The following is a 144,179-nucleotide window of genomic DNA, read 5'->3' on the forward strand; positions in this document are numbered from 1 at the left end:
ACACACCTAATTCTACACCTTCATTCCTCTCAGTGCAGGTCTCAGAGAGGACTGAAGGTATAGTGGGGTTGGAAATCTCAGCTGATGAGGAGCAAGGAGAGGTCCTCTTTGTTCTTTGGTGTGGGTCTTTTAGATACGCTTGCCAACGAACTGCATGGCAGGTCAACATATGTCTGGTCAAGCATGTGGTACCCAAGCGGGAGATGTTTTGGCCACGCGAGATACGCTTGAGACATATGTTGCAAATAGCAGCGGTGCGATCTGATGCACTCGTCTCAAAAAAGGCCCACACCAAAGAACTTTTTGAATAACGCGCAGAGACTGCAGTGCCCTGCACATGTGGAGCTTTGGGGTGTGATGCAGTCAATGTGCTGCCCTTATGATGTGCCACCTCCTCCTCCTCCTCCTCCTCTCTCCTATCAGGCACCCACGTTGAGTCAGTGACCTCATCATCCCCTCCCTCCTCATCACTGGAGCAAACCTGGCAGTATGCTGCAGCAGCGGGAGCATGACTGCCAGATTGCTGTCCTTCTTGGGCACCCCCTCTGTCCGTGCTCATGTTACTGCCTTCATCGAGTTCAGTATCATCATCAGAGCCTTCCAAACGCTGGGCATCCTCCTGGAGCATGTACCCAACACTGTGGTCAAACAGTTCGAGGGACTCCTCAGGAGGACATGGTGGGTCTAGGGAAGGAGTCACTGATGACATTAAGCCGAGGGAAGAGGCCGCTGCTTTGCCAGACAAAGTACCCTGGGCATGGGTGAGAGAGGATGAGGAGGATGAGGACGGCTTGGTCATCCACTCGACCAAGTCTTCCGCATGTTGCGGCTCAACACGGCCAGCTGCCGAAAAAAAGGCCAAGCGTGTCCCACGGCCACGTGCTGATGAGGATGCACTGTCTCCACGACCAGACACAGAGCCTGCTTGCCCTCTCTTATTGGCTTGTGACTGTCTAACCTCTCCTCCTTGGCCTTCCAGACATACTAATGGCCTGTAGCTGCACTAAGCTGGGATATATATATATATATATATATATATATATATATGTACTGATACTGCAGCTAGCAAAATCAACTGCCTGCCTGTAGTATGAGAACACCACCAACCTTCTACAGGTAGCTTTAGCTGAACACTGTGAGGTGGACGCACCCCACTAACTTGTAGGTTTATCTGAACACCGTGAACAGGACGCACCCCACTAACTTGCAGGTTTAGCTGAACACTGTGAACAGGACGCACCCCACTAACTTGTAGGTTTAGCTGAACACTGTGAGCAGGACGCACCCCACTAACTTGTAGGTTTAGCTGAACACTGTAAGGTGGACGCACCACACTAACTTGTAGGTTTAGCTGAACACTGTGAGCAGGACGCACCCCACTAACTTGTAGGTTTAGCTGAACACTGTAAGGTGGACGCACCACACTAACTTGTAGGTTTAGCTGAACACTGTGAGCAGGACGCACCCCACTAACTTGTAGGTTTAGCTGAACACGGTGAGCAGAATGCACTGCACTAACTGTAAATAGTCTAGCTGCCTGACTGTGGTACTAATAGGATCAAAAAAACACCAGTAATTTTCTTCAGGTAGCTGTATATACTGTAACAAGACAAGCCTGCCTGTCAGTAAGAAGATAACAGGAACGGATCTAGCTGAACACTGTGAGCAGGACGCACCCCACTAACTTGTAGGTTTAGCTGAACACTCTGAGCAGGACGCACCCCACTAACTTGTAGGTTTAGCTGAACACTGTGAGGTGGACGCACCCCACTAACTTGTAGGTTTAGCTGAACACTGTGAGCAGGACGCACTGCACTAACTGTAAATAGTCTAGCTGCCTGACTGTGGTACTAATAGGATCAAAAAAACACCAGTAATTTTCTTCAGGTAGCTGTATATACTGTAACAAGACAAGCCTGCCTGTCAGTAAGAAGATAACAGGAACGGATCTAGCTGAACACTGTGAGCAGGACGCACTGCACTAACTGTAAATAGTCTAGCTGCCTGACTGTGGTACTAATAGGATCAAAAGAACACCAGTAATTTTCTTCAGGTAGCTGTAAATACTGTAACAAGACAAGCCTGCCTGTCAGTAGGAAGATAACAAGAACGGATCTAGCTAAACTGAATACAGTGTATATATATATATATATATATATATATATATATATATGCAACACCTGGGATGCATATATATACACAATACACTGTAAGTGCAGCTAACTGACTGACTGTTCTGCCTAATCTATCTAACTCAAATCAAATGTCACTGTGTGTCTCTCTCTCTCTCAATGAACGCCGGAACACACACTACACAGGGCCGCCGTGCAGGCGGCCTTATATAGTGTGGGGCGTGTACTAAATCCCCCGAGCCATAATTGGCCAAAGCCTCCTTGGCTTTGGCCAATTACGGCTCTCTGTTCAGGCAGCGCTGTGATTGGCCAAGCATGCGGGTCATAGTGCATGCTTGGCCAATCATCAGCCAGCAATGGACTGCGATGCCGCAGTGAATTATGGTCCGTGACGCGCCACACGAATTTGGCGTGAACGGCCCATATCGTTCGCAATTCGGCGAACGAGCAAACAGACGATGTTCGAGTCGAACATGGGTTCGACTCGAACACGAAGCTCATCCCTATTCATTTACAATATTTACAAATAGGGTTGGTATTTAGTGTTACTATGTTAATTATTATTAATTTATTATTTTAGCCATTGTAATGCCCATTTATTCTTGTTCATGTTGTTTTTTTATGTGTATATACATTTTTTATACCAATGTATGATATATGCCTCACTGGGCACACACAGACCCAATCAAGGTTTGTGTGTCTTTGCAATAGAAGTTGGGTTATGGATGGTGAACGGGTTAATTGAAGAGGTTCTCCTCTCACATTATGGCACGTTCCCATGCTATTTAGACCAATGCCTATTTAGACAAATGTAGTGACCAAGAACACTTCCTTATGATGTAGCAATACGAAACGTACGTCGAGTCACTTCTTGGTCACGTTGTATGCGGGTCCTTGGTTGATCGTGCTGGATGGTGGAACGCACGCCAACAAGTCAGCATGAGTCGGGAGACACCATTGCTCCAGTCAGCACGCGAATAACCTCAGTGCCGGGGAAAGGCACTTACTTATGTAAGCAGGCATTTTGCTTTGTATTTTAATAGTTATTTTGATAAAACGGGATTACGCTATTTGGTTCCCTTTCCATTTTTTATATACCTCTTATAGGCTTGTGGAGGAGGGACTCATATCAAGAACAAGTCTCCAGTATTGAGCAGGTTTTTATACTTTGCTAAAAGCACTGTATGACCTTCTTTTTAATTAAAGAGGTCATATCCTTCTGGTAAGCGGATTCAACTTATGGAGCACTTTGGGTGTATGATTTATAGCTGGTGATGGATTATTTACCTTTGATGTCACATTGAAGATAACAAGCACTAAAGAATTTTATTTAAATGACTTTTTATTGATTCACAGTTATATATTTATTCCGAATTCACCACAAGATGTTCATTATGTATTGAAGATGTATTTTATATTATGGCACGTTGCACATTAATACTGTTATAGTGACATTCTTATTATTTGTTACAGCACATTAAAACACTTTATTTATATTTGAACTAGCATTTGCACTTTAATATTGGACCACGGTCCTCATAATAGCACCCCCTCACACTAAACCAGGAAAGGAATTAACAAGGCAGTATAAATAGCCAGAAGGGGCTGGCTGTAGGCGGGACTGATGAGCAGATAATGATACCAAGGTGAGCCACTGAGGGATCAATGATTGCTGGCAATTATCTGGCAGCTGAGCAGCCTGAGCACAGAGAATGGAGCCCAGCCCTGACAACCATGTATAGAACCTGCAGCAGCAAAACTGACATATATAAAAAAAAAAATATTACATTTAAATTGCCGGCAATACGATACCATTGTCAGGAAAGGGAAGGGGGGAGAGCGAGCGCCCCCACTTCCCTCTTGAACCATACTAGGCCATATGCCCTCAATATGGGGGGAGCTTTTGTTGATGGGAACAAGGGGCTCTTCCCGACAACCCTGGGCTGTGGTTGTGGGGGGTCTGCAGGCAGGAGGCTTATTGGAATCCCTCAGATCCTGGTCCCCACTATGTGAATGGGTATGGGGTATCTGACAGCAATGAGTATCTGACAGTTCTTAAATAGGTAAGGGGCAGAGCCACCTGGCGACATCACTTGGTGGCATCGCCCCATGAGACATCACCAATCGGTGCATGCTGGGTTGATGATGTCGCATGGGGTGGAGCCACCAGGTGCCCCGTCCTGAGCTATTTAAGAACTGTCAGATGACGGAGCAGGCACATGGTGGTTAGCCTTTGATTTTTTTTGGGGGTCTGGTGGTGGTGGTGGCCACAGGCGGCATGATTGACGATGGATTTATATCAGGGGACATTGTTTTTTATTTTTAATAAAGGAATTGTCAAAAACTGTGTGTGTGTTTTTATTTCTTTTTGACACTTTATTGGTGAATGGGTAGGGGTACAATGTGCCCCATACTCATTCATATGGGGGTGGGACTGGGATCTGGGGGCCCCCTTGGTAAAGGGGGCTTACAGATTCCGATAAGCTCCTGCCCACAGATCCCCCACAACCACAGCCCAGGGTTGTTCGGAAGAGGCCCTTGTCCCCATCAACATGGGGACAAGCACCCACAATGTTGAGGGCATGTGGCCTGGTATGGTTCAGAAGAGGGTGAGCTCTCACTCATCCCCCACCTTTCCTGACCTGCTAGGCTGCATGCTCAGATAAAGGTCTGGTATGGATTTTGGGTAGTCCCCTTGATGGTGACAATGGCCTCTTCTCGACAGAGCCCACACCTTTTTTTTTTTTTTTTTTTTTTTTAATTTTTCTAATGCCGGTAATTTTTTTTTCTTCAGTCAAGCCCATTGACAGCTGATGACTCATCCGTTGTTAAGGATGAGTCATCATCCTTAACAACGGATGAGTCAACAACCTGCTAGGCTGCATGCTCAGATAAAGGTCTGGTATGGATTTTGGGTAGTCCCCTTGATGGTGACAATGTCCTCTTCTCGACAGAGCCCACACCTTTTTTTTTAAAAATTTTTCTATTGCCGGTAATGTTTTTTTTTTCAGTCAAGTCCATTGACAGCTGATGACTCATCCGTTGTCAAGGATGCAGCGACCCACTTCTTAACAAACAACTATTCACTATGCCCTGATTGGGCAAACCTTTGCCCAATTAGGGCTTAGAATGCACTGTGCAGCGCGAAGTGCATTGTGCGGTGGTCGGCGGTCTGGGTGGTTGAATTTATGCTCAGTCCAGGCATGTACTGGCCATCGGGACTACCGGGAGTTTCCCGGTGGGCCGATGCCTCAATGGGCCGGTTTCAGTGACAGTGGTCCGCTGCCCCCTTCGCTTCTCTGGTCCCCCCTGCAGCACTCACCTCCTCTGCCTGGCTAGTTGTGCAGTGCAGACATGATCCCCAGGAGTCAGCAGGAGTCGGCACTGAAACGCTCATCATACGATCCGGAAGGAGGGAAGCCACACAGATGTAACATAAGCTTCCTTGGCACTCATTCTCCTGGTCTTTCCTTCCCCCGCTGTCCACCTAGATTCCCTATGGCAGCAGACAGGATGGAGAGCGGGGAAGGCACAGAGGAGCATGGGGGGACCAGAGGAGCACAGGGAAGACCAGCGGAGCATGTGGGGGACCAGAGCAGCATTGGAAGAGATAGAGGAGCACGGGACCAGAGGAGCATGTGGGGGACCAGACGAGCATGGGGGGAATAGAGGAGCACAGGGGACCAGAGGAGCATGCGGGGACCAGAGGTGCATGTGGGGGACCAGAAGAGCAGGGGAAAATAGAGGAGCACAGGGGACTAGAGGAGCATGTGGGGGACCAGAGGTGCATGTGGGGGACCAAAGGAGCACGTGGGGGACCAGAGGAGCAATTGGGGGACCAGAGGAGCAATTGGGGGACCAGAGGAGCAGGGGGGACCAGAGAAACACGGGGGGGACTAGAGGAGCACAAGGGTACAGATGAGCATGGGGGGAACAGAGGAGCAGGAGGGGAATGCAGAAACATGTGGGGGACCAGAGGAGCATGGGGGGGCAGAGGAGCAGGGGGGGAGCAGAGGAGCATGGGGGAACAGAGGAGCAGGGGGGGAAAGAGGAGCAGGGAGGGACCAGAGGAGCACAGGGAGGACCAGAAGGAGCATGGGGGAGGGGACAGACAGCTGACTCAACAACTATGGCCTTGGAGTTTCTTACTTTCCTGCCTAATCTTGTCCCATTATGGGGGGACAAGAACTGATTCTTTGCCCGGGGGAGGAGCGGGTTTGTCTGGCTGGCTGGCATGGGAGAGACCTGCCCCCTGTGAAAATGGGCAGGTCTGGATGAAGTTCAGGGACAAATTTTCGTCCCTGTCCAGCCCTGGCTCGGTCCAAACCGCTTGCCCAACACTAATTGTGAGTGTTTAGCCCAGGCCTTGATTTATACTAATATATCTCAGTAGGGTCTCTTTGGATGCCAGGAACCTCAAGGGGAAGGGGAAGGCCATGTGGTGCATCTTGATGTATAACCACTTGACCTCTGGAAGATTTACACCCCTTCATGACTAGGCCATTTTTTGCTTTTTGCCACTGCGTTACTTTAACTGACAATTGCGCGGTCATGCAACACTGTAGACAAATGTAATTTTATATAATTTTTTTCCCACAAATACAGCTTTCCTTTGGTGGTATTCGATCACCACTGGGTTTTTCATTTTTTGCGCTATAAATGAAAAAGACCGAAAATTTTGAAGAAAAAAGCTATATTTTTTACTTTCTGCGATAAAACATATCCAATTAAAAAAATTTAAAAAATCTAATTTTTTCAGAAATTTAGGCCGATTTGTATTCTGCTACATATTTTTGGTAAAAAAATCCCAATAAGCAAATATTGATTGGCTTGCGCAAAAGTTATAGCGTCTACAATAATATATATATACTGGAATTTGTATTTATTTATTTATCTTATAGTGGGACTACGATAGTATGGCAAGCAATCTGACACTAACTGACACTTTTTTTTTTTCAATCGTTTTTAATTCTAAGTTTAACAGAATACAGAAGTACAAAAATTATTGACCAAATGTAAAAAGATGGGCCTGAGTATTGTAGGCAAAACTCAAATGAACAAGCCTAGCAGGCTGTCCCTACCAAATAGAGGGTGCTTACCGAGGACATAAGCTCAGTGAATGTAATCACCCTATTACAGAAACAGAATAAAGGCGTATCTATAAAAGAACATTACATTAAGGCCTCATACACACGGATGTTTTTACTGCGGCGTTTTTTAGCTTTTTTTGCAGTTTAAAAACGCCTCTCCATGTTATTCAATGGCCTCATACACACCATGGCATTTTGACTTGCAGTGCGACTTGTGTGCTGAGAAAATTTTTTTTTTTTCATGAGGTTCCCCTCCCTCAAGACGATACCAGACCCTTTGGTCTGGTATGGACCTTAAGGAGAACACCCAGATTCCGATAAGCCCCTGCCAGCAGACCCCGACAACCACCGGTCAAGGATTGACAGGAAGAGGCCCTTGTCCTCATCAACATGGGGACAAGGTGCTTTGGGGCGGGGGGGCTCCAAAAGCACCCACCCCCCATGTTGAGGGCATGTGGCCTGGTATGGTCCAGGAGGGGGGGCACTCGCTCCTCCCCCCCTTTTCTGACCTGCCGGGCTGCGTGCTCAGATAAGGGTCTGGTATGGATCTTGGGGGGGACCCCCATGCCATTTTTTTTACATTTTGGCGGGGTTCCCCTTCAAGATTCTCAGCACACAAGTCGCACCGCAAGTCGGATAATCCTGATCCAACTTCTGGTGCGACTTCTATTCAAACCAATGGGCTCCCATAGGGAACCATTGATTTTGAATAGAGGCAGAGAAATGCATCTGAAAGCCAGCGCGGTTGAACGCACATTGACGCCTATGCAAAACGGGGATAAAATCACGTTTTTAACATTGTTTTTTTCCTGGCGTCGGTACTAGCTTTACAGCTCATTTTTTAAAACGTCTGTGTGTATGAGGCCTAACAGTTGATCAAATGATAACACAGTTACATTGAAATAAATGTGGGAGCAATAACATTAGGAATTATGCTTAGTGCCTCAAGGCACAATGTCTTGCTCCAAGAGGCAGGGCCGATCCTAGGGTCACAGACGCCTGGGTGCAGAAATATTTCTGGCACCCCCACGTGGGTGTGGTCATCTTAGCAACTCCTCCCCTTTACAAATGTTTCTATGGAAATGACTCAAACACAGAGATGTTCCCCTAAGAACTCTTCGTTACCCTGGGATCCTCCCATGATCTTTTAACAATAAAGAAAATACAGGAAGAGCGTACACTAATGAGACCTGGAGGGGAGTCTCTCTGATGCACACACAGAGGGCTTCTGTTGGAGAATCTGTTAGAAAGAGCCCCAGACATAGTACAGGAGTTGGTCACAGACTGCAATCATAGTACAGGAGATGATCAGAGACTGCAGACATAATACAGGAGATGGTCACAGACTGCAATCATAGTACAGGAGATGATCAGAGACTGCAGACATAGTACAGGAGATGATCAGAGACTGCAGACATAGTACAGGAGATGATCAGAGACTGCAGACATAATACAGAAGATGGTCAGAGACAGCAGACATGGTACAGGAGATGGTCAGAGACTGCAGACATGGTACAGGAGATGGTCAGAGACTACAGACATGGTACAGGAGATGGTCAGAGACTGCAGATATGGTACAGGAGATTGTCAGAGACTGCAGACATAGTACAGGAGATGGCCAGAGACTGCAAATATAATACAAGAGATGGTCAGAGACTGCAGACATGATACAAGAGATGATCAGAGACTGCAGACATAACACAGGAGATGGTCAGAGACTGCAGACATAGTACAGGAGATGATCAGAGACTGCAGACATAGTACAGGAGATGATCAGAGACTGCAGACATAATACAGGAGATGATCAGAGACTGCAGACATAGTACAGGAGAGGGTCAGAGACTGCAGACATAGTACAGGAGATGATCAGAGACTGCAGACATACTACAGGAGATGGTCAGAGACTGCAGACATACTACAGGAGATGGTCAGAGACTGGAGATATAATATAGGAGACGGTCAGAGACTGCAGACATACTACAGGAGACGCTCAGAGACTGCAGACATACTACAGGAGATGCTCAGAGACTGCAGACATAGTACAGAAGATGGTCAGAGACTGCAGACATACTACAGGAGATAGTCAGAGACTGCAGACATAGTACAGAAGATGGTCAGAGACTGCAGACATGTTACAAGAGATAGTCAGAGACTGCAGACATGTTACAAGAGATGGTCAGAGACTGCAGATATGATACAAGAGATGGTTAGAGACTGCAGACATGATACAAGAGATGGTCAGAGACTGCAGACATGATACAAGAGATGGTCAGAGATTGCAGACATGATACAAGAGATGGTCAGAGACTGCAGACATGATACAAGAGATGGTCAGAGACTGCAGACATGTTACAAGAGATGATCAGAGACTGCAGACATGTTACAAGAGATGATCACAGACTGCAGTTCCTATGGACGTTAGTAAATAATGGTCGATCGGCCCTCTCACCTGACCCAGCGATACAGCAACAACGGTTCCTCTGATCAGGAGTCAGCTCACTCTGAATTGCCCGTGGTGACTCCGCTGGGTAGAGCCCAGATCTGTATTCTGGCAATGATTCCATTCCTTTCTCCACCAGGGATGGCACCAGGCTGTGTGGCTTTCCCTCTGGTGGCGCAGGGCAGCGGGGTTCTCTCTCTGATGGTGTTCCCTCAGCACTGTCCTCTCCCTCTGGAGTCCTGGGTGCACTTCCCTGAAAGCTTTCCCGGGCTCCTGACTCTCTCTCTCCCATTCAGCTGAGCATGCTGTGTGGGCTGCAGTTTCCGTGTTACAGTGGGGCTGCCAGTCCTTGGGACTACATGTCCCACAATCCTCTTCTTTGCTCCTTTTTTTTTTCTTCCCCGGCCGATATGAAGGCGGAGGAAGAAACATAGTGCACCGCTCACTAGTACAGCAGCGTGCACTAGGAGGAGAGGGAGAGGGGAAACAAGAGCCCGTGGCTGCAGTGGCGTCACTAGGGTTGGTGCCACCCGGTGCGGTAAAACATGGTATCACCCTCTCCACCAACTATAGTCGCCCCTCAGTACAGACCCCCCTCCACTAAGTATAGACCCCCCTCCGTCAATGTAGACCCCCCACTAAGTATAAACATCCCCCTCAGTATAGACCCCCCAGGACAAAACACCCCCCTTTATCAGAATAGACCCCCTCAGAACAAATCACCCCCCTCCATTAGTACAGAACCACCCCCCCTCCATTAGTACAGAACCCCCCAGAACAAACCACCCCCCTCCATTAATACAGACCCCCCTTAGGACAAACCACCCCCTCCATTAGTACAGAACCACCCCCCCTCCATTAGTACAGACCCCCCTCAGGACAAACCACCCCCTCCATTAGTACAGAACCACCCCCCCTCCATTAGTACAGAACCCCCCAGAACAAACCACCCCCTCCATTAGTACAGACCCCCCTCAGGACAAACCACCCCCTCCATTAGTACAGAACCACCCCCCCTCCATTAGTACAGACCCCCCAGGACAAACCACACCCCCTCCATTAGTACAGACCCCTCCCAGGACAAACCACCCCCCTCCATTAGTACAGACCCCCAGGACAAACCACCCCCTCCATTAGTACAGACCCCCCCCAGGACAAACCACCCCCCTCCATTATTACAGCCCCCCCAGGACAAACCACCCCCTCCATTAGTTTAGACCCCCCAGGACAAATCACCCCCCTCCATTAGTTTAGACCCCCAGGACAAATCACCCCCTCTACATTAGTATAGACCCCCCCAGGACAAACCACCCCCCCTGCATTAGTATAGACCCCCCAGGACAAACCACCCCCTACATTAGTACAGACCCTCCAGGACAAATCACCCCCTACATTAGTTTAGACCCCCAGGACAAACCACCCCACTACATTAGTATAGACCCCCAGGACAAACCACCCCCCTACATTAGTACAGACCCCCAGGACAAATTACCCCCCTACATTAGTATAGACCCCCCAGGACAAACCACCCCCCTACATTAGTACAGACCCCCAGGACAAATCACCCCCCTACATTACTATAGACCCCCCAGGACAAACCACCCCCCCTACATTAGTACAGACCCCCCCAGGACAAACCACCCCCCTACATTAGTACAGACCCCCAGACAAATCACCCCCCCTACATTAGTACAGCACCTCCCCAGGGCAAAGCACCCCCCTACATTAGTATAGACCCCCTAGGACAAACCACCCCCCCTACATTAGTACAGACCCCCCCAGGACAAACCATCCCCCCTACATTAGTACAGACCCCCCGGACAAATCACCCCCCCTCCATTAGTATAGACCCCCCAGGACAAACCACCCCTCCACATTAGTACAGACCCCCCGACAAATCACCCCCCTATTAGTACAGACCCCCTCTCCATTAGGCTAATTAAAAACACCCGAGCGGCAGTTGGAGAGGAGAGGACGGTGTGCAGCCGCGCCGCCCGGGTGGAGAACAGAGTGTCAGGCTTGGGCAGCAGGCAGGACTTGCAGTTACATTAGTACAGACCCCCCCGGACAAATCACCCCCCCTCCATTAGTATAGACCCCCCAGGACAAACCACCCCCCACATTAGTACAGACCCCCCGACAAATCACCCCCCCATTAGTACAAACCCCCTCTCCATTAGGCTAATTAAAAACACCCGAGCGGCAGCTGGAGAGGAGAGGACGGTGTGCAGCCGCGCCTCCCGGGTGGAGAACAGAGTGTCAGGCTTGGGCAGCAGGCAGGACTCGCAGTTACACACAGGAGAAGTGGAACACGTCGGGCTCGGACCGCCCCTCCCCCCCCCGTGATGTCACTGTGTGGCTGCGGCTAGTCTCTCTCTGAACACAGAGACTCTCTGGCTGTCTCGCTCTCCTCCTCTGACAGGAGGAGGGAGGGGGGATGGGCACAGCGGCCTCAGTGGCGGTGACCGGCAGAGAGAGCCGCCTACGGACAAGGAGAGGAGGAGGGAGGGGAGCACTCTGGTGCTTCAGCGCCCCCACCTCTGTGGCGCCTGGTGCACTGCACCCCGTGCACCCCGGCCAGGATCGGCCCTGAGAAGAGGCTCTCAGGTCCCTCCTTTGGCATCCATATAAAAACAACAATCAGAAGAAAAGAAGAAAGTAGAGGGAAGAAAGAAAGAAAGGGGGAAGAAGGACAAAAATTGGTTCCCCTCGATCCAGGCCCTGACCACAGTGCTCCCCAGCACCTAGGCAGCTTGGAAGTATTTAATCCAGGGGCTCCACTTTTTTCAAACCCAGTTTATTTGTCTCTAAGAATGCTTGTACAGCAGCACAGTGGTGTAGTGGTTAGCACTTTCACCTAGCAGCAATAGGATTGCTGGTTCAAATCCCAACCACTACACCATCTGCCTGGAGTTTGCATGTTCTCCCTGTGCCTGCGTGGGTTTCCTCCGGGTACTCCAGTTTCCTCCCACACTCCAAAGACATGTTGGTAGGCTAATTAGATCCTGTCGAAAAAAATTGGCCAAATATGTGTATGTTGTATGTGTTTGTAAGCGCGTCGGGACCCCATGGGGTAAAGGACCGTGCTATACCGCAGATGGACACTGGCGGCAAAGCGCCCTGAGGCGATTCAGTTCACATAGGTAGCGCTATACAAGTCACTCATTCATTCATTCATTGTAAATTTTTCATTAATCATAATCTAGGATATTTTGTGTTTAACCAGCATGAAATTAGCCACAAGTGATTTCTGTGATTTTTCCATACTTTTAGCTGCTGAAAGTATAAAGAAGATGAGGGTTTGGAGGTGTCTGGGGATCTTATTCGATAGGTCAGCAAACAGCACTGTTTTTGCATTTTAAGGTATATATTCTGTCCCATCACTGAGCAGACAAGATTGAAAATTTTAATACATAATTGCTGGACCTTTGGACAGTACCACTAGACATGGAACATATCCCCTCTCGGCAAACATCCTTGGAAACAGAAGGGTGAGGTACCAGGATAGGGTTTTGCCAGCTTTGCCAGAACAAGGAACAATCTGGATAGCACCTTGTAGTTGTTTTTACTAGAGACGTATTGAGTATTCCTTTATGCGCCAAGGTTGACCACCGCACCCACTCTTCCTCCTCTATTGTCTCGCCCAGGTCCGATTCCCAGGCCATTCGGTAGGATGGCTTATTACGTTATCTATTGAACAGTAGTATAGCTCTGAAATCGCTCTGGGCAATTCAGGGCCTCGTAGTCATTTGTTTTCAAATAAAGTCCTGGTTGTTATGTCTACCTGGTCCTTACTTAAAGTTTGTATAAAATTAGTAATTTGTCACAAGCAAAACATTTTTATAGGGGGCATCTGTAATGTTTCTAGAAAATAGGAAGGCTGTCTAATCCCTTTGTGGTGTATAAAATGTGCTATCCTGTAGAGACCCTTGTTGACAAACCATGTGAATTGTTGGGGATTCTGTCTTGGGGGAAAGTGTGGGTTGGTAAAAAGAGGGGTCACCGGAGAATGAGGAGTTTTCAAAGGTTATAGTTTGCACACTGTGTCCCAAATGTGTAGTGAGTGAGACAAGGAAGGTCTCTGAATGGCATGCCATTCCTTTGGGGAAAGCCACATCAGGAGGTCCATAAGAAGTGAGGTACTAGCTTGTGCCTCCAACCGAACCTAGTCAGATAAATATGCCTTGGAGAAAATTTGATCCAGCTGGACCAATTGAACAGCCACCATTACCCCATATGAATTAATAAATTAGTGATTGTAGCTTCCTAAAAAATGTAGGCGGTACTGGAATTAGCAGAGAATGGAAGCAGCATAGGATGTGAGGAAGAACTGTCATCTTAATGGCGGCTATTCTTTCCATTCAGGAAAGAGCATGGGCCTCACAGTTTTTTAGGTATAGAGGGGGACATATTTAGCCTGATACGGTGTAGAGATATCAGAGGTAAGTTTAATTCCGAGATAAGAAAGTGCCTGTGTACCCCATTTAAAGGGGAAGGACATCCGTACTGCGTTCCAGACCGAGTCCAGAAGATTTATATCCAACGCTTCCGATTTAGATTGATTTACCCTCAATCACGAGAGAGACTCAAAGTTAGACAGGGTTGTGGATAGATTAGGTAGGGACGTAATGGGGTCTGTGATAAATAGCAACAGGTCTTCCACAAATAAAACACATTGCTGACTTTTGCCTCCACTAGAAATGCTGTGGATATTAGTGTTAGATCGAATGGCTATTGCCAATGTTTCAATTTCCTTGACAAAGAGGAGAGGTGAGAGAGAGCATCCCTGCCTGGTCCCCTTTTTAATTTGTAGGAGGTCTGATTTACGACCGTACGCAATACTATTAGCTGAAGGGCTTGAGTATAGAGCACCTAGGAGAGTGAGAAATTTCGGCCCACAGTTCCATTTCCTCAATATGTGGAAAAGGAAGGGCCGGGATAAAGAGTCAAAGGCCTTTTGAAAGCCCAGTGAAAATAACATTCCTTGCCTAGTGCCTACACCATCCCTATTGGACCGCAGCAAGGATACCAGGTCTATAGCCCATCAGGTCTGGTCTGCAGCCTATCGCCCAGGTAAAAATCCCACCTGATCTATGTGAATATATTGGGCGAGAAATTTATTAAACCGGTTTTATATTTTCGTAAGGAGTTTTAGGTCGTTATTATTCAACGATATTGGGCTGTACTTTGTCACATCACTATAGTCCTTGTCCTGTTTAGGTATTAAGTATATATATTAAGCATATAGAGTATGCATCGAGAGCAGCGCCATCCTGTAAACATGCTGAGCAGGTGGGGTGCCAGCAGTGTGGCAATTTTCTTGCTGGAGGCATAGAAGCTATCTGGACCCAGGGTCCTGGACCCATCAGCCTGTTTAATAAAAGGCTAGTATCTCCTCCATGGTAATTTCCTTCTCCAGGATTTCTCGGTGAGAGGCAGAGAGAGAACGGAGAGTTAGGTCTTTACGAAATTGTCCAGGACATCGGGTGGTGGATCCCCCCCTCCCGCCCCCTATATAAGGAAGTGTAATAGGGAAGAAAGAGGTCCATTATTGTCTGCCCTGGGTCAGGGCTCCATTTGATTGTCTAAGCTTAGGAAGCACAGTTCGACAAAGTTAGCTTGCGAGTCAACACCTGGCTTATCCTTCAGCTTATAAAAAGAGGCCTGGGTCCATCTAAGACTCTTTTCCACCTTAGTTTCAGCCGGACAGAATCTATTTTATCCCTAAGGTCCAGGTCAGGGTTCTGTTTATGTTGAGCTAACAGGTCAGACAACTTACTCTTCTTTTTTGCTTATAAGAGAATTAACATTTTTTTTCTAAGGGGGGAAGCAATTTGAATAAGGTAACCCCTGATTGTGGCCTCGTGGGCCACCCAATTGGTCACAGGGGAAGTGTTAAAAGTAAAAAACTCCTTAAGGTGTTGTTATATATATCGAAACAGACCGAGGGGTTACTCAGTAGTGAATCGTTTAGTCTCAATGGGGCTGGCCCCTTTTGACATATCAAGGTGTCACATGTAGTACAGAGCAGTAAATGGTCTGACCAAGTCGCATCTACTTTTTTGCTAGCCCGAAAAAGGGGTAACGCAGTAGGAGTCATGAAGAAGCGTATTAGCCAGCTTTGACCCTATTTTGGGTAATGTCTAGGAGTCGTTGAAGGCCTTCTAGTTTTATCAAAAATAGAGTATAGGACCACGTTAAAGTAATTGACCCGTGTTAGGGGCATAGTAGTACATTAAGGTGACCAAAGAATCCCCCAGGTGTCCTACTAATACCAGATAACAGTCATCTGGATCGCTAACCTGCTTCGCCAACGAAAAGGAAACCTTCTTGGAGAAACATATGGCTACTGCACCTGTCTTAACTGCAAATTTGCCAAATAGAAGTGAGGGTAGTAGTGGTGTAGGAATTTGAGGTTGTAATTTGGTGGAAAGTGCATTCCAAGAGGAGAAGTACATCTGGATGTAGGGATTTGTAATATTGAAATGCCATCCTTCCTTTAACTGGCAAGTTCAGTCCCTGAACATTGTGGGTGACAAATTTAAAGGGAAGCCTAATATTAGTTCACCATGGTGTACTAGGGGGAAGGAAAAGCTCACTTATCAACTCCCTGGGTGGTGGCAACCAAGATCCTGCAGGCTGGTGGAGTCTTCCAAGAGGCCAGAGCCCAGGCCCGAGGGGTGCCAAAATAGTAAGAAGTTCAGAAAAAGGAGGAAAGAAGAGCATAAGGGAAAGAAAGAAATCAGAATACAAGCAAGGTACGTGCTGCCCTAAAAGAACAAGAAATTATAACAGGTTACTTATGGCAATATCAATATCTAAACATATTTAACAAATAAGTGGATAAACCCCTTGTCACCTTCAGGTGTCAGCACTGGGTTGAGCCCAGGGCCAGGTTTGATTTTGATCCTGTCAACAAGGGAGGGAAGCAAAAACAAACAGGGCAGATGACCACACCACCAGCCTCTAACACACTCTTGAATCATCTACATTAATGTGCTCAAGAACGGTGAAAAAAGGAAGTCCCATTCAATCACAGCTAGACACAAAGAGGTCCATTTCTAGCCAACAGGTTCTTACTAAGTATAACGAAAAGTCAGGAATCATCATAGATGCTCCAATTGTGACCCCCATCCTAGGATCAACTGGGAAAAATGGTAACGAGAAGAACAACTTGCAATGTCGTGTGTCGTCTTCATGGGGGCCTGGCCATGAGCTTGGCTTTACTTCTGGTGGAGTGCAACACTGGAGACAGAGGGCTCTGTGGGAGCCTGATAGCAGGAGATGTGAGCTGTGGGGTTTGGGGGGATCCCCCTAGTTCAGTTAAAAAAAAAAGTCTAGTTTTTTCAGCAGTATTTCTCCTTCCTTGAATGTAGAAAATAAATGCTTTTTGATATGAAAGGTAAAGTTCAGTCGAAAAGGAAAACCCAGTAGTATTTTATATTCTTATCAGAAAAAAATTAGAGTTTGCAGCAGGGGTTTCAATCTCCTTTGCTTTTGGACAGTAGCAAGCAAGATATCTGCAAAAGTATGGATGATATGACCTCGCAGCTGTAAATTAGCAGTTTTCCTTGCTCTGGCCATCACTTGTTCCTGCATAATAGTAAGGTTTCACTATAATGTGTTGTGGCAATCCATCAGCCCAGGGAGCCGTCAGGGCCCTGTGGGCTCTATACAATTCCAGCCTGTGGGAAGGTTTATCCAGAATAAGATGTGAGATATGTTCCTTAATTTTAGCTTAGGAATCTGTAAAAGATTAGGGGATCCCACGGACCCTGAGGTTATAAGGGCAGGACCGATTTTCCAGATTGCCAGTCTTGTATAAATCTTCATCCAGTCACTTATGTAAATCCTCAATACAATCTGTGTTTTGGTTGGTTTCTTCAAGCATAGTTTTAAGGGTCCCTAAACGAGAACCCAGTTCCTGGAACTCGTGTTTCAGTTCCGAAGTTACGCATTTACTTGCCTTTTCTAGGCCCTGGTCTAGTAGTGTTGAAACTCTCGCCAGGAGGATAGGGTCCCCGAATACTCCAATGGCAGTGGTGCAGCCTGGACATTAGGAGGAGGGCTTTCTTCCATGCTCCCCTGGCTAAGGTCAAAGTCTGGTCATTGGCTGAGTCCCAGAGGCAGTGGGAGTCGAGCCGGGCAGTTAGAGGCGGCAAGCAGGATCGCTGTCTATCTGGGCAGGGAGAATAAGGCTGGCAGGGAGAGAAGCCGAAACTTTACACATCCTCCACCTTCACCTGCGTCCATGCGCCCCTCACTATCTGACACTTTTGACACTTTGTGGCAACCAGTGGCACTAATACAGTGATCAGTTATAAATATATTCACTGTCACTGTACTAATGACACCGGCTGGGAAAGGGTTAAACATCTAGGGTGATCATAGGGTTAAATGCATGCCTAACAAGTGTTTATGTGTGTTCTGTGAGATGCTTTCACTAAGGGATGTGTCGGTTTGATTCCCTGCTTTGCAGGGAAACAAAAACCAGTGCATCCCCACTGATAAAACAGAGCTCTGCCTTGTCTTCCTCCTCACCGATCAGCGCGTGTCGTGGTCATCCATTGACCGGCACCCGCTGATCAACTTGTGCTAATCTCGCACACCCCTACCTGGAAAAGCAGGATCATGTGTGTATATATATATATATATATATATATATATATATATATATATATATATATATACGTGATTCTGCGCAGCCGGCCCGCACTGTAGCAGTAAAGCTACAGTGCACAGTCAGCAAATGGCAAGGTCATGAGATAGCCATGTCAGTACTAAGGATGAGCTGAACACCCCCTGGTTCAGTTCGCACCAGAACTTGCGAACAGGCAAAATCCAATAAAAAGTTTTAAAAACTGCAGTTTTTTTGGGAGCAGTGATTTTAATAATGCTTAAAGTGAAACAATAGAAATTAAATATTCCTTTAAATATCGTGCCTGGGGAGTGTCTATAGTATGCCTGTAAAGTGGCACAGTTTTACCGTGTTTAGAACAGTACTACAGCAAAATTACATTTCTAAAGGAAAAAAAGTAATTTAAAACTGATTGCGGCTGTAATGAATTGTCGGGTCTTGGCAATATAGATAAAACTCATTGAAAAAAATGGCATGGGTTCCCCCCCGTCCATTATGGTCTGGTATGAATATTAAGGGGAACCCCGAACCAAAAAAAAATTGCCCTTCAGGTCTGGTATGGATATTAAGGGGAACCCTGCGCCAAAATTTTAAACAAATGGCGTAGGGGTCCACCCCAAAAACCATACCATACCCTTATCCGAGCACGCAACCTGGCAGGCCAAAGGAAAAGAGGGAGGGAGGAGAGAGCGCCCCCCCCCCCTCCTGAACCGTACCAGGCCACATGCCCTCAACATGAGGAGGATGCTTTGGGGTCCCCAAATCACCTTGTCCCCATGTTAGAGATGTTAGGAAGTTTTTTTAATCAAACAAAGTTGTTAACCTTTGTTTGGGTTGCATGTTTGTTCCATGCCATTCTAATCTGGTTTTATTTGTAGTTAAACATTTATGTTGAACAAAGGTTTGCATTTTACCACATCATATGCATTTTTGATGACTGTTTCATGCTATAGATATATGATTTATTCTTTTATGTTCTTTTATGTTATGTACAGTTACTGTACAAAATAAGGTGCGTTGGCATGGACCATAGGGTGAGTACATGGATTGAAAACTGGCTACAAGGGCGAGTTCAGAGGGTGGTGATAAATGGGGAGTACTCAGAATGGTCAGGGGTGGGTAGTGGGGTTCCCCAGGGTTCTGTGCTGGGACCAATCCTGTTTAATTTGTTCATAAATGACCTGGAGGATGGGATAAACAGTTCAATCTCTGTATTTATGGATGATACTAAGCTAAGCAGGGCAATAACTTCTCCGCAGGATGTGGAAATCTTGCAAGAAGATCTGAACAAATTAATGGGGTGGGCAACTACATGGCTAATGAGGTTCAATGTAGAAAAATGTAAAATAATGCATTTGGGTGGCAAAAATATGAATGCAATCTATACACTGGGGGGAGAACCTCTGGGGGAATCTAGGATGGAAAAGGACCTGGGGGTCCTAGTAGATGATAGGCTCAGCAATTGCATGCAATGCCAAGCTGCTGCTAACAAAGCAAACAGAATTCTGGCATGCATTAAAAAGGAGATTAACTTAAGTTCTGGGCACCAGTCCTCAGGAAGGATGTCCTGGAAATGGAGCGAGTACAAAGAAGGGCAACTAAGCTAATAAAGGGTCTGGAGGATATTAGTTATGAGGAAAGGTTGCGAGCACTGAACTTATTCTCTCTGGAGAAGAGAAGCTTGAGAGGAGATATGATTTCAATTTATAAATACTGTTCTGGGGATGACCCCGCAATAGAGATAAAACTTTTTCGCGAAAGGGAGTCTAACAAAACACGTGGCCACTCATTAAAATTAGAAGAAAAGAGGTTTATCCTTAAACTACATAGAGGGTTCTCTACTGTAAGAGCGGCAAGGATGTGGAATTTCCTTCCACAGGTGGTGGTTTCAGCGGGGAGCATCGATAGTTTAAAAAACTATTAGGTAAGCACCTGAACGACCGCAACATACAGGGATATACAAGGTAATACTGACATATAATCACACACATAGGTTGGACTTGATGGACTTTTGTCTTTTTTCAACCTCACCTACTATGTAACTATGTAACTATGCCCTTGGATTGTTGGAACGTGATGGCTATTCATGCCATTGCTCTTACTCTTGCTTTCATTAGGCTTGGCTTCTTTAAACAATCATTCAAAAAAGCTATACCTGCAAAATGATAGCGTTGCTGTCATCCCTGTCTATAATGTAAATGATACTCTGCATAGGTATGCACAGCCTATTGTATTGGAGTGTGCAACCCAAAGCTCAAACACAGATGTGTTTGTGTGTGTATATACTGTGTGTAAATATATATATATATATATATATATATATATATATATATATATATATATATATATATATATATATATACACAGTTGTGATATGTATAGATATATATACAGATTTTATGTGATACACCAACACAAAGTGGCACATAATTGTGAAGTGGAATAAAACTAATAAATGATTATATATATATGTATATATATTTATATATATATCTATAGATATATATCTATAGATATATATATATATAGATATATATATCTATAGATATATATATCGATATATATATCTATAGATATAGATATATATACAGTTGTACTCATAAGTTTACATACCCTGACAGAATTTATGATTTCTTGGCCATTTTTCAGAGAATATAGTTTAATTAGTTTAGTAGTTTAATTTATCATTATGATTTAAAAAGAGTAAACACAGTTGATTAATCATAAATGGCTTCAGCCAAAAAACTAACCATGAGTGAAAGAAAAGTTTTTGTGTTATCATTCATATTCTCTGAAAAATGGCCAAGAAATCATAAATTCTCCTGGGGTATGTAAACTTATGAGCACAACTGTATGTATATATGTATATATATAGATATAGATATATATCTATATACACAGTGTTGAGAAAAAGTATTCACACCCCTTGAAATTTGTATTTTATTGGGATTTTATGTGATACACCAACACAAAGTGGCACATAATTGTGAAGTGGAATAAAAGTAATAAATGATTTTTAACATTTTTTACAAATAAATATGTGAAAAGTGTGGCATGCATTTATATTCAGCCCCCCTGAGTCAATACTTTTGCTGCAATTAAAGCTGCAAGTCTTTTTGGGGATGTCTCTACCAGCTTTGCACATCTAGAGAGTGACAGTGTCAGATTGGAACAGCAGAACAGCAATTTTCAAGTCTTGCCACAGATTCTCAATTGGATTTAGGTCTGGACTTTGACTGGGCCATTCTAAAACATGAATATGCTTTGATCGAAACCATTCCATTGTAGCTCTGGCTGTATGTTTAGAAAAAATTGGAGAATTGCCCCAGGGATTTTACGGGTGAGGGGGGAGGAAAAAGCATACACAGGGTTGTGATCAATAGTAATAACTGATTGGTATAGATCAAGTGATCATAGAATTGTAAAAAATATATAGTTTATTCGAAAATTAACACAATAAAAGTTTTAAAAACAATGAATGTGTCCTACAACTGTTTCACCCATATCATGTTAATGGGGGTTCTAATCAAAGAAACACATGCATACATGATACATTTTAGAGACCCGACATGTTTCGGAATATTATAGATGTGATTCCTTCTTCAGGGGTTTCCTGTGAAGTTGTATGATGGAATCTGGAAAAATACATGAATAGAATACTGTATACCAATCAAAATAGTTTCAGATGTATCAAGATGAAATATAAATGATCAAGGTACATCAAAGGGGGGGGACATTAGGAGGAAAGAACAAAGAAATACTTGATGATAATGGAAAAGACTTACTAGTACACATCGCTGTATTTGTTATATGGATCAAAAACTATGTTTAATTCCGCAAGTAGCACTCCAGATTCCGATCACCATAATGCCAATTAAGGGTGTTGTGTGACAAGTAGATTGATATATGGATACATCTATTTGTCGTTTAGATACTATGTTAGATTACTTCCATCTGTCTACATAAATGGCAGCATCACATCACAAATCCATCGGGTGTGCCCGGCCTATGGGGTCCTCGAGGAACAGCATAAACAAAATAGGTGCATGATCCTGAGTGTAAATATAAAGAGAAGCCCGGAGCAAAGTAAGAAATACATAGGCGAAGGGCTGACATGACAGGGTGAGAAAGGGTGAAATGTTTGGTGCCGAGGGGGAGGGGCCATAGAAGGTGTTAAATTCTGTCCCCGCCCTGATGAGTCATCACAAACGAGGGGGAAAGTTCCAGTGAGCAGACAGCATGGCTGATGTGGAGAGGATCTTGGCCCAGCTTAGGGAGGAGGCAGCGGTGCGGGGGGCTTCTTGGCTGCAGGACACTCTGGGGACTGTGTTACAAGGCTCTGAGCCTTTGCCAGGTACGTGGGGACGGAGGTCCAGACCGCCGGAGCGGTTCTCCCCGGACCGCCATGCGGGACCGCAGCAGAGGGTGGGGGGTGGTGATGCTGCTGGGACCTTGTCGGGGCCGGGGGCGAAGCGGGCAGCGTTAGTGGCCAGGGGGAGCCTGGTTAGTGTTCCAGGACCGCAGGGGGGATCGATGAGCTCACTGCAGGCCCCTGGGGGGAACGTGCGGCCTACAAGGCGCAGGGACAGTGTGAGTGCGGGCCCCTCCCCTACCCCCCCAGGAGACAGTCACAGGAGACCGGACACGCTGCGCAGAGGAGGATTGCGTCACAGGGGACAGGACACACAGAGCAGAGGGCTATGGCGGCAGTCCCTGGGCTTTCTAACACTGCAGCAGGGGACCGAAAAGGGAACGATCGTGGGAGGAGATCAGGATTGGCGCATGGGAGAGCAGAGGCTGGCAGGACTGAGGTACAATGCACTGGTCCTGGCAAGGCTGTCCAAAAATCATCAGAGGGCTATGCTGCGTGGAGGCAGGGTCGGAGGTCGGCAGTTCCAGCGGCAACCAGGGCTGTATCGCCTGGGGGGCCATCATCTGAGGAGGAAGAAGGATTGGAGCTGAGGTCCCCAGGAGAACAGTCCAGATCTGACGAGGAGGCGGGGCCATTAACCGGGACCGTGCGGTCGGAGGAACACGGACGATCGGCTGATGGATCCACGCCTGTACAGTCGGGTAAGTTACCTTCATCTATGCCTGTTGTGGGAATGTCTGATACTGTTGGAGTTAGTAGTGGCTTAGATGGGTCCGCTCCGGGTGCGGGGGTTGCGGGACCGTCCGGGGGGTCTGCTGGGTTACTGGGGTTTTTGGCCGGTATAAAGGAACTGGTACAGAAATTTGAGAATGCGGAAAGAGTTGCAGCAGGGCCAGCGTCGGCATGGGTCTCGCAAGTTGGGAGTGCCAGGGATGCCAGTGCGGCTGGAGGGAGCTCAGTGGTGCCTGTCGTTGCGCCTGAAGTCCCTGCGCCTGCTGTGGTGTCAACGGTGGGTAGGTCCCCGCAGGGGACGTCAAAGGCAGAGGGGAGGCAGGACATCGTCAGGTTGGGAGATGCAGCAAAATGCGAGGTATATGTCTGCTATGAGGGACTGCTGGGAGCTCATCTGAAACAGGAGGTGCAGGAAAAGCTGTGGAAATGTGAGTACGTTGAGATATTTTCCCTGCTGCCTTTAAAAAAATTTAACCTGGACAGGGTAAAACCGGATGATTCAAAGAAGGAGGACGAGGAAAAGAGAAGGTACCGGTTGATCCCGAGGACACTTGCTAACTGGTTGCAAGCGTTCGCGATAATGGTGAGTGTCATAGGGGAGAAGAATCCCGAACATTGTCCGGGGCTCTTCTGCTACCAGGATGCTATAGGGGAGGCTTACAGGGTTTATGGCGGTACAGGATGGCTGTGGTATGATGAGCAGTTTCGTCAACGCAGAGCGGTAAGGCCAGAATTGAGATGGGACCACAAGGACATCAGTTTGTGGATGCGCCTGATGACGTCACCGAGGGCTCCTAGCCAGTTTTTTCCAGGAGGGGCCGGTGGACCTTCAGCCCAGGGACAATCGGCCAGAAACAAAAAAGGGGTATGTTGGCAATATAATTCAGGGACTTGTAAGTTTGGAGGTGCATGTAGGTACAAGCACGAATGTTCTGGGTGTGGAGGAACTCATCCGGGGTCCAGATGTTTTAAACAGGGGAAGGGCCGCGCTGGAGAGGCTGGAAACAAGAGGGAGGACTTCGGTGAAGGTGGACAGAATGCGGCCGTTTCTAAGTAGGTATCCGGACAGGGAGGCGGCGAGGTTGTTAGAGTCAGGTTTTACAGTAGGTTTTAGGATTCCGTGTTCTTTAGAGGTTGTTCCCCCCGTTCCGCGCAATTTGAGGTCAGCAATGCAACATCCGGAAGTGGTTTCGGAGAAACTAAATAAGGAGGTTGCTTTGGGGAGAATGGGGGGTCCTTTCCCATTACCGCCTTTTGCCGATTTGGTAGTATCCCCGTTGGGGGTGGTGCCAAAGAAAGAACGGAATAAGTTCAGGCTTATTCATCACCTTTCCTTCCCGAAAGGGGGATCGGTGAATGATGCAATTGATCAGGCAGATTGTTCAGTGTCTTATACATCGTTTGATGCTGCGGTGGGGTGGGTTCGGCATTACGGCAAAGGAGCGTTAATGGCTAAGGCAGATGTGGAGTCAGCCTTTCGGCTTCTTCTGGTTCACCCGGATAGTTTCCGGTTGCTGGGATGCCATTGGAATGACCAATTCTATGTTGACCAATGCTTGCCGATGGGTTGCTCCGTGTCATGCGCATTATTTGAACAGTTCAGTTCTTTTGTCAAATGGGTAGTACGGGATGTGTCAGGCATGAATTTGGTTATCCATTATTTGGACGATTTCCTTTGCATAGGACCAGCTGCTTCCAGAATCTGCGTGGTGCTCCTGGCAACGCTGGAGCACATAGCGGATAGGTTTGGCATTCCATTGGCACCCAAGAAGACAGAGGGACCTAGTACGGTCATCAGTTTCCTGGGCATTGTCCTGGACTCGGTGGCAATGGAATGCAGGTTACAAGAAGATAAGTTGGCGGACCTAAAAAGGGAGATCGCAGGTATGATTGGGTTGCGCAAAGTTCAGCTTCGAGAGTTGCAATCGCTATTGGGTAAGCTGAATTTTGCGTGCTGCATTTTGCCAATGGGGAGGGTTTTTTGCCGCAGGCTTGCGGCAAGCACAGCTGGTATTCAGTCCCCAAGGCACTATGTAAGATTGGGAAAAGAACACAGGGAGGGCTTGAGGGCATGGCATACCTTCTTGGAATCCTTTAATGGACGGGCGCTATGGATGTCGGAGCCAGTCAGCAACTTTGACCTCGAACTGTTCATGGATGCGGCCGGTTCCACAGGTTATGGGGCGTTCTTTCACGGGCAGTGGAGTGCGGATCCATAGCCGCGGGAATGGATTGAAGCGGGTTTTACAAAAAACCTAGTGCTGCTGGAACTGTTTCCGGTGGTGTTAGCAGTTGAATTGTGGGGGGTGGCGTTTAGGAATTAGAAAAGTGCGATTTCATGGGGACAATTTGGGTGTGGTGCAAGTGATTAACAGGATTACTGCATCATCTCCGCCAGTGATTAGGTTGTTAAAACACTTGGTTTTGATATGTTTGCAGTTGAATGCTTTCATTCATGCAGTACACCTCCCGGGTGTTGAGAATGCATCCAGTGGGACAGGTTCCGCGAGTTGGTGCCGGAGGCGGAGCGGCACGGGGTGCCTTGTCCCGAATGGTTGTGGGGGATAGCATTGGCCTTGTCGCCGGATGGATCAGGAAGTCAGTAAGTGAGGTGCTGGTCAGCATACTCGAAAGTATGGCATGAGTGGCAGGCGTTTGTGCAAGAGGTGGGTGATGAGTCGGTGGATGGTGCAGTGGGGCTCCTGGTGTTGTATTATGTTGCGAGAATGATGGAGGAGGGAGTGTCTGCATCGGCACTGCATAAGAAGTTAGCGGGTTTAGCGTTTTTGTTCAAATTACAAGGCCAGCCTGACTTTACAAAGGATTTCTGGGTAAGGCAGGCGATGAAAGGCTATCGGTGGTTCGTACGGACGCCAGGAGACCGATAACCTTTCAGATTTTGACAGGTATGCTAGCACAGTTGGTGGGGGTTTGTTCCTCTGACTACGAGTGCACCATGTTTACGGCGGCATTTTTACTGGCTTTCTTCGGGGCATTTCGCATTGGGGAATTGGATAGTCCGTCAAAGAAAGTACAAGGGGGAATTGGGATACAGGAGGTGACATGCGAAAAGGACGTTTTGTTATATTTTCGTAGGTCAAAGACGGATCAAATGGGAAAAGGGAGGTTGGTGCATGTTTTCCCAGTGCCGGGTTCGGCATTGTGCCCAGTGGAAGCGGTTAAGGGATTTATGGGTATCCGCCCAAGGGGGGGGGCCCTTTTAGGTGCATTTGGATGGGGTTCCGTTATCGCGTTATCAATTTGTGGCCGTATTTAGGAAATGTTTAAGGGCTTTGGGTTTGAATGAGAAGGAATTTTCGTCTCATTCCTTTCGGATTGGGGCTGCGACAGAGGCGGCTAGAAATGGGATGGATGCAGAGGCTGTAAAACGCATAGGGCGGTGGGAATCGCGGAGGTTCCAGATATATGTTAGGCCGCATCTGGTGGTGGGGCTGTAAAATGTTAGTTGGGAAGAATTTTTGTTCCTGTTGGAGGGTAGGTTTGCAGAATACTGGTGGTCATAGGTATTGTTTTGTGTTATTTTCTTTACAGGTTCGGCGGCAGGCCTGGTTTGGATAATGGGCCATTCCTTTGTGAGCTGGGGGGCCAGGAGGGGAGATGTGAGATATGAAGGTAGGCAGCTTGGTTTTGATAGGCAGGAAGCCTGCATCAAGTGGTTTGGGTTCCCGGGTATGTTGTGGGGAAGATTGATTTCTGAGGTGCAGTGTTATGCGCTTAGGGACAGGACACCGGATGTTTTCGTTTTGCACTTAGGGGGCAATGATTTGGGGGTGAGATCTATGGTGGATATATATCGCGGGACATCAAATTTGATGTTTGGCGTTTGATGCAGGAGTTTCCAAAGATGGTTATAGTTTGGTCGGACATGGTGGCTCGGACAACATGGAGGATGGCCAGGTCGGTTGAGGGTGTTAATAGGGCACGGAGGAAGATTAACCGGGTGGTGAGTAAGTTCATGGTGAAGAATGGGGGATTGGCTATTAGGCATTTGGAACTAGAGTTCGAAACTTGGAGGTACTTGAGGAGAGATGGCGTTCATTTACATGATGTGGGTATTGATCTGTGGGCGTTGGGACTGCAGGACGGTATCCAGAGAGCTCTTCGGGTGTGGAGGTGCACCCAAGGGTAAGGTTGTTATCATTGGGTGCTGTGACGGGCGTTTTGGTCTTTGCAGGGGAAAGAAGATATGGCACAATGAGAATTTCGGGAACTAGCGTTGCTATGGTCCAGATGGTACTGATGGTGGTTTCCGGATAACGGAGGTTATGGGGGCAGTGTTAATGGGGGCACTGCGGTCATTGGTTGTCTCTGAGCCAGCTTGTCGGCTTGAGGCATATTATTTCATTAAGAGAAGGGCCGCAGTGCAATATGGTTATGTTACTGATGTTTTATGAATCTCCTACAAAGACCAACGCTAGATAGATGAGGAATCTTTGAATAACAGATGTGTTTTTGTTATGATATTTATTTGTTTAATAAAGTAGGCTGCTACGGCCTTTTATAACTCCAACCCTTTGGTCTGGTCTTAATTGTTTAGAATAAGGTTAAGAGGTTGGGGTTTTAGGTAATGGTAATCACATCTGTTATACAACAGTCATGTATAGTATATAGTATATATTAAAAAATAATATATAACTAAAGAGGTATACATGTATAAAATATTATATTGATAAAGGCTGGCAGCGCAAAGAGGTGTAAAAGAGATAATGTTGTAATGTGTATAGTTGTATACACAAACAGGAGGGTAGTTGGATACAGAGGGTTAATGAGGAGATCAGATTGATCATACTCAGTATTGATGCATACTCATTCAAAGGCAAAGAGAAATGCCAATAAATTAAAAAGTGTGTATAGATCATGAGGCAGTATAGTGAAAGCTTCTGCTGCAAAACTGCAGGATAAGCTAAAGCAAATATCAAAAAGAAAATATATATCATATATATATTCACTGAACCTAGCCCAATATAGTTTAAGTCAATGAATTGTGCAATGCAACTCAAAGTTTACACACATAAAAATACCATTGTTGTGTTCATGAGAAACATGGTATATTATATAGATAAGATATCTTTTAAAATTAATTTGCAGCATGGATAGACCGGAGAGTAACGTACTTACTATATGGTTGAGATCTATGTGAGGATCAAACAGCTCCTTGCTATGAAGTCAGGGTGTGTAGCAAACAAGATGCCAACATCCTGAAATAAATAAGACAGCTAATTATGGGTAAGTACCGCCTATGGGGGGCAGGAAATCCCATATGAGTGTGATGACGTTAGGAAAAGGGAGGGGGCCGCACCAGAATCCCAGCGACACACCTCCCCCAGCTGATTGGAGTGTCAGCAGGGAGGTAAATCATCGCCGGATGCTAAGTTCCCCCGGCGCAGTGGCGTCCAGCGTCGCCGTGTCATAAGGCGCGATGACGTCAGACGTCAGAGCGCCGCCGACACTGGAAGGAGGGGCATTCCCATCATTGGTCCGAGAGTTCCCCACATCGCACCTGCACGAGTGGCGAACACTATGCATCGGACCATGGAAAGCCCAAAGTGAGGCCCCACACAGCAATTATGTGGAGCCTACCCATGCCGGGGGACACCAAGAGCCAACAGGCAACGGCCAACAGATAATCTGCAATGGATGCTTACCAATGAAGAACAATAAAATGTATATATTAGGCACCAAAGTGGAATCAGGAGATCAGAAGTGGAGAACAAAGCTACAAAATAGAAAGCATATATTGGTTTTAAATCCATAACAGTATAGTGATTACAGTAGTGCTAGGTAGCTATATAAACAGTACAGTATAAATATCAAGTCTATGAATTATACATTCCTGGTGCAGTACATTAGAGAACAATAATAAAAAGAACAACAAAACTTCAATACTTGTATTTAAAAACAATGCCAGAGTGGAATACAAATAAAGTGCATAGAAACCAATATCGTACATGTGGAGGTGTAGGCAGCATAGACTTTCAGCTACTGCAGGAGGAAAATACAGATCGGTTTCAGTATATGCCAGCTCCGCCACCCCTCCTGTCTAGGTTTGGAGGTCGGCATGGAAAGATTGCGTTCTACAAGTCACCTGTCCATGATCAACGGGTAGATTGCAATGGACGGGTTGCCGATCCCCAGATTAGGCACGTCTGGCACACCCCGTGCACATGCCTATGACGCTCTGTATGGTTGCTTCACAGCAAATTATACAATGACTTTTGTCATTATTTTATAACTCCATTTGATGCAAGCAGTTTCGGCAATTAGACTAGAATTGCTGGCTAAGCAATGTCCCACAAATTATGTAAGTGAGGGTGTTAATTTCGCTGTCCTTTATTAGTTTATTAGGTTTATGAGTCATTTTGGTCAGCACCATAAAATACTGTCGACAGTGTGATGCTTCTTATGGAGCATTGTTTTTATTCAGGAATATGGTTGAGGTTCCTGCATTTATATGACCAAAATAATATCTGTATATAAACAGAGTGTATGTATGTATATACATATATATATATATATATATATATATATATATATATATATATATACAGTGCTGTGAAAAAGTATTTGCCCCCTTACTGTTTTTTTATTTTTTATATATATATATATATATATATACAGTGCTGTGAAAAAGTATTTGCCCCCTTACTGTTTTTTTATTTTTTTTGCATATTTCTCACACTTGAATGATTCAGATCATCAAATAGATTGTAATTTTACACACAGTTAACCAGAGTATATCCAAGATGCAGCTTTTAAATTATTATTTCATTTATTAGGGGAAAAAAGCTGTTCAAATCTGCCTGGCCCTATGTGAAAAAGTAATTGCCCCCTCCCATGCTGAATCATGAATGGACTGTGATTAACCACAATATTTTGGAAAGCTGAGTTCAATTTTACTTGCCACACCCAGGCCTGATTACTGCCAGACCTGTTGAATCAAGAAATCACATAAATAGAAGCTGTCTGACAAAGTGAAGCACGCTAACAGATCACAAAAAGCCACACATCATGCCACAATCTAAAAAAAAATCAAGAACAGATTAGAAACAAAGTAATGTACATGTATCAGTCTAGGAAGGGTTTCAAAGCCATTTCTAAGGTTTTGGAACTCCAGTGAACCACGGGAGAGCCATTATCCACAAATAGAGATAACTTGGAAAAGTGGTGAACCTGCCCTACTACAAAAATTACTCCAAGAACATGACGACGACTCATCCAGGAGGTCATAAACGATCCCAGAACAACATCTAAAGACCTGCAAGCCTCACTTGCCTCAGATAAGATCAGTGTTCTTGATTCAACCGTAAAAAAGAGACTGGGCAAAAATGACATCCATGGGAGAGTTCCAAGGCCAAAGCCACTGCTGACCAAAAGGAACACAAAGGCTCATCTCACATTTACCAAAAAACATCTTGATTATCCCCAAGACTTTTAGGCAAATATTCTGTGGACTGATGAGACAAAAATTTTCGGGTGGTGTGTGTCCTTTTACATCTGGCATAAAACTAATACAGCATTTCATAACAAGAACATCATACCAACAGTCAAACATGGTGGTGGTAGCGTGGTCTGGGGCTGCTTTGCAGCTTCAGGACCTGGACGACTTACCATAATTGATGGCACCATGAATTCTGAGCTCTACCAGAAAATCCTAAAGGAGAATATCTGGCCATCAGTTCGTGACCTCAACTTCAAGTGCACTTAGGATATGCAGCAGGACAATGATCCAAAACACAACAGCAAGTCCACCTTAAAATGGTTCAAAAAAAGCAAAATTTAGGTTTTGGAGTGGCCTAGTCAAAGCCCGGACTTAAATCCAATTGAGATGCTGTATCATGACCTTACACAGGCTGTTCATGCTAGAAAACCTTCCAATGTGGCTGAATTAAAACAATCCTGAAAAGAAGAGTGGGGAAAAATTGATCCACAGCAATGTGAAAGACTCATTGCCAGTTATCGCAAATGCTTGATTGCAGTTGTTGCCGCCAAGGGTGGCACAATCAGTTATTAGATTTAAGGGGCAATTACTTTTTCACATAAAGCCAGGCAGGTTTGGCAGCTTTTTTGCCTTAATAACTGAAACTATAATTTAAAAACTGCATTTTGTATTTACTCAGGTTATCTTTGTGTAATAATATAATTTGTTTGATGATCTGAGTCATTTAAGTGTGACAAATATGCAAAAAAATTAAAAATGTGAAAGCGGCAAATACTTTTTTCACAGCATTGTGTTTGTATATATATATACACACATATATATATGCATATACGTATATATATATATATATATATATATATATATATATATATATATATATATATATATATATTATTCATACCCCTTGAAATTTTACACATTTCATCATGTTACAAGTAGATCGTAAATGTATTTTATTGGGATTTTGTGTTATAGACCAACATAAAGTGGCACATAATTGTGAATTGGTTGTCAGTGGTGGTGAAGGTTAACACCCCCCTTCGCATCCCCCTGGTGTTGGGCAACAGGGCTTTATGTGGAAGTGGATTGGGAATTCTGCTGTATCATTTAATGAGAATAGAATAAGAGAAGATATCTTTAGTGACTTGTTTGAAGGTTCCAAGGCTCTCATGTCTGATCTTGCTTTCACTACATACTGAGCCACTGACCTAATGCAGAGTAAAGTTTTTACTTCACAGGATGCATTTTTCCGGGTCAGCGATGAGATGAGTGTGAAAACAGGATCTTGGTGACAGCCTGGACTGCCTCCTAACATTCCTCCATCTCAGCACCTCTGTAATTCAGAAGGCAGGCTCTGTGAAATGTGTGACACAGCAGTGCCTACTCACAGAGCATAGTGATGGTGTGTCACAGATTTTAAGGATGTAAATACATGGGGGATCTTCCAAAAGTAAGTTTACAAACTTCAAGATTGTCCAGGTTAATAGGAGCAGGGTAGAAATAATTTAAATACAATGCGGAAAAGAATATATGATTTTACATTTTGACCAACACAAAACAGAAATTTGCAAAAACAGAAATGCTGGTTTGGGTGTAGTTTGCCCTCAATTCATAGGCATATTTCCACATTTATATATATACATGCATGCACTAAAAATTTTTGAATCATAGTGTAGCAATGACTTCCTTGGGGAGCTTCTGGATTTTATTAGGCTCTTCTGCCCCCCTACTTGTGATCCACCCTACAGCTGCACAACTCACTAACCCACTGACCATGACAGACAGAAAGAATGTCAGATCCTCCAAACCTTCCTTTTTTACAATTGTATTGGCTCAATTGTCTTTGCGAAATAGGGTTACAGGATACTAAAAACAGCAGCGAAAAATTCTCTCTGCTCAGTAGACTTTTCAGTGAACTATTTAGGCCCAAATAGGCTGCCATCTTTCAGTGTCTTTTAATCTCTACCTCAAGTTAGCTCTAAAACTCTGTGGACCTATACCACAGGCCGGTGTACATTCTTTAGGTCCAGATGGGATGCTACCCTACAGTTTCTTCTGGCCTCTTCCACAGGCCAGGTTAGGAGTCTTTAGGCCTCCGCCACAGGCCAGTTTGGGACGCTCTACGCCCAGACAAGCAGGTAGAAGAACAGCTCTGGTTCCCTCTTGCAGGCAAGGAAAAAACTGGACCTCTGTGCAAATACACCCTCTGCATGCATCAGCCTGGGAGGCAAGGACCTTTAACTACTACATCCTCTCTAGGCAAAGCCTGGGAGGGTAAGGACTGTTCTGGAAGGTCTCTCTAAATATTTACCCTCTCTTCAGCTCACATCACTGGCATAAACACCTAGTGAGTGGCCAGGCAGAGTAAATATTACATAGTTGGTAAGACTGATGTAGCAATAACTCACGGTGGAGCTGCTGGTTTAAAGCGGGCTGTTACCTTCACTCTCGCCACCTCTGTTTCACCGGCACAGGGTCTAGGGTCCCGTTGAGTTTACCTCTGGATGATGTAGGCACCAAACACTTGAGTATGTTTTCCAATGCTTTAATGAACAAGTAATAAAGGAAGTAGCAGGAAAGAGGCAGAAGGAAAGTTGCAGGGAAGCTCAAATACCTTTTCGTAGTATTCTTTAGTACATTGTTAGGAATTGAACACTTGTAGTTGAATGTACTCCCTCTGTGGGATTCAATGTTTGCCCGCCTGGATAGGCCTCTCTCACTTGCCTAGCAGCCAGTACGCAGCATGAACAAAAGTCTCTGCCACAGACTTGTTTGGAGCAAAACCCGTACGATCCTCTGCCACAGGATGTAATGGTTTAGGATGAGTATCAGACACAGCACTTGAACCTTTAAGCCAACCCGGCAGTACTATGCAGTAAGATTACTTCAGGATACGTCCTCCAACTGAGTAACCAGGCCCCTCTCCAGATCAGCACTCTGCATGATCCTTCCATGACAGGTCCTCCCCTGGGATCTCCTCAGTTGTCCAGCTTCTTCACTCAGGATAGACAGCTCAGGACCATTCCTCTGCCGCTGTGGTAGGCCCCAGACAGGCTTCTGGGCCCACCCACACGCCGCAGCAACGTGGGCCTCCGGAACGGAGGGCCACGAGGTGGTATTCCTAATGCATACCTGTCGGCCAGGAGGGCCAGCAGGTGGCTAAAAACGAACCCCTAAACGTGGCGTCTGTCCCATAAATACCCTCTCCCAGAATGCAACTCGGAGGACCACCTCCACCGAATTGTCTCTGGGACAGAGGAGCACTCTTACTCTTCAACACGTTGCCTTTCCAACACCGACCCATGGTGACAATGACACCCACCGGCGCAGTGTGGAATCACACGCAACTCAGCCAAGCTGGAACAGAGGCAAACCTAACTTCACCTAACAAGTAACCCACTAGATTTACCTATAAGCAGTAGATTAAAAATCTACCAACGCTACACTGAATAAAGACACCAGTCTATCCAGTTCACACAAAGCGTGTTTGAGTGTGTTTATTTCACAATGCCCTCAGTACTTACAGTGTCATCAGCACTCACAGCACTCTTGGTACTCACTGTGCTCTCAGTACTCTCAGTGTTATCAGTACTCCCAGTGTTCAGTGTTATCAATAGTCCCCATGCCCTCAGTACTTACAATCCCCCTCAGTACTTACAGCACCCCTCCGTATATATAGTGTCACTCAGTACTCATGGTGCCCCTCAGTAATCACAGTGTCACCAGTACTCAGTGTTTTCAATATGCACAGTGTCCAGTAGCCCTTTACAGCTGCTCCCCAATACTTACACTGCAGTCCCGCCATTTTATTCTTCTCAGCTTTAGCGATATGTCTCATTGTTCCACTCCAGTGGCCTCCTCACCCGGTCACAACAGTTCAGTGATCTCTTCTTCCACTATCACACCTCTCCAACCATCTCCTCACCCACTGTCACACTGCTCCAGCCATCTCCTCACCCACTGTCACACCGCTCCCGCCGTCTCCTTACCCACTGTCACACCGCTCCAGCCATCTCCTTACCCACTGTCAAACCACTTCAGTGGCCTCCTCACCCGGTCACACCACTTCAGTGATTTCTTCATCCACTATCACACTGCTCCAGCCATCTCCTCACCCACTGTCACATTGCTCCAGCCATCTCCTCACCCACTGTCACACCACTCTAGCCATCTCCTCACCCACTGTCACACCTCTCCAGCCATCTCCTCACCCACTGTCACACCGTTACAGCCATCTCCTCACTCACTGTCACAGCACTCCAGTGATCTCTTCATCTACTGTCACACCACTCCAGCCATCTCCTCACTCACTGTCACACAACTCCAGTGATATCTTCACCCACCATCACACCACTCCAGCCATCTCCTCTCCCATTGTCACACCGCTCCAGCCATCTCCTCACCCACCATCACACCACTCCAGCCATCTCCTCACCCACTGTCACACCATTCCAGTGGCCCTCTCACCCGGTCACACCACTTCAGTGATCTCTTCATCCACTATCACACCACTCCAGCCATCTCCTCACCCACTGTCACAACGCTCCAGCCATCTCTTCACCCACTGTCATAATTGTTCCAGCCATCTCCTCACTCACTGTCACACCAATCCAGTGATCTCTTCACCCACTGTCACACCACTCCAGTCATCTCCCCACCCACTGTCACACCACTCCAGCCATCTCCTCAAACTCCTCACACTTCTGCCACTCTGTTGTGTTCATCTCTCTCGTGGCAGCTCCTGCTTTGCCATCTGCATTTGCATCTGGTCCCTTCCTAACCCAATACAGTGTATCATCTCACTCTACTTACTGGAGAACACTCAACAGTAGCAAGCAGAAGCAAACAATGTCTTTGGCCTTAGGAGAAACCTAGTGAATCCAAATAGCATAAACAAAGCCCAGGTTGCCTACAGCTGCAAACACTCACATCAGACTAGGTGCACACGGTCAGTATAATTTGCAATATCATAAAAAGATAAAATAAGATATTTTATGTGGCATGTGATAGTTGTTATTGACTATGAAAGTTCAACTCTAAGGTCAGAGCTTCAGGTACTCATACCACTTATGATCAAACTCCAAAATTGGCTCTTATAGGAAAAGGCATTGATAAAACCACCTAACCCACAAGGGACTGTAAAACACAAGTTTAATAGCAGCTAACCTTTCTCTATCAAGAGCCAGTGTAGCTAGGGACTGGCCCAAGGGCCCTTTAAGGAAAGTAAGACAAAAATAAGCTTCACAGAATTACTATTGTGAGACAAGAAGTCCTGGCATGCCCACCTACTATTTCCCTATTGATTGTTTATGCCTTTCCCCCTTATTGGTCCGCATCAGACTGGAGGTACTGCTGTTAAATTGGTAGTAAACTCTGCTTTTTATCTTGTACTTACAAGTAGCTTGTGGGGGGACCAGTTTTTTTAAGGCAGCTTACTAACGCTTTAAGAAAAGCGCTGTGGGAGGTGTAGTTCACCATGTACAGGCTGCACTGCTTTACAGTGACAAGGAAACTATAGTTCCCAGGGGGCTTTGCAGCCTGGGAAGAGGAAAGGAGTGGGGCTGAATGAACTGTTCTGGGAGGTTCTGAGCACTTGGGGCCAAACCGGAGAAGGAAGCAGATGGCCCAGGCTAGAGTGCTGAGCCCTTAAGGCACTCGACTCCCAGTGTGGCCTAAGCAGCAACATTTGTTTCGGAAGGGGTTCGCCGGTACCCTTCTGTATCCTCAGCGGTTTAGAGCGTGTTTGCCGATCCTCATCTGCAACTCCAGCTGTACAGAGCGGGTTCACTGGAGCTTGAGCCATCGATCCATGAGGGGCCCCTCCATTGTCAGCATGCACGGCTGAAGCACAGGACTGGTGAGAGGGTTGTCAACCCATTACACACACTGTATAGCAGGAATTGAAACTTTAGCCCATCACAGCTTTATTTTCCTGCTCCCTAGACTTTGCCTTGCCTGCTCAATCTACCACTGAACACTGCCATCCCATCCACCTAGGATTACTCTATTAATTCAGAACCACCTTATGGCTCCCTCAAATTGCAGCTTTTTTTTTTTGCTTCTTCAAGTTAATCTCTCCAAACACCTCTTCAATCTTCTGTCCTCTTGACCTGAAAGCAGACGGAAGCCACCAAGCATCACCACAAGGGCCCCAACAAAGATGGTAGAAATAACCATTTTTTTTACATTATCCCATGCTGTCCCACTGCCCTTTATAAAGATTTTATCATCCGCTATTCCTCACTTTTTAATAAGTACTGCTTAATCTTTTATATAGTAAACTCATGCAGGCAGACTTGGACCTAGCAGGGTCACTCCAGGGTCTAATGGCAGCATAGCCTCCAGGGGTTTGTACTATACTTCCTCAAGCTGCCCTTATAGCGCTCTTAGTGACCCTATTACCGTTTGGCATTGTTCTCCCTGTAGGAAATTTTGATATAATAGTACCCTGTAAAGAAACAGATATTATAGCATTTTTGTCACAGTTCTGTATGATCTTTATTAATTTGAATAACCTATTTCTAAGAAATACAGTGTCAACCTAAGCAGGATTTGTTTATAGTGGAAAAGGCGGCAGACCAGTTGAGAGGAGAAGGAAACCAGTTTCAGAGGGCTTATCATACTAATGGCTCCTACGGGAGTACACTACCCATGGAAACAAAAGCCCCAACATTGCCTTCAGTCAGGAACATACTCAATACAATGTAGCTTTCGAGAAAATGTTCGCTCATATGCATAACTTAGCCCCAAAATTTTAGAAAGACTGGGATTGTTGGATTACAAAAAAATGGATGCAATAACTAATGCCCCCTCACCTCTAACTCATGTCTACTTGGAGATGTATTTACTTCTATGCAAATCCTTGGCTTTACTTTCATATGTAGGAGAAGACTTCATCTAGTTGTGACTATTGACCTGATACTTGTCTTGACACTTTCGTAGCTGAGATGTCCACTTGCTTTTGAAACCCATGTTACCCCCTGGCTGTCCCCTTTCCTCTGTTTTGTTATTTACCATTGTTTTTTTACTTGCCTTCATCCCCTTTCCCCTGAGTTATTTTCCCAGAGGAAGAGGACATCACTGGAGGTAGAAGACATCACCGGAGGAAGAAGACATGTTGGAGATACGTCAGGGACATTCTTCATTTTTAATAAAGGACTTGCCAAAAACTCTCTCTGTTTTTTGTAATGCTACACTTCTTTTTTGGGGTAAATGGGTAGGGGTACAATGTACCCCATACTCATTCACATAGGGGGGGCAGGATCTGGGAGCCCCCTTGTTAAAGGGGGCTTCCAGATTCAGATAAGCCATCTGCCCGCAGACCCCCCAACCCCCGCCCAGGGTTGTTGGGAAGAGGCCCTTGTCCCCATCAACACGGGGACAAGGTGCTTTGGGTGGGGGGCGCAGAGTACCCCCTGCCCCAAAGCACCCACCCCCCCATGTTGAGGCCTGTTATGGTCGGGGGGGGCTAGCTCATTCTCCCCCCTTTCCTGACCTGCCGGGCTGAATGCTCGGATAAGGGTCTGGTATGGATTTTGGGTGGGACCCCAAAGCACCTGAAAAGCTCACGAAAACTGCTTCCCATTAAAATCAATGGATGATTTCACACTAGGGCGGTGTGCTGGCAGGGAGCGGAAAAAACTCCTGCAAGCAGCATCTTTGGAGTATATATTGGAGAGCTAAAAACACCTCAAAAGCACCCCTCTGCATTGAAATGAATGGGAAGCTCTTCAAAAGCGTCTAAAAATGGTTTTTGCATGCGGTTTTTTGAGTCACGTGACCTTCAGAAAAGCGCACTACTAATTCCTCAAAAGTGTGAAAGGGGTCTAACGGTTAGAATTTTTTTTGTTCAGATAAGAACAACAATTTCCTACTTTCTGCAAATGTTCTCATTCATATTGTTGAAAACGAATGTCTTTTTGTCCACATTAACCAATGGAAAATCGAGCAAATGTTTCCAAAATAAACTTTTTTGAATTAAGCCCTACCCGTATAAAGCCAGCTTAAGTTGTTTTTTAAAGGCTTTGAATTGCTCTTGTGTGTCTTTTGTTTATGTCATGAGCGTTACTTTGTTTTTTGTATGTAATTTCTAGTTACACATCTTTTAGACAACAGGTGTAAAACAGGTGTAAAAAATGTAAAGCAACCATTCACTGTAGATTTTTCTGGTGTAGTTGTACTGTTATTTAATGTTACCAAAAATAACAGTAAAATGCATTAAAGAAAACATAAAATGCAAAAGGAATTGTGTACTGTCTTTTTAAAATTTTTAAGCAGCTACTTTCTAATTGTTCAAAAAGAGAAATAACCTAAAAATGTCAAAATACATCCAAAAAGAGCAACCCCCACACCAAAAAAAAAAAAACATGATAAAGGCTCAAAAACTTTTTGCAAAATTTTTTAAAAGAAATTTTGGATGTATTTTACTTTTTTTTCATCACATTTTTTTTTGTGCTGCAAGGCAAAAATTAGATTCCAATTTTGCTTACTTTTCTTTTGACATGCAGCTGATAATTTTGTGACTAACGCAAGTTCTAGAAAAGTTTGTGCTCATCTCTAGTGTTTATCGATAACGCCATGAAAAGTACTTTTGTGCTGCCCTGTCAGCTGTTTCCATGCCGTCTCCAGCTGTCAACTAATCCATGACTAAGCTCCGGGGGGCTGAGGGAAAAGCGTTGGGGACGTAGCCTGGTCGGAGTCCAGGCTGAGGTGGCCACTCCATTCACCTTCCTAGGATTTCTGGGATGTGCGGCATCATGGGACACCCCATCTTCCCTTTGAGCCATTACAAGAGCCAGGACAGCGGGCTCCATCCCCTGCTGGCATCCTAGTAGCAGATACGGAGGCACCTGTTTGTATATCCCCCGTTTATCGAGCCTGAGAGGCACACATACAGAGGTAACTGGTTCTAGCTGTCATCTACCTTGGTTGTCTACCTCCATTGCTTTGTTAAAAAAAATAGTTGTTTGTGATGCCTTGTTATTGCACTGGCACTGTTGTAGAATTTCTTTACAGTCAAGCTATTTCCAGTAAAGCCATATTTTCTTCCTCTCCTATGAGTTTTTGGTATATGTTGGTTTGGCATATGGCGGTTTAGTGTTTGGCATATGATGGTTGTTGGAGATTCAGGTAAACCATTCCTTCCCGGTGTCTTTGTAATCTATGTGTTGACTGCCATGGCAACCCATGGTGCCACTACTTGGCATGTCATAAGGTTGCCAATCATACAAGATGCCTATGAGATCATGTAGGAAGGTGGGCACAGGCAATAAAACTCTTGCTGACCAGTCTGACATTCCCACATACCAATCACATAATACAAACTGGATTAACGCAGGGGATATTGGAGCTGCAGCTCCAGGCCCCCTCCTTAAGAAAGACCCAGCCTAGTGGTGTGAGTGAGCTTAAAGCCTATTACCCACTAGTAGTTTTTTTCATTCAACCCAGTAGGATTGAACGAAAAAAACCTGACAGCTCCAGAGGAGCAGCTGTACTAACCATGCGATGTTAGTACAACGATATCCCCTGCTGTGCTATTGTGTTCTAAAAGGGTGAAGACCCCTCCCTCCCACCATAACACTCCAGTCAGTTCTCTACAAACATTGGCTGAGAGCTATAAATGGGCCATTTTTCATCATGCTCCACTAACAGAACACTAAATGAATGCACACAGCAAGTGCCGGCAGGGGCCAGCACAGAGGCGGGTGGAGACAAAGAGGTGCAGGCGCTAGCAAAGAGTAGATGGGTGACAGTCAGGAAGGGTAGAGGGGAAAGTGCCAGGGAGGCCGATCCAGGGCTGGAGAATCCCAATAAGTACGCTCCATTGAGTGACATTGGTGAAACCAGTGAGGGACCAGAACTGCTGGAGCTGAAGGACTCTCCTAGCTGCCGGGGGAAGAACTCCTCCAGTGAGAGTGGGGAGGAAGCGAAGGGAAAGGAAAGACAGATTCTGGTGGTGGGGGACTCAATTCTTAGAAGGACAGAGAGGCCAATCTGTAACAAAGACCTGAATCGCCGAACAGTATGTTGTCTACCGGGTGCTCGGGTTCGGCACATCATGGATCTGGTGGACAGATTACTAGTAGGGGCTGGGGAAGACCCAGCTGTCATGGTGCACGTTGCCACAAATGACAAAGTAAGAGGCAGATGGAGTGTCCTAAAGAACGTTTTTAGGGACTTAGGAGCTAAATTGAGGAAAAGGACCTCCAAGGTAGTATTCTCAGGAATACTACAGGTACATTGAGCCACACCAGAAAGGCAGAGGGAGAAGTAAACAAGTGGCTGAAGAGCTGGTGTTGTAAGGAGGGGTTTGGGTTCCTGGAGGACTGGGACGACTTCTCAGTCGATAACCGGTACTATAGAAGGGACAGACTGCACCTAAATGAGGAGGATGCAGATCAGCTGGGAATGAAGAAGGGTTTTTAAACTAAGCGATGGGGGGGAGGGTCCAGAGGTAGAGATAGTCAGCGCGAAACATATTCCAGAGAGTAGTATTTGGGGCAATAATGATAGGTTGATCAAAGCACATAAACCCAAGGTAAGTATAGTAGCAAGTCCTAGTTGCAATCTCGGAACACCCAATAAGAGGATAATATGTGACCGGTCTAAACTATGTGGTATGTTCACCAATGCCAGGAGCCTGGAGGACAAGATGGGTGAACTAGAGATTCTGTTTTACAAAGAGGATTTGGATTTTGTGGGAATTTCAGAGACCTGGTTCAACAGCTCTCATGATTGGCTGGAAAACATTCAAGGTTATACCCTTTATCGCAAGGATAGAGAGGGTAAAAAAGGGGGAGGGGTATGCCTATATATCAAGAATAATGTACAAGTGAATGTGAGAGATGACATCACTGAAGGAGCTAGGGAGGAGGTGGAATCCTTATGGGTAGTGCTCCAAAGGGATGAAGCTAAGGGAAAAATAATACTGGGAGTATGCTATAAGCCCCCTAACCTGAGGGAGGAAGGGGAGACAGATCTCCTATCACAAATTGGATTAGCAGCTAGGATGGGAAGTGTTATCATAATGGGGGATTTTAACTATCCAGACATAGACTGGGCGGAGGGAACCGCGCATTCATCTAAGGCTCGCCAGTTCCTAAATGTCTTGCGGGACAATTTTATAGGTCAGATGGTAGATGCACCAACTAGAAATAAAGCGTTACTAGATCTACTGATTACCAACAATACAGACCTGATCACGGATGTGGAAATACGGGGCAATTTAGGTAACAGCGATCACAGGTCAATTGGCTTCAGTATAAATCACACAAATAGGAAACATAAGGGGAATACAAAGGCACTGAATTTCAAAAGAGCCAACTTCCCTAAACTATGAACCTTGCTAGAAGGCATAAACTGGGATAAAATCTTAGGGACAAAGAACACGGAGGAGAGATGGGTTTGCTTAAATTCTGGAGGATATCAGTTATGAGGAAAGGTTGCGAGCACTAAACTTATTCTCTCTGGAGAAGAGACGATTGAGAGGGGACATGATTTCAATATACAAATACCATACTGGTGACCCCACAATAGGGATAAAACTTTTTCGCAGAAGGGAGTTTAACAAGACTCGTAGCCACTCATTAAAATTAGAAGAAAAGAGGTTTAACCTTAAACTACGTAGAGGGTTCTTTACTGTAAGAGCGGCAGGGATGTGGAATTCCCTTCCACAGATGGTGGTCTCAGCAGGGGGCATGGATAGTTTCAAGACTCCAGCGCTGTGAGTGGCCGGAGCCGCAACGTCATCACTCCCGCGCATGTGCACAAGATACTTCTTTCCGGCAAGGCTCGGCGTCTGCCGGGGTTTCAGCCGAGAATCCCCTGTGCGCATGTGCCGCTGAAATCAGCGGCTCGTTGCAAGGTGAATATATCCTAAACCGTACAGGTTTAGGAGATATTTTTTTTACCTACAGGTAAGCCTTATTATAGGCTTACCTGTAGGTAAAAGTAAAAAAATTGACTATACAACCACTTTAAGCAGAGACGAGGGGGTTTGTGGTGCACGGGATAGTTTGGGGTGCAGAGGAGAGCAGGGGGATTTAGAATACACAGGTATACTGAGAGGAGGTGGATAAAGATGCAGAGATTAGCAGAGAGGCAGAGAAGATTCCATATCGCATGCAGTATTTAGGTTAAATGTGTCCAGACACCTAAATACCACATGCAATCTGCTTTTGTGAATGGAGTGCAGTGTATAAAGAAGATTTAAAAAAATAAAAATATAGAACAAATAATTTTTTACATACTGTCACCAGAGCAAGTGTAGTGTTTACTATGGCGACATTGTATTGCTGTGGCTGTGATCATGTACAAAGGCTGACTGCTCTGATATCACAATATGTCAGCGGCTCTTGCCATTGTCTCTGATCATCACCACAGCAGTACAACATCACCAGACCATTTCTGCCAGTCAATATCCTTAATCACGGCCACACCCAGGGCCGATTCATGCAGATGTGACAGAGTACGCACGTTCCTATGCATCGCGGGTAGGGAAGCCCCTCCACTCTCACCACAATGTGGCTCCGCCCACAGTTCACCACATTTTGGGCCACATTACTACCCTATTAAAACTTCCCAAAGGCTCCCTCTCTCTATCACCCCCTCCCTCTCTCTGTCTCATTTCCTCTCTCTCAACCCCCTTTTTCTTCTTCACCCCCCCTCACCCCCTCTCTCCCTCTCTCACCCCCTTCCTCATCCCTCCTCTCTCTCAATCTCACCCTTCCTCTCTCTCACTCACCCCTCTCTCTTACCTCCCTCTCTCTCTCACCCCCTCCCTCTCTCTCTCATTTCCTCTCTCTTACACCTCCTTTTTCTTTTTCACCCCCTCTCCCTCTCTCACCCCCTCCCTTAACCCCCTCTCTCTCAATCTCACCCTTTCTTATGTCTCTCCCACCCCTCTCTCTTTCTTACCTCCCTGCCTCTCTCACCCCTCCCTCTCTCTCTCATTTCCTCTCTCCCCCCCTTTTTCTTTTTCACCCCCTCTCACATCCCCTCTCTCCCTCTCTCACCCCCTCCCTCATCCCTCCTATCTCAATCTCACCCTTCCTCTCTCTCTCTCACCCCCTCTCTCTTTCTTACCTCCCTGTCTCTCTCGCCCCCTCCCTCATCCCCCCTCTCTCTCAATCTCACCTTTCCCCTCTCTCTCTCTCTCTCTCACACCCCCTCCCTCTCTCACTCATTTCCTCTCTCTCACACCCCTTTTTTCACCCCCCTCTCTCACCCCCTCCCTCATCCCCCTCTCTCTCAATCTCACCCTTTCTCTCTCTCACCTCCTCTCTCTTTCTCACCCCCATCTCTTTCATACCCTCTCTCTCTCAATCTCACCCTTCCTCTCTCTCTCACCCCCTTCCTTATCCCCCCTCTCTCTCTCTCACCCCCTCCCTCATCCCCCTCTCTCTCAATCTCACCCTTCCCCTCTCTCTCTCACCCCCTCTCTCTTTCTCACCCCCATCTCTTTCACACCCTCTCTCTCAATCCCAGGGCCGATCCTAGGGTCACAGACGCCTGGGTGCAGAAATATTTCTGGCACCCCCACGTGGGTGTGGTCATCTTAGCAACTCCTCCCCTTTACAAATGTTTCTATGGCAATGACTCAAACACAGAGATGTTCCCCTAAGAACTCTTCGTTACCCTGGGATCCTCCCATGATCTTTTAACAATAAAGAAAATACAGGAAGAGCGTACACTAATGAGACCTGGAGGGGAGTCTCTCTGATGCACACACAGAGGGCTTCTGTTGGAGAATCTGTTAGAAAGAGCCCCAGACATAGTACAGGAGATGGTCACAGACTGCAATCATAGTACAGGAGATGATCAGAGACTGCAGACATAGTACAGGAGATGATCAGAGACTGCAGACATAATACAGAAGATGGTCAGAGACAGCAGACATGGTACAGGAGATGGTCAGAGACAGCAGACATGGTACAGGAGATGGTCAGAGACTGCAGACATAATACAGGAGATGGTCAGAGACAGCAGACATGGTAGAGGAGATGGCCAGAGACTGCAGACATGGTACAGGAGATGGTCAGAGACTGCAGACATGGTACAGGAGATGGTCAGAGACTGCAGACATGGTACAGGAGATTGTCAGAGACTGCAGACATAGTACAGGAGATGGCCAGAGACTGCAAATATAATACAAGAGATGGTCAAAGACTGCAGACATAATACAAGAGATGGTCAGAGACTGCAGACATGATACAAGAGATGATCAGAGACTGCAGACATAGTACAGGAGATGGTCAGAAACTGGAGATATAATACAGGAGATGGTCAGAAACTGCAGACATAGTACAGGAGATGATCAGAGACTGCAGACATAATACAGGAGATGGTCAGAGACAGCAGACATGGTAGAGGAGATGGTCAGAGACTGCAGACATGGTACAGGAGATGGTCAGAGACTGCAGACATGGTACAGGAGATGGTCAGAGACTGCAGACATGGTACAGGAGATTGTCAGAGACTGCAGACATAGTACAGGAGATGGCCAGAGACTGCAAATATAATACAAGAGATGGTCAAAGACTGCAGACATAATACAAGAGATGGTCAGAGACTGCAGACATGATACAAGAGATGATCAGAGACTGCAGACATAGTACAGGAGATGGTCAGAAACTGGAGATATAATACAGGAGATGGTCAGAGACTGCAGACATAGTACAGGAGATGATCAGAGACTGCAGACATAGTACAGGAGATGATCAGAGACTGCAGACATAATACAGGAGATGATCAGAGACTGCAGACATAGTACAGGAGATCGTCAGAGACTGCAGACATACTACAGGAGACGCTCAGAGACTGCAGACATGCTACAGGAGACGCTCAGAGACTGCAGACATGGTACAGAAGATGGTCAGAGACTGCAGACATACTACAGGAGATAGTCAGAGACTGCAGACATAGTACAGAAGATGGTCAGAGACTGCAGACATGTTACAAGAGATAGTCAGAGACTGCAGACATGTTACAAGAGATGGTCAGAGACTGCAGATATGATACAGGAGATGGTCAGAGACTGCAGACATGATACAAGAGATGGTCAGAGACTGCAGACATGTTACAAGAGATGATCAGAGACTGCAGACATGTTACAAGAGATGATCAGAGACTGCAGTTCCTATGGACGTTAGTAAATAATGGTCGATCGGCCCTCTCACCTGACCCAGCGATACAGCAACAACGGTTCCTCTGATCAGGAGTCAGCTCACTCTGAATTGCCCGTGGTGACTCCGCTGGGCAGAGCCCAGATCTGTATTCTGGCAATGACTCCATTCCTTTCTCCGCCAGGGATGGCACCAGGCTGTGTGGCTTTCCCTCTGGTGGCGCAGGGCAGCGGGGTTCTCTCTCTGATGGTGTTCCCTCAGCACTGTCCTCTCCCTCTGGAGTCCTGGGTGCACTTCCCTGAAAGCTTTCCCGGGCTCCTGACTCTCTCTCTCCCATTCAGCTGAGCATGCTGTGTGGGCTGCAGTTTCCGTGTTACAGTGGGGCTGCCAGTCCTTGGGACTACATGTCCCACAATCCTCTTCTTTGCTCCTTTTTTTTTTCTTCCCTGGCCGATATGAAGGTGGGGGAAGAAACATAGTGCGCTCACTAGTACAGCAGCGCGCACGAGGAGGAGAGGGAGAGGGGAAACAAGAGCCCGTGGCTGCAGTGGCGTCACTAGGGTTGGTGCCACCCGGTGCGGTAAAACATGGTATCACCCTCTCCACCAACTATAGTCGCCCCTCAGTACAGACCCCCCTCCACTAAGTATAGACCCCCCCTCCGTCAATGCAGACCCCCCACTAAGTATAAACATCTCCCTCAGTATAGACCCCCCAGGACAAAACACCCCCCTTTATCAGAATAGACCCCCTCAGAACAAATCATCCCCCTGCATTAGTACAGAACCACCCCCTCTCCATTAGTACAGAACCCCGCAGAACAAACCACCCCCCTCCATTAATACAGACCCCCCTTAGGACAAACCACCCCCTCCATTAGTACAGAACCACCCCCCCTCCATTAGTACAGACCCCCCTCAGGACAAACCACCCCCTCCATTAGTACAGAACCACCCCCCTCCATTAGTACAGAACCCCCCAGAACAAACCACCCCCTCCATTAGTACAGACCCCCCTCAGGACAAACCACCCCCTCCATTAGTACAGAATCACCCCCCCTCCATTAGTACAGACCCCTCCCAGGACAAACCACCCCCTCCATTAGTACAGACCCCTCCCAGGACAAACCACCCCCCTCCATTAGTACAGACCCCCAGGACAAACCACCCCCTCCATTAGTACAGACCCCCCCAGGACAAACCACCCCCCTCCATCATTACAGACCCCCCAGGACAAACCACCCCCTCCATTAGTTTAGACCCCCCAGGACAAATCACCCCCTCCATTAGTTTAGACCCCCAGGACAAATCACCCCCTCTACATTAGTATAGACCCCCCCAGGACAAACCACCCCACCTGCATTAGTATAGACCCCCCCAGGACAAACCACCCCCTACATTAGTACAGACCCCCCAGGACAAATCACCCCCTACATTAGTTTAGACTCCCAGGACAAACCACCACCCCCCTACATTAGTATAGACCCCCCCAGGACAAACCACCCCCCTACATTAGTACAGACCCCCAGGACAAATTACCCCCCTACATTAGTATAGACCCCCCAGGACAAACCACCCCCCTACATTAGTACAGACCCCCCAGGACAAATTACCCCCCTACATTAGTATAAACCCCCCGGACAAATCACCCCCCTACATTACTATAGACCCCCCAGGACAAACCACCCCCCCTACATTAGTACAGACCCCCCCAGGACAAACCACCCCCCTACATTAGTACAGACCCCCAGGCAAATCACCCCCCATACATTAGTACAGCCCCTCCCCAGGGCAAAGCACCCCCCTACATTAGTATAGACCCCCTTGGACAAACCACCCCCCTACATTAGTACAGACCCCCCCAGGACAAACCATCCCCCCTACATTAGTACAGACCCCCCCCGGACAAATCACCCCCCCTCCATTAGTATAGACCCCCCCAGGACAAACCACCCCCCCCACATTAGTACAGACCCCCCGACAAATCACCCCCCATTAGTACAGACCCCCTCTCCATTAGGCTAATTAAAAACACCCGAGCGGCAGCTGGAGAGGAGAGGATGGTGTGCAGCCGCGCCACCCAGGTGGAGAACAGAGTGTCATGCTTGGGCAGCAGGCAGGACTCGCAGTTAAATTAGTACAGACTCCCCGGGCAAATCACCCCCCCTCCATTAGTATAGACCCCCCCAGGACAAACCACCCCCCACATTAGTACAGACCCCCCCCGACAATTTACCCCCCCATTAGTACAGACCCCCTCTCCATTAGGCTAATTAAAAACACCCGAGCGGCAGCTGGAGAGGAGAGGACAGTGTGCAGCCGCGCCTCTCGGGTGGAGAACAGAATGTCAGGCTTGGGCAGCAGGCAGGACTCGCAGTTACACACAGGAGAAGTGGAACACGTCGGGCTCGGACCGCCCCACCCGTGATGTCACTGTGTGGCTGCGGCTGGTCTCTCTCTGAACACAGAGACTCTCCGGCTGTCTCGCTCTCCTCCTCTGACAGGAGGAGGGAGGGGGGATGGGCACAGCGGCCTCAGTGGCGGTGACCGGCAGAGAGAGCCGCCTACGGACAAGGAGAGGAGGAGGGAGGGGAGCACTCTGGCGCTTCAGGGCCCCCACCTCTGTGGCGCCTGGGTGCGCTGCACCCCGTGCACCCCGGCCAGGATCGGCCCTGCTCAATCCCACCCTTCCTCTCTCTCTCACCCCCTTCCTTATCCCCCTCTCTCTCTCTCTCTCTCACCCTTCCTTTTTCTCTCACCCCTCTCTCTCTCTCTCTCTCTCTCTCTCAGTCTCTTTTTCTCTCTCACCCTCCTCTCTCACCCCCCCTCACCCTCCTCTCTCTCTCCCCCCATCCCCTCTCTGTCTCAACCCCCCCTCTAGTTATTCAATTTGTTTAAATATTTAATTTGTTTTAACAAAAAAATGTTTGCATTTTCATTTTATTTATTTCCATAAAAAAGGCCCACCAAAATCCTTAGCACCAGGCCCATGATGCTCTTAATCTGGCCCTGAATACAAGTAAAACTTCCTCTTACTACCGAAGTATGCCATTTTTGAGTGGGTGTTGTTATTTGTTTTGCGTCATTCACTGCTTTTTAAAAATACTTTTATACGGCAATAACAAGGATAAATATAAAACCTCTCTAAATTGTGCTCCTTTTTTTGGGATAAAATAGCATGACCTTTGTATACTGTGAGGGACTTTTTTGTGTCATAGGATGTTTATGGTTTTGTAGAATTATATCACATACCCTCCCCCTGTATATTATACTTATAAACTCTTTTATGTGGTCATATACAGGTCAGTTAGGAAAAACCTAGAGAAGAGGTAAGATCAGTGCTCTTGAAGCAGCTAGGTAGACTAAGTGTACTCTAATCCGCAAGAAGCAAAATGGCAAATAAAGAACAGAAACCACTAGTCCTCTTTTGGACAACATGGGCCCTGCTGTTGTCACTTCTGGTACCCTTTATTTCATGCCAGGCAATTGGTGAGTAAAATAATTTTTTGATATTCTGTCATCTTTTAAAATACAGTGCAAAATTGGTGGTATTTGGCTTTTATAGCGTTCCAGTCAATATAGAGAAAAAATAATGAGAGGGAAAGTAATACCTTGACTTTTTCCCAGATTGTAAGTTCTAATGAGCAGGGCTCACTGATTCCAATTGTATTGAATTGTATTGTAACTGTACCGTCTACCCTCATGTTGTAAAGCACTACGCACACTGTCAGCACTATATAAATCCTGTATAATAATAATAATTTATAATAATATATTAATAATATAGAAATTTGATATGAGAATTTAGAAAAGAAAAAAACGTTGGGAGTTTGCAAACTAAACCATGTATAAACAATTACAAAAACAGCAAAACTTTATTAATTAGGGGGTTTGCACAAATGATTATTATACCAAGGTTCTCCTGATGGTGGATATTAAAAACAAATAAATCATGAAAAAACGATTTTACTTTGATTGGTAGTTTTCAGATAATACAGTGATAAGGAGCAATTTGAAAAAGTACAAAGTGTACAATAGAAGAAATTGTATCATTAAAGTAGATTGCTGAAGAACTGATACATCATTGTCACAGTTAGGCACATATATTTGGCAGAGCATTAACATCAAAAGAATGTATAATAAAACGGGATACAGAATATCACGTATAGAAAAATGGTCTCATTGAACTCTTTCACTGACGGTTAAGTGTGGTTGAAACTGCCAGTACGGTGGTGGTGAAACAGACTGGAAACTGTCTTGGCAGAATTGAATACTCAGAGGTAGAACAGTTATGCCCCGTACACATGGTCGGACATTGATCGGACATTCCGACAACAAAATCCTAGGATTTTTTCCAACAGATGTTGGCTCAAACTTGTCTTGCATACACACGGTCACACAAAGTTGTCGGAAAATCCGATCATTCTGAACGCAGTGACGTAAAACACGTACGTCGGGACTATAAACGGGGCAGTGGCCAATAGCTTTAATCTCTTTATTTATTCTGAGCATGCGTGGTGCTTTGTCCTTCGGATTTGTGTACAGAGGATCGGAATTTCCGACAACGGATTTTGTTGTCGGAAAATTTTATATCCTGCTCTCAAACTTTGTGTGTCGGAAAATCCGATAGAAAATGTCCGATGGAGCACACACACGGTCGGAATTTCCGACAACACGCTCCGATCGGACATTTTCCATCGGAAAATCCGACCGTGTGTATGGGGCATTAGAGTGGGGAAAGTGTGAGAGAGGGTTAGGAGGGCTGAAAAATAGGGGTGGAAAAGAAAGATGGAGGTAAGAAAAAGAAAGGGAGGAGGAAGGGTCCCAGGGGGTCATTGTGTCAGTAACTTTAAATTGGGGGTCAACAACCTGTAGATCATGATCTACCAGTAGATCACGACCAGAAGACTGGTAGATCACGGTCTGGGCTTGCTGACCCCCCATAACAGAGCATCAAACAGAGTGTAATGCAGAGGGACTACTTGGAAGCTTGTTAAAGCTGTAGTAGGGAGCAAGAGCCACATAATCCGATGTCTCCTCTGTAGTGCTGACTTCTGTCCCATGCCGAGTGATACATACTGCACGCCACCTCTTATCCTGGCTAGAGGTCTCCAGAGTGGTGGCAGTAGCAGAAAAGAAGAGATCTTCAGGTCAGTGTGAAGCAATACACTGGGCATAAAAGTATAGGGCTCCTATACTGATGTTTTGGAATTTTAAACAAGGAATGGCACCAAACAATCACAAAGTGAAGTGAATAATGAATAGAGCTGCCCCTTTCACCAGTGAATAGATCACCTAACAAATCATTTGGAAATATATAAAAGGTAGGCGCTAACTCAAATAAGCATATAACTTGAACATATTAATGCATAGTAATTGACCACACAAAAAATGAATTATACAAAAAAAGTCCTCAAAAAAAAAAGGAGATACTAAACACCAAAGAGAAAAGTCTGTGTGATGACAGGTACTCTTAATAAGCCATGCTCCACCTTCACACGTGTGGGAGAAATACAGGCTCACCAGATGATTAAACAATGGGAGACTTAATATGCTCAGATCCTTTGGAACGTATATCCTTAAGCCCTATATGACGTCCTTCACAACCTGCCGCTCGGGGGCGCTCAGAGCAACGATTGGCGGTGCGGTGTATTGCTCGGACACACAGCATCTCCGATCACGTAAAGGCCCTATGATGTAGGCTCTTTACCCTGTGATCAGCTGTGTCCAATCACAGCTGCTAACAGTGTAAATAGAAAGTGCAGTTTATCGGCATGCCTCTCCTCGTGCTGACAGCGTATAAGTAGTAAACGGCCACAGCCTTCCTGACTGTGCTGATAGATAGTGCAGCCCCATCAGGGATGCTTGCCAGTGCCCACCAGTGACCAACAGTGCTGCCTTTCAGTTTCCATCAGTGATGGAGTGCCTCCTCATCACTGCCACCTATCAGTGCCATCTATCAGTGCCGTCCATCAGTGCCCATCAGTGCCACCTATTAGTGCACATCAGTGCCGCTTATCAGTGTCCATTAGTGCTGCCTATCAGTGCCCATAAAGGTTGCCCATTAGTGCTGCCTATCAGTGCCCATAAAGGTTGCCCATTAGTGCTGCCTATCAGTGCCCATTAGTGCAGCCTCATCAGTGCCCATCAGTGCCCTCTCATCAGCGCACATCAGTGAAGGAGAAAAATTACTTATTTACAAATGTTTCTAATAGAAACAAAGAAAAACTATTTTTTCCTACATTTCCAGTCTTTTTTCATTTGTTTAGCAAAAAAACAAAAACCCCCATGTGTCTTGTTAGACTCCCTTCCGCGAAAAAGTTTTATCCCTATTGTGGGGTCACCAGTACGGTATTTGTAAATTGAAATCATATCCCCTCTCAGGCGTCTCTTCTCCAGAGAGAATAAGTTCAGTGCTCGCAACCTTTCCTCATAACTAAGATCCTCCAGACCCTTTATTAGCTTTGTTGCCCTTCTTTGTACTCGCTCCATTTTCAGTACATCCTTCCTGAGGACTGGTGGCCAGAACTGGACAGCATACTCCAGGTGCGGCCGGACCAGAGTCTTGTAGAGTGGGAGAATTATTATTTTATCTCTGGAGTTGATCCCCTTTTTAATGCATTCCAATATTCTGTTTGCTTTGTTAGCAGCAGCTTGGCATTGCATGCCATTGCTGAGCCTATCATCTACTAGGACCCCCAGGTCCTTTTCCACCCTAGATTCCCCCCAGAGGTTCTCCCCCCAGTGTAGAGATTGCATTTATATATTTGCCACCCAAATGAATTATTTTACATTATTCTACATTAATGTAAATGTTCATTTATTGCAGCTGTAATTTTGTTTTCTCCTAATGTAATATAGATCCCTAAAGCATGCCCTGAAAAATACATTGTTGGCTCAGATCAAAAAAAGTATACAACAAAACTTTTTTTTTTTTTTTTTTGGTTTTTGTTCTGGTGAGCCCAGGACAAGGAAAGTTATTCTAGCATCTACGCACAGAGAGTGGCTGTAGCAGATGACCGTGATAACCACGTCATTGATGTCTTCTGAAGACAGATGTCCGATGACAGGGCTCACTCTAAACACAGCCATACTTCTGGCCCTGGATTAGGGTTTGCAGTGGCATTACAGTAGAGCAGAGGGAACTGTTATGTACTAAGCGTGGACATTCCATGGATATCTCCTTCATTAATAGTCGGCCTTGGATGACAAAGCTTGGGATACTTTCCAGGGGTTCTGTTTGAAGTGCTCCTCAGCTGGGTATTAAAAGATCATACGGGTCATTCATGAAAACCAGAGCAAAGAGAAACAGAGCTAAATCATCTTCACACATAGATATAATATATATATGATTGATATTTGTTTACTCAGTGCTGGCTTTGCATAGAGCTCTGTATTTTTTATAATAGTTATTTTACATTTTAAAACCAAATGTCCTTACCATTGGTAAATGTTTATAGGTTAATATTATTGTATGTTATGGGTTATAAGTTATATATGAGTAAAAAAAATATCTATCTATCTATCTATGGTGGCCGCTCCATTAGGGGTGCAGAGGCTCTAACTGGCTTCAAAAAAGGGTGGGCTTGGAGCTAGAGTACTGCGCCCTGAGCCCACCCAGTCGTGTGACAATAGCGAATTAAAGTTATTGTAAGGGTTTGTTTATTTAAAAAAAAAAAAACTTACCTCCACTGTGCAGCTCGTTTTGAACAGAGTGGCCCTGAACCTGCTCTTCAGGGGTCCCCCGATGGCTCTCGCGGCTCCTCCCCGCATCAGATAACCATCTAGGAGAAGCGCTCTCCCGAGGGGCGTCCATAGCCACCGAATGTATGACTCGGCCCCACCCCCGGGCCATTGGATTTGATTGACAGAAGCGGAAGCCAATGGCTGCGCTGCTATCAAGCTATCCAATCAAGAGCCGAGAACCCCAGGCAGAGAGAGAGCGTGTCCCTGCTGGGTCAAGTTCCAGGGCTCAGGTAAGTAAAATGGGGGATGCTGGGGGGCCGGTGACTGCCAGGTATTTTTTCACCTTAATGCATAGGTGAAAAAACACAAAGGTTTACAGCCCCTTTAATATTCGTTATTGTCATCCTGCTTCTCCTCCCAGCCAATCAGGAAGAGGGTCTTAAGACCTAATTGGTTAAGAGGAGAAGCGATCGTATTGACCGGGAGCAGGGGGGGAGGCGCCGAGGAGGAGACACAGGGGGAAGTTGCCGAAGCTGCCTGCAGCCTGGATAGGGTAAGTGCGGGACTGATGGGAGGATGGACGGGCAAGCAACTGGGGGTTGGACCGATCGACGAGCAAGCGATGAGGGTGGGGGGTTTGACCGACTGACCGGTCGACCAACCTGAAGGGGGGGTGGGTGTCAGGTGGTTTTCTTGGCGCCCCCCCAAAAAAAAAACAGAGCACCAGCCGCCACTGCTATCTATCGCAAAAATGCAAACAGTGATCGCTGCACTTATTAAATACAATTTATTGAAAGTCCATACTTCCCAAAAGCAACAATTTCGGGCAAAGTACATAATGCCTTTCTTCAGGCTGGAGCATAATCAGAATGAAATACACATTGCACAGATATATGTCTATATCTCTAACAAAAATCAGGAACCAATTGATTAATTATTACACATCAAACACACATGACACAATCGTTTTTAGCTGTTTCAGAAAGGTAGCTATGAAGTGACATTCATTCTTCACTCAAAAGGAGGAGAAAATGAACCCGTAGAAAACCTGTTACAAAGATTAAAAATAAACAAAATTAGGACAAAGTAACATATAAATTACATAAAAAGAAACACAATTAGGACAAAGTAACATAAATTACATAAAAATAAACAAAATTAGGACAAAGTAACATATAAATTACATAAAAATAAACAAAATTAGGACAAAGTAACATAATTTACATAAAAATAAACAAAATTAGGACAAAGTAACATATAAATTACATAAAGGTAAACAAAAGTAGGACAAAGTAACATATAAATGACATTGTTTAAAAATATAGACAAAATTGATATTGTTGTTGATAAAACATCATGAATAAATTCGTGATGTACACAGATAGAAATTCGGGGATCAAAATGCTGTCTTATAACCTCTTCCTATTCTACTATCCATCTACTATCTACTATCTATCAATAATCGCAGATCACTCAAACGTCATCTCAAGACTCCTTATATTAGCACAGATATAGTCATATCGATCTCTCATTCACAAAAATAAATGCAAATTAAAATCCCCCTGGGGATTAAAATCTCCAGTCGGTTTATCCATTGTACTTCCAGTTTTTTTTAAAAATCAACTCACAATCACCCCCATTGTCTGTTTTTCTTTACACCATCTATGACCATGAATTTTAGTTCAACAAAGTGTCCTGCCAGGGGCATCGGTGTCAATTTATCTCCACTTGACCCCCCCCATTCGTTCATTCGGTCGGTCGGTCAAACCCTCCACCCCCATCGCTCAGCCGTTCAGTCGGTCAAACTGAGTCAGTCGGTCAACAGAGTACTTATGTTGGGCTATACAGCCTTTGCGTTTTTTTTTTTTTTAATTAAATACATAGACATCTAATGTTCTGATCTGGCTGATGCCCATAGAATAACTATAGACGGCTTGACTAGGGCTCAATGGGAGAGACAGAGATTGGTCATTTCCTAAAAAGTGAAAAAAGTGCAGCGCTAAAAGATGATATCAATGATGATGAAGGTAATCAACATAGCAAAAATATAAAATGTGATCAGATAACAAAAATAATAAAGTGAAAAATGAAAAATGAATGAATAGATATTGACAAATACTCAAAGAATAATGTCCATTTGTGATAATGGAGGACCGCAAAGGGTCATAATAAGTCCCAAAAATATGTGATATAACCAAATAAGTGACAGTCACTGTAATCTGTAATAAACATCAAGGTGAGTGATGAGTGACATGAAGAATCCACCACCAGAAATATCAGTCTCTTACCAGAAAGATTTAGAAAGACTAGAAAGAGTTATTATGACCCTTTGCGGTCCTCCATTATCACAAATGGACATTATTCTTTGAGTATTTGTCAATACCTATTCATTCATTTTTCATTTTTCACTTTATTATTTTTGTTATCTGATCACATTTTATATTTTTGCTTTGTTGATTACCTTCATCATCATTGATATCATCGCTGCACTTTTTTCACTTTTTTGATTGTTTCATTTTTACACTGCTGTGCTGGCCGCTGTATATATTTTTTCCCGACAGCGCGGTATATCTAGTCTTTTAGTCTATTGGTCATTTCCTGCCTGATTTTGTTTACCCCTGATAGGCAAGGTAAAGTGACCTTGTCAGCCGAAAGCCACTCAAATACACAAGCATATATTAAACCAGGGGTCTCAAACTGCTGGCCCTCCAGCTGTTGCGGAACTACAAGTCCTATCATGGCTCTGCCTATGGAAGTCATGCTTGTAACTGTCAGCCTTGCTATGCCTCATGGGAATTGTAGTTCTGCAACAGCTGGAGGACCACCAGTTTGAGACCCCTGTATTAAACACTTGACCTCCAGAAGATTTACCCTCCTTCCTGACCAGGCCATTTTTTGCGATATGGCACTGCATTACTTTAACTTACAATTGTGCGCTCGTGCGATGCTGTACCCAAATAAAATTGATGTCTCTTTTTTTCTCACAAATAGAGCTTTCTTTTGGTGGTATTTGATCACCTCTGCGGTTTTTATTTTTTACATTATAAACTAAAAAAGACTAACAATTTTGAAAAAAAACAAACAAACAAAAAAAAAACAATATGTTTTACTCTCTGCTATAAAACATACCCAATAAAAAAATGTACAAAATCAAATGCCTTCCCTTCTGTCAGAATGGCGATCTGCCTTGTTCATACCTCCCAACTTTTAGAGATGGGAACGAGAGACACTTTTTAACCACTCTCAAATCTCTTTTTGAGATGTGTTGTTTACAAGTTAAAAACAGTTTTTTTTTTGCTAGAAAATTACTTAGAAAAAAAAAATGTATAATGTTTGGAGGTTCTAACACCCTGTCACACCGTATTTGCACAGCGGTCTTTTTTTGGAAAAAATACACTTTTTTGAATTAAAACATAAGGCAACAGTAAAGTTAGCCCAATTTTTTTTTATACTGTGAAAGATAATGTTACACCGAGTAAATTGATACCCAACATGTCACGCTTCAAAATTGCGCTTGCTCATGGAATGGCGACAAACTTTTACCCTTAAAAATCTCCATAGGCAACGTTTAAAAAATTCTACAGGTTGCATGTTTTGAGTTACAGAGGAGGTCTAGGGGTAGAATTATTGCTCTCACTCTACCGATCGCGGTGATACCTCACATGTGTGGTTTGAACAACGTTTTCATATGCGGGCACTGCTCACGTATGCGTTCGCTTCTGCGCGCACGATCAGCGGGATGGGGTGCGTATAAAAAAAAAAATGTTCTTATTTATTTTACCTTTTATTTTTTATTTTTACGCTGTTTAAAAAAAAAAAAAATTGTGCCACTTTTATTCCTATTACAAGGAATATAAACATCCCTTGTAATAGAAAAAAAGCATGACAGCACCTCTTAAATATGAGAGCTGGGGTCAAAAAGACCTCGGATCTCATATTTACACTAAAATGCAATAAAAGAAAAAAAAAAAAAAAAAAAAAAATGGCTCTTTAAGAACTTTGGGTGGAAGTGACGTTTTGACGTCGCTTTCTCCCTACAATGGTATGGAGATGGGTAGGGGCCATCTTCCCCACACTTGTCTCCATGCCACTGATGTGAGAGAATCCGATCGCCTCCCCCCGCTGCCGACGGCTCCGGTAAGCGGCGGAGGGCATGGGATAAAAGTGATCTTGCAGCGAATCCACCGCAGAGACCACTATTATGGGAAACTGGACCGCCAGCCGAAAAAGAGGATACCGGGGTTATGGCAGCTAGCTGCTGCCATAACAACGATATTCCTCTTCAAAGTTAGGACGTATATCGGCGTGCGGTGGTCTGGAAGTGGTTAAAAGATAAAACGTGCATTTTATATACAACTTTATAGATCAGACCAAAGTGAGGGACAAATGAGGTGGAATGAGGGACAGAGGGACTTTGTTCCAAATCAGGGTCAGTCCCTCGAAATCAGGGACAGTTGGGAGCTATGGCCTTGTTTACATAGGCAGACCACCGTTCTGGCTCTCTGGCTAATGATCGGCGGGTCGCTGGCGGACATCGAGTCAGCGGTACTCGCCGGTCAGCTCCCACTGAGTGAGAGCGGGCCATCGCTGGAGCGCATTCGCACCCCCCCTACCTGGAAGTGTCAGATCAAGTACTAGGTACGTGATCCGGCACAGCAGAGCCACTTTGCTGCCAAATATGTAAGTTATACAGTCGGCAAGGGGTTAAGAGAGTGAATATACTTACTTTTTCAGGCATCCTGTGTCTTGAGATGCTGTTGCTTCTCTGCAAGTCGCTGCAAGTATTTGATCCTTTGGTTGAGTGGAAAAACGGTTTCCCCCACGGCACGCAGTGGTTCTTCCTGCAGGCTTGTATGTAGTGTAGTGCCATATGAGTCATTGGGAGAAACCATAGTGAGCAGCAGGGGAGGGCAGTATTCCACATAAGCAGGGGAGGGCAGTATTCCACATAAGCAGGGGAGGGCAGTATTCCACATAAGCAGGGGAGGGCAGTATTCCACATAAGCAGGGGAGGGCAGCATTCCACATAAGCAGGGGAGGGCAGCATTCCACATAAGCAGGGGAGGGCAGTATTCCACATAAGCAGGGGAGGGCAGTATTCCACATAAGCAGGGGAGGGCAGTATTCCACATAAGCAGGGGAGGGCAGTATTCCACATAACCTGGAATTGTGGAATATTTGCCGTGGCCGGGGAGCCAGTTTCCAGACATGGGTCACCAGAAGGGTAACTACAGTATATTCACTCTTCTTTTAGTAAGTATGCTTTTGTTCTCGGTGTGACACTGTGCTGATAGGGTCACTTTAAGGCAACAAAATAACCTTTTACTTATGCAATGGGGGGATGTGTGGATTGTGGGGGTGTCATCAACCTTTTACTTATGAACGTTGATCAATGAAAAAAAATAATAAAAGAAGTTTTGTTTGACATTCTGCTTTAAAAATTCCTGTACAAAGCACATCATCTGTAAAGAGGAAAGGATGTGCACACGCACGTCAAAATGTAATCCCAACAATAAAAGGATTCTGGTTATTAAAATAAATATTTTTCTTTATGTCTGTTAGAGATAAAGCCCCTAAGCCCATCAAGCAGAATACTCTTCTCTGTTTTGAAAGCCGGGATTTTTCTTCGTTCTCAGTGATATCAATCAGGGACCCGAAAACCTCATCTGAATTATTATCACAAGCCAATCCTTCATTACATGCTGGCAGTGGGCAATGCCCAACATGGAAACCGCAGTGGTTTGGGATCTGTTTGCTAAAGCGTTATATATCATAAGCAACTGACATTTTATAAAAAATATGAAAACTGTTTTCATCTTTTGTATCCTTTTTTTGCAGCTCAGTGCTGCGAATCTCTCAAATCCTTGTTGCACCTACTTCATGCACTCCAGTGATGTAATTATTATAGAAGTCCACCCAAATAGACCCAAAGGTTGCAAACATCCCGGTATAAGGAATAATGAAAAAAAAGTACCCCCCCAATGAAAGTACTATGGGACTTTAAGGGCAACTGACAAATATCAAAATATGCAAAAAATAGAAATGTATTTATATTAAAAAACGTGCTGCATACATCAGTGATGTATAGCATTTCACAAGCTAGGTCTTCAGATGGGGACAATGGTGGTTCATGCCTGTGTAATGTGTGTTGTACTCTCCACCAGAAGTCCATGTAACAGGGTGACAACGCGGGAACACAGCTAGGAGACAAGAACAGAGCGTTGTCACTGTTGTACAACAGGAAGTAGCTCAACAAGGTCCTTAAAGCGGAGTTCCACACAAAAATGGAACTTCCGCTTTTCGGAACCCTCCCCCCCTCCGGTGTCACATTTGGCACCTTTCAGGGGGGAGGGGGGTGCAGATACCTGTCTAAGACAGGTATTTGCACCCACTTCCGGCATAGACTCCCATGGGAGTCTATGCCTCTTCCCGTCCCTTCGCGCTGTCTCCTGGGAAACACACAGCTCCCAGGAGAGAGCGGGGACCACTTACGATGCGCAGCGCGACTCGCGCATGCGCAGTAGGGGACCAGGAAGTGAAGCCGCAACGCTTCACTTCCTGATTCCCTCACCTAGGATGGCGGCGGCAGCTGCCGAGAACCGAGCGGGTTCTCGGAGTCGCTTGCCGACATCGCTGGACCCTGGGACAGGTAAGTGGCCATGTATTAAAAGTCAGCAGCTGCAGTATTTGTCGCTGCTGGCTTTTAATATTTTTTTTTTTTGCCGGTGTGGGTGGACCCCCGCTTTAAAGTGATTGTAAAGTCTCGTTTTTAAAACAAAAAACAAAACAAACATGTTATACTTACCTGTTCTGTGTAGTGGATTTGCACAGAGCGGCTCCAATCCTCCTCTTCCTGAGTCCCTCTTCGCTGCTCCTGGCCTCTCCCTCCTGTCGAGCGCCCCCACAGCAAGCAGCTTGCTATGGGGGCACCCGAGCCGATTCACAGCTCCCTGTGTCTATTCAGACACGGAGCTGCCGTTCAGCCCCGTCCCCTCTCTCTCTCCTGATTGGCTAACTGACTTTGATTGACAGCCACTGGAGTCAATGGCACCGCTGCTGTATGTCAGCCAATCAGTAGGAAAGTCCTGGATGTTCGAGGGACTCGTGGAAATCGCTGGACAGAGATGGGGCTCCGGTAAGTATTAGGGGGTGCTGGGGCTGCTACACACATGGTTTTTTATCTTAATGCATAGAATGCATTAAGATAAAAAAAAACCTTCTGCCTTCAACTCCTTTAACCACTTCACTCCCAGAAGGTTTGAGATAAAAACAAAAGACCGTCAATTGTGAAAAAAAAACATATTTTTTATTTTCTGCTATAAAACATATATAAAAAAAAAAACGTTTTTAAAAATCAAATTTCTTCATCAATTTAGGCCAATATGTATTCTGCTACATATTTTTGGTAAAAAAAACCCAATAAGCGTATATTGATTGGTTTGCGCAAAAGTTATAGTGTCTACAAAATAGGAGATAGATTTATGGCATTTTTATTATTTATTTATTTTTTACTAGTAATGGTGGTGATCAGTGATTTTTAGCGGGACTGCGACATTGCGGCAGACAGATTGGACACCTAACTGACATTTTTTGATACTTTTAATATTTCCTTATTCCCTTACCGAGGATGGCGGCGGCAGCAGCCTAGAGCCGAAGGACGCTGCCGACACCGCGGGCACCCTGGACAGGTAAGTGTCCATATATTAAAAGTCATCAGCTGCAGTATTTGTAGCTGCTGGCTTTTAATATTTTTTTTTCAGCAAACCTCCGCTTTAAGTACATGTATACTCTAACAATGAACTTCTCTTACTTGCTATTTTTTGGTTTGTTAAATAGCACAAAAAAACAGAAGTTGATCCAGAATTTTAGAGCAGTCCTGTGCACTCTTCCTGGGTTTTCTCTTTCATCAGCCCCTCCCCCTCAAACTAGACAACAATTTCTCCATAAATTGTAGAGATGAGGAGAGGGGAGATATTATAGTTTAGCAAACAGCAACTGGGAATCGTTGCTTGCGCTTTCAGTCCAAAAGGGGCACTGTGTTGTGTTTTACAGGATTCCCAGAGCACCAGGGGTTATCAACAGAGCAATACACTGAAGAAGCTGTTTGGTTTTAGACCACTCTCTTTCTTTCCATGATTACAACTTGGCATGCCATCTGAGCAGACAAGGTGGTGGAGGAAGCTGGATGGGGCACGCACTTCTTTGACTCATACACTTGAGTGCAAACATGTCCGCTCAAGCTACTGAGCTCTGCAAAGAACAGTTTTTTTTTAGCAAAGCAGATAAGGATAGAAATGCAAACATGTTAAAAAAAGCACACAGCTCCAACTGCTGGCCGATGAGCTTCAACTGCTGGATATTGCTCTGATTCAAACTCTTCATGCCATCCTAGCAGACTAGAAGCAGAAGGGCACTTCTTTGACTGATTCACTCAAGTGCATGCACCTCAGCTTGAGCTACTGAGCTCTGTAAAGAACATTTTTTTCCAGCAAAGCAGATAAGGATAGAAACGCAAACATGTTAAAAGAAGCCCACAGCTCCAGCTGTTGGCTGATGAGCTTCAACTGCTTGATATTGCTCTGATTCAAACTCTTCATGCCACCCTAACAGTCTAGAAGCAGGAGGAAACTACTTAGGGCACTTCTTTGACTCATTCACTCGAGTGCATACACGTCAGCTTGAGCTACTGAGCTCTGTAAAGGATTTTTTTTCTCCAGCAAAGCAAATAAGGATAGATATGCAAATGTAAAAAGAAGCCCACAGCTCTAACTGCTGGCTGATGAGCTCCAACTGCTGGATCTTTCTCTGATTCAGAATATGCATGCCATTTTACCAAGTAAGGAAGGGTGAGGAAGCACTCCTTTGATTCATTCATTTAGTTGCGTAAATGTCAGCTTGAGCTGGTGATCTCTGTGTAGAATGTTTTTTTTCCCAGCAAAGCATATAAGGATAGAAATGCAAACATGTGAAAAGAAGCCTACAGCTCAAACTGCTGGCTGAAAATGAGCTTCACCCGCTAGTTCTTTATCCGAGTCAAACTCTGCATGCTATCTTAGCAGACAAGGTTGAGGAAGCATTTCTTTGACTCATTCATTTAATTGCATAAATGTCAGCTTGAGCTACTGAGGTCTGTAAAGAACAGTTTTTCTTTCAGCAAAGCAGATAAGGATATAAATGCTTACGTGAAAAGAAGCCTACAGCTCCAACTACTGGCTGATGAGCTCCATCCGCTGGCTCTTTCTCTGATTCAAACTCTGAATGGCATCTTAGTAGACAAGGAGGAAGCTAGACAGGGCACTCCTTTTCCTTATTCACTAGAGTGCATGAATGACAGCTTGAGCTACTGAGCTCTGTAACTTTTTTTTTTTTTTTTTAGCAAAGTGGATAAGGATGGAATGGAAACATGAAAAGAAGCCTACAGCTCCAACTGCTGGCTAAAAATGAGAATACATAATATTCATAGGCAGTATTTCATACTTATTTTTTTCTGAATTTCATTTTTCGCTATCACCTAATAAAGAAAATATATGAAATATTTGCCAAGCCACGCTTTAACCTTTAACGCTAACGCAAGTCTCATATGCGTGGTTTATTTACTGTTAGTTAATGTTAAAAAGCCTTTTATAAATAGAAATTCTGTGTGGTTATTGTCTGTTAATTTAAAGCCTGCAGACGGTATATACTAAAATAACTCTAGACTAGGAATCTGTGGACAAAGCTTATAGGAGGTATGCATTGCATGGTAATCAAGGAGTATACATTACGTGGAAATCCCTGTAGCATGTATGGTTATATATTGAGATGACATGGATCTAAGAATGCGGAACAAATGCAGCCTCAATTTGGAATGGGCATACAATCTATGCTTGCTATATTTCTAAGGTTTATCCACCCCTTAAACGTCATACTGGTTGGTAGAGGGGTATCAATGGTTCTTGCTACATACAATATACAATACATATACTGTATTGTTCTAATTGTTGATCACGCTCTATGTTTAGCTCCCTGTTGTAATTTTAAAGTTTTAATTGATGTAATAAAATGTTACATGTTATCAATGTAATTACAAATGATAGGTTCCTTCTTTCATGGCACTGACATTGTAGTATAGTGTAGTAATTCTTGGGTAGAGCCACACATTATAGGTTGTGTTTTTTTTTTTTGTGTTGTCTATGTTATTAATTTGACCTTGAATGCTCTCTAGGTTTACACACTGAGCTCACAATCTTTGGTTTTGTATGCCTTTAGATTATAGCTATTACTGCTTAATCTTCAGAAAATTTAACACCCCCCCCCCCCCTTTGTGACCAGACCATTCTTTACTATACGGCACTGCGTTACTTTAACTGACAGTTGTGCAACACTGTATCCAAATAAAATGTATGTCTTTTTTTTCCCACAAATTGAGCTTTCTTTTGGTGGTATTTGATCACCTCTGCATTTTTTATTTTTTGTGCTCTAAACAAAAAAAAAAACAACATTTTTGAAAAAAACAAACATTTTTTACTTTTTGCCTATAAAAAACATATCCAATAAAAAAATTGAAAAAAATCAAAATTCTTCACCAATTTAGACCAATTTGTATTCTGCTACATATTTTTGGTAAAAAAAAAACCCAATAAGTGTACATTAATTGGTTTGCGCAAAAGTTATCGCATCTACATAGTAGGGGATAGATGTATGGCATTTTTATTATTATTTTTTTTTACTAGTAATGGCAACGATTAGTGATTTTTAGTGGGACTGCGACACTGCAGTAGATAGATCGGACACCTAACTGACATTTTTGACACTTTTTTGGAAACCAGCAGCAAAATGTATTCTGCTACATATTTTTGGTAAGCAAAAAAAAAATCTAGAGTCTACAAACTATGGGATATTTTTATTTATTTAATTATCTTTTACTAGTAATGGCGGCGATCAGCGACTTACAGCAGGACTGCGATATTGGGGCAGACATTTGGACATTAACTGACGCTTTTTTGGGGACCATTGACATTAATACAGTGATCAGTGCAAAAAATATGCGCTGTCACTGTACTAATACCACTAGCTGGAAAGGGGTTAACATCAGGGGCGATCAAAGGGTTAAATGGGTGCCTAACCTGTGTTTTGGTGTTTACTATGTGGTGCTTTTGCTAAGGGATGAGCTGGATTTTATTCCCTGCTTTTCAGGGAAACAAAATCCAGCACATGCTTGCTGATAGGCAGAGCTCTGTTCTGTCTTTCTCCTTGCCAATCAGCGACCGATGACCACCGGCACCCGTGGGAGGTGCTTTTACTAGGGAAAGGCATGGATCCATGTTCCTGCTTTGCAGAGACACATAAATCATGCCTTCCCTCCTGACAGAATGGCAATCAGCCTTGTTTACATAGGCAGATTGCAGTTCTGTCACTCTGGCTGATGATCAGCGGGTGCCAGCGGACACCGAGTCTGCGGTACCCACTGATCAGTTCCTGCTGTGTGTGAGCCGCTGGCATTGTGCATTTGCACCCCCTACCCAGAAGTGCGGGATCACATTTATGTATATAAATACAGTCAGGTCCATAAACATTGGGACATCGACACAATTCTAATCTTTTCGGCTCTATACACCACCACAATGGATTTGAAATGAAACGAACAAGATGTGCCTTAACTGCAGACTTTCAGCTTTAATTTTTGAGGGTATTTACATCCAAATCAGGTGAATGGTGTAGGAATTACAACAGTTTGTATATGTGCCTACCACTTTTTAAGGAACCAAAAGTAATGGGACAGATTAACAATCATCCATCAAACTTTAACTTTTTAATACTTGGTTGCAAATCCTTTGCAGTCAATTACAGCCTGAAGTCTGGAATGCATAGACATCACCAGACGCTGGGTTTCATCCCTGGTGATGCTCTGCCAAGCCTCTACTACAACTGTCTTCAGTTCCTGCTTGTTCTTGGGGCATTTTCCCTTCAGTTTTGTCTTCAGCAAGTGAAATGCATGCTCAATCGGATTCAGGTCAGGTGATTGTCTTGGCCATTGCATAACATTCCACTTCTTTACCTTAAAAAACTCTTTGGTTGCTTTTGCAGTATGCTTCGTGTCATTGTCCATCTGCACTGTGAAGCGCTGTCCAATGAGTTCTGAAGCATTTTGCTGAATATAAGCAGATAATATTGCCCAAAACACTTCAGAATTCATCCTGCTGCTTTTGTCAGCAGTCACATCATCAATAAATACAAGAGAACCAGTTCCATTGGCAGCCATACATGCCCACGCCATTACACTACCACCACCATGCTTCACTGATGAGGTGGTATGCTTTGGATCATAAGCAGTTCCTTTCCTTCTCCATACTCTTTTCTTCCCATCACTCTGGTACAAGTCGATCTTGGTCTCATCTGTCCATAGGATGTTGTTCCAGAACTGTGAAGGCTTTTTTAGATGTTGTTTGGCAAACTCTAATCTGGTCTTCCTGTTTTTGAGGCTCACCAATGGTTTACATCTTGTGGTGAACCCTCTGTATTCACTCTGGTGAAGTCATCTCTTGATTGTTGACTTTGACACACATACACCTACCTCCTGGAGAGTGTTCTTGATCTGGCCAACTGTTGTAAAGGGTGTTTTCTTCACCAGGGAAAGAATTCTTTGGTCATCCTCCACAGTTGTTTTCCGTGGTCTTCTGGGTCTTTTGGTGTTGCTGAGCTCACCGGTGCGTTCTTTCTTTTTAAGGATGTTCCAAACACCTGATTTGGCCACACCTAATGTTTTTGCTATCTCTCTGATGTGTTTGTTTTGTTTTTTCAGCCTAATGATGGCTTGCTTCACTGATAGTGACAGCTCTTTGGATCTCATATTGAGAGTTGACAGCAACAGATTCCAAATGCAAATAGCACACTTGAAATGAACTCTGAACCTTTTATCTGCTCCTTGTAAATGGGATAATGAGGGAATTACACACACCTGGCCATGGAACAGCTGAGCAGCCAATTGTCCCATTACTTTTGGTCCCTTAAAAAGTGGGAGGCACATATACAAACTATTGTAATTCCTACACCGTTCACCTGATTTGGATGTAAATACCCTCAAATTAAAGCTGATAGTCTGCAGTTAAAGCACATCTTGTTTGTTTCATTTCAAATCCATTGTGGTGGTGTATAGAGCCAAAATGATTAGAATTGTGTTGATGTCCCAATATTTATGGAACTGACTATATATATATATATATATATATATATATATATATATATATATATATATGTGATCCAGCGCACAGCTGCCGCCCTGTATCGTTAAAACTGCTATAGGATGGTCAGCAACCGGTCAATGTTACTATTATTTATTTTAGGCATTTAGCGATCTTTCGAATAGATGCCAAAAATACCACGTTTGTAGCCATTTAAGCATTTTCTTTTACTGATCTGCATATATAGCTTTTGCTTTCAATATTAATAAACTAGCATCATGTTTAGATCAGTAAAAAAAATAAAAATAAAAACTTCACTACGTCACTGGTCAGTATTTTACTTGTGTACCCACAAATAAACACGAATGGGCGCAAATATGTCCATAAATCTCAACTCTCCTATATTATTTAGCATTGTGAGAGCTAGAAGAATTTTTAAACGCATAAGTCCGTATATGTGCATACTGTATATGGGTGTAAACGTGCACACTATAGGAACTACAGTATATTTATGTTTTTTGGGCAGGAGCTCTCTGACAAGAAGATCCAGCATAGTTACATAGTTACATAGTTACATAGTTAGTAAGGTTAAATAAAGACACCAGTCCATCCAGTTCAACCTGAGTGAGTGTGGGTGCGTCCCTACAATTATCCCTATTTTTATTTAGGGTACCCATATAGTGCCATCAATTTATGCAGCGCTCCACATATACATCGCACACTGACATCGGTCCCTACCCTCAAGGAGCCCGCAATCCAAGGTCCCCAACTCACATTCATATACTAGGGCCAATTTTGGACAGAAGCCAATTAACCTACCAGCATGTCTTTGGAGTGTGGGAGGAAACCGGAGTACCCGGAGGAAACCCACGCAGGCACAGGGAGAACATGCAAACTCCAGGCAGGTAGTGTCATGGTTGGGATTTGAACCAGTGACCCTTTTTACTGCTAGGCGAGAGTGCTACCCACTACACCACTGTGCCGCCCACTGTGCATTCATGCATCAGTATTGTGTGCAAGAACTCTTATATAGCATGGACAATTTACACAGAGCTTTACATACTTTACATTCACACAAGTCCCTGCCTGCCCTCAAGAAGCTTAAAATTTAAGGTCCCTATCTTGCATGCATAAATAAATCACACATGCAAACACTCTAAAATTGAAAGTTGAAAATAGTACATGAATGCCTGCAAAACTATGAGTCTTGTGGCTTTTCCAGAAGGTCTCCCAGCTGCTGTGCAAACACAAAACAGGACTGGGGATTCTCTATGGCGCCTTGGTTTCAGCTCCTCTGACTACACAGCTCTGAGGTCATAAGCTTTGCACACCTTCCTCTTCCCATGTGTAGCCAGGTGGTTGCCTAAGAATGGAGAGTGAGAGAAACACTGGTTGTAACTGCTCTCTCTATCTGCTACACTTTTGTTCTGAACTGGTTAACCGCTACAGTGTATAAGCAAGAGGAGGGAACTGCTGAGCAGGGAGAGTTTGATAGAGTTTAATAAACTGAGTCAGGCATCGCTGCACTGTGGGAACTGTGGTCCAGAGGAGAGAGAATCTACTGTAATTGAGAGCCTTTGAACTGCATTTCCCAGAGGGAGATTGACAAGTAGAGGGGAGAAAAGCCACATTTTCTCAAGCTGTACAGGACACAGCTGCCTCTTGCCATGAGGGAGACTGGAGAGTGCACATCGCTTTCCTCTGTGCACCATGACTGCTGCATATTGACATGCCTGAGCAGGATTGGGAGCACTGAGTTCAAGGGTACTGACAGACAGAGTCACCTGGGTGCAGGACAGAGAGTAGACTTATTGCTGTGTGACTGGATGGTGAGCTGCAATATTGCTGGGACTGGTGAGCTGCTGCTGTGAGGATTTACTATCAGCTTCTAGAGAGACTGGCTTTAGGAACTGACCATACAGACACCTAGTAGCCTTATTGCTGTCTGCAGGTTTGACTGGGCCTATTCTCATGTACACCAACAGTACAACTAGGCCCCAACATTAGCCATCTGAAGAGTTAGGACTAAAGACAGTCCCTTTACAGCTGCTAAAAATAATCCTTCTCCTATTGATTATGCTAAGAGGTACCTCTCAGGGTACATTGCACATATCCTAACCATTCTCCTAGACTGCACTCTAGACTAATTATAGTATTATTATTCACATTGCAGTTAATGCTTATATGCACTGTTTATTGTTGACTTTGATGATTCATGAGTTAACCCCAGTCTAGTGGTACTGAACTTTATTCTAAGTTAACTTGGCATAATGATTATATTGTCTAGCGGACTGCAGATGAACCTACCTTTGGTGTTCATTTATGCTCAAACCACCATTTATTCTAACTTATACCAATACATTGAGTTCATTTACCACTAAATTGGGGTTTATTTACTAAAGCTGGAGAGTGCAAAATCAGGCTCACTTCTGCACACAAATCAATCAGCTTCTAAATTCCGCTTGTTCAATTAAGCTTTGGCAATGAAACCTGGAAGCTGGTTGGTTTCTATGCAGAAGTGAGCCTGATTTTGCACTCCCCAGCTTTGGAAAATAAGCCCCATTGCGTCTATTTCCTGGTGCTAATCCACGGCCAAGTTACAGGTATCTATAATATTTGTGTACTTACAAGTGCTTGTAGTAACTTTCATTCAGCCAGGTATGTCAGAGGGGCTGAGGTTGTTCTTGGAGTTGAGGCACAGAACAAAGAACCCAAATTACTAAGTGGCTCCTTCAGGGGTAGGGCTACATTTGTCATTACGATCCTATAATTGCATAAAGGGGCAAAGACCATCACAGTCCTGGTTCCTCCCAGTCTTGACCCCTGTTTCTCCCTTATTTGTTGACAGCAACATTTATATTAGGAAACAAGTGGCTGATAAAGAGCAGGAGAGAATGGGGATTAGGGTGGAGGTAGAACCACCCTTTTATATACCTATTAACCAGCACTGCAGGGAAACTGGGGCAGCATTTTCTCCAGGAAAGAAAAGTATTTCAGTTTATATTTGAGTGTAACTTTTCTTGAAAGTCAATATTTTTCTTAGTAACAAATATCACTGATTGTCATTTTAGGAACAATGTACCATTATTCGGAAATTCGAACAGGAAGCATTGTCTGCGAGGATATACCCGAATGCATAGAACCTCCAGAGTGTGAAATAATCTATGTAGTGACAGGCTGTTCTACAACCAGACAGGACACTACAAATGATTGTGAGCCAATAACTGAGGAACCTACAGACTGTGACTCAACAACCAACAGCCAACCAACAACTGAATTTTCACCTTTCAGTTTTACAACCAATATAACACAAGTCAGTCACACACCGACAATGTCAGAAGAAACTGTCACTGGTACGAAAGAGCCAACATCTACTGATAGTACGGCAACAGGTGAAACTGTAGACCCAACAATCAACTCATTGAGAACAACTTTGGAGACTGATAGATCAATTGTGACAGAAACAACTGAAAATACAGGAATCGCATTGGGTTCCACACAAATAACACCAGTCAGTGGCACTCAGTCAACAACAGACAAAACAATGCACACTTTTAATAATACTATGCAGTCATCCAAAGCTACAACCATAAAAGACAACACGCGTGAAACTACAGCCACAGGTAGTACAACCTCAAAGAGCAAGGCAACAACAGGTTCAGAGACCCCCACAAGTCAATTTACTGATAGTCGAAGGCCAGAAGATACAGCAACCACAATTGGTTCCACAGGAGTAACACCAGTCTTTGACACTCAGTCAACAACGGAAGTAACGTTCACAAAAATAAATACTTTAACTGAAACAACAACGTCAAAGAGTGATACATCAGAAACACCATTAAATAATCTTGTGAAAACATCTGAAGCTACAACCATAAGAGACAGCACGCCTGGAACTGCAGCCACAGGTAGTACAACCTCAAATAGCAAAGCAACACCAGGGTCAGGGACCTCTGCAAGTCATGCTACAGGATTACAATTTACTGATAGTCAAAGAACAACAGAACATACAGCAACCACATTTGGTTCCACAAAAGTAACACCAAGCAGTGACACTCAGGCAACAACAGAAGTAACATTCACAAAAATTAACACATTAACTGAAGCAAAAACATCAAAGAGTGATACATCGCAAACACCATTTATTATGACTATGGAGACATCTGAAGCTACAACCATAAAAGACAGCACATTTTCAACTGCAGCCAAAGGTACTACAACCTCAAATACCAAGGTAACAACACCATCAGAGACCCCCACAAGTCATACTACAAGATCACAATTTACTGATAGCCGAAGAACGATGGAATATACAGGAACCACATTTGGTTCCACAGAAATAACACCGGTCAGTGGCACTCAGACAACAACAGAAGTAACATTCACAACAATTAGCACTTTAACTGAATCAAGAACATCAAAGAGTGATACATCACAAACACCATTTAATATGACTATGGAGACATCTGAAGCTACAACCATAAAAGACAGCACGTCCACAACTGCAGCCACAGGTACTACAACCTCAAATAGCAAGGCAACAACACCATCAGAGACCCCCAAAAGTGATACTACAAGATCACAATTAACTGATACCCGAAGAACGATGGAACATACAGAAACCACATTTGGTTCCACAGAAATAACACCAGGTAGCAGTTGCGGTCCGTGCATTGTGGCTGCACGGGCGCCGCCTCTCCTATCCCTGCTGCCGCCTCCCTATCCATGGGCCCAGCCCCTTTCAGGACGCCGGACGCATGGATTCCTATAGCGGGGGCGGGAGGGGGTGTATATTTTGATGCACCTGATTAGAGCCAGAGGCTCTAATAGGCTTTAAAAAAGGGTTGGCTTGGGGTGCAGAGAGTGTGCCCTGATCCCACCAAATTGTGTGACCATAGCGAATGAATATTCGCTATTTTCACACCGCATTGCCTCCCCACCAATCTGGAGGCAGGTCAGTGAGACCTGTTTCCTGATTGGCCAAAGCGCCAGGCATTCCTAGTGGATGCTCAGCGCTTTGGCGGATGTAGGACAGAGCGGAGCAAGCTGAAAAGAGGAGCGTAGACGCCGGAGAAGAGGACACTCCTCCTGCACGGGGTGTCCCGCGATCCATCCGCGGGGGCGTGTGACCGGGGGGGGGGGGTGGGAGTGGGGTGTCCTGGGATCCATCTGCGGGGGGGGGGGGGGGGATTGGGCACACTAGCAGTATTTGATGGGCAGACTGGCAGCATTTGGTGGGAACACTGGCAGCATATGATGGGCAGACTGGCACCATTTGATGAGCAAACTGGCAGCATTTGATGGGCACACTGGCAGCATATGGTGGACACACTGGCAGCATATGATAGGCAGACTGGCAGCATATGATGGGCACACTGGCAGCATATGATGGGCACACTGGCAGCATTTGATGGGCACACTGGCAGTGTATGATGGGCAGACTGGCAGCGTATGATGGGCACACTGGCAGCATTTGGTGGGCACACTGGCAGCTTATGATGGGCACACTGGCAGCATTTGATGGGCACACTGGCAGCATATGATGGGCAGACTGGCAACATTTGATGGTCACACTGGCAGCATATGATGGGCACACTGGCAGCATATGATGGGCACACTGGCAGCATATGATAGGCAGACTGGCAGCATTTTATGGGCACTCTGGCAGCATTTGATGGGCACACTGGCAGCATATGATGGGCAGACTGGCAGCATTTGATGGGCACACTGGTAGCATATGATGGGCACAGTGGCAGCATATGATGGGCACACTGGCAGCATTTGATGGGCAGACTGGAAGCATTTGATGGGCACACTGGCAGCATATGATGGGCACACTGGCAGCGTTTGATGGCACAGTGGCAGCTTTCAATGGGCACAGTGGCAGCATTGTTTGGCACAGTGGCAGCGTTTGATGGGCACAGTGGCTGCTAATGATTGCACAGTGGCAGCATTTGAGGGCACAGTGGCAGCATTTGAGAGCACAGTGGCAGCGTTTAATGGCACAGTGGCAGCGTTTATTGGCCACAGTGGCAGCATGTGATGGCACAGTGGCAGCGCTTGATGGGCACAGTGGCTGCAATTGATGGCACAGTGGCAGCATTTCAGGGCACAGTGGCTGCATTTGATGGGCACAGTGGCAGCGTTTGAGGGCACAGTGGCAGCATTTGAGGGCACAGTGGCAGCATTTGAGGGCACAGTGGCAGTGTGTGATGGGCACAGTGGCAGTGTTTGATGGGCACAGTGGCAGCGTTTGATGGGCACAGTGGCTGCAATTAATTATTTTTTTTTCCAAATTTTTTTACACCCCCAAAAATTTTGAGCACCAGTTGCCACTGCCAGGCAGTGGCACTCAGGCAACAACAGAAGTAACATTCACAAAAATTAATACTTTAACTGAAGCAAGAACATCATAGAGTGATACATCACAAACACCATTTATTATGACTATGGAGACATCTGAAGCTACAACCATAAAAGACAGCATGTCCACAACTGCAGCCCCAGGAACTACAACCTCAAATACCAAGGTAACAGCACCATCAGAGACCCCCAGAAGTCATACTACAAGATCACAATTTACTGATAGCCAAAGAACGTTGAAACCTACTAGAACCACATTTGGTTCCACAGAAATAACACCAGGCAGTGGCACTCAGGCAACAACAGAATTAACATTCACAAAAATTAGCACTTGAACTGAGGAATGAACATCAAAGAGTGATAGATCACATACACCATTTAATAATACTGTAGCGACATCTGAAGCTACAACCATAAAAGACAGCACATTTTCAACTGCAGCCAAAGATAGTACAACCTCAAATACTAAGGTAACAACACCATCAGAGACCCCCAGAAGTCATACTACAAGATCACAATTTACCGATAGCCGAAGAACGATGGAACATACAGGAACCACATTTGGTTCCACAGAAATAACACTAGCCAGTGGCACTCAGGCAGCAACAGAAGTAACATTCACAAAAATTAACACTTTAATTGAAGCAAAAACATCAAAGAGTGATACATCAAAAACACCATTTATTATGACTATGGAGACATCTTAAGCTACAACCATAAAAGACAACGTGTCCACAACTGCAGCCACAGGTACTACATCCTCAAATACCAAGGTAACAACACCATCAGAAACCCCCAGAAGTCATACTACAAGATCACAATTTACTGATAGTCAAATAATGATGGAACATACTGGAACCACATTTGGTTCCACAGAAATAACACCAGTCAGTGGCACTCAGGCAACAACAGAAGTAACATTCACAAAAATAATTAACATTTTAAACGAAACAACAACATCAAAGAGTGATAAATCACAAACACCATTTATTATTACAATGGAGACATCTGAAGCTACAACCATAAAAGACAGCACGCTGGCAACTGCAGCCACAGGTACTACAACCCCAAATAGCAAGGTAACTATGGGGTCAGACCCTTCCACAAATCATACTACAAGAACACTATTTACCGATAATCAAATAACGACGGACGATATTGGAATCACACATGATTCCACACAAATAGCACAAGACAATAATGGAAGCAAATTTCACAAAAATAAACACTTTAACCGAAACAGCAACATCAAAGAGTGACATGACAGCAGTGTCAGTACCTTCACTGAGTGTAGGTGAGGTTCACCAATCACTCATAGCAAGCCCATATCAAAAACTACAGTCACAGAATCCAGTTCTTTGAAACCAACCACAACCAAAGAAACTTCAACACCAAGTACAGCAACTAGTCAGACAACCAAGACACCTGTTACTGGTATTCATGGGACGTCCACAGAAAGCAATACAACAACACAGACAGAAACTACTTTTAATCACTCCACACAGTCATCGGTCAGTTATGGTATAGAAGCTTTTACAGCAACAACAGCAGCCAAACAAAATACAATTACAAAAGATCTAACAGGTAGAGCTAGTGTTACTGTAATTACTGCAGAAAGTAGCAGACTTAGGAAAGTGAACAGTGAAACAACTTTTAGAGGGGTGTCATGTAGGGAAATAAGGAGATTCACCTTGCTGCTTCTTCCTATTATTTTGAGTGAGTTGTAGTCCCTCTTCTTCTAGAGTTGGATATATAAGAAGCTGGATGGAGGTCAGAGGGTTGGTTGGAGTAGTGAGTGATGTGCCACAAACAGGGAATGCAATCTATCTGTTCTGGGCCTTTGTGGGAAGGTTTGGGACCTTCCATGTCCAGATGTAGCAGCTCTGTGTATTTGCCTTATTTTGATGGGGAACACTGTGAAAACTTTCCCCCTAAGTGGACTACACTTAGGGAGTGCAGGGATTCTGTTGGAGGATACCCCATTAGGTGTATAAAAGATGGACACCGGTTTTTTTCGCAGTAGACGTTGCTATGTGACTTACAGTGCTTCGTGTTATCAGTTATGTTCCAGTAAAGCAAAAGAAAATGGAAGGACTAGGACTTGTATCTTCTTTACTGTGTGGCCTATACCTTGTGGAGTTAGTACAGTAGTTGAGTTTGGGAGGGGCTGGGAGAGATTGGAAGAAGAAAGGTCAGGCCGCCATGTAACATAGTTGTGTACCCTAGCTGAACCATGTTCCTGCAGCTTTTGGGCCAGATATCTGTAATTTCCATTGTTCTTTGAATATCAGTACATTGTTATCTTGTAACATTACTTGTGGGGGTCCCTGGCCTTCTGTTATCTTGCTATTTGAGGTTGTGTGGCTACAGTTTCAGAAATGTTGTGTTTTATGGTTGTAGCTTCAGATATGTCCATAATAATAATAAATGGTACTTCTGATGTATCACTGTTTAAAGTTGTGTCAGTTAAAGTGTGTATTTGTGTGAACCTTACTTCTGTTGTTGCCCGAGTGCCAGAAGGTGGTGCTACTTCTGTGGAGATCTCTGCTAACTTCCTGTCCCATGGCCGAAACAGGAAGTGAGAAGGAATTCCTCAAAAGTGAGGGAATGCCTGGTTGCAACCAGAACCCATTGGAAGGGTTAAATATTGGAAGGGAGCGAAGGGTTAAATCTGGTAGACTGATATGGGGCAGTACAGGCTGCCGGGGAACTCTTTCTTCAGTCTGATATGCTTACCTGTAGTTGGTGAAAGGTTGGTAACAGGAAGAGTAGGAGCTGTGACACCAGGCCAGGTGAGCAGATGGTAGGCTATGGGTGCACTTGGGTTATAAAATGCTACACCAATCCATTGGAAGTTGATGCTCTACCCCTGACAGGTAATCAGTAAGAGACCAAGCCTTCAATTTGTTGTTGAAAAATCTCATTTTTTTTATACTAATCCTCATGTTCTCCATTCACAGCACCCTGTGAGGGCATGAGATGTCCCTGTTCCAAGTACCTATATGGAAAGAATTGCACGTTCATTCAGGATGATATCAGATTAGGTAAACTGCATTTGTTGTCTAATATTATTCCATCACTTTGGTCAGAATTTCAATAAACCAAATTTTGTCACAGATGTTGTAACCCAATACCTTTTCCATAACAGGAATCATGCTATGGTGACCAACAGTCATTTGGTTTACAGTAGAGGTTATCATGATGGAAAAACCTTTAAAAGGCTAAAGTATTGGGTATCATCAAACAAATTTGTTTGTTCTGACCTTTTTTTCATCCTTTGTTCATCTCAGAGCTGGAGACACCTACTGTGCAGATTTTTTGCAGCCATTTCTTGTTTACATGCACGCCCACAATGGCTGCATGGCATTTCTAAGGGTGGTATTCCTGATGGTGACATCAGTGGACCATGCCTGTGTAATGTGTGTTGAAATAAACCACCATAGCATGGCATAGGAGGGTGCTATGGTGAAATGACGAACGGTACTGCTAAAGCCACGACATCACCCGCACACCATCACCCGCACACCATCACCCACACACCATGTTCAAGCTTTCTGTAGGTGACATTAGAGTGTCCAGTGTGCTTATCTGAACATAGGTTGCTTATTTTTTCGATCAGACTTACTGTATGTGTGTCGAAATTGCCCCTTGCATTCTTCTTTAAAAGCCCACATGACAGGGTGGCACAACAGTTGTCACTGTAATGCCCTGTACACACAATAGGATTTTCCGACAACAAAATCCATGTTTTTTTTCCGACGGATGTTGGCTCAAACTTGTCTTGCATACACACTTTCACACAAATCTTGTCGGAAATTCCGAACGTCAAGAACGCGGTGACCTACAACGCGTACGACGAGCCGAGAAAAATGAAGTTTAATAGCCAGTGCGCCTCTTCTGCTTGATTCCGAGCATGCGTGGAACTTTGTGCGTTTGAATTTTGTATACGCGTTTGGAATTTCCAACAACTGATTTAGTTGTCGGAAAATTTGTGAACCAGCTCTCCAATTTTGTGGGATGGAAATTCCGATGGAAAATGTCCGATGGAGCCTACACACGGTCAGAATTTCCACCAACAAGCTCCCATAGAACATTTTCCATCTGAAAATCTTATCGTGTGTACAGGGCATAACAGTTACCAAGGTAAAAGCTGCACATTTCAAATGATTAAAAATATGTTTGAAATTAGATTAACATGTTTAGTGTTATATGAGGCTTTAGTAATTGGGTCTACATATACTTTAAAGCCAACTTCATGCTTTGCCTTGCAGTAAGATGTGTTAAAATGCATTACCCCACGGTAACACATGATTGGCAGTGCGGTAAAACAACTCATGTTGGTTCTTTATTTGCTGCAGGACTTAGCTGTAAAGTTAGCTATACACTTAGAAAACTGTTTCTGGGAGGGGATTACACCGATGTAAAGAGACCATGATGGTCATCACTAAACCAGCTTTCTGTCCCTCTCTCCAGATAAGGTCAATACCAAACTGGCAGTTACAGTTCATGTGGAAAATTGGAATTTTACATCAGAACTGGAGGATAAAACATCCCAGGCATACCATACCTTCCAAAAACAGTTCACAGAAGAGGTATGATTGTGGACAGTAGAAATAATGGTGCAGCCATGACACAAGATTCATAGAGGTTTTCTAATGAAGCAATCCTCCTTTCACTCCTATCATCTCTCCTTCTTTCCTTTCTTCTCCTCTGGTCTAATCTCCTACCTTCTTCTTTTCCTTCTCACTTCTCCTATTCTTTCTTTCAATCCTTTTAATCTGCCCTCTCTTCTCTTCTCTCTTGTCTTTACCTGTTCATCTTCCTCTCTTCCCCTACCCTTTCTTCTCTCCTCTGTCATTTCCTCTCCACCCTCCCCTCTTCCGCTTCCTTTTCTTCTCTCCTCTGTCATTTCCTCTCCACCCTTTCCCTCTTTCCCTTCCTTCTCTTCTCTCCTGTCTTTTCTGCTCCGGCTTCCTCTCTTTCCCTTCTTCTCCTTCCTCAACTTCTCTCCTCTCTTTCCCTTCCCTTCTCTCCTCTCCTTCCTTCCCTTCTTTCCCTTCTTCTGCTTCGTTCACTCTCTCTCTCTCTCTCTCTCCCATCCTCTCATTGTCTGCCCCTTCATTCCTCTCCTACCCTTATTTCCCTTTCTATCCTCTAATCTCTTCTTTGTTTATTACCTTTTCCTTTACCTCTCCTTTTATCTCCCATGCCTTTATCTCTCTCTACCTATGTTTTCCCCCTCTCCTTTATTTTCACCTCTTCTCTCTCCTCTCCTCTCCCCTTCCCTTTTGTATTTTCCTCCTCCCCCTCCTCATATTCCCCTTTATCTTCTTTGTTTATCTTTTCTGCCTTGTCTCCTTTATCTCCTGTACTCCCCCTTTCCCTCCTCTCTTCTGTGCTCTTCTTTTCTTCCTTCTATCCATTTTATCCCCACTACTCTAATGTCCCCTTTCCTTCTCTCTCCCTTCTACTCTCCTTTTATTTCCTCTACCTTTATCTCTTTTTTCTCTTCTCCCTTCTCTTCCCCTTTCATATTCTCTCCCTTTTCCCAACCAGATCTTCTCCCTTCTTATATTCTGTTTGTCCTCCTCTCTCTACACTCCTATGTGCTTTTCTTTGTTTTCCTTTCTCTCTCCTTTTTATCTCCTTTACCCTTATCTCCCCTTCCCTTCTCTCCCAACTTCTCTCCTTTTATCTCTCTTTTCTCTTCTTCCTCTTCTCCTCTCCTTTCTCTCCTCTTCTTCCTCCTCTCTTCTTCTTTCTACTCTCCTCTCTTCTCATTCCTCCTCTTCTCTCCTTTCCTCTCTTTTTTTTCCTCACCTCCTCTTCTTCCTCCTCTCCTCTTCATCCTCCTCTCCTCCTCTTCTTCTTCCTCTCCTTTTCTTCCTCCTCTCCTTTCCTCTCCTCTTCTTCTTGCTCTTCTCTCGTCCTCTCCCCTCCTTCCTCCTCTCCTCTTCTTCTTCCTCTCCTTTTCTTCTTCCTCTCCTCTCCTTTCCTCTCCTTCCTCCTCTCCTCTTCTTCTTCCTCTCCTTTTCTTCCTCCTCTCCTTTCCTCTCCTTCCTCCTCTCCTCTTCTTCTTGCTCTCCTCTCCTCCTGTATCCTCCCTATACCCTTCTCACCATCTCCTTTCTCCTCATATTTTATCTCCTTTGCCTTGTCTCCTTTACCTTTTCTCCTTCCTGTTTCCCTCATCTCTCTTGTGCTCTTGTTTTTTCCCATCTTCTCTCCTTTTTTCTTCTCTGCCATTATCTCACCTTCCCATCCTCTTCCTTCTTCTCTCCTTTTATCTCCTCTCTCTTTATCTTTCTTTTCTCTTCTCCCTTCTCTCCCCCTACCCTCCTCTGCCTTTACCTCCTCTCCTTCCTCCTCTTCTTCCTCTTTCCCTCCTCTCCCCTGTGCTCTTTGACACTTCCTATAAGATAAGTCGCATCCTATTGTCGACAATGGAACCATTTATATCACCACGACTCATGTTGCAGAGATTATAAAAAAGGTTCCTGCGCTACTTTTTTACCGATTTCATGGCAATGAAATCGGCAGTGTAAATCGCACCGACGTGTGCTTTGAAATTGCGCTGAAGTAGCACAATTTCAAAGTCGCGCCGGTGTGAATGAGGGCTTACTCCCCCTTACCCTCCTCTCTCTCCTTTTATCTCCCCTACCTTTATCTCTCTTTTCTCTTCTCTCACTGTTTCCTACTCTAGCCCCTTCTCTCCTTTTTCTGTCATTATATAATGTTGCCCATTTGTTTGATAAACAGAAATGTGATCTACATGATCCAAGCTAAAGCTGGCAACACATGTTGCAATCTGATTGTACAATCTTCTTTCAATTTACAGTCCCAACAGCTAGGGTCTAACTGATTGGACGTAAATAGAATTCATTGCTTGGGCAAGCCTCACGCCTCAGTCATTGGTACTGTAAATCTTAAGGAAATTGTATAGTCAGATTGTAGGGTGTGTGGCCAGCACTAGGGGTTGATTATCACCAAATCTTATGTATTGCTGTTATGTTCTTTTCCAGATAAAAGCTTTCTATAACCGCAAGATTTCCAATTTTAAGGATGTAAAAATCATCAAAACCAGGTGAGACCTATAATATTCTTTGGATTACAGAAATGACAGTACAGTGACTTGAAAAAGTATTTATACCCTTTGAAATTTTCCACATTTTGTCATGTTACAACCAAAAACGTAAATGTATTTTATTGGGATTTTATGTGATAGACCAACACAAAGGGGCACATAATTGTGAAGTGGAAGGAAAATAATAAATGGTTTTCAATTTTTTTTTTTTACAAATAAATATGTGAAAAGTGTGACGTGTATTTGTATTCAGCCCCCTTAACTCTGATACCCCCTAACTAAAATCTAATGGAACCAATTGCCTTCAGAAGTCACCTAATTAGTAAATAGAGTCCACCTGTGCTTAATTTACAGTATCTCACAAAAGTGAGTACACCCTTTACACTTTTGTAAATATCTTATTCTATCTTTTCATGTGACAACACTGAAGAAATGACACTTTGCTACAATGTAAAGTAGTGAGTGTACAGCTTGTATAACAGTGTAAATTTGCTGTCCCCTCAAAATAACTCAACACAGAACCATTAATGTCTAAACCGCTGGCAACAGAAGTGAGTACACCCCTAAGTGAAAATGTCCAAATTGGGCCCAAAGTGTCAATATTTTGTGTGGCCACCATTATTTTACAGCACTGCCTAGAGGGTTACTTTTGGGCATGGAGTTCACCAGAGCTTCACAGGTTGCCACTGGAGTCCTCTTCCACTAATCCATGATGACATCACGGAGCTGGTGGATGTTAGAGACCTTGCGCTCCTCCATCTTCCATTTGAGGATGCTCACAGATGCTCAATAGGGTTTAGGTCTGGAGACATGCTTAGCAAGTCCATCACCTTTACCCTCAGCTTCTTTAGCAAGGCAGTGGTGGTCATCTTGGAGGTGTGTTTGGGGTCGTTATCGTGTTGCAATACTGCCCTGCAGCCCAGTCTCCGAAAGGAAGGATCATGCTCTACTTCAGTATGTTACAGTACATGTTGGCATTCATGGTTCCCTCAATGAACTGTAGCTCCCCAGTGCCGGCAGCACTCATGCAGCCCCAGACCATGACACTCCCACCACCATGCTTGACTGTAGGCAAGACACACTTGTCTTTGTACTCCTCACCTGGTTGCCTCCACACACGCCTGACACCATCTGAATCAAATAAGTTTATCTTGGTCTCATCAGACTCATCAGACTACAAGACATAGTTCTTCAGCAAACTGTTTGCAGGCGTTCTTGTGCATCATCTGTAGAAGAGGCTTCCTTGTGGGAAGACAGCCATGCAGACCAATTTGATGCAGTGTGCGGTGTATTGAGCACTGACAGGCTGACCCCCCCCCCCCAACCACTGTAGCATTGCTGACAGCACTCATACGTCTATTTCCCAAAGACAACCTCTGGATATGATGCTGAGCATGTGCACTCAACTTCTTTGGTCAACCGTGGCAAGGCTTGTTCTGAGTGGAACCTGTCCTGTTAAACCACTGTACGATCTTGGCCAACGTACTGTAGCTCAGTTTCAGGGCCTTGGCAATCTTATTATAGCCTAGGCCATCTTTATGTAGAGCAACAATTCTTTTTTTTCAGATCCTCAGTGAGTTCTTTGCCATGAGGTGCCATGTTGAACTTCCAGTGACCAGTATGAGAGAGTGAGAGTGATAACACCAAATTTAACACACCTGCTCCCCATTCACACCTGAGACCTTGTAACACTGACGAGTCAAATGACACTGGGGAGGGAAAATGGCTAATTGGGCCCAATTTGGACATTTTCACTTAGGGGTGTACTCACTTTTGTTGCCAGTGGTTTAGACATTAATGACTGGGTGTTGAGTTATTTTGAGGGGACAGCAAATTTACACTGTTATACAAGATGTACACTCACTACTTTACAGCAGTGTCATTTCTTCAGTGTTGTCACATGAAAAGATAGAATAAAATATTTACAAAAATGTGAGGGGTGTACTCACTTTTGTGAGATACTGTAATCTCAGTATAAATACAGCTGTTCTGTGAAGCCCTCAGAGGTTTGTTATAGAATCTTAGGGAAAAAAACAGCATCATATAGGCCAAGGAACACATCAGACAGGTCAGGCTAGGTTATAAAAAATATCCCAAGCTTTGAATATCTCATGGAGCACTGTTCAATACATCATCCAATGAATCATGGAAAGAGTATGGCATAACTGTAAACCTACCAAGACATGGCCGTCCACCTAAACTGACAGGCCGGGCAAGGAGAGCATTAATCAGAGAAGCAGCCAAGAGGCCCATGGTAACTCTGGAGGAGCTGCAGAAATCCACAGCTCAGGTGGGAGAATCTGTCCACAGGACAACTATTAGTCCTGCACTCCACAAATCTGGCCTTTATGGAAGAGTGGCAAGAAGAAAGCCATTGTTGAAAGAAAGCCCTAAGAAGTCCCGTTTGCAGTTTGCGAGAAGCCATGTGGGGGACATAGCAATCATGTGGAAGAAGGTGCTCTGGTCAGATGAGACCAAAATTTAACTTTTTGGGATAAAAGCAAAACGCTATGTGTGGTGGAAAACTAACACTGCACATCACCCTGAGCACACCATCCCCACCGTGAAACATGGTGGTGGCAGCATCCTGTTGTGGGGATGCTTTTCTTCAGCAGGGACAGGGAAGCTGGTCAGAGTTAATGGGAAGATGAATGGAGTCATATACAGGGTAATCTTAGAAGAAAACCTGTTAGAGTCTCCAAAAAGACTTTAGACTGGGGTGGAGGTTCACCTTCCAGCAGGACAACGACTGCAAAACATACAGCCAGAGCCATACATCTCAAGTCTTCCGAGAGGTGTTGGAGTCTCCCGCCTTTCTGCAGTGGCTCCTGCAAGCGCCTCGCAAAGTCCCGGGAATGATCGGTGCGGCTGGGAACAGTTGTGAACACCGTTCTCCTTTATATCAATTTTTAGCTGACAGACGCTTCTCCTTCTCTCCCTCCTGTGGCTGTCAGCTAAACAGCTATACAGGGAGATCTGTGATCACAGCTGTCCCTCCTACTGCACCGATCATCCCCGACTGTTCTGTGTGCTCCTCCCCCGGCCCCCTCCATGTCCTTCTCCGCCCCTCCTGTTCTCCTCCGGCCCCCGTGTTCTCTTCCGGTCCTCCTGTCCTTTTCGCCCGCCCCCCTCGGCTCCCCTCCTCTCCTGTGTTTACTCTGCTCAGTTTATGAATGAACAGAAGCCTCTGTCTCCTATTCATTCATCTTTAGTGCTGAGAAAGGGACTGGGGAATCTGTGTCCTCAGTCCCTTTGTCTGTCTCAAAGGGGAGATGTCAGGGTCCTGTTTTGACCCCTGACATCTCACCAAAGCCCCCCAAAAAATATAAAAAAAAAATATTGTAAAAGAATTCTAAAAAATGAAAAAGTGTAAAAAAATAAAATAAACTACTGACACCACTCTCACATGCCCTACCAAAACTGTCCACTGCCTCCAACCAAAAAGCATTGTGAGAAACAATTGAAAACAAATTAAATTTTAAATAAATCAATTATTAAAAATAAAAAATCTACTGACACCGTGCACTGTCACATACCACCCACCCTCCATTCCCTTCCCCAGACGGGGATGGGTTCCAGGTGCGAAGCGCCACCTCTCTGAAATGAGTTTGCCACCTCTCTGAGTTTTTGCAGGTTGGGATGTCTGCAGAGCTACAATGGAATGGTTTAGATCAAAGCATAGTTTTGTGCTAGAATGGCCCAGTCAAAGTCCAGGCCTAAATCCAATTGAGAGTCTGTGGCAAGACTTGAAAATTGCTGTTCACAGATGCTCTCCATCCAATCTGACAGAACTTGAACTATTTTGCAAAGAAGAATGGGCAAAAATGTCCCTGTCTAGATAGATGTGCAAAGCTGGTCGAGACACCCCCAAAAAGACTTGTAGCTGTAATTGCAGTGAAAGGAGGTTCTACAAAGTATTGACTCAGGGGGGCTGAATACAAATGCACACCACACTTTTCACATATTTATTTGTAAAAAAATATTGAAAAACATTTATCATTTTCCTTCCACTTCACAATATGTGCCACTTTGTGTTGGTCAGTCATATAAAATCCCAATATAGCACTACCCCCTTAGGAGCTGCTGGTGAATGTTCAATCCTGCACCCTGCCTATCAACCCCAAGAACAGTCTCTGCCCCTCTGGCACACCTGTATAATGATAATAATGTGGGACCCAGCAGTAGAGAGAAACACAGCAAAGATACACTATACAGTAAATTTACCATAACCTTGGAGCCCGTCACTACACCAGCTGCAATAAAGATAAATACTCACACAGGCTATCAATTAACCATTTGAAAAGTTTACTGGGATGAAAGTTTAACACAATGAACAGTGTGATAACTCAGAGACAGTAAATGGCAATATACCAGTCAATGTGAATGTGAAACTGTAGATTCAAGGATCACCATGGAGAGCATATGCAAACAGGTGCACAGTGGGACAAGTACTCAGTACTAATCAACAGCTATATTAAGCACTTTCCCACTGAAACCCCAGAGCACACACACACACAACTCAAAGCACATTGCTATATATTTATATCCTGTACTCAAAGGCTCCCCTTAGGTGATAATGCAATGTTCCAAATGCAAGGTAAACGGTGATTAAAGTTCCTTGTCTTCAGAATCTTCAGCTAGCTTATGGTATTAGACTGCAGTATTTGTAAATCCAACCGGGGAAACAAGTAGAAAAAACAAACTCTAGGATAAAGATGTGCTGGTAATTGTGTACTTGCAAAGTACTGTAAGACTCCTTCCACACCCCTTCCCTGATATCTCTGTCTCATCCGAAGTTGGTGCCGTCACACTGCACCGCTCCTTTTGATGGCTGATAACTGTAATGCAGGAAACCTCCAACAACTTGGCCTTGTGGGTCTGTGATTGGGCATTGTGGGTCAGTAGTTCCCGAACCAAGTTCACACATGAGTCACTTTCCTCATTAAACTACATCTCCCACAATGCTTTGTGAAAGTTGCTTCACAGAAACTGTCCATAGGTCTCAATAGCATTCAAAGGACACTAGAGGGAGCCAATCTCTTATTTAAGAACAATGCATTATTTAGCAGGATAACTTTGGTAGTGAAACCCCTGCGCTACACCAATAAAATACATTTACGTTTTTGGTTGTAACATGACAAAATGTGGAAAATTTCAAGGTGTATGAAATAAAAGGCACTGTATGTTTTAATGGGACTGGTTGTTCTCCCTGGGTGATCTGCTGTCCCACTCACAATGAAGAGTGGCAACTGTGGCATAATATTGCTGGAAAAATGTTGGCTGGTGATGGCGGCAGTGGGGCGACATTATTCTGGTACAGTCAATGGACATAACAATAGTTCTGTTTTCTGATATTCCTCTTCTAGGAATGGCAGTATCGTTGTGGATCACGAGGTTCTGTTATGGGTGAACTTCAGAAATTATATGGAAGAGACAAAAGAAACCGAGCAGCTCCTGCAGAGATATTTGAATGAGACCATTTGCACATCCAGCGGTCCAGGTAACCAGGGTGGCTCTGTGGCTCAGAGATAGAAAAAGAAAGCTTTGCCTTGAAGTAGAACTATCTGCAAAACTTTTTTTTCTATTTGGGCAAGGGAGGGTTATAACCCATCAGATTTTTTTTTCGGCATTTATGTCCCGTTGCAAATCTCTGCAAGTCCTTTTGCTTCCTATCCCATAGCCAAACAGGAAGTTAGAGGAAATCCCTGCAAATTAAGGGAATTCCTTGGGGACCCCCAGGTCACCAAAACTAGTGTCCCCATTGGAAGATTTCCCCTCTATTACAACGCAAAGTTTTGGGATTTTCTTTACTTTCACTTTCAGTGATTATGGTAAACAGGACAAATAGAGAAATAGAGAAGGCAATTCTCATAGACCACTTCCGGACTGCCACACGCTGATATACGTCCTAACTTTGAAGAGGAATATCGTTGTTATGGCAGCAGTTAGCTGCCATAACCCCAGTATCCTCTTTTTCGGCCGGATGGTCCGGTTTCCGATAATAGTGGTCTCTGTGGCGGATTCGCCACAACCCTAACCCTAACCCTTAACCCCTAACCCCTAAACCCTAACCCTAACCCCAACCCTAACCCAGATCCCGCTCAGTTTGTCGGAAATGTACCTGTATGTTGCGGTCGTTCAGGTGCTTATCCAATAGTTTTTTGAAACTATCGATTCCCTCCGCTGAAACCACCGCCTGTGGAAGGGAATTCCACATCCTTGCCGCTCTTACAGTAAAAAACTCTCTACGCAGTTTAAAGTGATTGTGAAGGATTGTTTTTTATTTTTTTTAAATAACAAACATATCATACTTACCTCCACACAAAGAAGAGGAGGAGGATTGTGTCAGCATGAATGTAGAGGATAACACTCAGCAGCAGTCTTCAAGGGATGGTTTTCAGTCCCCAGAAACTCAAGGAGTTGTACGCTGGGTGGAGGTAGTTATGGTTCATGTAATCCTTAGTGACCCAGAGACTCAGAATCAAATTCCTCTGCAAACGTACGCTGCATGGCTTCCCTGATTCTGCAAAGCCTGCGAAAGGACCCTAGGATTCGTGGTATCAAGGAGAGGGATCATTACTGGCTGGCAACCCTTCTTGATCCATGTTAAAAGGGTAAGGTTGCAGAACTCATACTGCCTTTGCAGAGGGAGCAGAGGATGAAACATCTTTAGGAGGCCTTGAAGAAAGGTTTGTGCAATGCATTTCCAGACCCTGGGAGGTTACCATTTACTGGTGCTCGAAAACGTGTTGCTGAGGCTTCCTTCAGTCAGAGGAAGCGATGGAGAAGGTGGCGGCTGACCGATGCCTTTAAACAATTTTTCAGTCCTCAGCGCCAAGGTCTGCATTACATGGTGCAGGAATATCTAGGGGCAAGAGCAGACTTGCAACAGAGCATCCACTGGGTTACTGGGTCTTGAGGATGGACCACTGGCCAGAACTTGCTCAATATGCAATTGAGCTACTGTCCTGTCCTGCATCAAGCGTGCTTTCTGAATGCACATTCAGTGCTGCTGAAGGGTTTGTAATGGATCAAAGAGTTTGCCTGTCCACAGACTCCGTTGATAGGCTCACATTCAAAAAAAATAATCAGTCTTGGATCAGCAGCTATCAAGCACCTAATGCTGATGTAACTGATTGAATTTGCTATGGATGTGGGATCCCTTGAAGACTGCCTATGCTGACTATCTTATTAATCCTCAATCTTGATGATGCTAGCTTCCAGCATTATTTTTGGTTTAGGGCACCACCACCACCCAAGGCCCAATTTTTCTGCCCCTGTTTTACAGGGGCATGTAATTACAATGTTTGATATAATATTTCACAGCAGGGCCCGTTCCTGCGCCCAACAAGAGTAACTGTAAGGGCTTACAGTGTTGTGGCACCACCGCCGAAGGCCTAATTTTTCTGCCCCTGTTTTTTTGTGCCCGATCCTGCGCTCAACAAGAGTAACAGTGTTCTGGTACCACCAACACCTAAGGCCCAATTTTCTGCAGAGTATATAAGGCAGGCCTTATAGTATATATACTGCTGTTCAGAGTATATAGTGCCTGAAGGCCGGGGGGACCCCCACGCCATTTAAAAAAAAATGTGGGTGCGGGTTTCCCCTTAATATCCATACCAGGCCTGAGGGGCCTGGTATGGATTTTGGCGGTGACATCCACACCTTTTTTTGGGGTATTTTTGGTATTTTTATCTATATTGCCGCAATCCGACAGTACATTACAGCCGGGAGCAGTTTTAAATGACATTTTTTCCTTTAGAAATGTCATTTTGCTGTGGCACTGTTAAAAACTTTAGAAAGATGCGCTACTTTACAGGCATACTAAGGACACCCCTAGGCACAATATTTAAAGGAATATTTTGTTTTTATTGTTTCACTTTAAGCATTATTAAAATCACTGCTCCTGAAAAAACGTCCGTTTTTAAAACTTTTTTTTTGCATTGATACATGTCCCCTGGGGCAGGACCCGGGTCCCCAAACACTTTTTATGGCAATAACTTGCATATAAGCCTTTAAAATTAGCACTTTTGATTTTTCAGATTCGCGTCCCACAGACTTTAACGGTGTTTGCATGTTCGAACAATTTTTTTGCCTGTATGCATCTTCTGCTGCGAACCGAACCAGAGTGTGTTTGGCTCATTCCTAATCACCACCCTCTGAACTCGTCCTTGTAGCCAGTTTTCAATCCATGTACTCACGCTATGGTCCATGCCAATGGACCTTACTTTGTACAGTAAACGTTTATGGGGAACTGTATGGGGAACTGTATCAAATGCTTTTGCAAAATCCAGATACACCACGTCTACGGGCCTTTCTTTATCTAGATGGCAGCTCACCTCCTCATAGAAGGTTAACAGATTGGTTTGGCAAGAACAAATCTTCATGTTCTTATTCTCTCTCACAGATAAATTGTGCTTCCGTGCAAACACATCCACCGTCACAGCAAAAGAAGTCTCCTTAGCAGGTAATTCAATATGCAGATTACTGTATAAATATAACAACAACAAGAAATATAATCTATATTACAGTTTACAAGTATTTAGATGTGGCGGCTGCTTTCCTTTTATTTTTTTATTTTTTAGGCTAGCAAACACTTGTGGATCACTTCCTATGAGCTGAAATGAAGGAAAAAATTTTGTCATTTATTTGTAAACTACTAATCTCCACATCCCTCCATGTAATGGAGATGAACAAAGGCTGGGCTTTAAACGTGTGTGGAGAGGGTGGAGATCTGAAAACATGTTCAGGTCTCCACTTAGTCTAGAGGTATTAGTATGGCTTCCTGTATAGATACAGTGGAGGAATGAGCGTTGCCACCCAGCGGAGGGATAGGTGGTGTGTTACTGGCTGCAGCACCAGGTGAAAATGATGGGAAAAAAAGAAACAAATGCAGCCACCACAGCTAAGGACTGTTTAAACCGCAATGTAAGCATACCTCTCAACTTTGGCACCTAACACAGTGTATAGACTACAGGTCTATGTAATGTACTACACAGAATGTACAGTAAAGTGTAGCCATCAGTACAACATTGTCTTATAGCAGTGAGGAGTATGTATCATTGGATCATAGGAGCCCTAATACTGCTGGTCAATAATAACAAAAACAAGTGCCCCAATGTCAGCTGTAGGGAAAGACAAGTGGGCAGTGTATGTGTGTCAGTAGGGGGGGGGGGGTCAGTGGGAAGAAAAACTGCCTGACGTTGGTGGACAATGATAGAGCTGAGGCTTAGGGGTTGTGGAGATGAGCAGTAGAGCCCACCAGTGGGGGGATAGGGTGGAATGATAGTGCAGAGTGGAAGGTGTGGGGGGGCAATTGTGCCCGGTAGGGGGTGGGGGGGAACAATAATGCCCAGTTGGGTGTGGGGGATTATATTTCTCATTTGGGGTTGGGGAGAATAGCTAGTGCCCAGTGAGGCAGGGGGGGATATTTAGTGCCCTGTGGGGGATGAGGGACAATAGTGGCCAGCAGGGGTTGGAGGGGAGCAATAGTGCCCAAGGGGGGAGAGGGGACAATGACGCCCAGTGGGGGGAACAATAGTGCCCAGTGGGGGTGGGGGATTATATTGTTTATCTGGGGGTGTAGAGGATAGCTGGTGCCCAGCTGGGGGGGGGTGAGAAGGATAAATAGTGCCCAGTGGGGGTTAAGGATTATATTGCTCATCTGGCCGTGGGGAGGATAGCTGGTGCCCAGCGGGGGTTGAGGAGGATAAATAATGCCCAATGGGGGGTGAGGGACAATAATGCCCAGTGGGGGGGGGGGGGGGGCAGGGAGAACAATAATATCCAGTGGGCATTCTAGGAGAACAATAGTGTCCAGAGGGGGTAGGTAGGAACAGCAGTACCCAGTGCGGAGCATTAATGCCCAGCGGGGAGGTAAGGAAGATAAATAGTGCCCACGTTACTTGGAGTTACCCGTTAATTGTTATTAACCATCTGACTGCCAAGGGTATATTACACAGTGACGTGTCATGTCAGTACCTTTTACCTAGGTAGCCAATGACTCTAAAGCTGGAAGTGATTTTAGTGCTTCTAGTGACATCATGTGGCCATTCTTGGCAGAGCACTCTTTTGTGGGTTATAGTGACCTCAAGTGGTACTTTTTGCAAGTGGTACTGATTTAAACTATGCATTTTCATTTGTGCAAAGTGTTTTTTTCTATTTTAAGGTATGGGACCTTCATATAGGTGTTAGTCATTTTGAGTATTCAATCTATATTGCATTAAGAGCGTCTAATGATATTTTCACATTTGGTCAGTGACCATTGTTCTGTGAGGTTTAGAAGCCTCATGTTGCTATACTAGCTATAGAAAGACACTGTTCTCTGAGCTTTAGTGACCTCATGTGATTATTCCATGTATAGCAGAACATTGTTTTGTGTGGTTTGGTGACCTCATGTGGCCATTCTAAGTATAGCAGAACATTGTTTAGTGGTGTCATGTGGTCATTTCATATACAGTAAAACCTTGGTTTGAGAGTAACTTGGTTTGAGAGCGTTTTGCAAGCCAAGCAAAATGTTTTAATAAATTTTGCCTTGATATACAAGCTATGTCTTGATATAAGAGTAGCGTTATGTCACAACTATAGTATAAAAAAGAAGAGAGGAGCCTCTAAGTGTAGCAATATGGTTACATTTAATGAAGGTACAACATTTAGCAACTTATTGCTACACTTAGAGGTGCCTCTCTTCTCTTTTATACCCTGTAAAAAATGCTTTGATATACAAGTGCTTTGGATTACAAGCATGTTTCTGGAACGAATTATGCTTGCAAACCAAGGTTTTACTGTATTGCAAAAATGTATTGATTTACACTCATGGAGGCTATAGGAAAAGGTAAAAGTGATAAAACAGAACATACTATTATCTCCCATTGGGACCTGTACATGAGAATAATATCTCATCCAGCTAATTGATGACAAACATTACTGTCCTTTTTTAAACAACTCTACATTTGGAGAGTTCACACAAACGGTATCATTAGTACATTTTATAGAAACTGATCCTCTCCTGTCAAATCTCTTTGAGAAATAATGTATCAGAACATTATCACTGTAACACTACTTGCATAAAAATAAAAAGTAAAAAAAAAAAACCTATAAGAGATGTGGACAAGTTCGGTAATATGCCTTTTATTTTGCAGAACTCTGTTCAGAGGATGAAGCTATTCCAGAAGAAATGAAAATGTATTTCCATGGTTTGAATGAAACAACTTTTCTTCTATGCGTGACAGATTGCAGTGGAAATTACGAGTCGCCGATCAATTGTAACTGGGGGCAATGCTCCACGAGTGCAGCAGGACCTCACTGCTAGTAAGACGTTAACTGATTATTCCATACACATATCAATCACCAAGAACATGACTGTAACCATGGTGCTCCAGTGTTATAGTCATGTTCTGTTATGTTCTCTGAGTCCAGATATCTTTGATACCACAGTGTTCCCTGTCTTCACGTAGAGGAAGCAGCCACAGAGGATCAGATATCCAAAACAGGGCTGGATTGGCCTACTGGGATAGCGGGAAAATTTCCCGGTAGGCCGCCAGGCTGCCTGCCCTGGGGCCGCTTTGAGCTGTGGATGCAAAAAAATCTGGCTGCGGGCTGACATGTCAACTGTGCATGCGCCCATACACTCTTGGCCATTTTCGGGCAGGCGGGCGCATGCGCAGGGACATAATGGCAGGCACCATTTTTAAATGTAAGGCAAACAGCAACTTCACACTTTGATCCCAGATATCACAGTCCATAAGGGTTGCCTTTTTTAAAGTTTATTGCAGTAATAACTTGGATAGGGTTCAGGGAGCTGTGGGGTACTCTATATTACTAACAGGAACAAGGACACTCTTCCTTGTAGTAGCTCTGCTGAACAGTCCCTTAAGCAGTGGGACATTAACAGGACAGCACTGGGGCACCTATGGCAATGACTAGGACAGGCAAGCCTTGTACTTTGTGCAACAAGGGTGATAAAAGTGACAGTAACTGAAATTCTTTCCCTCTTTGGGTAAGTACTTACAGTGTCCTTCCAGCTTGGAATGTAACTCTCTAATTCCAGCAGACAGGCTCTCTCTGTGAACTCTCAAAGCAGGTCATCAGTGACACCCCTCTTTGGTCCCCAAAGCGGTTTGTGGCTGGGCAGTTGTCAGAAACCATGAATCAGACTGAGACAGAAGACAGTTAAATCTCACTTGTTTAATAATAATAATAATAATAATAATAAAAGGTAAACAGAGTAAACGTAGTCAAAACATAGCCAGAGTTCAGGAACCGAAACGGATAGTCAGACAAGCCAAAATGTCAGGGAGCCAGAGATGAGTGTAGTAGAACAGCAAGCAGGATCTGGAGCCAGAAGGAATGTCAGCCAAGCAAGTCTTTAAAAAGGAACACAGAAGAGCGTCTCTAGAGGCGAAGGCAGAGATCATCTGGGCTGGACGGCTTATGTAGGTAGGACTGACGAGCGGGATATCATCAACAGGTGAGTCACTGTGGAGAGATTGGAGCTGGCAATTAGCCGACAGCTGAGAGGCCAGCTCAGAGAAGTAAGGGATGAGCCCAGTCCTGACAGCAGTAGACGTGCAATTTGTTCTGTTCCGAATTTGTTTTTTATCAACGAAATTTGTTAATTCGGAAATATTCGAATTAACGAAAACCTGTTTAACTAATTTTTCTGAAATTCGAAAATCTGGAAATTCAGAAATGGGAAAATGCGAAAATGCGAAAATTCAGAAATTACGAAATGCGAAAATCTAAAATTCAGAGATTTGGAAATTCGAAAATGCGAAAATCGAAAATTCAGAAATTCAGAAATTCGAAAATTCAAAAATCCGAAAATAAGAACGAAGATCCGAAAATTCAAAAACCTGAAAATAGCTAACTAACTAATAATAACTATTACTAACCATTAAATTATAGGTATTGTAATTTCCTTTCAAATTTGGATGTTAGTGAACGTAATGAAATTCCAATACCTATAATTTAATAGTTAGTTATTATTAGTTAGTTATTTAGTTATTAGTTCAGATTTTCGAATGTTCGGATTTTCTGATTTTCGAATTTTCAAATTTTCAAATTTTTTTTCGGATTTTTGAATTTCTGAACTCTCAAATTTTCTAATTTCTGAATTCTCGGACTTCGAATTTCCGAATTTCCGAATTTTTCAAATTTTCAGATTTTGAATTTACGAATTTTCAAATTTATTCGAAGTAACGAATTTTGATCCTAACGAAAGACCCAAAAAACGATAATAAAAAACCCCCAAAAAAACAGATTTGAGAACAATAGTTCAGGGATCGTAGTCCTCATATTATCACAGTACAAGTGTAAAGCCGGGTACACACGGGCCGAACGTGGGGGGACAACAGCCGGTTTAAAAAAAAATGTCTGACATTCGGCCTGTGTGTATGTCGGTCTGTCCAACAGAAGCTGGCCGTTTGGCCGTACATGCTGGAAAACCAGCAGCTGACCGACTCCTGATCAGAGCTCTCAGCCAATGGGGGGGGGAAATCCCCTTGTCAGAACACAACAGTGTGTACCCAGCTTTACATGGTTACATAGGTGGTAAGGTTGAATGAAGAAACCAGTCCATCCAGTTCAACCTGTGTAGGTAAGTGTGCATAATCATTTCCCATATCCCTGTATACTGTGCTCTCTACGATACAAGAGATACAAGAGTTTTTTAAGACTACCAATACTTCCTTACCGCCCTGATAGTGAAAAACCCCATACGTAGTTTAAGGTTAAAACGTTTCTACTCCAGTTTCATTGAGTGGCCCCGTGTCTTCTTATGCCTCGTACACAAGAGCGGATTTTCCGTCGGAAAAATCTTGGATGCTTTTTCTGACGGAATTCCGCTCAAGCTTGGCTTGCATACACACGGTCTCACAAAAGTTCTCTGAATTTTCGACCGTCAAGAACGCAGTGACGTACAACGCTACGATGAGCCGAGAAAATGAAGTTCAATGCTTCCGAGCATGCGTCGAATTGTTTCAGAGCATGCTTAGGAATTTTGCGCGTCGGAATTTGTACAGACGATCGCATTTTCGGCTAGGAACTTTTTCCGACCGAAAAATTGAGAACCCGCTGTCAATACTTTGCTGGCTGGAATTCCGCCAGCAAAAGACCGATGGAGCATACACATGGTCGCATTTTCCAACCAAAAGCTCTCATCTGTCTTTTGCTGGCCGAATTTCCGATCGTGTGTACGCGGCATTACACTCCCTGAGACTGAATAGTTTGTTCCCTATGCCAGAATCGCCATTAAGGTATTTGTATGTTGCTGTCATATCTCCTCTCAAACATATCTTCTTCGCTTCTTAATGCCGTGTTCTTTAATGTCAGGTGGGTACTAACTCTTCCCTTCATTTCTTCACAGCTGTGATATTTCAGATGAGTACTGGTACACAGGAAGTCACTGTGAGACACCAATCAGCAAGCCTGGTGTGATTGCAGGGGTGACGGTTGGCCTGGTCATTCTGGTTATCATTATCGTGATTCTGGTCATTGCTTTGTGTCGGCATCGGCGTGTTGCAGACCATGACATGTAAGTGCCAACTGCCAGCAAAAAGAATCTTGATATTGGTTTAAAAATACAGTATATGGCCAAATGTTTGTGAACACATCTACAGTATATGAATTTGTTGGGAATCGCATTCTGAAACCATGGCTATTAATATTGTGTTACCAGTCTGTGTAACATAGATGGAAGGAAAATTCAAGACTAATGTCCATTCCCCTCCAGACCATAAGGGCATGCTTAGATAAAAGTCCAGTCCAATCCAGCCATCATCCGGAAATCATTTTCCTCCCATTCTCATCTCTTCTTCTGGTCTGTCTCATCTTACCTGCCTTTGTCATCTACTCCAGTGGTTCTCAACCCTGTCCTCAAGTACCCCCAACAGGCCATGTTTGCAGGTTTTCCTTTATCTTGCACAAGTGCTTTAAATCAGAGACAATGGCTTGGTATTTTGGACAGCTATTTTATCTGAGAGAAATTCCCAAAACACGGCCTGTTGGAGGTACTTGAGGACAGGGTTGTGAACCACTGATCTACTCTGCCTGTCCCACCTCTCAATGCTCATTACCTTAAAAGTGTAAAAGACAAAGCAGATTATATGTTTCTTCCAGCTGTGCCAAAACATATAGCTCGCTGCCTACATTTCTCTATCTGCCCATTTCTGACTGCAAAACTATTGTAGATTGCCCACTGTTGCCTTGTAACATTGTTACGAAAAGGCGTATATTTCCAGCGGAAAGAAAAAACCTGCATTTCCCTCTGTGCTGTCCTGGGAACACTGTTGTCCAGACTTCACATCATGGCACTCTCTAGCAATGTGCCTCAGTCTATGACAACAAAAACATCTAATGTGACTGAATATACCATTCCCAGCCCCTTGCTTCCTCCTCTTAAGCAAAGCTTGAGTAGGAATACCATCTATTTTCTCACCAGGGACCTCCACCTTAAGTACATCAGTCCATATTTGTCTCCTGTATATCATACGCCTCGCCTTCCTTTTATCTGATTCAACTAAGCCATCTCTATTTTGAGTTGATCAGATCCACAGCTTCCTGCCTACAGGAAGTAACAGTGGCACATGTCCTACTTACATGCTTTGGGCCTTTATCCTTTGTTAGGGCCAATAGACTTTCTCATGAGGGCTGCACACCGCTCATTGAAATCTTCAGCTTTGGCACTTCAAAGCCACTGCAGGTTTCACTTTGAGTGCCCTACTTTCTAAATCTTTTGACTTGCTTGCAGTGTCTTCCCAGCACTGGCCACTGCAAGCTGCTCATTTAAGAAGCTTCTTTCTACCTCTGAACTTCTCCTTATTTCAGATTCAGTATTTAGAGCATGAAGAAAGTGCAAACCAAACACAGCTACTGCCCGCATCTCTCCCTTACTGAACCCAAAAATTATAAGACTAAAATTTAAGTAAAAATCTGAGACTCCATCTCCCCAAGCACTGTTCAAAGGAGAGGCATGCTTAGCAAGCTCCCTTGCAACAGACCTCCCGTTCAGTGTCTCTGGCCCAGCTAGGCAGGTTACATGCCCCTTCCCGGACATCAGAAACCTTTGCAGCCTTGTTCAGAAAACAGATCTTCAAATGAACTGTAGATTAAATCCCGGACAAGCCCCCAATTGTTTTGCTTTGCGTCTTTTAAGGTTCTTTGCGGGATAAGCAAGGAAGCAATTAAACCTCTGTAGTGTATTAATGTGCTTTTATGAATCCAAATGCTGTACATACAAACTATTACAATTGTAGGAATACAGAGAGTTTTTACTGTGTTAGTTTTTACTGTATGCTGTACCATTAATGCATTAAAGGGGTTGTAAGGTCAGAAGGTTTTTACTCTTAATGCATTTTATGCATTAAGATAAAAAGCCTTCTGTGTGCAGCAGCCTCCCCCAGCCCCCCTAATACTTACCTGAGCCACATCTCTGTCCAGCGATGTCCATGAGTGTCTCAGCCATCTGAGACTCTCCTCCTGATTGGCTGCATCACAGCAGCAGTACCATTGGCTCCCACTGCTGTCAATCAAAGTCAGTTAGCCAATCATAAGAGAGAGAGGTGTGGCCGAACAGGGAGCTGTGACTCGGCTCGGGTGCCCCTATAGCAAACGGCTTGCTGTGGGAGCACTTGAAAGGAGAGAGGGGCCAGGAGAGCTAAAGAGGGACCTAAGCAGAGGAGGAGCTGGGCTGCCCTGTGCAAAACCACTACACAGGGCAGGTAAGTATAACATGTTTGTTATTTTTAGAGAAAAAAAAATAGACTTTACAATCACTTTAACAGTATACTTTATTGACACAACTGAACTCAATCATTTGAAGAGCTCTCCACATTCTTTTGGCCATACAGTAGGTTTGATCCTCAGGTATCCATAAACTTTGGCAATATAGTATAACAAACATATGGGCACTGCAGTCTTTTTGTAACAGGACTAGTTAAGCAATGAATATTTTAGTACAGGTTTTTAGCCCACCTTACAATATCCTGACTGGAAATGTGGTGCCATTACTACTTCATGGAAGCTATGAGGCTCAATAAATTAAGTTTTGCAGGACATTGATCTTTGTTTACAGCCATGTGACTATATTAATTTCAAAATTTCACTGGACTGAGCTAAGAATAATTGTAATGTTTTTAAAATAAGGATACTTATTAGAAATAAAATTCACGTTCATCAAAACCATGGATTTAAAGATAATTCTGAGGGTTCAAGATTTGTGGTATTACTACCATTGGTAAACGTGACAGCTTCCCGCTCAGGGTGGTTGTTTTGAAGCTAGTAGCCACTGGTGTTCTAACAACTAGTAATGTATCCCCACCCAAATTCTATACCAGACCCATCAATCATCTCGTCCAGTAAAGCAGATCCTCATCAGTCACAATGAACAACACCTGATAAAAGAAAAATGCGCTGACACATCTGGTCCCACTTTGTTTATCACAAATGATTCCTAGCTGTCAGCTGAATGTAAACAAAGGGATGCAGTCTCCCAGGCGACATCACTGACCACATTTAAACATGACTATATTTGGTCAGTGATGTCACAGGGGATCCCACGTGATGTAATTGACCAAATATGGTCAATTCCACATTTGATCAATGACATCAGGGAGTACTTCTCCTCCTTCTTTACATTTGACTGTCAACTAGGGAGCTGCTGTTTGCAACAAATGAGCACCAGGAACAGACATGTCCGCAGGGTTGCAGTTTTTTCTTTGGGATTTTAATTTATCGTTATTAATGAGGATCTTTATTAATGAACGATGTAATTGACAATGGATTTACATCAAGGGACTTTTTTTTTTTTAAACTTGTTAAAAAGAGTGGTGTCTTCTTTTTGGTTTCCTCTTTTGGTGAATGAGTAGGGGTACTATGTAGACCTTACTCATTCACATTTGCCCCCAACCTCCCCCTTATGTCACTTTGCTTCACATTAGCTTAGAAAAAGACCATTACTGATTCTTAAAAAGTATTCCTATTGACTTCAGTTCAGCAACTTCACCTAAACCCCCCTGAACCAAACCCAGGTATTTTTGGCTTATAACCACTCAACAGTTGTGAGAAACCTAAAGTAGTGATAGTTTTGTGTTGCCTTGAGTATCATCAGGAGGTCAGTTATCCAACTAAGAGGCCAATATATAAAGCATTGGTATGGCCTTACTGTGGGTATACTGATGCTTTGTCAACTGTTAAAGTCACACTAAGGCTTTTCAGTAATGCACACGCTACTATGTGCTTTACCACAATGCACAGAATCAGACACTAAGGCCTCATTCATCCATTTAGCGGAGTCCACCGGCTCAGCAGGAGATTGCTCCGCTGATCTCCGCTGAGCCGGCAGATGACAGGTCCGTCTCTGCTCACTGAGCGGGCAGGGGCCTGTCAGAGCACCGCTGATTTCTATGGAGAGATCAGACGAAAATGGACATTGTTTCCATTGTTATCAGATCTCATCCAATCCGCCAAGGCAGATGGCGAACGTATTGCCATACGTCTGATTTTACGTCTTGATCGGATGGCAGACGGACATTAATGCATTCCTATGGAAAAACGGATGACAACGGATGATCATCTATTTTCATCTGTTTCGTTTTTTTGATTGGATGAAAGCTCTATTTTTCATCCGTCATGAAAATGGATCGAATGAAAAACGAATGTTAACTGACAAATGGTAAGTTTTTCATCCGTTTTTGCATTGGTAGGGGATGTAAAAAAAACTGATGAAAAACTGATGAACTGAACTGATAAAAAACCGGATGAACTGAACTGATGAAATGAAAGGACCCTAAGACCCCTTTCACACTGAGGCGCTTTACAGGTACTATAGCGCTAAAAATAGCACCTGCAAAGCGTGTGTAAAGCGCCTCTCCTGTCACTCTAATGTGAAAGCCTGAGGGTTTTCACACTGGATCGGTGTGCTGGCAGGACGTAAGAAAAAGTCCTGCTAGCAGCTTCTTTGAGGCGCTTTAGGAGCGGTGTATACACCACTCCTAAAGCGCCCCTGCCCCTGAAATCAATGGGCAATGCCACTGAAGCGCCGCTGCAGCGGCGCTTTGCCAGTGCTTTTAACCCTTTTTCGGCCTCTAGCGGGGGGTTAAAAGCGCCCTGCTAGTGGCCGAAAAGTGCCACTAAAACACTAAAATAATGTTAAAGCGCTGTACTTGCCGACGCCCAGTCATGGTAATATTTGGTCAATGACATCCCCATGTATACCCCCAACTGTTGCTTACATTTGGCTATAAACTAGGGAGACGTTATTCTTAGACCCCTTTCACACTGAAGTGCTTTACAGGTGCTATAGCGCTAAAAATAGCACCCGTAAAGCGTCTCTGCTTTTACTCCGATGTGAAAGCCCGAGTGCTTTCACACAGGAGTGGTGCGCTGGCAAAAAAAGTCCTGCAAGCAGCATCCTTGAGGCGCTGTAAGAGCGGTGTATACAGCACTCCTAAAGTGCCCCTGCCCATTGAAATTTAACCCTTTTTCGACCGATAACGGGGGATAAAAGCGCCCTGCTAGCGGCCGAAAGGCGGCGCAAAAACGACGGTAAAGCGCCGCTAAAAATAGCGACGCTTTACCACCGACGCCCGGTGCTGCTCAGTGTGAAAGTGCCCTAAATGCCACCACAGTGCAATGCGTGTCAATGCGCTAACATGCATTGCAATTCACTTGCAGAAACATAGTGCTTGTGTTCTCTAGCACTTAGCCCTGTTAGCATAAGGAGAGTGCCAACACCTGAGGCTACAATCCCCACTTCACCTCTTGTACTACTAGATAACATCTGCACATTGACAATGATCATATTCCATTCTCTTTGTATTGTATGGCCATTTAGATACTCCCCTTTCTCTCCCCTATAATCATATAACATGGCAGGCTCTGACTCCGGGATTTCAGATAGCATATGACGGGGATATCAAATAAGAAAGGATTTAAAGGAATTCCATAAAATAATATGTATACAGTATATTTTATATGTTTGTCTGGAGATATTGTTTTGGTTTGAATTCCACCATTAAGCAAAAAAGGCCAGTCCCTTGTAAACTAATAACAATGTGGTGGGGATTCTGAGTGTATACTATAGAAAAATATTTGATATTTAATTGAATAATTGAATTTTCTGTGTTTACCTCCTCTCCCATCCCCTCACTTCTCTCTCTCTCCCATCCTCTCTTCTTTCCTCTTCTCCTTCCTCCTTTATTTCCCTTCCTTCTTGTTCTTTCTTTTCTTCTCTTCTGCTCTCCCCCCCCTTCCACTTCCTTCTCCTCTTTCCTCTCCTTACCTCTCTTCCCTTTCCTTTCCATCTCTCCTCTTTTCTCTTCCCATTCCTTCCCCTCTCCTCTCCCTTCAATGCTTTGCATTTCTTCCCATTTTTCTCTCTTCCATTTCCTTCCGGACTCTTCTCTTCCCCTACTTCTCTCTCTCTCATCTCTTCTCCCTCATCTTCCACTCCTTTCCTCCCCTTGCTTCTCCTCTCTTCCACTTCGATACGGTCTCACCCCTCCACTCTTCCTTCCCCTCTCTCTTCTTCTTCCTTCCTCTCTCTCCTTTCCTGTACTATATTTCCTCTCCCATCCTTTCATTTCCTCTCCCCTTCTCTTTTCTCTTTTTTTTCCCTTTTTCCCCCTCTCTCTACTACTCCCTTACCGTCCCTCCTCTCTTCTCCTTTGCCCTCCACCCCCCTTCTCACCTTCTTTCCTTCCTCTTCTTCTCCTTCTTTCCCCTGTCTTCTTCCTTTTCCTTTCTCTCTCCTCTCCGGTCATCTTCTTCTCTTCTCTTATGCTTTATTTCCCTTCCTTCCATTCTTTTCTCTCCCCATTTTTTCTCTTCTCCATTCTTCCCCTTCCGTCACCTCTCCCCTCTCTTTCTTCATTACCTCTGTTCATTTTTCTTTCTCCTCGTCTCTTTTCTTCCTTCCTCTTTCTCTTCCGCTCTATCTCCTTTCCTCTCCTATATTCTCTTCCCTCCTCATCTCTCATTCTCTCTTCTCTCTTCCTCTTTTTTTTCTCCATCCTCCTCTTCCCTTACCTTGTCTTCACCTTCTTTCTCTACTCTCCTTTCTCCCTTCCCCTTCCTTTCTTTTTCTCTCCTGTACGCTTTTCTCCTTCTCTTCACTTTCCCATTCTTCACCCCTTTTTCCCTTCCTACCCCCCGCCGCCATCTTCTCCTCTCTTCCCTTTTTTTTCTCACCTCTCCTCCTGTGTTCTTCCCTTGTCACCTCTCTTCCTTCTTTTCCTCTCCTCTCATTTCCACCATTCTCTCTTATCTTTACCCCAATACATACAGGCTACTAGAAAATGGTGGCAATAAGAACTGGTATGGATTTGGCTGGACAAAGAATCTAAAGATACACAGAAAATCCTGGAACCCGACAACAGATAGTAAAACGTTTGGTAAGTCGCCATTATGACTCGGTATACCCATTTCTGAGGAATACTCGATTATTGTGACACTGATCTGTTATCCTTTTATTATACGCAAATCCATGATTTCTACATTAACCTCGGTCTTCCAAGGATTTGCAACGCATACTTTTTTTCATTGCTGTCTTTCCAAAGATGGATAGTTTAGAGTAGAACACAGCTCCATCAATAAACATTACATTCACATGAAATAAGTTCTCTATAATTGTTTTGTATCATTATACTTTTTATGTTTTAGATCTGTCTTTGTACTGTGTAAGTAAATATTAAACAAATTATTTGTTTTACAAATAAGCATGGAGGGGGCAGAGCTGTTTGCCTTTACCTTTTTATACCCAAAGGGGGAAAAAAACTGTATAAAATGAGTTAGCTGGAGCTCAGTTGGACATTATTAGTGAAATCGAATGAAATCTGCTAGTGCGTCTAAGGCCTCATTCACACGCGCGATTCATAACAATAGGCTGCTTGACGCAGCAAAGTAGCTTTACGTAGCTCTTTACTAGACATGTGCAATTTGTTTAGTTTCAAATTAGTTTTTTAAAAAAATTTTGACAAATTCGTTAATTCAAAAATTTCCAAATTTTTCAATTTCTGAAATTACAAATTTCCGAATATCAAATTTCCGAATTTCAAATTTTCGGATTTCCAAATTTTTGAATTTCCAAATTTCCGAATTTCGTATTTCCTGAATTTCCGGATTTCTGAATTTCCGAATTCCCGAATTTCCTAATTTCCGACTTTTTCGAATTTCCGAATTTCTGAATTTTTGAATTTCTGAATTTCGAATTTCCGAATTTTCGAATTTCCGAATTTCCGAATTTTCAATTTTTTTTCCAAATTTCTGAATTTCCGAATTTTCAAATTTTTTCCGAATTTCTGAATTTTACATTTTTTTTCCGAATTTCTGAATTTCCAAATGTTTGAATTTTGAATTTCCGAATTTTCAAATTTTTTCCGAATTTCAAATTTCCGAATTTCAAATTTCTAAATTTTCGAATTTTCAAATTTTTTCCAAATTTTTGAATTTCCGAATTTTTAAAAAGCCGAAAATTCGAAAATCTGAACAAAAGAAAGAAAATCAGTATAATTCAAAATAATTACTAACTATTAAATTAAAGGTATTGGAATTTCATTTCAAATTTGGCTGTTAGCGAACGTAATGAGTACAAATTTATCCGAAGTTACGAATTATCCGAAGTAACGAATGCCGCATCTAAACGAATGGAACGTAATGATCTAATAAATAACAAAAATAATAAAACATTTTTATTATAATTATTTATTATTAATTTGTTCCATTCAATTTGTTTAGATGTGGCATTCGTTATTTCGGATAATTCGTAACTTCAGATAAATTTGTATTAGTTACGTTCACAAACAGCCAAATTTGAAAGGAAATTCCAATACCTACAATTGAATAGTTAGTTATTATTTCAAATTTTACTGATTTTCTTTCTTTTTTTTCTCAGATTTTCGAATTTTTGAATTTCCGAATTTTCAAATTGCGAAAATTCGGGAATTCGGAATTCGAAAATTCGAAATTCAGAAATTTGGAAATGCGAAAATCCAAAATTCGGAAATCTGAAAATTCTAAATTCGGAAATCCAAAAATTCAAAATTTGGAAATCCGAAATTTGGAAATTCGGAAATTCGAAAATTCTAAATTCGGAAATTCGGAAATATTCCAAATTTTCTAATTTCTCAATTTATGAATTTACGAATTTACGAAAAAAGCAAAAAAAGAATGAAACGAAAACGAACACATTTTTTGTCAGTGCACATGTCTACTCTTTCGGTTTTGTGCTTCTTTTCTCCTGCGCATTTTGATGTGTTTGTTGTGCGATTTCCACACAGAAAAACGTGCGTCTGCTTGCCGCATTTGGGGTGTCCTCAACAGTGAATGGCACCACAAACGTGACGCGTGTTTCACACATTTTCGTAAACGCATGTAAAACTGTGTGATTTTGCACACATTTACAGAACGTTTAGGTGTGGATGGAGCATAACACTACCTTTTGGTCCGGATACACAATGCTGCTGTCCAAGGGTGTCTCTGTTGCTCTTCCAGCAGAATGGGACCACCCAAAAGCTACATTCACACCGGCAATTATTGTAGCGGCAGTTCCTGCTGCAGCTCTCAGCGGGTAGGTGCGGCAGCCAGCCCCCGTTTACTACAATAACAGGCCGCTAGCAATCACATGCAATCGCTGGCTGTGCAGAGAGACATGAATAGCTGCAGCCGCCATTGACCTGTCATTATAATTAATAGGGCTGGCGGGTATCAGGACCCGCTTCCTGATTGGCCGGGTGGAGAAACAGGAGGACATTACTCCTTTTTAAAGCCTCCGGCTCTAATCATGTGCTTCTAAAAAAAAAACAAAAAACATTGGAATCTATGCATTCGGCACCCTGCATGTAGATTGGGGTGCCAGGCGCATGGATTAGGGGGGCAGCGCCCCTGCGCCCTGCATGGGCAGCCGCCACTGACAGAAAGTGTGTTCATGGCTAAATCACCAGGTGGAAATAAAAGAAAACTTCCTAAAAAAGACTAATGCAGCCCACACATTTTATCACTGGTAAGATGCAATGTATGACATTTTTGGTTTTTGTATTTTATATCACGTTAACGTTATTTCATTCTAAATTTACATTCTTTTTTAATTACACAGAGTACTACTCTATCTTGAAACATTAATACTTGTTCTCATTCTTCTATAATGCTCTCTCCCAAGGTCCTAATGGAAGCTTCAAATCCACAAAGGAGAAGGTTAATGTGAAAGTGAACCCACAACAAAAGGTAAGAGAAAAGCACCAGATAGACCTAGTCTCTCTACACTCCACAATCAGGCCCGGACTGGGATAAAAAACAGGCCTGGGCCTTTTTAGAATGAGCAGCCCATGACATATTTACCAGTCCCTTCCCCACTTTCCATCCTGACGGAGATGAGAGGGGTCGGGAAAGAGCATGTGGGAGCCGAACAGCATGGGGGGGCAGAGAGCATAAGGGAAGGGGGCTGGAGAGCACAGGGTGGGCCGGAGTACATGGGGGGGCAGAGAGCAGGTGGGGCAAAGACCACTGAGGAGGCCAGAGGACATAGGGGGGCAGAGAACAAGGAGGTGGGCAGAGAGCACAGGGGGGGCTGGAGAGCACTGGGGGGGGTGTATGGAGCGCACGGGGGGTATGGAGAGCACAGGGGGGCCAGAGAATACTGGGGGGAGCCTGAGAGAGCGGGGAAGGCTGAGAACACAGGAGGAGCAGGAGAGCACTGGGGGGCTGGAGTGCACAGGGGGAGCAGGAGAGCACTGGGGGGCTGAAGTGCACAGGAGGGGGAGAGCACAGGGGGGGTTATAGAAAGCTTGGGGGGCTAGAGAGTACTGGGGGGGGAGCCTGAGAATAGAGGGGGGGTTAGAGAGCACAGGGGGGGAAGGAGAAAGCTTGGGGGCCAGAAAGCACTGGGGGGGGCCTGAGAGCACAGGGGGGTTGAAGAACATGGGGGTCAGAGAGCACGGGGGGCTGGAGAGCACTGGGGGGAGCCTGAGAGCACGGGGGGTTGGAGAACATGGGGGGCGGAGAGCACGGGGGGCTGGAGAGCATTGGGGGTAGGGGAGCACTGGGAGGGCCAGAGAGCACTGGGGGGGAAGAAAGAAGCTGGATAGGAGGAGCGGCGGGGCTGCTGCATATAGAAGAATCATTCTCTTTATTTTCCTCCTGCAGCCTCTGAAAGCCTGTGGGAGAGAGAGAAGGAGAAGCAGGCTTTAAGAGGCTGCAGGAGGAAAATAGAGAGATTAATTCTTCTATATGCAGCCGCCCCGCCGCTCCTCCTATGCAGGCGCACGGGGAGCAGCACTTACCTTCACTCTGGTCCGGCGTCTCCTCCAGCTCCTTCCTCTTCATGGTCACAGGTCGGGTGACCTGTAGTTTCCGCCCCTGGTCCGACATCTGAAATGAACTGGCAGCCAGCCGTGGAGAGGTCGGATGAGCGGCGCAGGCTCAAGGAGCAGCCCAGCTACCTTGGGCCCCACAAAGGCATGAGGCCCGGCGGCCCCATAGCTATAGGCGTGCTGCCCTATGGCAGTCCGGGCCTGTCCACAATACATAAAGAAAGCTGCTTTTACAATATTACATTGTTACAAAGTCTGGTTGAAACAAGACACAAGTCCAGCTAGTTAAGCAAAGAGAAGAAAAGAAAACACACACAAATACAAAACCTTCATATACACTATCCTATACCCACAGTTTATCCAGAAGAAGGCAAAAAAACCCCAATGAAGCATGATCCAATTTGCTCCAGTGGGGAAAAAAAAAATCCTTCCCGATTTCCCAGGAGGCATCCGTATATTCCCTGGATCAACTACCTCTGGTGCTAATACCTATAAATATAAGTATCCAGTTATATTATGCGCATGTAGGAAACAATCCAAATCTTTTTCTAAACAATCTACTGAGTGGACCAGAACCAGCTCTTGGAAGGAGTCTTTTCCACATTTTCACAGCTATTGGGATATAAGAGTAGCATACTGACATCCTGAAAAATGGGACATAGGCACTACTTATCTCAGAATGCCCTAATCTAAGGAGCCCGAGCATTGCCTCACAGCGTGGCACTTTTGCCCTTAAGAAGACCTTGTGCCACTATATATTTATGTAGCAGGAAGGGTATCCTGTAAGTCGCAAATCACTGTAAATCCACTGTGAAAGAGTATGTGGCGATCTCAGCCTGGGATCCGACCAGACTACGCCACCCCACCAACGTGTTTCACGCCCCCCCCCGGAGCTTACTCATGGGGGTATGATCCTCATGAATAAACCCCGGGGGGGTCGGATTGAAACATATAACCAAATATGTTGACCTTCAAAATTCCATGCACCTGCAAAGCGGTGTAAAACTACAGTACCTATATTTGCCCATAGCTGATGCTTTCAGAGCCTTTACAGCCCATTCATTTAGAGTTCACCGTGAACAATGGCCCTAGAATTAGTGCTCTGACTCCAGCATGTGCGGTAATACCTAATTCCTTATATGTGTGACACAATTGTTTTTATACGCACCAGATGCAAGTGCATAATATGTGCATACACACATGTGTGGGGGAGCTCTAAAAAATATAGTTTGGGGTGTTTTTTTTATTTCTTTTGTTTAACTTTATTTTTTAAGCATTGTTTTTCTTTTTTTCTAACATAACTTTAATGCTATCATAAGGAACAGACAAGCCCCTATGTAATAGCATAGTGCAGGTGACAGGTTCTCTTTGAGGGGACATCAAGGGTCTAAACCTTTTATTCCATTTTTGGCACCCTTTACCAGTAGAAAAAACCTTGAGGTACCCCGGTTTAAAATAAAAAAAAAAAATCGAAAATGTTACTTATCAATGAAAAATAGTAAGCATCATCAGTTCTCCAAACACATCAGAGTCCCTCATCACATTATAGTCCCCATCACATTATAGTCGCCCCCATCATATCAGAGGTCCCCTCATCATGTCAGAGGTTCCTGTCAAAGGCTGTCAGAGGCCTGTCAAAGGCCACCCATCACTTTAGAGGCCCCTTGTCACCACAAAGACCCCCATCACATGAGAGTCCCCCATCCCATCAAAGTGCCCTCAAGACAGTGCCTCCCCATCACATCAGAGACCCCTTATTACAATAGAGTCCCCCATCACATTTTAGTCCCCCCATGAAATCAGAGGTCCCCCCATCATGTCAGAGCTCCCTCCATCATGTCAGAGCTCCCCCATCACATTAGAGAGTCCACCATCACATTATAGTCTCTCTTGATATCAGCGGATCCTCCATCATGTCAGAGGTTCTTCAGTCATGTCAGAGGTCCCCCATCACATCAGAGTCCCCCATCACAATATAGTCTCTCATGACATCAGAGGTCCCTCCATCATGTCAGAGGTCCCTCCATCATGTCAGAGGTCCCCCATCACATCAGAGAGTCCCCATCACATTATAGTCTCTCATGGCATCAGAGGTTCCTCCATCATTTCAGAGGCCCCTTATCAAATCAAAGGCCCCCCATAACCACAGTGTCCCCCCAATCACACAAGAGTCCCCCCATCACAGAGTTCTTTCACCCCATCTCTGATCCAGGGAAAACTTGGTCTCATGCTTATGGCACCTCAGGGAAACCCACATGGCACCCCGATTGAAAAACAGTGTATTAGACCATCAATGTCCCTTCTACATTTTGTTGAAGTTTATTAAGTACAGACTGCACTTGATCAACTTATTTTATGGCCAGAGTGGCCGGCTTGACAATGCTGAATGAATGTTCATTGATCTCCTGCTGCTCACCCTCCTTACACCCACCATGATGATCCTGGGCATCCAACAGGGGTAGGTAAGCCACATGATGGGAAGAAGGATGGGTAACACGTTACTGAGCAGTGAAACTTTTTTTGCACTTATGGAACAGATATAGCAACACACTTTAATAGTATATAAAACAGACCAGAAGTGAAGTTCATTGTTAGGGTTTACACACACTGGAGTCCCTCGAGTGATGAGACACCTGTAAGTTACCTTGCCTAGTGTTGACATCTTTGCCTGGACTTCTAGGGTCAACATCTTCAGCCATCTTGATAAGCCAACTTGGATTGACATAACTTCCATGCATGTTTCAATTTAGTAAGCATTTATTGCAAAAGAGACATATTGGGGTTGATTTACTAAGGGCAAATAAACTGTGCACTTTGCAAGTGCAGTTGCACTAATTCTCCTTAGTATATGTAATGTGCCAATCAGGGGCAAGGAAAAAAAAATCTTGCACATGAATGGATGATGGAAATCTGCAGAGCTTTAACACATTTACTAAGCTCTGGGGAATACAAGTGCAACTGCACTTGCAAAGTGCACAGTCTATTTGCCTTTAGTAAATCCGCCCGATTATGTTTCTTCTGATATAAAAGCCTACCTACTTGAAATTATTCTAGATAAAGCTCAGCTTTAGAGTATTTATGGGACTTGGCTGACTAGGCCAGACTAGCAGCATGTCTGTCCAGCTATTATTTATAATAATTGCCAGCAGGAAGAGTGTCCAAACCAGAGTGATGGTTCTTTTAGACTCATATGACAATGGATACAAGAGCAAAAATATTGAGGCGTATTGAAGCGTATTGTAAAAGTAAAATTCACTGACCACCAAGGCTTTTTTTCAGCGGGAACATGAGGGCAACGCAGTTACGGCACTTCTACAGTTGACTGGCTGGTAGGGGTTGGCCAACAATAGGTCTCCCAGCAGTCAATGCTGGCTGGTAGGGGTCTAGTGTTAATGGGGTGGATCTGTTGTTGCTAGGGGGTATTTTGTCACAGGGGTTTTTTCTTGCTTGGGGATCTATTGTTGCTTGAGGGGGGCTGTTGTTGCTGGTTGCAGGGGATCTATTTTACTGCATTTCTTATTATCATTAACAAATTCCATACAATTGACTCAACACCATAAAATTTACTTAATACTCTTTTCTCTAGAAGGGGCAGTACTGGGAGGTGGGTAGGGGGTGGGACTAAAGGACGAAACATGGAGATGGGAAGGAGGCAGAGACAAGGGGTGACCTGCAGTGGCGGCTGGTGCTCAATATTTTGGGGGAAGGGGCAGCAAACAAACCTACTTCCCTCACTCGCACGATCGCCACCGCCGTGGGAGAAGGACGTGAAGGCGGTGATCAGTCCAGGCCTTACCTTAGGAGGCTGCTCCTCGCTCCAGGCTTCCGGACGAACAGGCGTTGCTTCTCCTCCTGGCCAAACAGGAAGCCCTAAGACTCCCTGGCCAATCGGGTCTCAGGACCTGCTTCATGATTGGCCGGGAGGAGAAGCAGGAAGACAATGGCTCAGCCCACCCTTTTTTGAAGCCAATTAGAACCTCAGGCTCTAGTCATTTGCTTAAAAACAAAACAAAAAACCATTGAAATCCATGCGTCTGGCACTCTGAGATTAGGGGCCGGGCGCATGGATTAGGGGGGCGGCGCCCCTGCGCCCCTTATGGATGGGTCGCCACTGAGTACCTGTATTTTTCTGAGAAAAAAAGCCCTGCTGACCACTATGATGAAATGTCTACACCCTGCTTCAGGATTTATATGATACATTGACAAATAAATAAATTCTTTAAAGTACAGGTCCTAATTCTATTTCTGTTATCCTAGGTGCCTATACCAAGACCTCGGTAATATCATAATCTGCACAGTGGAATAAAGTTTGGGGCAACATTCAAAACCACTCAAGCCATCTGTCAGTGCTTATATTTTACATCATGCCATGTCTTGAGCCTTGACTTTAATTTATTTTCTTGATATGTGATGACCAGATGGTCCCGTGGAACTTACTTTCTGATTGCATCCCTCTTATCCTCTGCATTCTTGGAGCTCGTGATAGAGAAGTATATGCCATACAGTGGAAGGACATGCCAGCCTGCTGCTTGTAATTAGTTCTACGTGCCGCTGCGAAAGCTTGTTTTTATTTTGTCCTGTTGGTACTTTCCATTGTTCCTCCTGTTTGCTGTTTGGACAGCATTTGACAAGACATTCCCTACCTCACCCTCTTGTACAGTTAGTTTAATTTTACACCGCCGAGTCTGGGCTTGTGAAAGTCATTGTCTTTTTATATTTCAAAGGACTGTAAAACACATTCTTTGTATTATATTTGACTAAATTAAAATTGTTGGATTTAACTTCTCTTAACGTCTTATTGAAGAGTTAAGCCTCGTACACACGATCGGATTTTCCAAGGGCAATGTGTGATGTCAGGCTGTTGGCGGAAAATCCGACCGTGTGTAAGCTTCATCGGACAATTGTTGTCTGATTTTCCGCGGACGAATGTTGGATGGCAGGTTTTAAAATTTTCCACGCACAAATATCTGTTGTCGGATTTTCCGAGCGTGTGTACACAAGTCCGTCGGACAAAAGTCCAAAGTACAAACATGCATGCTCGGAAGCAAGGACGAGGCAGAAGTTGGTCGATCTTGTAAACTAGCGTCCGTAATGGAGAATTAACATTCGTGACGGGGCAAATTCTGAAATCTTGAAATGTAGCGCACATTCTCTTCTACTTTAATGGCATAATAATGAAGCTGCTTTGCTAGTGATACTGATGGAGTTATTGCAAACAAATATTCAAAGGCTTTTTTTTCCTAGTGATATCAAGAATAATATATATATATAGATTTTTTTTTCTGGGCAAGTTACCACAACACCATTATCCCATAGTTTTTAAGATCAAAGATACAACTACAGTCGTATGCAAAACTTTAGGAACCCCTGACAATTTCCATGATTGTCATTTATAAATATTTGGGTGTTTGGATCAGCAATTTCATTTTGATCTATTATTATTCTCAAGAATCAGCTGATATTGAGTGGAATCCATGCGACCCCAACTTTAACCAGATTCCCAGTACCGGCACTGGCCACACAGCCCCACAGCATGATGGAACCTCCACCAAATTTTACTGTGGGTAGCAAGTGTTTTTCTTGGAATGCTGTGTTATTTAGCCGCCATGCATAACGCCCCTTGTTATGACCAAATAACTCAATCTTTGTTTCATCAGTCCACAGCACCTTATTCCAAAATGAAGCTGGCTTGTCCAAATGTGCGTTTGCATACCTCAAGCGACTCCATTTGTGGCGTGTGTGCAGAAAAGGCTTCTTTTGCATCACTCTCCCATACAGCTTCTCCCTGTGCAAAGTACGCTGAATTGTTGAAGGATGCACAGTGACACCATCTGCAGCTAGTTGATGTTGTAGGTTAGGGATCCTCAAAGTACAGCCCTCCAGCTGTTGCAGAACTACACGTCCAATGAGGCATTGTAAACCTCTGACATTCACAGACATGACTAGGCATAGTGGGAATTGAAGTTCATGAACAACTAGAGGGCCGTAGTTTGAAGACCCCTGTTGTAGGTCTTTGGAGGTGGTCCGTGGGCTGTTTTTGACCGTTCTCACCATCCTTCTCCTTCGCCTCTCCAATATTTTATGTGGCCTGCCACTTCTGGCCTTAACAAGAACTGTGCCTGTGGTCTTCCATCTCCTCACTATGTTCCTCACAGTGGACACTGACAGCTTATATTGCTGTGATAACTTTTTGAAACCTTCCCCTAAACAATAATGTAGAACAATCTTTGTTTTCAGGTCATTTGAGAGTTGTTTTGAGGCCCCCCCATGTTGCCACTCTTCAGAGGAGAGTCAAAGAGAACAACAACTTGCAATTGGCCACCTTAAATACCTTTTCTCATGATTGGATGCACCTGTCTATGAAGTTCAAGGCTTAATGAGCTCACCAAACCAATCGTGTGTTCCAATTAATCAGTGCTAAGTAGTTACAGGTATTCAAATCAACAAAATGACAAGGGTGCCCAAATTTATGCACCTCTCTAATTTCGTTTTGATGCATATTGCGCATTTTCTGTTAATCCAATAAACCTCATTTCACTACTGAAATATTACTGTGTCCTTCAGTTATTTGATAGATCAAAATGAAATTGCCGATCCAAACACCCAAATATTTTTAAATGACAATCATGGAAATTGCCAGGCGTTCCTAAACTTTTGCATACGACTGTATGTTGGTGTCCCTTGTTAATTTTACATTGTATTTTTTTTAAATGTAAATGCCTACTCCCAAACTGTCATTTGAAGTAAAACACATAGCCAAGTATTATTCTCCACATTTTTTTTTATTGTGCATTAAAAAAAGAAAACAAATAAAATTAGACATGCTATCTGCCAATAGAACTTAACCACTTGAGCCCCGGACCATTATGCTGCCTAAGGACCAGAGGTCTTTTTCCAATTTGGCACTGCGTCGCTTTAACTGCTAATTGCGCGGTCATGCAATGCTGTACCCAAACGAAATTTGCGTCCTTTTCTTCCCACAAATAGAGCTTTCTTTTGATGGTATTTGATCACCTCTGCGGTTTTTATTTTTTGCGCTATAAACGGAAAAAGACCAAAAATTTTGAAAAAAAATGATATTTTCTACTTTTTGTTATAAAAAAAATCCAATAAACTAAATTTTAGTCATACATTTAGGCCAAAATGTATTCGGCCACATGTCTTTGGTAAAAAAAATGTCAATAAGCGTATATTTATTGGTTTGCGCAAAAGTTATAGCGTCTACAAACTAGGGTACATTTTCTGGAATTTACACAGCTTTTAGTTTATGACTGCCTATGTCATTTCTTGAGGTGCTAAAATGACAGGGCAGTACAAAACCCCCACAAATGACCCCATTTTGGAAAGTAGACACCCCAAGGAAATTGCTGAGAGGCATGTTGAGCCCATTGAATATTCATTTTTTTTGTCCCAAGTGATTGAAAAATGACAAAAAAAAAAAAAATATTTACAAAAAGTTGTCACTAAATGATATATTGCTCACACAGGCCATGGGCCTATGTGGAATTGCACCCCAAAATACATTCAGCTGCTTCTCCTGAGTATGGGGATACCACATGTGTGGGACTTTTTGGGAGCCTAGCCGCGTACGGGACCCCGAAAACCAAGCACCGCCTTCAGGATTTCTAAGGGTGTAAATTTTTGCTTTCACTCTTCACTGCCTATCACAGTTTCGGAGGCCATGGAATGCCCAGGTGGCACAAAACCCCCCAAAATGACCCCATTTTGGAAAGTAGACACCCCAAGCTATTTGCTGAGAGGCATATTGAGTCCATGGAATATTTTATATTTTGACACAAGTTGCGGGAAAGTGACACTTTTTTTTTTTTTTTTTTTTTTTTTTCATAAAGTTGTCACTAAATGATATATTGCTCACACAGGCCATGGACCTATGTGGAATTGCACCCCAAAATACATTTAGCTGCTTCTCCTGAGTATGGGGATACCACATGTGTGGGACTTTTTGGGAGCCTAGCCGCGTACGGGACCCCGAAAACCAATCACTGCCTTCAGGATTTCTAAGGGTGAAAATTTTTGATTTCACTCTTTACTGCCTATCACAGTTTTGGAGGCCATGGAATGCCCAGGTGGCATAAAACCCCCCCAAATGACCCCATTTTGGAAAGTAGACACCCCAAGCTATTTGCTGAGAGGCATGGTGAGTATTTTGCAGCTCTCATTTGTTTTTGAAAATGAAGAAAGACAAGAAAAAACATTTTTTTTTTCTTTTTTCAATTTTCAAAACTTTGTGACAAAAAGTGAGGTCTGCAAAATACTCACTATACCTCTCAGCAAATAGCTTGGGGTGTCTACTTTCCAAAATGGGGTCATTTGGGGGGGTTTTGTGCCACCTGGGCATTCCATGGCCTCCGAAACTGTGATAGGCAGTGAAGAGTGAAATCAAAAATTCACGCCCTTAGAAAGCCTGAAGGCGGTGCTTGGTTTTCGGGGTCCCGTACGCGGCTAGGCTCCCAAAAAGTCTCACACATGTGGTATCCCCGTACTCAGGAGAAGCAGCAGAATGTATTTTGGGGTGTAATTTCACATATTCCCATGGCATGTTTGAGCAATATATCATTTAGTGACAACTTTGTGCAAAAAAAAAAAAAAAAATTTGTCTCTTTCCCGCAACTTGTGTCGCAATATAAAATATTCCATGGACTCGACATGCCTCTCAGCAAATAGCTTGGGGTGTCTACTTTCCAAAATGGGGTCATTTGGGGGGGTTTTGAACTGTCCTGGCATTTTATGCACAACATTTAGAAGCTTATGTCACACATCACCCACTCTTCTAACCACTTGAAGACAAAGCCCTTTCTGACACTTATTGTTTACATGAAAAAGTTTTTTTTTTTTTGCAAAAAAATTACTTTGAACCCCCAAACATTATATATTTTTTTAAAGCAAATGCCCTACAGATTAAAATGGTGGGTGTTTCATTTTTTTTTTCACACAGTAATTGCGCAGCGATTTTTCAAACGCATTTTTTGGGGAAAAAACACACTTTTTTAAATTTTAATGCACTAAAACACACTATATTGCCCAAATGTTTGATGAAATAAAAAAGATGATCTTAGGCCGAGTACATGGATACCAAACATGACATGCTTTAAAATTGCGCACAAACGTGCAGTGGCAACAAAATAAATACATGTTTAAAAGCCTTCAAAAGCCTTTACAGGTTACCACTTTAGATTTACAGAGGAGGTCTACTGGAAAAATTACTGCACTCGATCTGGCCTTCGCGGTGATACCTCACATGCATGGTGCAATTGCTGTTTACATATGACGCCAGACCGCCGCTTGCGTTCGCCTTAGCGCGAGAGCAGGGGGCGACAGGGGTGCTTTTTTTTTTTTTTTTTTTCTTTATTATTTTTTTGCTTTTTTAATCTTACTTTTAAACTGTTCCTTTCATATTTTTTTTTTTAATCATTTTTATTGTTATCTCGGGGAATGTAAATATCCCCTATGATAGCAATAGGTAGTGACAGGTACTCTTTTTTGAAAAAATTGTGGTCTATTAGACCCTAGATCTCTCCTCTGCCCTCAAAGCATCTGACCACACCAAGATCGGTGTGATAAAATGCTTCCCCAATTTCCCAATGGCGCTATTTACATCCGGCGAAATCTAAGTCATGAAATACTCGTAGCTTCCGGTTTCTTAGGCCATAGAGATGTTTGGAGCCACTCTGGTCTCTGATCAGCTCTATGGTCAGCTGGCTGAATCACCGGCTGCATTCTCAGGTTCCCTGCTGAGACAGGAGAGCCAGAGAAAAACACGGAAGACGGTGGGGGTGGGGGGGGCATTCCCTCCCACGGCTTGTAAAGGCAGTCTGGAGGCTAATTAGCCACTAGGATTGCTTTTACATGAAAGCCGACCGCTGGCTGAAAAGAATGATATCAAGATGATACCTAAACCTGCAGGCATCATTCTGGTATAACCACTCAAAGTCGTGAATGGCGTACCTGAAGACAAAAAAATGGTTAACAATGGTTAACAATAAAGCACAGTAAACAGTAAAGTATAAATAATTACACACCTGAAAAACAAACATGATAAAACATAATAACAATAACAATAACAATAAAACATTGCAGAATAGAATACAGTAAAAAAGAGCAGAACAATAGAGAGAGAGAATAGAGAGAGAGAGAACAATAAAACGACAACTATTTTTTTTTTTATTTCATATTTTTTTTTTTTTTTTACACTTTTTTTGTAACTAACTTTTATAACGGTAACCGGTTCCAGGTTCGGGTCTCTCAAAATGCGATGGCATCTTGGGAGACCCTGTGAAAGTGTGCCTAGTCTGTGCAATGCTGTACTCTACGCTAATACTCAACTAGTGAATGGTAGCGTTCAAAACATTCACCAATGCAAAGACCAGGATTGTCAGGACAGGAGGGACAATAATAGCGGGTATCACGCCTATATCAGCGCTTGCTGTAGACACAACATCTTTTTTGGGGGGGTTCGTTGGGTAGGGGTACTCGGGAGGACATAAAGAAAATGCCTCTCATGCAGCCGACTGCATTTGGTTGGGGATGTGAATGGGGGAAGTACGGGCGCTGCAGAAGTGGTGGGTTCCCAATTAGGATTGGCGAATGCAGCAGGAAGGGCATTATGGGCACGACGGGCCTGTGTTTGTCTTTTTGGTGGCAGCGGGACACTACTTGTGCTTGCCACCTCACCAGCTTGAACTGCACTTATGGGACTCGCCACGTCACCACGTGTTACTGCAGTGCTGGTTTGACTACGACCGGGGTGTACTAGGCCGCTGGTGCTTGCCAGTTCCCCAAAACGCTACCAAAAAACTGTTAGCGATCGCAGGGATCAGGCCTGACTCTGCGAACGCTGCAGTTATGCGTTTAGTGTTTTGTAAGTGACAGTGATCGATCGATACTGCACTTGGGTGGGCTGGGCCGGGCGGAGGGGCAAAACGCAGGTGCTAGCAGGTATCTGGGCTGATCCCGCTAACACTGCGTTTTTGGGAACCCTAAACTGCTGGTGACGCTAGTATAGATCTGATCGGATCAGATATTGATCCGTTCAGATACTATACCACTAAGGGAGGTGTACGGTGCGTGCGTGGGTGTTAGCGGTACTGGCGCTAACCTGACGCTGCCTGGGGCTGGTGCTTGCCAGTTCACCAAAACGCTACCAAAAAAACTGTTAGCAATCGCAGGGATCAGGCCTGACTCTGCGAACGCTGCAGTTATGCGTTTAGTGCCTTGTAAGTGACAGCGATCGATCGATACTGCACTTGGGTGGGCTGGGCGGAGGGGCAAAACGCAGGTGCTAGCAGGTATCTGGGCTGATCCCGCTAACACTGCGTTTTTGGGAACCCTAAACTGCTGGGGACGCTAGTATAGATTTGATCGGATCAGATATTGATCCGATCAGATACTATACCACTAAGGGAGGCGCATGCTGTGTGCGTGGGTGTTAGCGGTACTGGCGCTAATCTGACGCTGCCTGGGGCGACGCATATCACCGCCGGGCGATCGGGGGGCTAAACCTTTATTCGGTAATAAACGGCGGGTGCCCTGACACTATAAAAAAAAAACAAACTAACCAGCGTCAACCGTAACGGTTATACGGTGATCAGTGGTGAAAGGGTTAACTAGGGGGCAATCAAGGGGTTAAAACATTTATTAGGTAGTATATGGGGGTCCCTGTCGCTATAAAACGCTGACGGCGAACCTAAATATTTACCTCACTAACTAGCGTCACCAGCGACACTAATACAGCGATCAGAAAAATGATCGCTTAGCGACACTGGTGACAGGGGGTGATCAAGGGGTTAAAACTTTATTAGGGGGGGTTAGGGGGGTACCCTAGACCTACAGGGGGGTAACAGTAACTGTGCTAACACTGTAACTGTCACAAACTGACACAGCAGTAATCAGAAAAAAAAAAAAAAAACTGCTGGTGTCAGTTTGTGACAGGGGGGGGGGGGTGATTGGGGGGGGATCGGGGGGCGATCGGGGGGGGGATCGGGGTGTAATGTGTGCCTGGCATGTTCTACTGTGTGTGTGTGTGTTAGTGCAGTCACTCACATGCCGTCTCTCCTCGGGCCGGAACGGAAACTACCGACCCGAGGGGAGAATACATCACTTCCTTTGCTGCTGTTTAGCATACAGCAGCAAAGGAGTGTTCCCATTGGCCGGCGGCGATCGCGAGGGGGGGCCACGAACGGATGGCCTCCCCCTCGTCTCTGATCGCCGGGGGACAGAACGGGACCGCCTCGGGCGGCGGGGGGGGGTCCGATCGGACCCCCCACCCGCGGAAGGCAAATCACGTACCCTGTACGTGATTTTGCCTGTCCGTGCCGCCTTGCCGACGTACATCGGCGTGAGGCGGTCGTCAAGTGGTTAACCAAAAAGTGCATTCTATGCATCCAAAAATATAGAAAATATACCAAATCAAATCATTATCCAACCAAAAAAATAATGTCAAAGCAATAACTCCAAGGCCAATAATAAATAACACGTTATCTCCTCCGATTCCGCAACATGTCTGGTTGACGGACGACCGTTCAGAAACGAACGGAAAAACGCGAAATGAAAAGCGCAAAATGAAAAGCGCAAATCAACACTCACCAAACTTCTACTAACACGAAATTAGCAGAAGGAGCCCAAAGGGTGGTGCTAAAGAGCTGAAAAACCACGTAGTACGTCAATATGTTCGTGATTGTTGGCCAACAATTGTGTGCCGCTTGTATGGAAGAAACGTTTGGGCCAACGCCCTTTGGATAAAAGTCCATGGTTTTGTTGGCCAACAATCCGGTCGTGTGTAAGAGGCTTAAAGCTGTGGATTTGATCAAGTCAGCAAGTGGCTACATTGTCCCTACGGGTTGGGTCTAGCTTGTATGTCATTGCATAGATAGGCATTTGAAACAGAACAGTATGAAAATAGATTTCTAAAGCCTTTTACATACTCTGTGCTATCTCCGTGCCTCAGAAAGCGCATAGTCTTTGTCAGCACTCACAATGAGCAAATAGTTGTAATATAGACTCTGAGATCTGCTTAGAAATGATGCTGTTTCTGAAGTAACACAGTCTGCTGTAATATCCTGATGTGTCTGATCACTAGAAGCAAATCTTTTTAACATTTGGAAAGCTGTGCATGTATTGGAGTTTTCTGTGTTTTGCACTTTGCTTGTGGGACTACAAGAACTTTTGTTTCTAGAACTGTTCTTACTGCTGAAAGTGCTGTACTTTGATGGACTGTGTTTGATTTCTACACTGCACAGACACCTATTTTCTGCATCATCTGCGATTGCACACATTTTTGTAAATATTTTATTATATCTTCAATTGACAACACTGAAGAAACGACACTTTGCTACAATGTAAAGTAGTGAGTGTACAGCTTGCATAACAGTGTAAATTTGCTGTCCCCTCAAAATAGCTCAACACACAGCCATTAATATCTAAACCGCTGGCAACAAAAGTGAGTACACCCCTAAGTGAAAATGTCCAAATTGGGCCCAGTTAGCCATTTTCCCTCCCCAGTGTCATGTAACTCATTAGTGTTGCCAGATCTCAGGTGTGAATGGGGAGCAGGTGTGTTAAATTTGGTGTTATCGCTCTCACTCTCTCATACTGGTCACTGGAAGTTCAACATGGCACCTCATGGCAAAGAACTCTCTGAGGATCTAAAAAAAGGATTGTTGCTCTACATAAAGATGGCCTAGGCTATAAGACGATTGCCAAGACCCTGAAACTGAGCTGCAGCATGGTGGCCAAGACCATACAGCAGTTGAACAGGACAGGTTCCACTCAGAACAGGACTCTCCATGGTCGACCAAAAAGGTTGAGTGTATGTGCTCAGCGTCATATCCAGAGGTTGTCTTTGGGAAATAGACGTATGAGTGCTGCCAGCATTGCTGCAGAGGTTGAAGGGGTGGGGGGGTCAGCCTGTCATTGCTCAGACCATACGCCGCACACTGCATCAAATAGGTCTGCTTGGCTGTCCTCCCAGAAGGAAGCCTCTTCTAAAGATGATGCACAAGAAAGCCCACAAACAGTTTTCTGAAGACAAGCAGACTAAGGACATGGATTACTGGAACCATGTCCTGTGGTCTGATGAGACCAAGATAAACTTACTTGGTTCAGATGGTGTCAGGCGTGTGTGGCGGCAACAAAGTGAGGAGTACAAAGACAAGTGTGTCTTGCCTACAGTCAAGCATGGTGGTGGGAGTGTCATGGTCTGGGGCTGCATGAGTGCTGCCGGGACTGGGGAGCTACAGTTCATTGAGGGAACCATGAATGCCAACATGTACTGTGACATACTGAAGCAGAGCATGATCATCTCCCTTCAGAGACTGGGCTGCAGGGCAGTATTCCAACATGATAACGACCCCAAACACACCTTCAAGATGACCACTGCCTTGCTAAAGAAGCTGATGGTAAAGGTGATGGACTGGCTAAGCATGTCTCCAGACCTAAACCCTATTGAGCATCTGTGAGGCATCCTCAAATGGAAGGTGGAGGAGCACAAGGCCTCGAACATCCACCAGCTCAGTGATGTCATCATGGAGGAGTGGAAGAGGACTCCAGTGGCAACCTGTGAAGCTCTGGTGAACTCCATGCCCAAAAGGGTTAAGGCAGTGCTGGAAAATAATGGTGGCCACACAAAATATTGACACTTTGGGCCCAATTTGGACATTTTTACTTAGGGGTGTACTCACTTTTGTGAGATACTATATGTCTCAGGAAGGATTTGTGCATTCACTAGAAACAGATCCTCTGCAATTTGACAAGTAATCCAAAATCACCACCTCTAAATGAAGTTGATTTGCAACAGCTAGAGATATCTGCTAGACCCCAAAATATACAGTTAAACCTTTCTTAAAACTTAAAGAAGAATTCTATTGAGATTTATTTTTTACATAGTTTCATTGCCTTGGAAAAGTATTCATACCCCTTGAAATTTTCCACATTTTGTCACGTTACAACCAAAAACATAAATGTATTTTATTGAGATTTTGTGTGGTCAAAAATGTCACTCTCTAGATGTGCAAAGCTGGCAGAGACATACCCAGTGGCGGCTGGTGCTCCATTTTTTTTAGGGGGGGGCGGCAAAACGACCACCCACCCGCTCGCTCGCCTGCCAGCCAGCCTGCCAGCCCCGCACTTACCCCATCCAGGTCGCGGGCGGCTTCTCCTCCTGGCCAATCTGGTCGCTTCTCCTCCTGGCGAATCCTGGCTTAGGACCCGCTTCCTGTCCTGATTGGCCCGGGAGGAGAAGCAGGAAGACCATAGCGAATCAACATTCGCTAATGTCACAAGTAAGTAGGCTCAGGGCGCAGTGCTCTGCGCCCCGAGCCCAACCTTTTTGAAGCCAATTAGAGCCTCAGGCTCTAATCATGTGCTTTTAAAAAAAACCCTCATAGAAATCCATGCGTCCGGTGCCCTGCATGGAGATTAGAAGGTTGGCGCCCCTTATGGACCGGCCGCCACTGGACAAAAAGACTTGCAGCTGTAATTGCAGTGAAAGGTGGTTCTATAAAGTATTGATTTAGGGGGGCTGAATACAAATGTACCCCACACTTTTCACATATTTATTTGTAGAAAATTTTGAAAACCATTTATCATTTTCCTTCCACTTCACAATTATGTGCCACTTTGTGTTGGTCTATCACATAAAATCCCAATAAAATACATTTATGTTTTTGGTTGTAACATGATAAAATGTGGAAAATGTCAAGGGGTATGAATACTTTTTCAAAGCACTGTACATTGGTCCAGCTTGGACCAATGGACTCAGGTACATACCAATCCTGGCTGTTGACAGGGAAACAAGGTGTCTTTGTTGGTTATAGCAGTAAAGTTAATTCATTTTTAAATAGACTTGTGTGCAATAATACCTGATAGAAGGTAAGAAGATTTTAAGCTCTTTTTAGCTTTGAGATTGGCATTGCACCATTCCATGTTTCATAAGCAACAGTTATGTTTTGCATAATCCCATTCTTCAGATCAAATAGATTATCAGTCATTCCTGCCTTGACTGCTTTATAATTCTCTTTAAAGAAGAATTCCAGGCATTAATATTTTAAACATAGTAGCATTGGTCCAGCTTGGACCAATGTAGCTATGCATACTGTATACTATACCGCTGTCCTTGGAAACTGGAAAGTAGACACCCCCACTTCAGTGATCTCCACTTGCTTCTGGGTTCCATCCAATCAAAGAACAGAAAATGTATGAAAAGTGTTCTCTGATTGGACAAGGTAGAGAGCATGACATCATCGCTACTAGACACCACTACTCCAGTGATCTCCACTTGCATCTGGTGTCCCATCCAATCACAGAATGCTATGCAATGTGTTCTATGATTGGACGAGGTGGAGAACCTCATATCACTGCTACGCCAGTGATCTCCACTTGCTTCCAGGTTCTGTCCAATCAGAGTACTCTATGCAAAGTGTTCTCTGATTGAACAATGTGGAGAGCATGACATCACCACCCTGCCTCTCCACCTCATTCAATCGGAGAATGTTTTGCTTTCATTCAGAAAACACAAAGCATTCTCTGAATGGCGCCCGTATTGAGTGGCCAATCTCCAAGCTGGACCAATGTAACTCAGTAATAAACTATCCATACCTGAAATTCTTTAAAGAGACTTATAAAACAATCAAGGCAGGAATGACTGATAATCTATCTCAGGGGTCTCCAAACTTTCTAAACAAAGGGCCAGTTGTGTCCTTCAGACTTTAGGATGGCCGGACTGTCTCCATTGGAAGTAGAAAGTGCCCCAGCATCAGTTTCCAATCATTGGTTTTAAAGGGAGGAATAGTGCCCCATTGATGGTGTCAGTGGGGTTGAATTAAGCCCTATCATTGGTGTCAGTTGGTGGAATAGTGCCACAAGGGCCAGATAGCCAGATAAAGGCAAGAAAAAGGCCACATCCGATCCCTAGTTTGGAGACCACTGGTCTAGAGCAAGGGTCTCCAAATTTTCTAAACTTTAGGAAGGCCGGACTGTGGCCATTGGGAGTAGAAATCGTACTGGCATCAGTGGGAGTAAACAGTGCATCTTCGGCATTAGTGGGAGGAATAGCGCCCCATTGTTGGTGTCAGTGGTAGGGATAGTGCCCCATCGTTGATGTCAATGGGAGAAATAGTGCCCCGTTGTTCATGTTAGTAACAAGAATTATGCCTCTTTGTTAGTGTCAGTGGTAGGAATAGTATATTGCATCAGTAGCAGAAAAAGTGCCCCAAGGGCCGGGTAAAAGCAAGCAAAGGGCCACATCCGGCCCCTGGGCCACAGTTTAGAGACCACTGACTTATCTGATCTGCAGAACAGGATTTTGCAATGTATAACTGTTGCTTATAAAAACTGAGCACTAATCTGCATGCTTACCCTCTAAGCATAAATTCCCCCTCCTCCCAGGACAAATCCGCCCCCTGCTGAAACACCCCCTCCCAGCATAAATCTTTGTCACCCCATCATTCCCACTCCAAATCCCTCCTCCCAGCACAAATCTCTCCCCCAATTCCCCCTCCCAGCACAAATCTCTCCCCCAATCAATACTCCCCCCAATCATTCCTACTAGCACAACCCCCCCCCCCCCAAAAAAATTCTTCTCCTAGCAAAATTTCCCTCTCCCCTCTACTATATCATCTCTTCTAGCACAATCCTCTCCAAATCCCCTCTCCTAGCATAAATTCTCTTCCGCCATCCCCCCTTCCAGCACGGATCCCCCCAAATCACCACTCCTAGCATAAATTCTCTTCCCCCATCCCCCCTCCCAGCACGAATCCCCCCAAATCACCACTCCTAGCATAAATTCTCTTCCCCCATCCCCCCTTCCAGCACAAATCCCCCCAAATCCCCTCTCCTAGCATAAATTCTCTTCCCCCATCCCCCCTCCCAGCACGAATCCCCCCAAATCACCACTCCTAGCATAAATTCTCTTCCCCCATCCCCCCTTCCAGCACAAATCCCCCCAAATCCCCTCTCCTAGCATAAATTCTCTTCCCCCATCCCGCCTCCCAGCACGGATCCCCCCAAATCCCCACTCCTAGCATAAATTCTCTTCCCCCATCCTCCCTCCCAGCAGGAATCCCCCCAAATCACCACTCCTAGCATAAATTCTCTCCCCTCTCCCCCTCCCAGCACGAATCCCCCCCAAATCATCCCTCCTAGCCCCCCCCATCAAATTTCCCATTCTAGAGCAATCCTTACCCCCTGCTGCCTCCCAAATCCCCCCTCCCAGCACAACCCCCCCCCAATCTCCTTGTGGCACTACCCCCCCACCTCACATGATATCTCAGTGTCCAGGGCAGCTGTGCCTTCTGCCCACCCCCTATCCTGGCCCTACACGGAAGCACTAGTGTTATTTTTCTGCCCCCTTGGCCATACACAGTACTTTACGCATTCTATGGATGGTGTACAGTATACACGCCATTCTATAAATGAATATTGCAAACAACACTTTGATCAGAGTTTTGCTTTAAGCAGCCTATGGATTCTGCCATGTCAGCAAGTGGCCACCCTGGTGCTGGATCAAGGATGCATTTTATTGCTTATAGCAGCATTTGTAACAGAATATTCTACACTCTAATAGAGAGTGCTATGGATAATATACTAATCTGCTGATTGAACTCATCTTGTTATATATAATAAACAGACTGTGTTTTCAAACGGTTATGTAACTTTCAGTTATGTCCGTTATGGTGGGAAAGAAATGTTCCAAGAAAATTGTTCACAATGAGAACAAACAGGACTGCAGAAGAAGCTGGAAGCCATATTGTATGATTTTTCTTTTTTTGGACCTTCTTGACAGCACAGTAAAATGTATACTAAACTTTTTTGTATGTACCACTAATTAACCAGCAGGTGGCAGTGCAATGTAACTAAATGTAACTGCCATCAAACATTTTGAAAACATTTAAGAGATTGCAGGAGAACTGACTCCTATTTCTCTGTCTGACCATTTTTATCTTACTGAAAAAAAATCCTTTACTGTACAAGTTACAAGCCTTAATTAAAAAAAAAATATTTTGGGTTTACATTTACTTTAAGCTTTGACAAAAAAAATTGGAAGCTGATTGGTTACTATGCACACTTGCACCAGATTCTGTGTTAGTAAATCTCCCCCTCATATCTATTGGTATCTGCAGTAAGCATGCATGATCTGGCAATGGGGTTGCTCCAGAAACCAGCACATGTCACATGTTACATTACAATTTACAACTCTACCTTAACCACTTCAGATCTGCGCTATAGCTGAATGACAGCCACAGCGTGGACCTACTTTGCCGGGAGGGCATCAATAGACGTCCTCCCGTGCTCGAGCGACCTGGGCGCCCTGTGATCAGTGAGTCTATGAGACTCGCTGGATCACAGATCGGAGTAAGGGATCGATCCTGACCCCTTACCACATGATCAGCTGTCAGCCAATGACAGCCGATCATGTGATGTACTGCAAACAGAGTCGGTAAACGGCTATTTTTTCTCCTCACGCTGATAGCGGCTGTCAGAGGGACATCGGTCCCGATCAAGGAGAGCAGCCGCGGAGTCATCTGTGCCCACCAGTGCTACCTGCCAGTGCCACTTATCAGTGCATAACAGTGCCACCTACCAGTGCCCACCAGCGCCACCTACCAGTGCCCACAGTGCCACCCATCAGTGCCCACAGTGCCACCTATCAGTGCCCACAGTGCCACCTATCAATGTCACCAATCAGTGCCTTACCAACAGTGCTGCCCATCAGTGACACCTACCAGTGCCCATCAGTGCCACCTATCAATGCCCATCAGTGCCATCTATCAGTGGTACATATCAGTAACACCTATCAGTGCCCTTCAGTGCCCATCAGTGCCACCCATCAGGGCCCATCAGTGCCATCTTATCAGTGGCCATCAGTGCCGCCTTGTCTGTGCCCATCAGTACTGTCTTATCTGTCCCCATCAGTGCTGCCTTATCTTTGCCTATCAGTGCCCATCAGTGCAGCCTATCAGTGCCCGCCAGTGCAACCTATCAGTGCCCACCAGTGCCACCTCATCAGCGCATATCAATGAATGAGAAAAATTACCTGTTTGCAATAAACTATGAAACATTATTTTTTTTTTCAAAATTTTCTGTTTTCTTTTGTTTGTTTAGCAAAAAATAAAAACCCCAGTGGTGATTAAATACCACCAAAAGAAAGCTCTATTTGTGTGAAAAAAATTATAAACATTTCATTTTGGTACAGTGTTGCATGACCGCGCAATTGTCATTCAAAGAAAGACAGCGCTGAAAGCTGAAAATTGGTCTGAGCAGGAGGGGGGTTTAAGTGCCCGGTAAGCAAGTGGTTAAAGGTTCTATTGCCTTCTCCCTTACATAGCTGTAAAAATCACTCCCTCTGTTTATGTGACCAAATATTGAAAACAATCTGTCCTAACCCCTGCTTTAATGAGCTTCACAATTATGTAAAAGCCAATAAAAGCCAGGCACCAAGCATCGTGATTCAGGTTAACAGAGTGGAATAAACTGAGCTCCTCCTTTTTTTATGTGACCTGGGGTATAAATTAACCAAGGTCTGGAAAGTAAAGATTTTCTGTATTTGAACACCTAGGGGTATATTTATTAAAACAATGTTAATCATAGCCGAAACTACTATACTTATTCCGCACTATCCCAGTCCCCATCCCATTGTATGTGTTGAAATCCTTTCAGAATCACATATCTCTCAATTCATATGGTGTAATAAAAAAACCTCTGGTCTCCCGACATACAATGATTACCCATAAAAGGCGGGGGGGGGGGTGTCTTGTAGTCCCTAATTTCAGCAAATACGTAGCAGCTGCGCAAATTACCCCGCTGACCTCCCTTTATGCTTCCCGACAGGCTCCTCTGTGGATAGATCTGGAGGCTTTCTGTTGCTCATCAGTTGATGTTTGTTCACTCCCTTGGCTCCCAAATAAATCTCGACCCACTTCTATGAGCCCTCTTATTAGACATACCCTTGCTATTTGGGACTCCACCAAATACTTTAGCAAATTGCTTTCACCACATTTACCTCTCTCACCCCTCCTTGGTAACCCAATGTTTACTCCAGGACTGAGTTTCTTTGCACCCATTCTTTTCTCAATGGCTGTTACATTTATACTTGGGCAGAAATTAGGGAAAAATATCAGGCTCCATCTTCCGAAATATTCAGATTCTTACAAATAAAACACTGGATCTCCCCCATATTTACTAATAAAGACCTTACGAGTCTGCTATCATTATTTGAACATATATGCCACCATAATAATATCGCTACTAAACTGAAAACATAAACATAATGTACCTTCATCCAATCTATTTGAAAATTGAGGCAGAAGGTAGAAATGTATTTAAGACAAAAAGATTATCATCATTAAAATGGTCCTATAGAGGGAAATATACAATACACAGTATCAGATCTCTGAAGAGGAACCAGACACTTGGACGCATGTCCACCCAGATCGATGGTCCTCCTGTCTGGGTGGACATGCGTCCAAGTGTCTAGTTGCCTCAAACCTTCTGCCTCAATTTTCATATTTGCCACCATGCACCTCTCTCCCCTAAACTGATTTCTATTCTCTACTCTCAAGTGAATACTTTCAACCACCACACCGATCACACTTACATTTCCAAGTGGGAAACAGACCTACGGTGCACCAGAGATAGAGCAGATTGGTTGCAAATCTGGGCCACAATAGCCTATTGCTCTATTAATGTGAATACTATCGAGTCTGCATTCAAAACAGTTACCAGATGGTACCTGGTCCCGTCACGTGTAGCCCACCTTAAGCCTTCCCATAATGGACTGTGCTTTCGTGGCTGCCCAATGCCAGGTGATGTTTTAATTCCTGGTGGACATGTTCCATGCTCGCACAGTTTTGGAGCAAGGTTCTGAAGCTTGTTCGTTTTTTTGTTTGATCGTCCCCTCCCCAGAGATCCTTGGTATGTATTATTACACCTTAACCACTTCCTTCCCCGCCCATAGTCAAATGACATCCGCAGGATATATACACTTATTGCGATAGAAGAATACATCTTGGCCTTAACTGAGGAAAAATTATTTATTTATTTTTTTTAAATGGTGATATTTATTATAGCAAAAAGTAAAAAATATTGTGTTTTTTTCAAACTTGTCACTCTTCTTTTGTTTATAGCGCAAGTAATAAAAAACGCAGAGGTGGGGGGCGTGGTCTGGACATGGCCGGGTAAAGACGTGCTTCACTAGAGCTCCCGTCCTTCCCTAACCCTTCTTGGCTATATCAGCTCTTTTTTTTACAGAATGCTCGCATCTAAGAAGCGGACTGGCAAAAAGAATAAAAAGAAGAACAGCCCAGGCTTCTCCACCCCTGCTTTGGGAGACTTCCAGAGACTATTCGGGAGATCAAACTCTGGGTCCCCGGAACTTAAGATGGCGGAGCCACGTTTCTCTCGCTCGCAGTCAGGCCTTGACCCTTCAGAGGGATCCCGCAGCCCGATTCTCTACCCCAACTCATCGGTACCTGCAGAATCTGAGGCATCCGGTACCCCTCACAGGCCATTTATGTTGAGTGCTGACGCTGAGCTTAAAGCCATCCTGCAGGCCCTGCCGACGAGAGCGGACATAGAGGCCTTAGTCGGGTGAGTAGAGGCAGCCCACAAAAAAGAGATACAGGCGGTGAAGCAGGAGGTACAAGCTCTCAACACGCACCTGACGGCGGGCGAATCCTCCCTAACGACGCTGGAACAGAGAGTGACAGCAATGGAATCCAGACAAGACAATCAGTCCACATCGGCAATGGAACTACAGCTACGTGTGGAGGAGATGGAGGACCGGAGCCGGAGGAACAACGTTCGGCTTCGGGGCCTCCCGGAGGCCACGGGCTCAGAAGACCTGCTAGCCACAGTTACAGACATATTTCGCAGAGTGGCCGGAGACCACCTCCCAGAGCAGATAGAGGTAGATCGTGTCCACCGAGCTTTGGGACCTCGATCGTCGGACCCCGCTAGGCCCCGAGATGTGATCTGCCGATTATACCACTATATACACAAGGAGGCAATAGCGAGGGGGGCCTGGGAGTCGGGCGAAATTGAGTTTGATGGTGCATTGGTTAAGCTCCTGCCGGACATATCCAGGTCAACGCTACGTAGGAGGGCCACCTTAAAGCCCCTGCTGGACCTCGCCAGACGCTGCAACGCCACTTACCGCTGGGGCTTCCCGCTTTCAGTCACCTTCCACAAAGATCAACGGTCTTTCCTGCTGCGTTCCCCAGAATCTCTGCCAGCCCTCTTTGCCTTTCTAAGAACAGACCCGATTGAGATCCCTAATTGGCTGGATTACCTCCCGAGACCAACAGGGAGGATGAATGCAGCGGGGAACCACACAGCAAGGAGCACAGCACCGAGGCCGCAAAAACCACAGAGAAGTGGAAGGCGTCCCAGATCTGTGTCCAGTGATGAACACCGGGAAGCGTTAGTACTCACACCTGCCCCTGCATCCCACCTCATGGCGAGACCTTCTAATCAGAGGAACCCGCCAACCCACATGTATGACTGAAACTCGATGAGAATTACCCTCACAATGCCCACCACAGGTGCCCTTACTGATCGCCATCTACTATCAGGGGCTACCTTTCTACTCCTCTCTGTAGCTGTGGTGTTTTGCTCTCTGGTCTCTGAAGCGGTACTCCTCTGCAATGGAGGGTATCTTACCAGTTTGGGATGGGATCCATCACAGAAGGCGTCCAGACTACTTCCCTACTCAAACACCTTACTTATGCAGATTACAAAATACATTTGCTTACTATATATACATACAGGACCCAATTCTTTCTATACATGAGGGATCTTCCTGCTTTCACCCAGAGTTCCCGGAAGGAATTTGTTACTACTTAGCATCTAGGTGGACTGTCCGCATTCAATATACCTATTAATAGGGTGTACATGGGCACATATCATAGATGATATACTAGAGCATAAGGGACTACATCTCCTCCCAATACATAGATAACCCTGATAGTCCTGCATATTCACCAAGATTGTTCCTGCAGTATCACGGAAGACAGAATACCTTTGATTCAGGCACGTTCAATAGAGACCGGAGTACTCATTTCCTTGATGGACATCAAGTCTAGGCCATGGGGTATTTAGTTATTAAGGGGATATACAGGGAGATGAATGATGAAAGATGGGAAAAACCATACCTAGCTTTAATACTCATATCTGCCCTAATTACGTTTCAGAGGGTGGAAAGTTATATGGTTTATGGTTGGAGGCGCCCCCCCATGAGCCTTCGCTGCTTCTGCCTTCACAGACACACCCTCGGCCTCGGCCTGGGTTGTGCTGAGATACAGATAGTGAATGATTGGTAACGTTCTAGGGGGTTCTCCTCCTGTGTGATCTGGTGGAACCCTATGTAGGCGCGGAGGCTATGGGACGGCGCACCTGTTATGTGTTAACGGCATCCCTAGAGGACCGTGAGTTCAAAGAAATTCTTTTAAAGGTTAATGTATGTTAAAATAGAAGTCCTTGCTTTTTGCTGTGTAAGGGGGAGACGGGAGGGACGGGACCTCACCTAATGGTAAGGTCCACCCACACCCCACATAGGCCCTTGTATACAACCGAGGTTTTATGCCGCGTACACACGGTCGGACTTTTCGTCTACAAAAGTCCAACGGACGCTGACGGACTAAAGCTGGCTGGTAATCCGATCGTGTGTGGGCTTCTCCGGACTTTCAACGGACTTTTTTAGCCTCAAATCCGACGGACTTTAGATTTGAAACATGCTTCAAATCTTTACGTCGTAAGTACGACGGACCCGAAATCCGCTCGTCTGTGTGCTAGTCCGACGGACAAAAACCCATGCTAGGGCAGCTATTGGCTACTGGCTATGAACTTCCTTATTTTAGTCCGGTGTACGTCATCACGTACGAATCCGTCGGACTTTTGTGTGGTCGTGTGTAGGCAAGTCCGTTCGTAAGAAAGTCTGCCGCAAGTCCGCCGAAGGTACGTCGGAAGTCTGTCGGACAGGCTGTCGGACTTTTGTAGACGAAAAGTCCGACCGTGTGTACGCGGCATTAGAGTTGTATACACCTTAAGTCAATTAGACTTTATTCTTTTCCTTTTTTATTTTTTGTCCTAACCCATATTGTAACTTTAGAGGCCCTTACCTCTAGTGTTTTATTTCAATCTTTCCTTTTTCTTACTACTTTTCTTTTCTTCTCTTCCTCCCCCCATCCCTAGTGTGTCACCCCCTCCTTCGCCCCCTTTTCTTGCTCCCCCCCCCTTCTCTTACTTTCTGGAGGACATGGCGGTAGACTCACTCAAGATATTTTCCCTTAATGTCAAGGGATTAAATGTACCAGAGAAAAGACGAATCTTACTTCACGACCTTAAGAAATCACACACTGACATAGCCTTCATTCAAGAAACACATTTTAAGACGAATAAATCACCAGTGCTGCAGTATCCATCCTGATTTCCAGCAAAATCCCATGGCAATGTCAAGACACATTGACAGATCCTGAAGGTCGTTTCTTATTTCTCAAAGGCCTGGTGGGTGGATCGCAGTTTACATTGGCGACACTATACGCCCCTAATGAAAATCAGGATGGTTTCCTTAAACGAACTTTCGCTAGGCTGAGGGCATTCCAAGAAGGCCAATTAATTCTGGGAGGAGATTTTAATGTGCCTCTGGTCCCTATGGTAGATACCTCCTCAGGTAACTCCTCCTATCCACAATCACATCGCAATCGAATAATGCAAACCCTACACAAAGCTCACCTTGTTGATGTCTGGAGACTCCAACATTCAGGAGAGAGGGACTATTCCTTTTACTCAGCCCCCCACAAGGTATACTCCAGGATTGATTTTTTCCTGATCCCTCACGACCAATTACACCTAGTAAGCCACACAGAAATAGGGATGATCACATGGTCGGATCATGCCCCTATTCACCTCACATATACACTCACGGATAGACCCTCACCCAGATCATTATTCTGGCGCTTGAATGAAAGTCTATTACAAATACCGGAGGTCCTAACGGACGTGACCAAAGAATTGGACTTTTATTTCAAAGAGAACGACATCCAGGGTTGTGACCCTGGAATCCTATGGGAGGCTCATAAGTGTGTCCTCCGTGGGGTACTCATTAAACATGGGACAAAGATAAAAAAAGACAGAAATACACAACTCACCAAACTGCTTGCTGACTTGGCCGAGTTGGAAACGCAACATAAACAATCTCCTACTCAGGATATAGAAGTGAAATTGAGAACTATTCGCTCTCAAATAACAGACCTCCTACTTTATAAGACAAAGGCTGCTCTTCAGTTTTGCCGTAACCTATCATACGAGTCAGGAGATAAGTGCGGGAAACTCTTGGCCAAGTCAGTTCAAGAAATTAAAACCTCCTCGTATATACCCCAGATTACCACTTCAGACGGTCGGAAGGTCACTCTTCCGACAGACATATCAAAGGGATTTGAGGCCTTCTACCTAGACTTATATAACCTTCCCAATTCTGTTTCCTCCCAGACAGATATCGACCAATACATACTAGACTCCCAAATGCCATCGCTTCCGTCAGAAACCCAACTATTGTTAGAGGAACCAATCACGTTAGAAGAGCTGCAAGTTGCAGTGAATTCCATGAAGTTAGGTAAGGCACCAGGCCCGGATGGCTATACGGTGCAATACTATAAGACCTTCCTACCGATCTTAGGACCGCGTTTAGTGGCTTTTTTTAATGCACTTGGAACCACCAACAACTTCCCCAAAGAGATGCTCAAAGCCCATATATCATTAATTCACAAGGAGGGGAAAGACCCGGGTTTGTGTGGCAGCTATAGACCCATTTCCCTTTTAAATGTAGACCTCAAATTATTTTCGAAAATCATCGCATCCAGATTAGCTCAACACCTCCATTCACTAATCCACCTTGACCAGGTTGGTTTTGTTCCCGCCAGAGAAGCCAGGGATAATATTATCAAAGTCCTCAACCTTATACAAGTAGCTAAAGTTAATAAGATCCCTAGCGTATTTCTTAGTACAGACTCAGAAAAGGCCTTTGACAGGGTCAATTGGACATATATGTTTTCAGTCCTACGACATATTGGCCTAGGAGACAGGATGATGCACTGGATTGGCAACATATATTCACACCCATCTGCCCAGGTGAAAGTCAATGGAGTACTTTCCAACCCCTTCACCATCAGAAACGGTACCAGACAGGGCTGCCCTTTATCTCCACTTCTTTTTGCCCTCTCCCAAGAACCCTTCCTATGTAAGGTTAGAGCAAACCCAGATATTACCGGCCTTCGTATAGGTAACACCCACTGTAAAATATCTGCCTATGCGGACGACCTTTTATTCTCACTGACAAACCCAAGAATCTCCCTCTCAAACCTTATGCGGGAATTTAAAATTTTTGGGGCGTTCTCACACCTAAAGATCAATTTTACTAAATCCGAGGCGATGGGTATAGAGATCGCTCCCCATATCCTACTGGACTTCCAATCCAATTTTCACTTTAGATGGACTGAGACTGCACTGAATTACTTGGGCACCAAAATTCCTCCTGATATCTCACTGACGTTTGAACTAAATTTCCCTCCATTATTGACAAAGGTACGAGCCCTACTAGACAAATGGCATACTGGCTACCACTCCTGGTTTGGGAGATGTAACCTCGTAAAAATTAGTATACTACCGAAATTTATTTACCTGCTCCAAGCCCTACCGATACACATCCCACCTCTTTTCTTTAAACAGGTACACGCGTTGTTCACCAGATTTGTATGGGCACATAAAAAGCCCTGACTACGTCGGACACAGATGACCCTCCCCAAACAATACGGAGGTCTAGCATTACCCGACATACGTTCATACTATTTGGCATCACACCTAGGACGTATTCTAGACTGGAGAAGAAATAAACAAAACAAACTCTGGGTACAACTTGAACAATCACAATCTCATATCCCATTGGGAGGAGCATTGTGGTGCTATAGTGACCTTCCACATGAGCTGAAATCTCACCCACTTATTGGGACCACTCTGAAAAATAGCTCCCAAGTTGCTTTTAACAAGTCCCTAACATCCAAAAACTCTCCTCTCTTCCCCATACTGGGCAACCCTAAATTTATCCCAGGCCTATGCCCGACAGAATTTATCTCTCTCAGAGAATCAGGCAGCGAACACGTAGCTCGGTTCGTTCTGGCAGGAAAGTGGCCATCCATCTCAGATTTATGCAATCCATCAGGGAATTACCGCCTTCCTTTCTGGAAGGCTGTTCAATTACATCATTTTCTACACTCTCTCCCGGACCCGCAGGACTTCGCCAAGGAACAAACTTCATTTGAGTCTCTATGTGCGGAGAATACTCCGCTGGCACACATACTGTCTCAGGTGTATTCAATGCTTGTCTCACCTACGACAGACCCACAATTACACTGCTTGTCCAGCTGGGAGAAGGACCTACACTGTACATTTTCTTCTACACAAAGACAACGAATCATTTCCCTCTCACCTAAATCCTCGCTTTGCACTAAATTGCAAGAGACCAATTTCAAAATACTAACCCGATGGTATCTAACTCCCTCTAGACCAGTGGTTCTCAACTCCAGTCCTCGGGACCCACCAACAGGTCAGATTTTCAGTATTACCTTGGGGAGTTGCAGACTAGAATACTGCAATCACTGAGCAGCAAGTGATATCACCTGTGATGTATTTCAGCTATCTTGCAAACCTGGCCTGTTGGTGGGTCCTGAGGACTGGAGTTGAGAACCACTGCTCTAGACTTAAGAAATGTTTCCCGTCTACCTCGGGACAGTGCTGGCGTTGCATGGGGGGAGAGGGAACTCTGATTCATATCTTTTGGTCATGTCCCAAGTTGAGGGAATTCTGGGATGAGGTTAGACGGATAACCCAAAAGTTTACTGACTATACTCTCCAAGATGACCCAGCATTCTGGTTACTGCACCTCTCCTCGATTCCCATTAAGTCATACAAAAAATCCTTAATACGCCATCTACTTAATGCAGCAAAGGGATGTATCCCCATATTGTGGAAGAAAGGCGCACCACCGACCATATCATTATGGCTAAAGAGAGTTGAAGAAATTAAGAAAATGGAGGACCTGATCTTTACAGCACAGCATAAACAATAGGCATATAAGAAGACATGGGATATTTGGAACATATACATTTATTCAGATGAGGGGCAGCGACTATTAGGAGCCTAATTTAATCTCAGATAATCATTAGAGTGGCACACTCTCTGTATTACATCAGACTTGCAGGCTTAGCTACCGCCATGTCTTCCCTCCCTCCCCATATCTGTTTCTATAGTCTTCCCCCTTGCTGCTTCTCATCCCTTCTTCCATCCCCCCTCTCTCTCCTTTTCTTATTCCTAACCCCCCCCCCCTTCCTTTCTATGACTGTTTTTATAATATCTTGTTTTTTTTTTTTTTTTTGCCCTATGTCTTAAGCTTTTATTTATAAGAATAGTGGAAAATGTTAAGGGGAGGATCACCCCAGCAACAGGATTCTGAATTGAGACCATTACTTATCTTTACAGTAGACCTCATCAGATATTAATGATAATTCTGTAATCTAAACATACCTATGCAGAAAATCAATGTAGAGCTAACTCATTGTATCTGTACATGTTAATGTAACTTGATTTGAATTCTTGCCAAATGTCTGTATTTTGGGGTCCTCACCCTTGTTTGGAGTGGAATAAACTTTATATTTAAAAAAAAAAAAAAACGCAGAGGTGATCAAATACCACCAAAAGAAAGCTCTATTTTGTGGAGAAAAAAAAAAGGATAAAAATTTGGATACAGTGTTTGCATGACTGCGCAATTGTCATTCAAAGTGTGACAGCTCTGAAAACTGGAAATTGGCCTGCGCAGGAAGGGGGTGAAAATGCCCTGTATTGAGATGGTTAAACCCCCCCCCCCCCCCAATTTTACTAAAGCCCAATGTAAATTGGTGATTTAGATTTCAATTTCAAAAGGTTCCCATATACCATATTTTGTGCCTTTACATTTTTTCAATAAAAATCTATTGAAAGTGAAAAAAATATGTTATTCAATCTGTGAAGGAAGCTGCATGCGTATTCGTTCTGGGCGAATATGGGCAAAAATGCATGTAATTAAGCAATTTTTTTCTCCTGGTCGAACGTTAACAGAGTGAATCAAAAAAATACTTCAATATGGTCACTAGATGGTGCTTTCGATCGTAGTAAATAGTTATATATATGAGTTATTTCAGTTTATAATCCTCAGCTCTATTTAGTAGCCATAAATGCAGTATTTTCCTGACTCGCTCTATTGTGTATGAATAAATAGTATTCAACATGGAGAGAAAATAGTCTAATAACATTTGTTTTTGCCCCCATTCACACAGATGAAAATATTTTCACAGGATGAATAGCTCTCCAATGTTTTTTAAATCATACCCCCAAATATCATTATTCATGATCCATGCCACGGGGTCGGGAGGTGGGGGAACACATAGTGTAATCTCAGTATACACTATATTGCCAAAAGTATTGGGACACCTGCCTTTACACGCTCATGAACTTTAATGTCATCCTATTCTTAGTCCGTAGGGTTCAATATTGAGTTGGCCCACCCTTTGCAGCTATAACAGCTTCAACTCTTCTGGGAAGGCTGTCCACAAGGTTTAGGAGTGTGTCTATGGGAATGTTTGACTATTCTTCCAGAAGTGCATTTGTGAGGTCAGGCACTGATGTTGGACGAGAAGGCCTGGCTCACAGTCTCCACTCTAATTCATCCCAAAGGTGTTCTATCAGGTTGAGGTCTTTTTGACCCCAGATCTCACATTAAAGAGGTCCTGTCGTGCTTTTTTTCTAATACAAGGGATGTTTACATTCCTTATAATAGGAATAAAAGTGACCCATTTTTTTTTTTTCTTTAAAAGGACAGTGTAAAAAAAAAAAAAAGTAAAATAAATAATAATATATAAAAATAAAAGATTTAAAGCAAGCCGTCCCGCTGAGCTTGCGCGCAGAAGCAAATGCATACGTAAGTCACGCCTGCATATGAAAACGGTGTTCAAACCACACATGTGAGGTATCGCCGCGATCATTAGAGCGAGCACAATAATTATAGCACTAGACCTCCTCTGTAACTCAAAACATACAACCTGTAGAATTTCTTAAATGTTGCCTATGGATATTTTAAAGGATCAAAGTTTGTCGCCATTCCACGAGCGGGTGCAATTTTGAACTGTGACATGTTGGGTATCAATTTACTTGGCATAACGTTATCTTTCACAATGTAAAAAAATTGGGTTAACTTTACTGTTTTCTTATTTTTTATTCAAAAAAGTGTATTTTTTTCCCAAAAAATTGCATTTGTAAGACTGCTGCGCAAATACGGTGTGACATAAAGAATTGCAACAACTGCCATTTTATTCTCTAGGGTGTCTAAAATATATAGTGTAAAAAATAGGCCCAGGCCTTAAGTGGTTAATGTTCTCCACCATCACAGCATAATGTTTCCCTACAGTCTGCTAAGTAAATAGTTTTTTTCTTTTCCTGCTCTCAGTAAAATGGTGAAACCAACATCTAGATTTTGGAAACATCTCCACAGTGCAATTTCTGCTGAGAGCAAAGCTGCAATTTGCAAATATTGTGAGAAGAAATATTCTTTTCCAAATGCTACAAGGATGACAAAACCCATCCTGGCATGCCAGAGGTGCCCTAAAGACATGAAAAAATACTTTAGGGAATGAAATGATGAGGATCAGAATGGAAGTGTGAGTAGCTTTTCCCTCCTGAGTTCTCCTTCCAGAAACACTCTTTGTGCTACTTCTGGATCATCGCAAAGTGTTTCTTCACCAGCAGCATCTTCAAGGAAGGAAGTGTTACAAACCACGGCCTCCCAACAATACACAATCCCTTCATTTATAGAGAAAATGACACCTGAAAATCAGGAGAAAAATGATCACGCTCTTCTTAGAGCAATATATGCTGGATCAGCATTGTCAATAACTGAAAATGCATATTGGCAGGAAGCGTTTATATTATTTAGAGGGAAAGGGAGTGTTTACTTGTTCTCATGTATAGGTGAGATGTTCTTATCATATACAGTCCTTGTTATTCCATTTGTTAATAAAAAATAAAATTTTAAAAAGCAAGTTTATTTACTGAATAAGCTGTACTTTTATTTTAAGCATAATATTTTAGATACACTGTATTTCACCTTCACAGTGTAACAAAATGACTTTCAAATCACCACTCCACCACCACTAGTCCACACTGAATTTTTTTAAAAATGTTCCGAAAATTTTAATTTTTTCCAGAAAAAAACTGCAAAAAAAAATTTTTTTTTTCTCATGGCTTCAAAATTTCCGGAAGTTGTACATCTCTAGCCAGGGGCATACACATGCTGCAGCTGTGACGCTTTGCTCTGTGGCTGTGGCAATATTTACATCCCTGTTGCTTTTGGTGGGTGTAGAGTTCACTGAACGTGACCCATTCAAGTGGATGGGGCCGCCTCTGCAAGTGCCCCACAATCGCGTGCAATGAACATGGTTGCAGCGTGCTAGTGCAGGGATCAAGGGGTTAAAGCAGGGGGTGAGGAAGCTGAACAAGCCCTTATTTTGCAAATGTTCTTATGCAGACCCTGACAACATATACAGCCACAGCTTTATTTTAAAAATAGACTGTATGCTTTACCATTAAGGAAGCCCCTGAACTGTAGTCAGTGGCTTCACCCAGGCTGAGATAATGTCATGAATCTGTCACAGGCAGAAGGGAGAATTTCCTCCATCTCCACTCCCCAACTGATCAGACTGTAATATATAAATTTTTTTAGCAAGTCACAAGGTAAGGGGCTACAGCAAGACTCTGGTCCGGCCGCACCTAGAGTATGCTGTCCAGTTCTGGGCACCAGTCCTCAGGAAGGATGTACTGGAAATGGAGCGAGTACAAAGAAGGGCAACAAAGCTAATAAAGGGTCTGGAGGATCTTAGTTATGAGGTAAGGTTTGCGAGCACTGAACTTATTCTCTCTGGAGAAGAGACGATTGAGAGGGGATATGATTTCAATTTACAAATACTGTACTGGTGACCCCACAATAGGGATAAAACTTTTTCGCAGAAGGGAGTTTAACAAGACTCGTGGCCACTCATTAAAATTAGAAGAAAAGAGGTTTAACCTTAAACTACATAGAGGGTTCTTTACTGTAAGAGCGGCAAGGATGTGGAATTCCCTTCCACAGGCGGTGGTCTCAGCGGGGAGCATCAATAGTTTCGAAAAACTATTAGATAAGCACCTGAACGACCACAACATACAGGGATATACAATGTAATACTGACATATAATCACACACATAGGTTGGACTTGATGGACTTGTGTCTTTTTTCAACCTCACCTACTATGTAACTATGTAATATCTCAATCCAGGTAGACAGTGCCCCTGGATAAAGCCTGAACAAAGATGCTGCTGGCCTTCTGGAGCAAAAAGCAGCTTAAGGCATTGCCAGGGGAATGCTATGATATCTGTAATGCCGGATACACAAGGCCGGACTTTGCATCGGGCAAAACTCTGTCGGCATTTCCGACGGAAAAATGTAAAACAGGTTCTATATCTAAGTTAGTCGGAAATGCCGACAGAAAAAGTCCGATGGGGCATACACACGGTCAGAATATCCGATGAAAAGCTCCCATCGGACTTTTTCTGCCGGAAAGTCCGACCGTGTGTACGCGGCATTAGAGGTAATAAATATCTGGAAGTGTTATACCTGCACATTACTTAGCATGCTGAAATTATTTCTGATGTTAGGTCCATTTTCCCCACTTGCTGTCTGGGGCAATTTGAACATTTTAGCTGAATATAAACGAGAGCTCGCCTTGTGCACATAAACAAATAAATGATCAATATAGAAAGAAAGTAAAAAAATATATAAATGCAAAATCTCAAATATGTGAAACCGCAACCTCACGCATACAAAAGCGTGATCATTACATGTAATCCTTATACAAAATAAATTCAGATTCATGTGCTTCAAACATGCGTTGAACCGTATTAACAAGAAATAAAAATAAAATTTTAATCATCAAGTCCATAAATACACAATATTACCAAAAGTATTGGGACACTTGCCCATTTGTTTTTGCCCCATTCACACAGAGGAAAAGTGTAGTTTCACAGGATGAATAGCTCTTTTTTAAAAAAATCATACGCCCAAATGTCATTAATTCATGATCCATGCCACTGGGTCAGGGGTGGGGGAACACATAGTGTAATCTCGGTTTACAATATGTTACCAAAAGTATTGGGACGCCTGCCTTTACACGCACATGAGCTTTATTGGCATCCCATTCTAAGTCTGTAGAGTTCAATATTGAGTTGGCCCACCCTTTTCAGCTATAATAGCTTTAACTCTTCTGGGAAGGCTGTCCACAAGGTTTAGGAGTGTGTCTATGGGAATGTTTGACCATTCTTCCAGAAGCGCATTTGTGAGGTCAGGCACTGATGTTGGATGAGAAGACCTGGCTCGCAGTTGAAGCTGTTATAGCTGCAAAGGGTGAGCCAATAGAACCCTACAGACTAAGACTAGGATGCCATTAAAGTTCATGTGCGTGTAAAGGCAGGCGTCCCAATACTTTTGGTAATATAGTGTATAATGCCCCGTACACACGATAGGATTTTCCGATGGAAAATGTTCTGTAGGAGCTTGTTGTCGGAAATTCCGACCGTGTGTAGGCTCCATTGGCTTTTTTCCACGGAATTTCACACAGAATTTGAGAGCTGGTTCTCAAATTTTCCGACAACAGTTTGAGCCAACATCCATCTTAAAAAAAAAAAACATGGATTTTGTTGTCGTAAAATCCTATCGTGTGTACAGGACATAAGTGTTGCCCAATCACTTTGTCCATAGGAAGTTAAAGCGGGGGTTCACCCACACCGCCAAAAAAAAAAATATTAAAAGCCAGCAGCTACAAATACTGCAGCTGCTGACTTTTAATACATGGCCACTTACCTGTCCCAGGGTCCAGCGATGTCGGCAGGGGACGCCGAGAACCCGCTCGGTTCTCGGCAGCTGCCGCCGCCATCCTAGGTGAGGGAATCAGGAAGTGAAGCGTTGCGGCTCTCTCCTGGGAGCTGTGTGTTCCCAGGAGACAGCGCGGTGGGGACGGGAAGTGGCGTAGACTTCCATGGGAGTCTATGCCGGAAGTGGGTGCAAATACCTGTCTTAGACAGGTATCTGCACCCCCCCTCCCCCCTGAAAGGTGCCAAATGTGACACCGGAGGGGGGGAGGGTTCCGAAAAGCGGAAGTTCCATTTTTGTGTGGAACTCCGCTTTAAGAGAAATATAGGTCCTTATCTATATTACCCTTTTCCATCCTCACTGTTCATTGCATACTTTTTCCTACCCTTCTCCTACTTTCACTTTCTCTTTTGCAACTTTCTCATACCTTTCACATCACACATGCACTCACTCACTTGGCTAGTTTTTGTATGCACCAGTTGTGGTGTTTTTTGCAAACATTTTTTCCACCTTTTTCCCTGCTGGTCATCACAATTCCCCTCACACCTCACCTTCCTCTTCCACCACCTTCATCATCCCCGTTTCACCTTTTTTAAAATTCTTCTTTATGCTTTCAAATTTTGCTTTCAGGCCACCCGTCATCACTCACTTTTCTCTTTTCTTTTTTTCTTTTTTCTCTTTTTTCTTTTTCTCCTATTCAGTCATTTCACTCTTTCACTTTTATTTTCTTTTTGTCCTTCTTCACTCTAGCACATTTTCACTCACAGCATTTCACATTATCAATACACATTTAACTTATATACCTAGCACACGCGGCCATGTTGGCCTCTATTATATTATTATTATTATTCATGAATTACTACCCCTCTTATTATATACCTATTTTCTTTAATACAACTCATAGGGCATACATGAAATATAGACAATATATCGTTGGTGTACTTTCTGACGGTTCAATACCAAACTCTATAAAACCAAACTCTATAATTGAATATGGGTATTTCTGTATATACCATGAGTTAACGCTCTGGGAAACTGCCACAGGTGCTGACCCCACCCGGCCTGGCGCGCCCTTAGGGGGTGTTCGAATGTGTGACTTCCTGTAAGCCACATCCAGTGGAGTGATGTCTTCCCCTGGGGTGCTGTCTGGCTTGGAAGAATGCGGGATTATCTGACAGCTTTTAAGAAATTCTTGTTGGGAGGTTCTCTTCCAAATGCATTGGTAATTATGTGAGATGTTTACATTGTATATACAATTATTTCTACATTACACCTTTAAAAATTGATATACTAAATGCAATCTCTTTTCAGCAAACTGAAGAAGACCCCAATTGCATGCGTCAAAACGCGTTAGACATTGTCATACATCAGACATTCTGCTATGTAATGCTGTGTACAATTGTGTGTTTGCAATTCTTGTACTTGGAATGGGCATGACCCCTCCAGAGCTCATATTTTAACTATCATTAAAATATTGTATGCTAATTTTCCAATATAGAACGCAACTTTCTAAACCCTTTTACTCCTTACAGTTCATTTACCCTGCTGCTAAAAAACCCCTCTGGGGGAATTTTCCCACATTGTGCTACTCGGTGTGTGCAGCACCACCATCTCTCCCTATATGTGTCTTTCCCATGCTAGCGAAATATAGGTAACTATTTTTTTTGCAACACCCTAAAAAGTGCTTCACCACGTGCCAACAAATACTGCACTCACCAGAACAATAAGGCCAACAAGCCTTTAGAACTTAAATCCAGGTCAACAGGGAACCATCATCCGGACTTCTCCTAATACTCATCGGTCATACTCATGAGATGGATGTAGAAAATAAGGGAGCCCAAAAGAATAAAAAGTGTATTTAGTGTAGTAGTTTTATTAAAAGAATATATTTAAAAACATATATATCTTCACTCACGTGTAGAAGTGCCTTTGGAAAGGCAATGACCCATACAGCTCACTGTGTCTCAGAACCTTGCACCTTCCTGAAGACGCATGGTGACACAAAATGCATAGAGGCTGAGAGGGCGACATCATTTCTGGGTTTACCCCCTACATCACTTTGGGGTCTGTGGAACGTACGCTGGCTTTGGTGGATGCAGGCGGCGGTGCAAGGCTCCGAGACACAGTGAGATGTTTGGGATCGGTGCCTTTCCCAGCTGCAGGTATCATCCCAGTATTGGTATTTTACAAGCAGCGAAGGGGATGGCCCCTCTCCTCCACCACATTCCACGACTCCCACTGGGGAACCCGAGAGTGCAGCCAGCGCATTCTCCTCGTTCATCTCTATGGTCTAAGAAATTGGAAGCAAGGAAGATTTCATCACTTACGATTTTGCTGGATGTAAACAAGCTGTTTAACCACTTACAGACCGGAAGATTTGACTCCTTAATGACCAGGCCATTTTTTGCGATATGGCGCTGCGTCGCTTTAACTGACAAATGTGCGGTCGTGCGACGCTGCACCCAAACAAAATTGACGTCCTTTTTTTCCCTCAAATAGAGCTTTCTTTTGGTGGTATTTGATCACCTCTGCGGTTTTTATTTTTTGCGCTATAAACAAAAAAAGAGCGACAATTTAAAAATTTTTTTTTTAATGTAGACAAAAAAAGTCAACCAATCTCCTTCTATATCTCACTAATGAACCAGTCGATATCTATGAAGGGTCCCTTCAATAAGTAATAGTGTGATGTGGGAAGATTTAATGTTACATGATAGAGAGTCCTCGGGTTTAGGTCTCCCAGGTAGTCTGCAAGGTATTCAGAATGTTACTATAGATTTATTATAAATGATAATGTGGCTGCTGAAACTTTTTCTGAAATATCTGATAAACCGAGGGAACCTCTGAAAGGTGCTGGCTTATCTTATAGGCTAACTACATTCATAAGAATATACAATAAATTATTTTGACTCATCATGCTTGGTGTCACGCTAATTCTTTTCCCAACGCTTGCATCCCATTTGACTTTGTTTGTAACTAGGGATGTGACACTTACTTCTGGAAGGCCGAATGAACTGGATAAAAAATAATAAAAAAATAAAATAGAAATAGTAAAAAAAATCTTTAATGTGGAAGTTCTGTTACTCCTACATGGGAATGTATTCAGGAAAAGGACCAGAGCAGTGGGGTTCGCATTGGGGTTTAGTGCCTGGACGGGTGAGTTATGGACTACACAGTTGAAGGTACACTGGTTAGGCCAGGCTGGGTGCCACATCGGATGTCCTCCGATAGGCAGTGTGTGTTGGGAACCTGGCTAGCCCCATGCTAAGGTACTCCAGAGGGCTGTTTCTTTAGTTAGCGATACCACCACTAAATGAATGACCTCCAGTATCTGGAGGTTCTGGTGGGTGAACTGGCAATGGGGTTCGGTGCCTGAACTGGTGAGTTTTGGACTACACAGTTGCAGGTACACTGGTTAGGCCAGGCTGCGTGCCACACCAGGTGTCCTCCGATAGGCAGTGTGTGTTGGGAACCTGGCTAGCCCCATGCTAAGGTACCCCAGAGGGCTGTTTCTTTAGTGAGAGATACCACCACTAAATTAATGACCTCCAGCATCTGGAGGTTCTGCTGGGTGAACTGGCAATTAAGCTTGCCTGTTCAGCAAACTCATTGTTGG

The 144,179-nt window shown here is 44.2% G+C and overlaps 1 protein-coding gene across 1 annotated transcript; it reads left to right on the forward strand.

Annotated features, from left to right (window-relative positions):
• Positions 1-22,539: 22,539 nt before the first annotated feature.
• LOC141134077 (uncharacterized) lies at positions 22,540-110,363 on the forward strand. Its single transcript, XM_073623664.1, has 13 exons — positions 22,540-22,654; positions 25,088-25,288; positions 69,902-71,344; positions 76,154-76,237; positions 77,667-77,785; positions 80,216-80,277; positions 85,644-85,777; positions 88,685-88,744; positions 91,419-91,587; positions 94,643-94,810; positions 101,560-101,666; positions 104,429-104,493; positions 109,836-110,363. The coding sequence occupies exons 1-13, from the start codon at positions 22,540-22,542 to the stop codon at positions 109,857-109,859; spliced, it is 2,751 nt and encodes a 916-aa protein (XP_073479765.1). The 3' UTR covers positions 109,860-110,363.
• Positions 110,364-144,179: the final 33,816 nt, after the last annotated feature.

This window comes from Aquarana catesbeiana, linkage group LG03 (genome assembly GCF_042186555.1).
Source record: "Aquarana catesbeiana isolate 2022-GZ linkage group LG03, ASM4218655v1, whole genome shotgun sequence".
NCBI classification, from domain to species: Eukaryota; Metazoa; Chordata; class Amphibia; order Anura; family Ranidae; genus Aquarana; species Aquarana catesbeiana.

Bases quoted from the DNA above. Each gene is read 5' to 3' on its own strand.
- LOC141134077 (XM_073623664.1), top strand. From the start codon at position 22,540: ATGGCTGATGTGGAGAGGATCTTGGCCCAGCTTAGGGAGGAGGCAGCG. The intron at 76,238-77,666 runs GTAAACTGCATT...CCCTCTCTCCAG, and splicing joins TCAGGATGATATCAGATTAG to ATAAGGTCAATACCAAACTG. The intron at 77,786-80,215 runs GTATGATTGTGG...GTTCTTTTCCAG, and splicing joins AAAAACAGTTCACAGAAGAG to ATAAAAGCTTTCTATAACCG.